Below are 144179 nucleotides of genomic sequence, written 5' to 3' on the forward strand. Positions count from 1 at the left end.
TGTCTTTACGATCAGTCCACTGCGGGACGAATAATAAAAGAATAAAGTTTAATCTACCATAAACAATATTTCCATCTAAATTATTAAGCATTAAAGCAAAAATCAACGTGAATAAAGCACATATGAAAACATATAAATCAACATACCATCAGTTCTATAAATTCACGTGTGCTTTATTCACATTGATTTTTGCTTTAGTTTACACAGCACAAATATTACCCTATGATTTCTTAGATATTAAATATTATTTAAGATAAAATCTTTTTGATTGAATTATATTAATTTTATTAGAGATAGTATTTCTGTGGATTTTGTACTTCCGAGAAGCTTCTGCAATCGACATACCACCAGCAACTGCTTGCAAACATTGTTGTAGCTTTTCTAAAGTGTAATCACGATAGTTTCTCTCGTTCCAGGTATTTTTTTTAATAACGTCTGACAATTTTTCTGTCGGAAAAAAAAACGAATGAAACTCTGCACAAAGTAGCCCCATAGTGCATTTTTTTTTCCTTTTCCTTTTATTTGTTATTAATTTTCAAATTTTTTTAACGCTAACAAGATATAATTGTTTATTAATATATAAATAAAAAATTTTACACTTACGACAATTGGGTATAATATGAAAAAAACACAACTACTTCGATTTAGTAGGAGCAACATATGACGCAATGCTAAACGAATGGAATTTAGTTGTTGTTTATTTAGTTATTGTTATTAGTAGTTGTTGTTATTTGTTTTAGTTGTTGTTGTTTATTTAGTTGTATTTAGTTTCAATAACTTTTCTTTATAATGCAATAAAATCTGGCGAGCAGCTATTTAAACGATCGAACACTTCGTTTGTTTATTTGTGGCTTGAAGTTAGGCTCGCAGAAAATGCCGTTCATGGGTTAAATTTAGTAGGAACAACACAACCTGTGACGTAGGCTATATTATACCCAATTGTTTTATCAACGTCTTTGCATTTCACAGCTGAAGTTTCCACGCACGCTTTTGGACGTCCGACGTTCTCGGAAAGTTGTTGACATTGGATAAACAAAACACACTCTGAGATTGTTTTAAAATTCGAAAAAAATTTTGTAGTAATAGAGAAGACTTCTATTTTCAATTTCCACACATTTTTAACGTGAAAAAAAAACATAATACTGAATATCATCACTTGAAAAGTGCCAAATTCGAATTTACACAAAGTAGCCCCACATGACGGCACCGCCCTTGTTGTTAACAATATTCTACATAGGCAAAATTTAATTTTTTAAGCTTAATAATTCTCTAAAACATAATTTATTAATTTTTTTCCTCTTTTTTCTTTTATATAATTTTAGTTTTTGCAACGGTGTTTTTTGAACTAAAAAAAAAAGTTACTAAATTTAGCAACCATATTCGAAAACAGACACTAAGGGCGTTTTATAGCGAAAAATGGGACATTTTTCAGGATATAAGACCAGTAAAAGTTTCAAAAACATTTTTTTAAACAAAATGAAAAACATAATATTTTAAATGTTTTTTGATTTAAAGGACTACTAATTTTTGACTACGTCGCTATTTCAATGAATCAAAATGCAAACTTTAAATTGAATTAAACGCTGCATTCGACAGATAAATCATGAAATCACATGAAAACATACAAAAAAAGTTCGATATATCGAATACAACATATTACAATAAATTCGCTATAACGACAAATTTCCTAGTCACTGTCAAAATCCTAACAACACCGTGATAACATTGATCATTCTCTTAATATTATGAGTTCCATTTATTCGGATATTCAATTCACGTTCAAACATGAAAATAATAATAGAAAAAAAAATTATAAGAACTACATTTCCAAAATAAATTAAACGAAGGAAAATTTTACTAAACTTTTTCGTTTAGCAAAATGTTAAATAGTTTACCCAACGTTTTCGAATTGACAAAAAATTGGCTTTTTTTAAATTTACATACAGTCTACTTGGAAAACTTTTAAATCTAAAATTTTTTTATTTGTTATTTTCATTTTTTCCGTTTTTACAATTCTGTTTATAAGTTGTCGAAATTTCGCTTGGAAAAAAATTTTGATACACTATTTAGGAAATATTGGTAAATTGTTTTGACATTAAACACAAAGCTTTAGATGAAATTTGAGCACTTTTCCTACTAAGAAAGTGATCAAAATTTCAATTGACGATAAAATTGCCACATTAATTCTGATTGTAGCGTTCTGAAATTATTAAAACTCAGATTGTCATTTGGCACTATGCTCCAGTTAATCTTGCTCATCGGGTTATAATACTGAAAGAAAAGCTTTTTAGTGTTACTACCTGACCTATACTAATTAAAAGGTAGTCAGAAACGCCTAAGAAAGATGCGTCAGAATAATTATTTACTTAAAAGGAGTTTCTATGAATAGAAATAGTACTATTCCGGAAAACTTTCACTATTAAAATTCAAAAGATGCAACTATTTTCTTTTTATATCCGTCGTTGAACAATCGACCCAATTTTGGGATTACGACTACTAATGTTCAACTTCGTAGCCTTGTAATTTTGAATCAATCCAAAAGACAAGGAAACTCGTGGACCAGTAACCTCAGAGGTATTGATTTGTTATGGGAACATGGAGGACTTTGAAACTCGACAGATTTAACGTGCATTAGTCACCATCTACTACACGAGGAGTCTTCGGCCAGCGGGGATCGAACCCTAGAACTCTTGGGCATGGGCCCAGTACCCTACCAACCAGGTTATCCCGGCCTCAACTAGTTTTGATTCATAAAATTTTCCAAAACAAATGCATTGGTTGGAAAGTCAGTTTCTATAGAAATATAGAAAAAAAAGTATTCCCATAGCTACCCGCTGAAAGAAAAGGTGTTCATGAAGGTTATGGAACCACACCAACGACTTGACGCACAGGCCACCTTTACAACAACTACGTTACCACCACCCTACAAACAAGCTAGTACCCAACGATCTGAAGCAGAGTGGAATTCAAGCCGCCACAGAAGATTGAGCTCCAGTCCGGATCTGTCCATTTTATTGCCGCCATCAGATTCGGAACTACATAGTTGTCAACTCTTTCGGTTTTCCATGAAGATTTTAATTTCGTATTTAGAGTGGTACCGAAACTCATACACGCACGTATCTATAAAATCCGCGTGAATAAATCGGATGCAGCGAAAATGGTTAAACGAAATTATCAGATCTTCTTCAATATGTTTCTTTCTAACAGGCCTTAATTAAGCTTTCACTTCCANTAACCCTGGATGTATTCTTTGTGATGTCTTTCTCTGAATTGTTCTATCTGTATTTTCTATAAGCCAAAATAGAGCACACAAGTCAGCAAATTTATGTAATTTCAATAAAATAAAATAATAAAGTTGTCAACTCTTTCGGTTTTCCATGAAGATTTTAATTTCGTATTTAAAGTGGTACCGAAACTCATACACGCACGTATCTATGAAATCCGCGTGAATAAATCGAATGCAGCGAAAATGGCCCAACGAAATTATCAGATCTTCTTCAATATGTTTCTTTCTAACAGGCCTTAATTAAGCTTTCACTTCCATGAAGTGAAGCACTGTCCTGCAAATTGTGAAGGTAACATCTCGTGAATTTTCAATCGCACGGTGGAAAAGGACTGAGCAAAATTTATTCTGGTTTACGGATTATAAATTTTGATTTAAGTTTGTTTTTTAAGGCCTTGGAATAGTCTGCTCAACTTTTTTCTTGCTCAAATTTCAGATATTTGTTAATCATTTAAAAAGTGCTTTCCACGTAGCATTTTTGAATTTCTGCTTTCAGTTTTTGTGGGGTTTTTTTGTACCGAACTCATTCCTGTGGTATGAATAAATATAAAGTTTTATAAAAATTAAACGTTAAAATCGTTGATATTTTTAAAGAAATTTCCACAAAAGGGTTAAAACTAGTTACAAGAGTTAATAGATGCGTGCAGACATTTTTTTGAGATGTCTATACGTGTTTTGTCATTTTATTTAAGTCTGTTATTATATATGAACTTAGAAGATATATAACAGGTTGGGAGGTGATTTTCTTCAATGAGAATTTCAGTGCGCACGCAAGGGGACGCTAAGCCATGGGAGAAACCCTTCATGGCAAATTCTCTTTTATCTCCATACGTTATTTAAAAACTTCGAAAGATGTAGTTTCAAAATCTGAAATTTTTTTTATCAAAAAATCAAAATGTTGACAAATTTTGAGAGGATTACGCTGTGGAAAAAATCTTCACTAATTTGTTTGGCAGCTAGGTACTTTATTAACGTCGCACTAGAACTTCACAATTGAGCTATTGGCGACTGTCTGGATCATCCAAGAGGATCTGGATCATCAAGATCATCCGAAGACATGCCATTGCAATTTTGATCCTCTGAAAGAGGGGATCGCTCCCCTGCTTTGCTAGCCCGACGAACTGCGTGTGAAGTCGAGCACTTTACGGTAGAACAGTTTAACGAAGACCGATACAGCGCTCACTCAGTCCCTGTGCAGGCTGATGTGGTCACCTACCCGCTTACTGACTGTAGTCAGTGATGCTTGACTTCGGTGTTCTACTGAGATCAGTCCACTGCGAGACCTAATTTGTTTGCATTTTGAAAGTAGTTTCTCAACATATAAACTTTATGGCTCACTCTAGGTAATTTTCTTTAAACTCTAAATTTTGTTGGTAGGGCACTGGGCTCATGTTCAAGAGTTCGTGGGTACGATCCCCGCTGGCTGAAGACTCCCCTTGTAGTAAATGGTGACTGATGCACATTAAATCTGTCGAGTCGCAAAGTTCTCCATGCTCCTATAACAAATCAATACCTCTGGGTGAACAGATCCAGAGGTTTCCTTGTCTTCTGGATTGGATCAAAATGACAAGGCTATGGAGTTGAACATTGGTAGTCGTAAACCCAAAATTTGGTCGGCTGTTCAACGAAGCATATATATATATATACAGTCAAACTTCGCTATAGTGAACACGGTTTATAGTGAACTCCCGGATATAGTGAACGAAATGTTCGGTCCCGTGCCTAGCTATACACGGATAATGTTATTTTTTGTGGATATAGTGAACCAAAAAAGTGAGGAAGTTGGATATAGTGAACTTTTTTCTGTCTTCGACAGATTTTTAAAAAAATTTTTTTTAATTATTTCGAAATTTCTATTTCAAATTAAATACATAGACCGATTTTCAAAACCATCTATAGAGGGGAATGTAACGATAAGCATTTTTTCTTGTTTGCTTTTTTTATCTCACCTTCCCATCCCTAAACAAACTAAGCAGATGTTTCCAACTCAGGCAGACGATGCACCTGTAAGGTGTCAGCGGGATCAATATGCATTTTTTTCAGAGGGAATGAGTAATTATTCATTATTGGTCAAAGAGTTGGGCACTAATATGTGTTGATATGGCCCGCATTTCAACTCCTTTTTGCTCTCAGTTCAGTTAAAATAAATCCTGCAAACAAGTGTCTCAAATTTAACTATGGTTAGCAGTGAACGTAAAACGTTCACCATTGATGATAAAATGGGCATAATCAGAAAAATTGAAAATGGATGCAGTCAAGCTGATATTTGCACGGAATATAAACTATCCAAATCTGCAGTTTGTAACATATGTAAAAATAGACAGTTAATAATTTCTGCTCATGAAAAAAAATTTAGATGGTGGAAAAAAGTTGAGAAAAGCAGATCACAAGGATAATGAAGAAACATTGCTGAAGTGGTTCACCAATCGAAGAAGCCGCAATCTTCCAGTATCTGGCAAATGTCGATGAATTTGCTAAGCGATTTTACGAAACTACTTTTATGTGCTCGAATGGAAGGTGAGACTGGTTTAAAAAGCTGAATAACAGAAATTCAGGAAAAATTATCTGAGAGTCGGGAAGTGTTTCCATATCTAATGAGGAGGATTGCTCATCAGCTAAAGATTACTAATTTTTTTGTACGCAAGACGAAGAGTAATGAAAAATAACACATTATTTGCTACTACATAATATTTTTCAGTCATTTATTTGAATAATGTGTAATAAAAGGGAGGAGTGAAGGAACCATTAGTTAAATTGACTGCGTAACGGATATAGTGAACTCTCGGTTATAGTGAACCGAAATTTCGGTCCCTTGATGGTTCACTATAGCGGGGTTTGACTGTATATATATAACTCCACATTTTAATACACCAATCAAGAAAATTTTTTTAAGGGACCAGAATTTGAGATGAAAAGTTTGTCCCACAATAATAGACCTCTCATTAAATAGCTCACATAAAATAAGGCTGCTATTTTTTTTTTAAAGCTAGTAAAAGGATAGCAAATTTATTAAATAAAATTATTCTGAAGAATTTTTTTACATATTTATTTCATTTTTGAAACTACAGTTTGATATAAAAATGTTCAATGTGATTACAATTGATACATAATTGATAAAATGAGTTTGATACAAAAATGGTTATATGCAATATTCCAAAGAATTTTTCTTCTTTTAAATGGAAAATTTATTTAAAAATGCACTGAATGAGAGATTATCATAGAAATACATTGTTTCAAAATTTACAAAATAGCAAATAAAAATGAGGATTAGTTTAAAAAAATTACACTGAATGAGAAATTAAAAGAGAAAGACAATGTTTAAAAATATACTAAATGATAAATGGAGTAAAACAATGGGAAACTAAGTTGTTTATTGTTACCAAATATCAAAATAAGTCACAAAAAGTGCGTCAACAAATGGCATTGATCACAGAGAAAAACTATAAAACTATGTTTTTTGCTGCATGTGAGCTCACTCCGACAGAAATATTTGTACAGGCGGCCACAATCATTGTCATTAGACAGCAGTTATATTGTAAATTTAGGAATGAATTTGGTGCAAAGAAATTCTCTAGCAATAACACAACTCACTTATTCTACATTACACTATTTCTTTCCTTGATTAATTTTTTGAATCCTCAACAATTTTTGAGACAATTGGTGATTCACATTTTCTTGCTTATTATAAACATATATAATGTTCAAATTTTCAAAGTCACTTAACAAGAAAAATCATACATAATGCTGATTTTTCAAATTTACTTAACATGCTTTCTGCTATGTTCTTTAATTATGATTAAGAAATAATCTATTATAAGTATTTAAATCACACTGAATCTTGATAAAAATAAAATTCAGTTCAATGTTTAATAATTATACATAGCCATTTAAAATATCATAATTTAATTTAAATAGAATAAAAATTGTAGTAATCGGTATTAGCTGAGTCTTAAATATTTGCTTGTCATGTCAATTATTTAAATGAAAGCCAGTTTTGTTTTTAAGAAAATAGTTTTGTTTAGTATAAGTTCAAGAATAAGTAAAATCAATTTTAAATGAATACTTTTAGAAACCAAGGGAAAATATTAAGAGTGAAAGGGCAAATAATACGAAACATAAGTTAATAATGTAAAACACATATCCTTCAAAAAATTGCTGAGAATTTTAAAAAAAATTATGAATGCACACATAATCAAATACAAAAGAAGTTTTTATAAAAAATAAAATGTAGAATGATAATTAAAGAAAATTAAGTAGAGAAATATATATCAATCTATATATATATATATATTGAAAGTCTGCTGATATGAAATTTTGAACCAAATTATTTTTTGAAAATTAAAAGAACCTTAAAATGAATCATAAAAAACACTATATAAAAACTAAAAAATATATGTGAATAATACAATTAGATTACATAAAACGCATGATGCACGCTGATTTTGAAAAATAAAAGATTTTTATAAAAATGTGATATAAGAAACATTAATAAACAAATGTGAGATTCTTAAATGACATGAATACTCAATCCCTTGACTTTCATAAAATTTTAGTGCTCTAAAAAGTTGACATATTCACCAATATACATACATATATATATATATATATATATATATATANATTTGAAATCTAAAATGTCAACATTTCTAACATTAATGTCTGATATTTTCAATGAAATAAATTAGATTATTTATTTTAGTTTTATTAATTCAGTTCATTTGTTTTCTTACACCAACTAAATAACAAATATAATGAAATAATTTTTTCTCTCAACATTTTTAAGATAAAAACTCTCCTATGTTGTTACAATTTTTAACAATAAGGGGCCTCATTTCTGGACTTTCTCCAAGAAAAAAAATTGTATTGCACACAAAAATATATTTCTCAAGTTGAACTGATTATACAGTAAAACCTCAATGAACCAAGTCTTTTTCGCATGAATACATCTGCTAAAATTTATTTTGAAGGGTTTTCTTTTTCTTTGTTGAGACACAAGAGTAGACCTTTCTTATCCAAGAATTTCATATATTGGTCTTCAGATAATTATGGTCATTCATAATGAACAATAAACTAACAAAAAGTTATTTTTCTTGGTTCCAGTAGCAATTAATAGATTCAATAAAAGTAAGTTTTTCTCTTTGTCAAAATTGAAACTAGTTTTGTTAACGTTATACCTTTTCTCAAGCATTTCAATGTAAGATTCTGGTCTTGTGAACTACATGCATATATCCAGTCTATTCCTTTGTAGGTTTGGTTGGTCATGACCTTTCAGGAATAATGTTTTGCTTTTAACATTAAAAAAAATGTTTTCGATCGGATAAAAGAAAGAAAAAAATATTTAAATCATTTGACTGTCTCAAGAAATGTCTTTCTTTTAAAAATAACCCCAAAATTTCATTTAGTTAAAAAGTAAAAAAATACATGCAGGCAAGAAACAAAGACTAACATTATTGGTTCCATCCTATGTCATGGTAAGAATTAAACTACTACAGTTTAGCTGCCCGACTACAGCAGGGAAACAGATGAAGAAGAAATAGTTACTGTTATTGAGAAAGCAAGTAAAATTTGCTTTAACAAGTAGCTCTTACTGCTTCAGTTCTAAATTTGATTCCTTTCTGAATAGAAGACATTACTTTGAAAACTATTGAATATGTTCTACATCCTGTTTCTGACTCTGTGTGTGTTCCTGACCAGATGAATTTCCTGTAAGAACTGCCCCCAACTTTTTTGTATTCATTTTAGCAACAACCATCTTCTATAATGGAAAAACGTGCAGTTCTCTTAGAAGAAGGGGGCAATAGTTGGAAAGTGGCATAAAAATTTCCCTTGATAGGCAAAACGAATAGAGGGTTTTTTAGATTTGTATTATCAGTGCATAGAATGAGAATGCTATGTTCATGATTGGTATTATATGTATTTTATTCAATTAATCTACAAGAATGAAGGTTAATTGTTTGGACAGGAGTCTCTCAAGCTACAAAGATTTTAAAAGAGTAGCACGGAGCTGTAGTGGCTCAGGAGATTGAGCGTTCGCTTTCCAATGAGGTGAACAGGGTTTGAATCCATGCGATGGCTGGTCGATGGGAATTCCGCACTCGACTTGCACCGACCACAGTGCTGAAGTAAAACATCCTCAATGGCAGACAGATTATGGGTTAGAGTCCCCTTGTCATCGGGCTAACCGTGGGTGGTTTTCCTCGTCATGTAACGCAAATGCAGGTTAGTTCCATCGAGGAAAGCATGTGGCTAGGGCCATGACAATTATATTTTGTATTTCAGAAATTATTTATTAAATGTCCTTATATTACTTTCTCCTCTGTATCTAAAAGCTTTTATTTTTGTTCGGAATTTCCAACAACTTAGAGTTTATCTAACTTCCTGATTTAATCACGAGATTTTCGCAATTATCCTTTGCTCACTATAAACGAACTGGACCGTTATTTAGATGATTAAGGTTTTACTGTATTTAATTTTTTTAGAATGTAATTTTGTGATTCATAATTAGCTTTTACAACAAATCAGTACAAGTCCCTTCTCCACCCTACAGTTATATCAACCACCAATACTATCTATTTTTCATACATCACATGTTTACATGCTCTTCAACAGGACTCTCTCTTATTTCTAACAGTAATACATCCTCTTTATTACCTTATATACACTCTAAGATCTCAACACAGTGTCCAAGCCTAGCTTTAAAAATAAAAATTTTCCATGTACAAAATTTTTAGAAAAGTGTGAACCATATAGTTCAATGCGTCTAAGAAAAACAATGAGAGAAGATAAATATACAAAATTATGATATGAAACTTCCTCCTTCAGAATTGGGCTCATCACTTGAAAAAGACTTCTTCAGCTGTGTGGCGTGTCATCCTCTACAAAATCTCTCGCTTCCTCTTGGGTGACAGCTTCTATGTGACTCACCTAATAGGGGTAAACAATATTCATTCCATGTCCATACCAAAGACAATTTGGTACAATAAAATTCTTTAACACTTGCTTACATACTAAAGCTTTCTTACTTACATGAATGGTTCATAACAACTCCCACTTGTTTTATTAAAATAATATGAGCACAGATGTTTTTTATACTAAATTATGTTTAAAAATACAGTAGGGAACCGATTATCCGGAACAATCGGGACCATCGCTATTCCGTATAACTGATTTTTCCGGTTTTTTGAATCGCTACAAAAAGCCGTTTGTTTATTGTTAAACCCAACAAAAAAAATTTATTTTTGGAAATAATCTTAAAAAGAAGAAAAAACGATGAAGGAATACACTAATGATTATTTCCAAAATGATGATAAGGTAAACATCTTTCAAAAAAGAAAAAAAATCCTAAAATCTTACGAGGAAAAAAATTAATTTTTTTTAAAAATGGCGAGAAAATGTATCGAATTTTGTTCCAGTTTTCTGATTTCCGGATAACGGGTTCTGTACTGTAGGTTGTAATAAACCAATATTTGACCAAAACAATTTATTCAAATATTCTCAAATGTAAAAACAATTTAATGAAATATAGATCCTACTTCAACTTCCTATCTATTCATATTTCCCCCCAAAATTTATATATANGTTTAAGTTGCCTTCCCTTCCTCCTACCTTGTCAAACAAAGATTCAGTGCTGTGACGGATCTAGTCACAAAAAGATTTGCGTCTTTATCTAACTAAAAATATTGAACCGAATGTTAAGAAACTAGCTCTGAACCATCAAACACAATCATTCCACTAACATGGCTATTTGATTGTTTCGTTGATAATAATTTTTAGAGTAAAAAAATTATTTTTGTGTGTTTTTTTATTATCTAATTAAGAATAAATTACTCTTTTCAACTATAGACTTCTTTGTTGTATTTTTTTCAATACTGTATTTATTTTGTTTACAACAAATAGAATGCGATTATCTGCCGGAAGAAAAATATCGAGTTAATGTGCACATTATTTTTTTTAAAAGAACGAAGCAAATTTTACTCCTAAAAAATTGCTTAAAAATGTTGCCTCTTATAATTCAGCACCTCCCCTCCACCCCTTTGCTTAAAATAACTAAATTTTTACAAAGGGGGGTGTTGAAATTTTTTTTGCTTCTTAGGGGGACGGCAACGTTAAAAAGGTTGAGAATCTATGGTCTAGAGATTCACTTCTAAAATGACCCTCTAATCTAGAAATACCTTTAATTCCTTTGTTAGACCTAATGAGCATGCTCATGTAATCGATAAACAAAAGAAAAGTTGCTCTGTGCATGTGCATTTAGACTTCTAACGAGGGAATTAACAATTCCTCTGATCACTTACCGCCTGACAATTCCTCTGATCATGTTAATGGAAAAACCCTTTCAGATTTCTATGCAGAAACCTAAATCATTGGCTTGATTGTGGAATTGGCAAACATCATATTTTATTCATTTAAAAAAAGCAGTACTCTCGGATAAATTGATATTCTAGGTAACTTGACCTTTGTTTATTTAAATTATTTCATAAAAGAAAGAAATTATTTCATAAAAGAAATACTAGGTAACTATTATTAACCTAGTATTTCGTTTATTACTGTATAATGTAATCCTAGTATTTGTAATCCTAGTAACTACTAATTCATTGTGCAATTTATATAGATGCTTGTAATAAATAAGAGAAAATTATATTTTTATTTATTTAGAAGCTACGGGTTAGTTTCAAAGGAGGATGGGTACATTGTTGGACAAGTCGTCCTCGGGGACGGGTAAAATTTCTGAAATTTTTCGAGCCCTGGCATGTATACTTTGAATTTCATTACACGAAAATATCATAGTTTATTTTTAAATTGCAATAAACTACTTAAAATAAATGCTACTAAAAATAAGAAAAATGTTACCAAAATAAGGTACCAGAAAACAAGAAATTGTTTTAAAAAAATTAAGCACTTTTCAAAATATATCCATAGTTGAAGCTGGGACCAAACACAGATTCTGTGAGTCAAAATTTATTCCGGAGTTGTTCGTTAAGACACAAAAAGTGTAACTTTCATGTATTTTAAAAGTTATCTGAAAAAAGTATTTTACCTTTTTGATTTAAAAAATATTACTTTTCATAAATATAGTTAGTTTACAGATTCAAACTGTTTTATTCCTGCATATTTTTATAATGCATCTAAAAATTTAATGTTTATTGGCTTTTATTATTAGAGTTGTAGTAAGCTTCATTGCGAGAAAAAAATTGTAAAATACTTTAAATGTACCAAAACAATTTTTTGTTGGCTTCTTTAATAAAACAATAAATTTAAAAACATAACGTTTTTGTAAAGAGTTTCAACCGAGCCCTTGCACAATCGTCCATATCTTCCTTTTCCTTCCTTTGTTAGAACTAAGATTTAGTGAAATTATGGAAAATTTAATTAATTGCATCCTTGCATTAGAAAGTACTAGTGAAAAAAAAACTAACCTGAAACCCCCTTCCGGTACATAGCATCAAGTGCTTGATCAATTTCATCAAAAAGATAAAATGGAGCTGGATCACATTTTTGAATAGCAAATATTAAGGCAAGAGCGACCAAAGATTTCTGTCCACCAGACAGCTGTTGCATTTCTTTCATTTCACCCGATCTACCAGTGAATGATACCTAAAAAAGAGAAGTTTTAGAGTATATCAAAGTGTCAAAAAAGTTGAGCCCATGATAAAGCAGAGGTAAACCAAGCCTTTACCTTACGAAATTTTGATTCAAGTTAAGCTTTATAATAAATCAAAATATTTTTTAATTATCATAGTTCAAAATCATAATCTTTACTTGTAATAGTTATTAATTCTTCGATACACAAATTGTCAATATAGGCATTAGAATTAAAGTAAAAAAATTGCTAAATTTTGTTTCATCCTCGTAAGTTAAAATTTTATGTAAGTTTTTTAGGGATATATATATTATTTTAATATTTTGCTCACCATGCCCATCAAGGTTGTGCAATTTTAGAGAGGGGGCATCTACTCAACACCTGCACTAGCATTGAAAATTTATGTAATTTTCATTAATACAAACGTTATTTAAAAATAATTATATCTAAAAAAGTTTCCATTATTGGTTGCTTAAAAGGAGAATAAGATATTTCATCAATTACACTTTCTAAAGGATCAGGAGTTTTGAATGTGGTCTCACATATTTGGCTGATTTTCTACAAATTTCTTAAAGCTGGTCTTGTAGATTTCAATATAAATAACAGTTTTACCTTTACAGTTCCATTGATAGTTGCACAAAACAACAAAGTTAATCGCTTCTTACTCCTTTTCTTTTTCTATGACATGCATCTTTTATATGCATGGTTTTGCCAATAATGGATATAAAAAATAATCCAGTTTCATCAGCATTAAACAAATCTTTCTCATCGTTATCTTTTAGCATTAAGCTTGCTGTTTTTCTAAATTCTGCACTAACTTTCTCATTAATGCTAACACTTTCACCACATACCTTCAAAAATGTAATTTTGTTAAATCAGAATTATTTGTTCTGAAATGTAATGTTTTCAACTAACTATCAATACCTTTGAAATTTAAATAACCTAATTTTTTTTTTCTTCAAAAGAATCAGCTTTTCCTTCAATTACAAGTTCATTGATGAGAATAGTTTGAGTTCTACATTGCGCAAACAACCTTATTAGATAATTTTTCATTTCTGGAAATTCTGCTTTCTATGATAACCTAAACCACCATTTAACTTCTCAAGAAAAATTGCTCTATTTATTTTTTTTTTAGAATTGCAGATAATATGCTACTCATAATCCCACACTCTTTTGCAATTTCCACTTTCTTTCTCAAACCTTTCCCCAACTCATCAATAATTTGCTTCTTCAATATTAAGCATATTTAATTTTCATTTGTTAGGCATTTTAAACAGATGACTCGCTAAAGAGCACAATTTCTCAAAATCTTAATTTGATATAAAGATGATTTCAAATTTTTTCAAGGGTCGTACAAGATAGCTAGAATGGGAAATGGCGCAGATGTATTTGTCATCTCTTGTTGCAATAGTTAGGATCATAAGAAATTCTACATTTTTAAAGACACCATGGAAGAATTCCTTTCAGCCAGTCCATTCATGCTCACCCGTTTCATACCTGTCCATGTCTTCATTATCTATTTCGTTAAAGCCATGACAGCCCCTTTACAACCTCCCAGAATAAAAATCATTAGAAATATCTATTGTAGTTATCTGAAGACTGATAAAGAAACAACAAACAAGAGTCTTTGACTCCCCCTTTTGGGGATCAATAAAAATTTGGCAATAAAAATAACAATAAAAAAGATCATACTTATGTAAGGTTTTGTTTGCAAATTAGTGAATAGTTATTCCATTTTTTAAAAATTTCTATTTGTGAAAAATATTTATTGATTTAATTATTGTATTTGTCAAAAACAAACTCAAGTTAATAAGGGGGAAAAAACTTTTCAAGGGGTTTTTAGCATTGAGTGTATAGGTAATTTAAAGGGAATTTTTTTCTCAAGTCATTGCAAAATTCAGGAAACTAAAGTTCAAGTTAGCAAGTTTCAACCTTATTTTAAAAATGACATCAAGGTTGCTTGCTAACTTACAGACTTGCTACATTAATAAAAAAAAAGAAGTTTATTGCATGCTCTATAATATTTAATTAATTTTTATTTGTTATGACTGATAAATTCAATGATCAATGAGAGCGGGTAGCAAAAGCAGATTAGGTTACCAAATAAATATTTATAAAGTTATCTGAAACCACATATTTATTTTGTTTAAAATTATGCCATAAAAAGGTATTTACATAAAACTAAAATTCAAATCAACAGTATTTGAAATAAAAAATAAATAAATTATGTTCTGAAAAGTGAAATTAATAGAAAAATTGTGCTAATTAGTTAAGGAGAAGTGCAAAAAGTCATGAAGGTATTATTGATGTCAAATATACTTAATGAATATTGGTAATAGATTCCAATTGAAATAAATAAAATAATCTATGTACTACAATGAAACGTTAATGGAGAAAAGATACTTATTCGTTTAGGGGAACAGTAAAAAATTGCCACACCAATGATGCTTAGTTAATTTTGATTAGAGTAAATACTTAAAGTAAAAAAAAAGCTATGTACAAAAAAGCAAAATTAATGGAGAAATTTGTTTAAGAGAAACATAAAAAACTACTGTATTATTATAGATAATTTTGTTTAATTGATATTTGTAATAAATAAATTTCAGTATTATGGTAATTAGTGCAGTTTAAGTAGGTACCAATATACTAATATAGGTATAATTTGATACCTATTAAAACTGCATCAAATAGTGCAGTTTTAGTATAGATACTGAGAAAAAAGCTTTTTACATGCCTTTGAAAGAGATAAATGCCAGCGAAAATCACTTGAATGTGGTAAATTTTGACTATTATAAGTTGGCCTCAAACAACTGCATCATGATACTGAATAGAGTTAATCTTTATTTTGACAAAATAAACTGCTAAAACCATGCTTTGTTTAATCTAATAATGTAAAGCAAGGAAAAAATAATAAATAAAAAAATTTGAATTATTTTAACATTATGAATTGTGTTGTATTATGTGTTTCAGTTTTGCATGTGACTTCGCTGAGTTGTTCAGTACCAATGTTTTTATTGTTTACTTTTTTTACACACCGTAAGCAGAAAGGGCATTCAGCTAGTGTATAGAAAAATAAAAGTATAAAATAGAATTACGGAAACAAATCAAATGAAATGAAACATAGTATTTATTTAAATATATAAATTAATTCATTTATCTTACCCTTATTCCAACTCCTATAAACTGATCAATAGAAGTAGCATTTGCCTAAAAATGAATTAAATTTAATAATAATACTTATAATTTGTATAATCATTATTAAATTACAAATAATATAAAAGGAATATCTCAACCTAACTTGCTCGTCACTGTTTGCATATCTGTTTGAATACCTAAGTATAACTTATTGCGGAATTAACCATGTTTGTTTCTAGATGAATAAATAACTGATAGAGTAGAAAAACTGCTACAAATTAAGAACTGTTAAAAAATTTCTCAGATAATGAATTACATAGTTCTATTTAAAATCAGAGTAGCATTACTTTTCTGACAATTTATTACATTAAAGACGAAAATTATCAATACACTAGCGTAAGCTTGTGTTTAACAAATTAATTTTTTATTAAAATCATTTCTTCATTAAATTTACTACCTTAGAATATAATTTTATTTACAAGTTGATGTTTATTTTATTAAATATCTGTATTCTATTTTTTCTTCAGAATATTTTTCAGGAAGACCATGTGGAAAGATAAGTTTCCTATGAACCATAAAAAGAACAAAATGTTATTACGTTTTATTTCTTATTATGGTCAATAGGAAACTTGGAAACATTCATTTAAAAAAATACAGCAATATTTCAGCTACTCAGAATTGTAATTCTTGTCCTATAGCGGGATAAGTTTTTCTAGTCCAGTTTCATGGAAGTCTTCCATTTGCCAATGTAGTTGGTTTGGACATCTTTATCTGTCGGAAATTGATGCTCCTACAGGCATTTCTTTAGGTGCAAGTTAGTAAAGTTACTGGGCACAAAATCAGGTCAATAGAATGAGTCTAACACCTCTCAGCAAAGATTCAGAAAGATTTTCTGTGAAGTGCATTGTCGTGGAGCAACACAACACCAGCACTGAACATCTCATGAATGGCAAGTTCTCCAGTAATGTAATGTTTATAGCTCCCTCAAGCACCCCTTAGCAAGAAATAAACAAAAAAAAAAGCCTTTTTTGTTCTAGATGATCACACTTATCAATTTCTGTGCAGATATAGTCTGCCTGAATTTTGTTAGACACAAAGTTCCACTGTGACACCAAAGTATTGACTTGGTTTCTTAGGTGAAGTGAGAAACTTCATCGACATCACCATGTAAACTCCTGTGACAGTGCAGACAGCAGACTTTTATTATACTTTATAAAAACTTATCCCATATTATTATAAGTGTTACTGTTTTACCATTACAGTGGATATTATGAGGTTCGCCATACATTTTCAGAAAATCTATGCATATTTCTTTTTATAGGCAGTGGGAAACTTAGTTTCTGAAAGATCCTCCTATTGCATCAATATCTAAAGAAAAATTTCAAAACAATGATGTGATGTGTTGGTACAATCCAGCTTATCTGCTTCAAAAGGACTGTTCAAATATTATGTATGCATTTAACAGGAGTAGGGAATTGTGGACTGCTTATTTTTGCTGACAGGGTCAAGAAGGAATATGAGCAATGCTTAGTAAGACATTAAAATCCCCTGATTTGCAGAAAACAAAATAAAAAATGTAAACAAAAAATTTTCGTGTGGAAAAATTGAAATGGGGGAAAGAAAGAAATTGATTCTAAGAGTTTTCGAGGTCAATAAATTTAAACACAAAAGATTTCAAAAGAATATTCTACTCAATTTTTAAGTAAATTTTGTTTAATGGAAAGTTGCATCCTTTATTAAAAGTCCCAAAATTAGATTAATACAGTCAAAGTCAAAACAAACACTGTCAGGGTAATAACTAATGGCAGTAAGCATGGGAGGAGGAATTGTTATTCATTTTGGCTAAGGTAGAGAGCAAGTGCAAAACTACCAAAAATAGGCTTACATAATAATCGGACTACTTTAAAGATATTTTAATATTATTCAAATTTGTTTAAATTATGCTTCAAACACAATTCCATATCATTTCAAACCGTCGTATTTGTGCTTTGAAAATATTTCAATCAGCCTGCAATTTGTTCCACACATAATTCAGTCCAATTCTGATTTGTCTTAATAAATGGTCTAAACATATTCTAATCCTATTTTAATTTATGCAAGCTCTGTTCAACATTTGAAATTTCTGAAAATGGTGTCATATCTTCTAATCAAGTATTTTATTTAAAATAGCACTAGATTTGCTTCTTGTTTAAAAAGTGCAGAACTACTTCTTCACAAAGCTTCAAAATAAATTAAAATTACAGCATATAATCACATCATTATATTAAGTGAAAATATTAAGTAAATTTTTGAAATATGTTTGGGGGGAGAAGCAGGCACATTTTTAATAAAAGTATCTTTTTCAAAGTTTAAACCAGACAAATAAGGTCAGCTATCCAAGAACACTGATGTCTATTGAAATTATTCATACACTAAATCTATATCTTTTTGAGCATTTTGTTCATTAAAAAGTTTGATCAGAATGAATATCTACAAGGGAAATCTAAGTTTTCTAAGTTTTGAAAGGACGTTTTCAGGGAAATCTAAAGCATGTTTGATTCGATGTCCGAACATTAATTTCATTTTTACTGGAATATTTGAGTAAAAGTATTTAGGGAAAAATTTTCAGCATACTTATGTTTTATGGTCAGATATTCTATAGTTGCAAAATGAGCCTTTTTAATGTTTCCATAAAATTAGCAAATGTAAACTGGTTTTCGTAAATTTAACTACTGTTTGTGATACACCTGATTTTTTAAAAACTTTCTATTCCATTGTTTTCCCATTAAATTCTGAATATTATTTCCATAAATATAATATCATATTTTTAAATTATTTTTCCACAACAATTAAAAAAGATCCACCTTCTACTCATGTTATGCTAACCATCAATGTCTTTAAAAGCTTTAGTAGCAAATGTTATGAAAAATATAGTTATAAGAAGAGTACTTTCATCATGTTAGTTAAAAATAAAAATTCTCCTTAGCAAATGCTAATATAAGACCTAGCATTGCTTAAGAAGCAATACTAGGTGTAAAAAGATTAAACATTGTCCTAGAAAGACTTACTTGTCCCCCTGTTTCTTCATCAGTTTTCATAACGAGTGTGGCATGGCCCTGTGGTACCAACTTCTTAAACACCTCACTAAAGTATTGGGAGACTTGCTTGAATGTTGATTTAATATCTGAAAATTTTTTCTTCTCCAACTGGTCCATTAAGTGCAGAATTGACTGGAATTTATCATAAATAAAATTATTCTTTCTAAAAAAATTAGAAATAGAAAAAAATGTAATATACAGTGGGGGAAAAAATGAAACACCCAGAATTACTTTTGGTCATATGATCCGATTTTTATGCACTAAGACTCAATTTTAGTGGTTTGTCATCCTAACCTGAAATTAATTAATGATGAAAATATTTTTTTAAGTAACAAAATTAAATGCAAAAACATACTGGACATATTTTTCTTTAGATTGATACTGATTTACGACCTTAAAAATGTGAAAGGTTGCCCCAATTTAGAAAATATGGTCCCAATAATTTAATCAATAGAGTGGTTTAAATTTTGGAGACTAGATATTGGAATCATTTGTTTTGTACTGTTAATAACAGAAAGTTGCTACAGAAGCCTGCAGGAAGATTACCCTGGCTTTTCTGAAGTTATGTTATTGTTTTTGTCTCCACTCTTAAAATGTTAAAAATGCTTTCACCTAGATAAAAAGATACAAAAAAGGAAGAAGAAAAAAACTTCATTAAAAAGTTATTCAAAAATATATATGAAAAATTCAAAGCAAGTTTGTTGTTTCAGACAAAACATGCTTATCAGTCACTTGATGTTTGAATGCGTTTGAAAAGATAGTACAAGCATGCTTATCAGTCACTTAATGTTGAAATCACTTGATGTTTCATTCTAAAATTGAGTAAATAAGAATTGCAAAGTAAAATTTCCTAGTAACTTGAACAGGATAATGGCTTTTAAATCGCGGTAATACGAAACGTGTTATTTTATATAAAATCCTGAAAATAGGAAACATGATTAACGATCTTAAATCGGGTAAATAGGGACCATGATGTGTGGTTTTAACTCATGTAAATGTGATTTTAAATCTCTTTGCATTTGTAAGAAAAAATCCGTAAAAATTAATTTCCCCCCCTCCTCAAGAATTAAAAAAAGACTAACATTCTTTGTAAAGGTGGATTTTTCTTCTTTAGTAACAGTAAAAAAATTTCAGCGATAACAAATTTTCCTCAAACCGTGTTTGAGTATATTATGCAGGTCTGCAAATAGGTCACCCCAGATTTAAGATATGAAGAGAATTATCATCAAAATCTGAATAATTATTATCTAGGTCAATACCAGCAAAGATACTGCTAAAATCATTAAAATCTTTTGTTAATAAAAAGTGAAAGGAAATTAACTTCAATTTAATTAAGTACTAAATGAAAGGACTTAAATTTAAATAAAATAATCTTTATCAATATATATGCCCATTAAAGGCAGTAGTTACAAAACACTCCACATTGTAAGAGTTACACATACTTCGTAAGCTCTGTCAAGCTCAGCCTTGCGGTGACCAAATCTTTCCTTTTGTTCTGAGAAACTAATAAATTGGTCCAATGCTTTTTTGTTAACGTGACTATATTTTTTTAGTTCATGATTGCATTGCTCCAGTTTTTTATATAGCTAAAATGAAACAAAAATATCACTTTTATTTATGCATTAATGTCAAACAAAACATACACAGACATACATATACAATCTACACTATTTAGTATAATTTTACAGTGACCCTCCCAGTATAATAATGGAAGCATAATGTGCCGTTTGCTATTCTAAAAATCCAATATTATTTTAATGCTCACTAAAACGTTCACACTGAACTGTTCATTCCAAATAAAGTAACCAACGCTTAATCATTTGGTTTAAAAAATATGCAAAGAAATTATTCAAATCAATTTAAAAATATAAAGAAATAAGTATAAAAAATATAAAGATTTTTTAAAAGAAATGAAAAACGTTTTTAAAAATTTAAGAAAAAAATATAAAAGCTGAAAAACAAATAAGAAAAAGATATAATCTCTTCATCAGCTCACAACTGTAAAAAAAGAGTGATTTCTAATATTGTATTAATATAGCCAAAGCAAAATTTTATCAATACGATATTGTGAGTACAATATTATATTACAATAATAAAACTTACAATTTTCTTCATTAACCTCTCTTTTCTTTTATACTTTTTGTCTTTATTGTGTTACATACATATATGTATTTACATATACATTATCCCATATTAATCAAGAATACTAGTTGCATGTGATTCATAAATACCAAAGTATACAATTCTTAACTCATGTTCCCTGTGGCAGAATTTTTTCTGGCTTTCTGCGACAAACCTAACTAGAAACAATATCTTTCTGCAAGATATTTTTATTGTTATAAATATATGTGTAATGAATTTATAATAATAGATGCACTTCGTGTTTATAAAAAAAGCCTACATGCATTGAGTAAAACTGTGTAGATTTTTTTTTCTTAATTTCATAATATAAGTTTAAATTGCTTAAGTTTAAATTTGCATAATCTTCGACAATAAAGAAAAATTTTAAATTTATAGATCTGCAAACAAAAATGCTTATTAGAGCATAAATAAAGATTACTCAGAACCTGTAATAAGATAGAATTTAAAAATAGCTAAGAATGGACAAAAATATTAAATTTATAAAACAAGATAACTGAATTTGAAGTCAGTTTAAAACAGTAGGATTTAATGTTTCATTATATTTGTTATATCAGGTTCAGAAACAAATCAGGTGAAAAAAATAATATTAAAGATGAGCAATCGAAATCAAAATAATAGAATTGACTATAACCGAATTCTAAAAGCAAAAAATTAAATGCAATCTTTGTTTAAATTTTTTTCCATATGAAAACAATTTCAGATTAATTAGATTTGATTAATATTGTACTGACTTATTGAAATATTATTTTTTTGAAACAAAAAGGTAAATAAAACTTTTTCCGTGACCAGATTAAGTTCAGAACAAAAAAAATATACAGCGCTTGTGATTTGTAACAGAAGTCCCACTGTATTGTGTAAATATATAGGGAACCACCATTTGAGANAGACTGGTTTGTTTGATATAAAATCAGCTTAGTTAAATGAATTTTTTTTAAAAATTCACATGAATTTTACAAAGACTTAAAAGAAATGTCTTCAAACGGTCTTTTAAGAGTATTCAGTGATATTTAAAAGCACGTTTTTTAAATAAGCATTACAAGGCAAAAAGAAAGGAGTATTTAAAAAGAATATTAAATACATAATAAGAGCAAAAAATTGGAGACAGCAACTATCACAACTAGAAATTATATACTGATTTTCAATTTCTCTATTTGTTGACTTGCATATTACAAATTCATTGGCTTTTTTTCCCCACCTAATCATTCTCATACTTTATTCCTTAATTACATCAACAATAATAAATTATTCGTAGTTATGTTTATCATAAGTAAATAATATTAAAAAATTAAAAAAAACTGAGTAAAAGTAACTAATTATACATGCAAAAATAAATAAATAAATATTATAAAAAAAACAGCATTAACAAAAACTAACAGTTATTAATAGAATTTGAATTACATTTGTAAAAGTGAACATTCTCTCTGCTCAGTGGAGTTAAAATTTTAAAATTCAGATAGTTTTTAATCAATATATATATATATATATAATAAGTTGGCCCAATTAACTTGTAGAAAAATGTTTACAGTTATTTAAATCTATTTTACTTATTATATTTACTTTCATAAGGAATCTAAATACTTGATTAATTTTATGATTAAAATATTATATAAACATTGGGCCTATTGTATTTTTTAAGTCTCCTAAAAATATAAAAATGGTTATCCCACTTATTCCCTCCTTTTTTTCTATGATATTATAATTTATTTTTTTATAATGTTTGAACAGTGCACACAAAAAATTTAACCTCTTGAATAACTGATTGGATTTTCCGGTACTGGGATGTAATCTTAATGGTTTGAGAGCATTAACCTTAAATATACTAAATAATAAGTGAAGGCAATATTTTAAGTAACAAAATCATACACAAAAACGTTCTTGCACTGAATGAATATACCTTTTTTTTCTTTCAAAATTTGATTCCTGACCCTAAAAATAAGGAAGTATCTGCAATTTGGGAAATGGGGTTTTAATAGTTTAGGCAGGTGATCAGTCAGTTTAATGTTAATACAATTACGTTTTACATATTTTGATAAAACTCCAGAACTTTTAAAACAAAATATTTGCACACAATTATAGAATTTGTTTTTTTAAACCTAATTCTATGCACACAAAAAATATTTTTAACAATTATATATTATATTTTTATTACTTTATTTAATATTAGTTGAAAGAAATTTGAATAGTAAGACATTTTATATAGGAAAAAACAAAATTTTACTGAGATTGGTCAAACAGTTCTTAAGAAATAAAACTTAAAATTACAACTTTTTTATGACAACTATTGGAACTCTATTTTACAGGTTGCGACTAGGATCATAATCCCAATCAATCGAAAAAAGTATCTTCATTCAGAAAACGTTTGTTCTTGTGTCTGATTTTGTAATTTAAAATATCGTCTGCCTCATTAATCAGCATAAATAACGTTGGCTCTCTAGCATAAGGATTGAATCCTAGTACAAGAAAATTGGGTCATCATATTAAAAGCTAATCAGGGTATAACATTTTTCATCGCAATGTATGGTTGAAAGTGTACCAGTGTGATGTCAAAAGTTCATAAATTTTTCCTACTTTGATTCTTTTATCATACTTTCACTCATCAAAGCTTAAAACATAAAATATCTGAATTTTTACTTACTTGCTTAGTACTCAAATTTTGATATTTTTCAAATGCATCAGATGGTAATGAACCAAGTTCTCTCACTTTCCGAGTGAATTCCTCTTTCTATATACATAAAATAGATATAAACACAACAATTAAAATATTAATCAAAAGAATTTTTGCTATATCATGACATATAAACAAAATTTACATAAAACTACAAAATAGTAAGAAGCACATGTATAAATTTCAATACTGTTTCTCTTAACTCTTTTATTATTTATAGCTAGAGCAAATTAATTATCCTTTTCAAAAAAATAAATAAAAGGAAGGAGGCAATAATCACAAATTAAACTTGCTCTTGTAAGCAAAGTTAAACCAAACTAAGGAAGAAGAAAAAACTATTACTGATTCAATTTCTAATTATATACATGAGGTGTGGCTGTTAAATAACGAGATTGATGCCTATAAAGCCTTCTCTTTCAAAAGTGCTATTCTTACGTATGGTCTACATTTATAATCTGACCGTGACCTTTGTTTTTATAAAGAGCTATTGATTTGCTTTCAAATAAAATAATTAGTGTAATAATTGAGCAAGAATGAACCAACAATTTTACATAACATGGGACAAATGGTACTGAACTATAACAAAAAGTGTATGACGATTTATGTTTACCACTTGCGTGAGTTTCGCAGTCTTTTAAAGGTTTCAAAGAATGCTGAGAAGACATTGAACATGAGCTGCCCTTTCACGCAAAAAACAGGAGAAAAATATTGAAAAAGATTTATTCAGACTTATAAAGATTTATTCTGATTGCACAGTAAATAAAACTATTAATCGACGTTACTACCTTGAAGATCTTTCTAAACTCCCTAAAAGATCAAGAAGAAAAACAAATCAAATTATGTAAAAAACAGCTCATTCTGCGTTGTCTGTCAAGATATTTTGAGTTAAGTAAACCATCCTCCTGACCATACGAGTTTTATTGATTTTCCATGGTCAAGCATGTATCAAAAAGAACAAGTTTTCAGCTCATTGAAGGTGAAAAAAAAACATAAAAGCAACGTGCAACAAAAGCACTCTCAAAAGCAGATTCCAGCACTGCTTCAAACTGGGGAAAATTTGCATAGAGCATAATTTAGATGATTATAACTAAAAGTATTTGAATTCAAAATATGTTTCACAGCAATAGTACCATTATTTAATGACCACACTTCGTATACATAATATTCTAACAAAAAACATTAATTTTTCCCACAGATCTTTGAAACAAAGATTTATATAGTTTTTATTAGCGACCCACTTTTATTAAAGAAAGAGAAAGAAGAAAAAAGACCCAGGATTTTGGAAACCCTGGGTCCTAAAGACAAGTATATTGCAAAGTTTTGCAGTGTCACAGAAAAACAATGATCTGGAAAATGAATAGCTAATTAACTGTTAACCAGTTAAGTAATAACTAGTTAGCTGTATCAACAGATGTGCTCCTAATACGATTGGCACATTGAAGACAATTTTTTTACAATTATTATTTTTACAATTATTTAGATTTAAGAATTAGGCCTCTGTAGATATATATAATTTTCTAAACACAGCATTTGCATTTTCCTTGAAGTTCACAAAAGAATTGTTGAAATTCTAAGATAAGTTTTAATTTTAAAATAATTTTTTTCTTTGATAAAACAATTTGAAACTGCTTATGGATTGCTTAAATAATTTGCAGAATTTACACATTCTCTTGTAAATGTGGTTTGTTACCCCAAAACAGTCATTGAAATTCAAATTTGAAGACCATACTACTTACATCAAAATAAACTGCCCAACATGGCTTGTTTCAGAAAAATAAATTTCAATTCTTCTATTATAATTCAAAAATGTTCTTGATTGTTGAGAGGTTTATCACATCTTAAGTGAATGACTTTTCCAACCCATATTAAACTTTTATTTCATAATTAAACTTAATAGAGCTCATACAAAAAAAGAAAATTTTTCAAATTTAGGGGAACAAATAATCCTTTTATTAACTGTTAAATATGTTAAAATTTATCAAAGAAATGATTTTGGACAGCAAATAAAGAAATTACCTTTTTCAAGAGGAGTGACTGCTTGCTTGTCATTTTTTCTAAATCTTTGGAATCTTCATTGATTTTATCTTGAAAATCTCTCTCTTGGGCCTTCCAATGTTCTAATTCTTTTTGTAAGCTCTTTTGTTCTGAATGAAATTTCTCAAACTTCTGCTCAAGTCCTAAACAAAAAAGAGGGGGAAAATTAAGGGAATTGAAAATTGATTCACATTTAATTAACTTATTTTTCACTCAGAAAGACGAATTTAATAAAAAATACACAGATAAACTGCATACCTGCCATACTAGATTTTTTAAAATAAAGAAATTTCACAAAAAAAGGAAAAAAATCATTTATTTTTTAAATACAGATGATTTTACACATTCTTTATTTTTACTTCTTATTCAAATAATCAACAGTAAATTATTGGAATATAATATTCCACGAGTGAAAAGTGATTTAATGAACTCAGCTCTCCTAAATCTGCTACAGAAGGGGGGAAAAAGGACTCAATTTTTTGTACTATGAGATGCTTAACATCGGGTCAAAGATCAGGAAAGGTCAAAGGAAGAAACTCGAAAAAATATCAAAACAAAAAATATTAACAAAACAAATAAGTAGATTAAAATGTATTTTAAATATTTGTGTGTAGCTCTTATTAAGAGAGCTCCTTCCGACAATCTCTGAAAGAGATCTGCAACCTCATGATGCAGACAATGATTTATTTATTTTTCAAGTTGAATGATTTATTTTTGATTTATCAGTTATTTTTATTGAATTATTTTAGATAATTTTTAGAGTTGATTATTTAATGGATTATTTTTCAAGTTAAAAGCTAAATTAGAAAAAAATGTATTTTAGAAAAAACTAAGCATCACAACAAACAAAGCTCTTCACATCTTTTATAGCAATCAATAAATTCTGATTTATCAGTTATTTTTATTGAATTATTTTAGATTATTTTTATAATTGATTATTTAATGGATTATTTTTAGAGTTGAAAGCTAAGAGCTAGAGTTGAAAAAACTAAGCATCACAACAAACAAACCTCTTCACATCTTTTAAAGCAATCAATAAATTTTGATTTATCAGTTATTTTTATTGAATTATTTAAGATAATTTTTAGAGTTGATTATTTAATGGATTATTTTTCGAGTTGAAAGCTAAATTTAAAAAAAATTATTTTAGAAAAAACTAAGCATCACAACAAACAAACCTCTTCCCATCTTTTGAAGCAATCAATAAATTCTGATTTATCAGTTATTTTTATTGAATGATTTTAGATTATTCTTATAGTTGATTATTTAATGGATTAATTTTAGAGTTGAAAGCTAAGAGCTAGAGTTGAAAAAACTAAGCATCTCAACAAACAAAGCTCTTATCATCTTTTAAAGCAAACTTATTTTTATGATACAAAATTAAATGCGAACTTTAAAATTACAATTGTTTATTCATTTAAAATAGTTTTATTATTCATTATTGGTAAATTTGTTTTTAAACATAATTATATTAGTAGGGATCATTTACAAGTAGTATTTCCATACCATGAATATGACACCAATAAAAATTGAAATTGTTAGCGAAAAATTATAAACCTTTGATAACATTTTGAAGTCAATGGAGGTAACCTCTAAAAATGAGCAACCTCCATCAATAACCATTTTACTGTGGAACAGAGACTGGTCGCTAATGAGAGGTTTCACTGTACAAAAGTTTAATGGACATTTTCAAAATGCAGAAGATTTGTGTTGAACTGCAAAAGGGCAGAAAATGGAAGGAAAATGAAGAAAGCTTCTGCAAAATGTAGATAAGCTGGCAGCTATGCAAACTGATAAAAAATATTTATGTCATCTTAAGTAGAAATAAAAGTTGTAACTGTATAAAATGTCAAAAAAAAGCTAAACATGTATCTTCAGGAATCAATAGGCGAAACAAGCATTATTTATATATTATACAATCTAAATAAGTTTTGAAAAGTATTTGTATTAATTATAAAGCTAAACGAATTTAATTAAAATAAAATGTGCATTAAACAACAAATTATTTGACACATAAATTATTGACAATTTTTAAGTTTCACGCCACTTTCCTACATTTGGTCTCTTGAAGAAAATCAGACTTTAAAAAGAAATCTTTCTTACTTAAATCAATTAATTTTTTGTCCAAAATAAAAAAGGATTTAACTCAATGATTTTTCCTTAAACAATTTAAGTCATTTAAATCGCGATTCGAATCAAATTTTTTAGATGGATATCAGTACTGGAAACATTAAATAAAATTCACTTGTAAAAATAATTTTTTTCTATTAAAAAGGCTTTCAATGGCCAAATATTAGCCAGATTTCACCAGATTGTATAGCATTTTTAAATTTTCAGTAATAAAAGTTTTTAATTCTGAAAACTTTTATAAAAAAGGAAAATGATCAACAAGGAGGATGATGCAACATTTTGTAATGCTCACCTTTAAGATTTTTATTCACATCATTTATCCTGGTACTGATTGCTGCAAGCTCAGCGTTGCTGTTTTCCAACTTTCTCCTCCTATCTTCTACAGAAATTTCTTGAAGTGCCTATTTTTATAGAAAAATAAGTATATATTCACATAATAGATACACACACTCTTAAAGGACAGCAAACAATACTCACAGCTTCGAGTTCTTCCTTTCTTCTATATAAGTTGTTATTTAATAAGTTCTCCAACTTGTTTTTTTCCGCTTCAAGCTTTAAAAAACAAACATTGCATTGATATGCAAAGAATTACATAGATTTTTAAAATATTGATACAAAGGGACATGGTACACAAATGTAATTGTTTTTTGGGGGATATAATAAGATAAATAAATTAATAATTAAATTCATAATTTTTTTATTACATAAAAACGCAATAGGAAAAAAATCCCATCGTTGTTGGCACATTCTAAATTAGCCAGAAAAATCACATGGTATGAACTAGCAATTTTATGAAACTCTAAATTCCTTTGGCTGCTTTCAGCATAAAATTAATAAAAGTTATAAAGATGCAATATTTACTTTGAAAATACAAAAATAATTAAGAAGACATTTTATTTTATTCATATACATTCATACAGAGATTATGGATATGATAACTCACACGCATTCTTTCACTGAAAGCTTCTTTGTTCTCCTGAGTCAATTTCCGGATATCGTCGTTGAGTTGATCCACTTCTTGCTGATCGGTAACTGACAGCTGATTCAACAAATCTTGTTGAAGTTCACTACGTAATGATTGCTCAGTAGATTGCATTGACTTCAGGCTTGAATCAAGACTTGCCAAGCTCCTTTCCTACAAAAGAATAGAAAGAAAGAAAAATTCGATCATGTAAAATGCGTAACAAGTGCCTGAAATTGATGATTACATGTTCAGCTAACTGTAAACAAAAAATTAGTTAGTACTCCTCCTAAACTAGGGCTGTCAGTACAATTGGATTAATAAAAAAAATTTATATTTAAAATAAATCTTTATTGCAGATAAGTAGCCCATTAACAAAAGCAGAAAATGATAATGAAAAATTAAAATTAGTTAAAATTTTCAGGTCTCACAGTGGACTGATCATAAAGACATGATTCCCAGTAGAACAACGAAGTCAAGCATCACTGGCTGCAGCTAGTGACGGGGTGGGTGACCACTTAGATCAGCCTGCATAGGGAATGAGGATGTGCGGCGTCGGCTCTCGTTAAACTGTTCTACCATAAAGTGCTCGACTTCAATCGCAGGTTGTCTGCCACCAAAGCAGGGGGGTCAACCTCTCAGCAGCGAATCAAAATTGCGATGGCATGTCTGCGGGTTATATTCAGGGATGTTTCGCAGACCGTCGCCAATAGCCCATTGTGCAGCTCTAGTGCGATGTATATAAAATTCCTACCTAAAATTTTCACACATTGCACCTTAAATTTACAAAAAATTGAAGAAAAAAAAACATGCTACTTTTTCTGCTAGTTATAACCCTTGAACTAAACATGTTTTAATTTTTCTGCCTATTTTATGATTTAAATAACTTAAATTAATTAAATTCTAATCAATAATCTAGTGTTTTAAATTCGCAACGTGTCAGGAAAAAGGAAACAAAACAAACAGAAATTTACCAATAGTTTACGATTTTCCCCATGAAACAAACACTTCATTCATTTTGCTGGTTTTTTTTTTTTTTTTTTTTTNTTTTTTTTTTTTTTTTTTTGCAAATACATTTTACAGGCAATCATGCATTTACAAACAGCAATGCCAAAACACATGCACAACGAAAATGGCAAAATTATTAATAATTTTTTTACAGTTACCAGCTGATATATTTAGTAACTAATTTTGAAATTTTTGCATGCAAGAAAATTGGTTTACCAACCAAAACACTTTTACCCATTTCAAGTTTTCTTAAATTTGCTTTTCAAATTGTTGGTTATTTTTCAGGCACCCAATTTGTGGGTGACTATTAGTAAGTTTAAGAGCAATAGGTTATATAGCAATTATGAGGTTTATTTATATATTAACACAAAATTCTGATAGTTAACTATTAAATTACAATACTCTCTATAATATATTTCACAAATTCAATGTGTCTTAATGGGCTTTTGATTCAGTAACATACAATTGGTAATAATTAGGAATGAAGTAGAGTATGTAGTACTATAGCAAACCAACTTCAAATCCAAATTATTCTGCATAAAAAAATTCTAAAATTTATTCTCTATTATACACAACATAATTTTTCACCTAATTATTTATTGATAACTTTTCAAATTTATTTAAGTTTATAAATACACAAAATTCCATAATGTCTGTCATTAATATAGCACATTTTTCAAAAGAAAGTATGTTGTTGGGTGGTAGCAAACTAATATTTAAAGAAAGAAACAAAAGCACAATTAAAATCTGCTGAATTATTAGTGAAAAACATTCAAAACGATTTTGATTGCTTGATGAAACTTGCAGGTGCTTCTAAAAATACTTCAACTCCTCCTTTTTTCTTTTTTTTTTTAATATCGCCAATTACAATATTGATGAAATTTATTAATAATGCTTAAAAATCTGAAACAAATACTTTTTCAAATTAAAGTGGCTAAAATTATATAATTATAACTAAGAAGGGACTAAATAAAAGAAAATCACAGCTACTTTTACACAAGTTCAACACCCTCATGAATGAATTTGTCAGTAAAATTTCAAATAAAGAATGAATTAGTTTAAATTGGTACACATATAAAAAATCAACTTTTCAAAATTACTTTTGGCAGAACAGTCTTTCTTCATTATTTATATATTAACTACAAACTTAATAAGTTTTGAAAAAGTATTTGAATTTACTATAAAGCTAAATGGATATAATTAAAATAATATGTACATTAAACAACAAATTATTTAACACATAAATAATAGGAATTTTTAAGTTTCAAGCTACTTTTTTCCACATTTGGTCTCTTGAAAAAATCAATGAAATCAGATTTAATCAACCATTTTTATTCTTAAACAAATTAAGTAATTTAAATCTAATGATTTAAATGGATATTAGTACTAGAAACATTTAATACAATTCACCAGTAAAAATTAATTTTTTCCATTAAAAAGGCCTTTAATGCCCAAACAAATTGCCTAAATCATTTAGCTTTTGCCAGATTGTTTAAATTTTCTGTAATAAAAGAACACAATTGAGATCTGTTAAATTATTAGTGAAAAAGGTGGATGAACGACATGCAAACAATTGAATCAAAGCAATCAAAATCATTTTGATTGCTTGATGAATCTTGCAGGGGTTTCTAAAAATACTTTTCAACTTCTTTCTTTTTCTTCAGTCTATTGAAGAACAGGGTTTAAGGTTTTTTAGGCCTGCCTTCAGCAGTTGTGATTTGTAACAATTCAAAAAGGTTTTTGCATCTTTCTCCCTTAAAAATTTACATATGATTCCTAATGTGCAAACTTTTTGTTTCACTTTATTTTTTACAAGAATTTTAAAAATATACATGCATAGTTATCCTCATGGAAAACAACTGTATTTTTTCTTCATTTAAACTAGAAAATATCTACTAAAAACATTAAAAATTAAAACTTTTAAAATATCAATAACACAGATATTTTAAATTAAAACAAGACCACTCAATTGACAGTTCCTTTTCTGATTCTCATTAAATCTTTCTTAATCATACAACGGATAAACAAACATTTTAACAGACAACATTACCTTAGGCTGGTGTGATCTATCTAAAGCAGCTACTTCTTCCTTCATCAAACGGATGTCTGTCTTTAGTTTGTCAAACACATCCCTTAAATAGAAAAACATAATTAATCAACTCATAAACGATATAACTTCTTGAAAAGGGTACACAACCTGCTACCCAAGAGCAAATGTTTCTCTAATCACCAAAATCGAATCAGAAATTAATTCAAAAATAACCTTAAAAAATTTAAAGTAAATGTAAAAAAAATATTATTAATTTAAAAATTTTTGTTTTCAGAATTTAAAAAACAATATCTCATTCTTTTCTAAGAAATCCCGATTTTATTAACTAACTTTATTTAATCATAATATTTTAAAACAAATGAGAATCAAAACAAAATTTCAGAAAGAAAAAAAAAACATTAAACTTTTTGTTTTGTAAGATTTCTGCTATTGTCAAAAAACATTTGTGTTAGGCAGATTCTATCAAATTAGAAAAACGTTAATCAAGTTGAAATTTTCGTGTAAACAAAATTTTAAAGAGAATTTGTCTTAAGTCAGAGTCTATCACAAAGAGAGTTTACCATATTACAACCAAAACTATTCTTTAGCGCACAAGAGTGCTGCAGTATAACTAATTTAAAACAAAAAAAAATTTGTTTTCAGAACTAGAATGAAGTTTCTGCTTTAAAATAAAAAATAAATTAAATAATCAGTAATAGATAAAGTTTTACAAAACAAAACTGTGACTATAAAAAATTTATAAATAACAATGATTAAAAATAAAGATGAAATTACAAAAATACTTGATTTACTTACTTGTTTTTACTATTTTTGGTTTCTGCTTTCTGCATGTCACTGACAATTTTATTAATTTCACTTTCAATATGTAAAAAAAGAGTCAAGGCAATTCTAAATCCATAAAAATCAATCTTAAGTTTATATACTACAGTATCTTTATTTATTAGTAAAATATAAAATCATTTTCAAAAGGAAAAAAAAAGCAATTTTTAATGGATAACAGTCTAACTTAAGTATACATAATTTATTACAGTAAATTTAATAAACATAAAAAAATGAAAAGAATATGAAAAACACATTTATCAAGAAGGTAAGGAACATGTTTATCCTGTTCAGATAACAAGAAACAATGAGCAATATTGTTTCGTTGTTTCAAGTAACAAACAGTAAAATACTGGGAAAAATATAAATATTAATTCTAATAATAATTAAAACAAACAAAAAGATATTTATGAATTATATTTAAATGAACAATGGAAAAAATACTCAATGCATTTTCAGAGAATAAGAAAAAAATTACAAATATTATATTTTCGTAATAATTTCCTTACATCCCATATTAATGAACAAGCCAAAATAAAAGACTAAACTATAAAAGATAAAGAAAGAAAAGGATATTTGTCAACGTAGTTCGATGCTGAGCCAACTGCCTTTCTTGCTCATTAATTTCGGTCACAACTTGCATATGTCCTTTATGCAAATCTAATCTCGATCTTCTTGTATCAAAATAACCACCAGTTAAAGCTCCTTTATGAGATACTTGATCCCCTACAACAAGAATGACTACATTTAAAAATTATACAGAAAAAAATAAAGACTTTTTTATACTGTTCAGCTATATTTTTTTTTTTAATTATATATGACATGTTACAATTCGGCCAAGTTGAATTTTTTGGTGAAAAATACCATTTTGAAGCAGAAATTTCACTTTCGAGCAATTTGGTGCAATTCGTAAGCTATTTAAACTCGGAAATCTGGGCAGAAATAAAAAAAAGTTTCATGTAATAAAAAGCACAGAAACAAACACCAAAGATATACGCTTTACCATTCTTGATTTCCCTGAGATGATTATGGAGAGCTGTCAAAGTTAAATACGATCTTAGAATAGAAAAATTCTTTAAAAATGAAGATAATTTTTCTTTCTGGAGTTTACATTCAAGCTTGGTGTCTACCAACGAAATAAATTGAAGTACTTGATCAGGATTTTCTATTCATGCTTTAATTGATTAAAAAATTTATCTCACCATATAATTAACAATTGGCTCTTTAAACTGTGATTTAAGCCTTATCAATAATGTGACAATGTTTCCACTAAAATTAATTCAAATGTGGTTTAAATTACACTGGAATCAGACAAAAGTGAAGAATAAATCATTAAACAAGACATTTATCTCCAAAATTATTTTTCTTCATTTACAAACAATGGGTTATTATCTTTTACAAATTTCACTGACAAAAACTAATTAGAAATTTTTCACCAGCAAAAATTACCTTGCATGATTAAAAAAGTTGAATGAAGTTAACCATGAGTAGCAGTTGTGAATAATTCTGAAAAAAAAAACTAATAAAAGAATAAAATGATATTCACTCAAAAGATAAACATTGTAATTAACATATTGTTGCTGAAGACAGTCAAAGATTCAATTGATAGTAAACTCACTTTTAAGAGAAAATAATGTTAATTTTTTTTTTATAAGTTTTGATTCTATCAAGGGTGATAGTGAACCCAAGTCAAAATTCCAGAAAATTTCTTGAGTTTAATAAAAAAAAAAAAAAAAAAAAAAAAAAAAAAAAAAACATTTTAAGTTGAAAAATTAGAAAAACATATTTAAACAAGGTTTTTTTCTTTTTTTTTCTCAATATTTCTTAGTTTACTTAAAATATATTTTTAAAATTTTACACATACCTATACCATTTATACATACCTATGATGACCTGGAGAAGTAATTAAAATTTACAAGTATGCCTTTCTTTCTTGAGTTTATGATTATAACAACTATTTACTGATAAAAAATTAATATTAATCATGAATATAAGTTTATAAAGTATCTCTCTGGCTCTCCCATACAAACAAATAAAATAAACTGTGTTTTTAAGTTCCACCTTTGAAAATTTGATTTCCGGAAACTTCTGTGATCAATGAATTTTTGAAACGTCTGGACCTTCAATTTCCGGAAACTTCCAGATCACTGTTAGCAAAAATTCCGGAAATCCGGATTTTTTCCGGAGCACAATCAGCCCTGTTCTATGTAAATTATTCATTGTGGTTTCCTTGTAAAAAGCGTGTTATTAAAAAAACATAACTTTATAATTTTTTAAAACATGTTCAAATTTTAAAGCTATTGAGGGTTGTGTTATTAGAGCCCAATTTAAGTAATGTTTTGCACAGTCAGTTTTTTTTTTTTAGTTTCATCAAGATTAGGGGATGGAAGCAGGAAATTAACTTTTGAAAGATAGCATATAGTTAATGACCACCATACTTCTGATTTATTGCTTATTATTATTATTATTATCAGAAGTTTAATTGTCTTTCCAAGTGCAGGTGATTACTTTTCAAAACTAAGTAATTTTTTATATCGTTACACTTAACATACTATAACAATGTTCTTACATAAAACTATGATAGTTATAAATTTCATAAACAAAATGACTTTTTATAAAAAAATACTTTTAAGAAGAAAAATTAAAGCTGAATGTGAGGCAACCATGGGTGAATGGAGTGAGAAAATCCTTGAAGTATTATAATTAAAAAAAATCACCTTCTAGTGTAATACAGTCCAGATTGGAAGTCCTTGCCATCTGAGTAGCTACTTCTAAGCTTCTGCAAATCAAAGTTTTTCCAAAGATGTATTTCATTGCTCTTTCATGCTTTGGCTCATAAGTTAATTTGCTTATCATGGGAATAGCATCCTAAATGCAGAATATGACATCATTAACAGACTGCATAAATAAAACATCCAAAGTGAAAAGACAGGAATACACGGAAAATTTTGGCAGTAATAACTTATAAACAACAAGTGTATAATTTGTCAATTATTAGATATGAATTAATAAAGAGGAAGGACATTGATTGTAATAAAAAATTACAACAATAATTTTTGTAGTTTAGATAAGAACAGATTTTTCTGTCACAGACATTGCCGTGATGTGTTTGGCTTTTTTTCAAGAGTGTATCAGTAATGCACAGAGACTGTTACTAGTAGAGCATTGAATGAAAGTTGTTGTTGGACACAATTATTGATAGTCAGGAGATCAAAAAATTTTAAAATTTTTAGAAGCCTGAATGAAATTTTTATACATACAAGTTTCTTTTTTGAATGCATATTAATGAAAACATATGTAACCTGGGCCCACATTAAGGATGTTATATGATTAGCCAGTAAATGAGCCAAATATCTAAAGTATTCACCAATTTTTGAAAAATAATTTTCTTTAAAACCCCTTTCACCTTTAAAATCTTTAATTACTGTTGCAAATAATCATGCAAGTTAGATATTGCTAAGTTTTCCTTCGTTCTTTCTTTTTCTAAAAAAAAGAATGTTTCAACAAAAAAAAAGAAGAAAAAAAAAAACTTGGGGGAGATGAGATTTTAGGCTTATTAGAGTAATGATAAAGAGTTAGTTTCAAAAAAAAAGTTAAATTCAACTCACATTTGTATTTGGATATTGCATATCTTTATACATCAACCTGTTTAAAGGCATGAATGTAACTTCACCAGGGAACTGCTGACGATTCATTTCTTGCAGTATTTTAGTACCAATTTTGTCATTTTCCACAATATGGTAAAATAACCTGCAAAGAAAAATAGTTCATTCTTAGCAAAATTAGTTCTTCTTACAATTACAATGAAAAAATATCTTACTTTTTGATTGAGAGACAAATCCTCCATGACCTGCCTAATCAAAAGTCAAATTAAAAGTACGTGTATTTGTTCCCAACGGACCCAGGAGAAGCTTGGATAGGAGATCCAAAATTGGCGATTTATCAAGATATAACATAACTAGGGCTGAAGGTTTGTCGCGGTGCGAATTTCCGCGATTATTTCCGCGAAATTGTCATCTTTTTTCCTAAAATCCGCGAATTTCTCAATATGTGTTAACTTGCGCGAAAATTGCTTAAATTTTTTTTTTCATTTTTTATTTATTATTTTTATTAAACAGAATTTTTTATTTTCCTGAACCTTAAATTGAACCTGTAAAATTGATTAGATATTTAGGGGAGTGAATCAATAGCAAAATGATGTGAAAATAGTTCAGAGATAATCACAATCTTGTCAACTAAGGTGGTCTTTCTGCACTTAGGGAGGGTAATTACCTTCCTGAAGTCAGTAAGAGTACAAAAGAAATTGGAATCACAAAAGAAGGAAAACGTTATAAATCAAATCTTTGACAGAAAAATTGTTGTGCATACTATTGCACTGGGCAATGAAATTTCTACTGCCTTTCTACATATCCAATTAATTTTTTCTAGGCGGCTTCTTGTGATTTCTTAAATATGGATCAGTTTCTTAGATGAAGGGGGGGACTAGTAGTTAGTAGGAACTTGTGACAAGTAGTTTGAATGTAGAATGTTTGAGTTTTCACGGCAATTACTTCTTACAAAGTAACGGTCAAGGAATTGCGCGTTGGTAAAGGAAAATTGATCGAGTTTTGGAAATCAAAGACTGGAATGTTCCAAAATTGGCAAAAGTGGGAATTCGAAGTTTGTCGGAGTCTAAAAACAGCATTGACGCTGAAAGATCATTTTCTAAGTATAAAAATGTATTAAGTGATGAAAGACGAAGGATAAATGACAATAATATGACCAAACCAAAGTTTTGTTCATTTAAATAAAAATATTAATATTGCTTGAAATTCAAAGAAACACTTTTGTTGTGTATTTTTAAGCTTTCTTTATTATTTGCGCAATTTCTGTCTTTTGCATCATTTATATAATAAATTTTTTTATGTTTAGAATTTGTGTAATTTTCAAAATTTCCCGCGATTTTTCGGCGAATTTGGGGTTTTTTTTCCCGCGACAAACTTGCAGCCCTAAACATAACCAAAACAAAGTCAACCCAGCATAATAAATATAGGGTTCAAAAATACCTTGGCAATCACGAGTCACCAACAAATTTACGGGAAATTATTACAGCCATGCAACTGAAACATATTTTCAGTTAGAAATTTGGAATCGAAAAGTTATAAATAGATTTTTGTTTTCGATTAGGCGCGACAGTGAATTAATGAGTCTGCATTAGTATTGAAATGAAAAGTATCCGTTACATTGATCGATAAAAAAAAGAATAAATATTTAATGTTCACTTAAAAAGATTAACTCTTTGATTTATTTCAAATATAATTCGATTAATAAAATAAGCTTAAGTAATTAAAGATATTTTAAAAGGTAGGAAATAAGCATGTACTGCCAATTGTGGCATCACAGCAGACATGCAACTATTTTTATGAAGTTTTAGATTTTGAAATTAGAATATTCATTCAAGGTACTTACAGAAGTATGCGATACAAATATTTCTCACAGCATAGCTGCAGACTTTAAATTAAAATTGTTTTCATGAAAGGCATGTAGAATTTTGTGTCAGAGAATTTCAATATCCAATTTACATTTTATTAGTTTTATTTTAAAATTGCCTTTTTGTTAAAAATAATCATCCCTTTTTCTTTTAAGAAAAAGTATTTAAAAATGTCATAAGATATTAAATTTTAAAAAAATTGGCAAGGGTATGAATAATCTAGCATCACACTGTATTATCTCTCAAATATCAAAAACAGGACTTTTGGATGTCTGTAACTGGCTTTGAACAAGGTGTATGGAATTTACTATCAAAAATTGGAAAAGTTTTAAACTGTACAAAATCGTCTAAAATTGACAAAAACTTATACAATATAAATTTAAATAAATTATAAAAAATGTAAATGTGATAAATATATTTCATTGATCCAAATAATAGTTATAAAACTATGCATAAAATGCTTAACAGTTTTTAATAATTAAAGCAGAAGATATTGCTTTTCCTTTTTGTAACACAAAATGACACAATTTACTGCTGTTATCATATTTTTTATCTTACTTATTTAACTTTAAAATTATTTTAACCCTTTAATGCAGAAATTTTATTAAACATATTTTTCATTATTTTAGATTAATTTAGGTGTAAATTAGTGAAAAATATTAAATTTACCATTTTAAGAATTTAAGGTTATGAAATACAGCATGAGACACCAACGTCTTGTTTCTACATTAAAGGTAAAATCTTCCAAATGCAGCTCACTTCCAAACAATTATTTTTCGAATTCATACTTAATTGAGGTTAGTTAGATCTGAGAGAAAGAGCTATATTCATCATTGAAATTTCTATGATTTACAAAATCAATTATTAATTAGTGTTTAAATGTGAATGGAAAAAAAAAATTCAAATTATTTTTTTTTCTGGGATATCAGATTTTAGTACAAATATCAATCAATAACATATCAGACAGATTTTTTTAGTAACTATTAGACTGTTTTTTAAAATTATAAAAATATTAAAGTATATTTTTGCTTGTAATTACACTGTCAGAAAAAAATATAAATGGGACAGTGTCCTCTCTTTACCAAAGGGTTAGATCACAAAAAAAAAAACAATTAACAACAATTGTTGAGGGGAAAAATTGATCTTCGTACATGTTAAGTTTTTTTATTAAAATTAGAAGTATGTGTATTTTCAGTATAGTATCTTTACATATTTTTAACAATAATTAATTTTAATTTGCAAGTAACTAATAGATCCAACATATTCACTTATGACAGAAGTATTGCAAGCTAAGATATGAAAATATCACAAATTTTGATGTCATGAAATATATATATTTATATATATATTCAGACACATAAATATACATTGACAATAGGCTATTCTCAACTCAAGAAGAAGACCGCTGACACACTTAATCTAGCTGCCTTAAACCTCAGCTCCAGCTGGTTGTTCATAAGCAAGACAGAGTGTTAACATTACAGCTGTTAGGCTTGTTTTATTGTCTGCTTCGTTTCGTTAATAAAAGAAAATTGATACAGTGGAAGATCTATATAATGCAATTCTATAAACCAGAATTCTCCATAAGCCACACTAGCTTTGTGGATGTAAACTATGAAATTTGCAGTTATGAAATTTCTATAACTAAGCAAGAAGTATAAACATTATTTGTTTAATTATTTGCTACTTCATTTAATTATTACTTCAAAAGCTAAGCAAACCGAAGTTGATTAATATGTTTGTTGCTAGTTCTAATCACGCAAATTTAATTTTTTTTTTCTGTAAACTATAAATACTGAGTATGTTTTGTGTTTTTCAGTATTTGAATCTAAAAATTAATATAAAACATTTTAAAATTAATCTGTTCCAGACAAGTATTGCTTCATTTAGCTGACAAGTGTTAAGATAAGTAAAATGATCTATACAACACAATATTTCATAAAACGCAATGCCCCAGCTTTCAAGGTTTGTATTAAAAAGATCTTTGATCATAACTCATTTCTTTTGTTTTGCTAAATATTAATTGCATGTTTCATTAATTTAAAAGACTTTATTAGCAATAAAACTATGACACGGCACAATAATCGATTACCAGATTGCATAGCTAAATCATATTTAATCAGCTAGGCTTACTTGAACTATAATGGAAAAAACAGTTGCTAGGACCAATAAATAAAACCCTTCCACAACCAATCAGGATTGATATCCAAGATTGCTTGAAGGTATCCAATTAAAACTCATCAAATAAAAACATCACACATCTAATGCTAAGTTGTTTTTTTTTATCATGAATTGAAAACTTATATTTATTTAATCAAAATATCAATTTTTAATATTTTTGTGTTATAATTTATAAGGTGGTAACAACCATTCAGAAAAAAATTCTAACTTTTCTAGACTAATATTATCAAATTTCTTCAATTTTTTTTAACCAGCGGCATAAATTTTATTCAAACTCAAATGCTTAAATTGTATACATAAAATATATTGCAAATACTTAAAAATTGTAATTTAAAGTTGAAAATAAACAATATTCTTCAAGTAAAAAATTACTATGAGACCAATAATTTCGAAAAAAAAGACGATACCTCCTCAAATTAATTCATCTTCTGTGACCTTTTTTTAGCATTTTAAAGAAATTCCCAGACATTTCCCTGATTTTTCGAGTTCTGCAGCCACCCTGAACTCAAGAATTTTGACATTTTTGAAAAGAAGAAAAAAAAGAACTACTTACTTATTTCCAGATGTCACTTCAACAGCAGTGTAGATGGTTTTATCACAATCAAAGTTTTCAATTAACATTCCATAATATGAATTGGCAATCTGTTCAGAGCTTCCACCTTTATCTCTAAATATTTGGAGAACTTTTTTAACACTGTCTCTTCCATTTAATGTTGCCTAAATAACATAAATTCCCATTTATTAGAGTTAATAATGAGATTTATAATTCCATTAGAGTTAATACACTGTTCATATCAGCTTAAATGTTTTCAGGAGTCTTCTACTTGAGAGTCTTTTATATGGGTGATTAATTTTCCATCTCCCATATAAATCTGTAAATAATTATATGAATACCAGCTCTTTTTTTTATTAAGTGACCAATTACTATTTAGAGATATTTTTTGATTCATTCAACATATTTTTTAAACTTCGTTGAATATTTGCGAAATCTACTATTATTATTAGCTTTGAATAACTAAAATATTGAAAATATTGAAAACCTAAATTTAAATTTGGTGATTATGCTTCATGAAACTTGTTTCGATGAATGTACGGATACAAAGAATACTTAAAAATAATAATTAGTCTCTTAGTAAATCAGAATATTTATTTGTTTCTTCATGAGTAAACATGAGAGATGAAAAAATATAAAGTTACCTCCAATGTTCAATGTATGAGAAAATATATTATATTGTTCAAAAGTAAAGTGTTCAGCTTGATTAATTTACAAAAATTAATTAATTAGTATTGTACTGACATTTTAGTAAGTACAATTGTAACAATATTTTTGTTCATGAAATTTTACATAATTTCAGAAAAAAAAATTTTTTTTTTTCAAAAGCACATTCAAACATTTTACAAGTTCCATTACATTTTCAAAAAAAAATAAATAAAAATCTGTAATTTCGAATTTTTGATATCATGCTAGATAATTTAACTGCGTAAAAATATAATTAAATTTTTGATAGTAAAAGGCAATTTCTTTTCCTTTTTTCGAATTTTTTCTTTTTTCATAGGGCATATTTGGAATATTTTTCCTTTTAAGAACATTTAGTTAGCAAAACATTTTTTTTCTTTAAAATTAGTGAAATTTTACATTTAATCAACCAATGGCAAGTGTTGATCAACAGAGTTTATCATGATATAAGAATTAACTTTTGAACAAAAGGCAATCTTTCAATTTGAAGATTACCTAAAAGCATTAGATAATACACTGATTTCTGATGCTCTTGAAATTAATTACTAAATTTCTATTTATACTTATCGGGTATTTATTTACATTTGATTTGATTCGTAAATTATATTTTTTAATTATTACCTTATTTTTTACAAATTTAATAAGGCAAGTTATGATTTATAATTTTTTTCTTAAAAAAAAGTCAGTATAAAACAAGTTTTTCAAAATTAAGAAAATATTTTTTATTTTAAGGTAGTTTTCTTTAAGGGTTTTTAGAGGTTTGTTTTTTCTCCATTTTTTAAGGCTTGCATACCATTGATTATAAAATTGTGGAGCCTTAACCTTTATGACCCTGAACCTCATGAGTTGCTGTGAGAATGCTTTGCTTTCAAGGGTATCTTTGAAAAGTTTTCAATTCATCAACATTCTAACTCTGATAATTACACAAATTGATATTTTACCTGATTAAATCTGATATTTTAGATGAAACTCACCTTTCCAGTCATTGATCTCAACCCTTGATCCTTTTTAGAAAGGTCCTCTTTTAAAGTGGCTAAATTTTGTTGCATCGCATTCTCTTGTCTCCAAAGTTCACTGAAAGGAAGAACAATTCATGATGCTTATTTTATATTTGTTACGTTTTTTTAAGCAATACCAGAATTTAAGCATCTCAGCCACTAAGTAAGCTTTCAATTTTTACTTGGATAAAAGCATGGATTTTCAAAACTAGTTAATTTTTTAAAAAAAAAACTAACAAATAAATAAATGATAATAATTGCCAATTTTGAGAAAATATTTTTTTACATGAAGATCACTGAATAGTTCTGTAATTTTGAAAATTTGTATGAACCAGAACAATGCAGTCATGAAGTAATGTTTCAAATACAGTTGAGCTAATTTCTAAGAATAACATAGGGACAGAGGCAAATTACTACAGCTCCGGGATGGATGAAATAAAACTTATAATATATAGAAATGCAATATTAAAGTTTTACAGTGGTTTATATTGATGTGTATATAATTTTTATTTACATTGATTTGAATAATATTGCTTGATTAAATATTTACAAATTTTAGACACAAAACAAGTACAACATTATTATTAACATTCATAATGACTGGAAAAGCTTGCAATTTCAAGGAAAACTATGCATTTGGTCTTAAATGAAATTCACCCTCATCAATATTCCTAAAATTAAGAAACATTTCATTTGGTCTGAAACATGCATACAGACTCATGAACAATAGTAGTTATAGATTTTATTCAATGATTTGCAAAGTAACCTTTACAACATCATGCTTCATGGTAAATTATAGGAAAAAACTTCACATTGTTTCTCTTTATTGCTTAAGTTAAAATAATTTTTTTTTTATAAACAAATTAAACTAAAGATACATTTTTAAGCCCTTTTGAAGGAATTGATATTTTTACAATCACAAGTTTTTCTGACAGCTGCAATAAAATAATTTCCAATAAATTTAGGAAAAATTTCTCATTAAATCCAATTTATTACTGTAATAACAGATTTATTCTAAGCTTTTAAAAATTAAACCAATCTTTCATTTCTTTCATTAATAATTTGCTTGCCAAACTCAAGACTTATAACAAAAGATTTTTACTATATTTCTAAATAAAATTACTAATATTTCTTAATATTAAATGAATACAAAAAATAATTTTAAAAAATGCATGCTTTTTATATTGAGCATAAAAGAAAAATGAAAGAAAAACTAAAAGAAAAGACAAAGCTCAACCTAACAGCCATGAATTACTATTACAAAATCACAACAGTTATAAAACTAGCATATTATTAGCTATAATGTATTATTTTGTACAAGTTTTCCCTTTTACTTACAAAACTAAAAATAGTTACTTATAAGACTTTGTAAAGACATAAATAAAATATTACATAAATTTTATTTCTCAATTTAAGACACGATTTTTAATAGAGTGCCTTTGCAGTCTAGTCAAGCATATAAAAACAATATTATGCAAAGAAAAAAATTATATTCAAGTCTATAATTTTAAATCCCAAACCACTTTAAATGTGTTTTTTTTTTTCATAGTCCTTTCTTAATACCCATACAAGGGTTGCATTTCCATCAGACTCCTTCTGAATATAAACTTATTTCCACTCATAGTAGATTTATTTTGGATCTGGTGCATAAAAGTAATCAGATAACCAGGAGAAGAAAAAAAAACTTTTTGATAAAAAGAATTTCATCTTCAGAAGAAAACTTCTAACAAGAATGACAAGTTTTTTTCCAAAATGGTAAAATTTGTGGAAAAATCTGCCCTAGAAGAAATAGGTTTCTACCAACTCAAGAGGAAGAAATTTTTTTTGAAAATTTTGATACTAAATGTTAAAGAATGATTTTTTTCAAAACATTAACTTTTACCTAATGAAACTGGGGAAAATTCATTTCACAATTAACTTAATGTTTTTTTAATTAACTTGTACGAATCAACAACCAGCAAGGAAAACACGTTAAAAGTAAAAATTTTATGATAGTTTTAAACTGTAATTGTATGGAAAACTGCAATCAGTCCCCCCCACCTTAAACGATTAAGCTAATAAGCACTTATAAATACTTTCTAACACTGAGAGGATCTCCAAAGAAAAATAGAATGGTGGATTAAACTTCACCCTCTAACTTAAAAGCTAGAGAAAACTAGTGTCAAAATAACTCAGCCCTAGATAATTGTTAAGAGAAAGGAGCAATAAATATTTTTTTTTATTTTTTATTTCCAATGAGCTGCACAATCGGTCTTGCCGATGAGCAGACCTAGTGCGTTCTCCAGAGGTGGTATCCACTCTTTCAGGACCACCACAATGGGTGAGATACCGTTGGTCATGTTAATTTGGACGTCTAGTTTCTACCACACTAGATGGCAGCACTGAGACTCTATTTGGATGCTAAAGTGCACTAGGAATTTAATTTTGCCGGAAATGCCAGGAGCCAATAAGGCACTCCAGGGATCTTTTACATGCCGCATAATCATACGACATGGCAGCTGAGGATTTTCTGCATCCCGAAAATCCGGTGTCTGGGCCGGGGATCGAACCCGCAGACTTGGGCTCAGAAGGCCAGCGACAAACCAACTGCGCCACCCAGCCACATATATAAGCAATAAATATATTTGGTGCAGAAACTTACTTCCTTTCACTCTGAAGTGTGTCTTTCTTTTTCTTCATCTCATAGAAATTTTTATTCTGTGTGTCTATGCTTTCTCTGTGGTTTTCCAACTCTTTTGTACGTTCCTAGTAGATGAAATATTATTAAGTTGCAACAAGAAACATTTTTAAATTAGCCAAAAATTAAGGACAGTCAACAAGAATTACTTCAATTTTTATTTCCAGCATCTTTCGCTTTTCAGTATCCTTTACAAAGTCTTCTTGCAAGCGGTCAATCTGGAATAATACATTTTAATTAAAAAAATCAGGTAATTTAAATAAATGTTGTTGTTTTTTTCAAAAATAAAAAAAACAAGTCTTTTAAACTATGCTAACATGGATAATTGATTCTTATTGGTGAGTAAATTTTGTCAATTTCAAACATTCTTTTTGATTTTAAAACCCTCAGAGACTTATAATTTTCTTCATATTCAACTTCTTAGTATCTTCTGTAGTTATAACAAAATGACTAAAAATATCTGGCTCAAACATCCATAAAAGTATGGACTTAAAGAAGTTGACCTTTCAACACAGGCTCAAGGGGGCAGAATCCTGTTGGTTGTGGCATGTAGTACACTTTTTGTAAAACTTCCATGAAGGGAAAAAAAAAAGCATTTGGTGTGTCAACTCCAGTGAGCAAAAAGTAAATGAGTCTACTACACAAGTGGGGTTCTAATCATCCTTGCTCCTTTACCTACATGCCAGAGATTCAGGGGGTGAAATTTAAAAAAAGTTAGCCAATGGTCCAATGAACCAATAACTAAAAGATATTACTAGCTCATACACATTTTTGCTGATCCATTTACGTATCTATTAGATTTTTTTTTTAAAAGTCAATAAAGTGAATTTAAATATTAAACTATAATATGAAAAAAAGTTGAATTCACAAATATAATAAAATATGCTATTTTGTGAAATAAACACAGACCAAAACAAGAAACCAAAAGTCTAAAAACCAAAATAGCATACCACCCTTTTACATTGATTGTTACTAAGGTGAAACACTGATAATTTATTTTATGGAGCTCCAAGAGAAATTTAAGTGGTTTCTAGCAGACTGACCATCGCTGATTACAAGCCAGGAAACATAACATGATCCCTTATTAACTAGAGATCGATCTTAAGCAGAAACACAGTAACAAAACCAATCAATTGTTCGAATAATTGAGCGCACTTAAATAATAAAAGAATATGCATACTAAATAAAGCCTAATAGTACTGTAAAATAAACACACCTGTTCTTTCTTATCCCTAATAGCCTTTTGCAGAGATTTCAACTCTTTTTGTATCCATTTGTCACGCTCAGCTTTGGAAGTAAACTGACTTCCCCTCCCTTGCTTTGCATACAGCTCCGTCCTTTTCTGTTCTTTTAAACTGAGTCTGAAAAGATAATTATTCAGGCAATTATGTATCATAAAATAAATAATTATTCCCACGTAGTGTAAGGTGATACCTTATTTTTTACTTAAAAATGGTTTGCTTTGTGCGCATTCAATGAGTAAGTCAACACATGATAACAGTCAACACATGATCCCAGCTTAATTTTTATCTCTTTTCATTTCCTCAATATGTACCAAAAAATAAAATTTTGGTAAAATAAAGACTACGCTGTTTAGTATGACTCAACTATTATAGTGACCAGTGCACAAAGCCCAGCTTTCTTTTCCTAAGACAAAATATTATTTTAAAGCCCATTTCAACATTTAATTTCAATGTAGTAATCTAATTTTTATTTAAATATATTTTAATTTCAAGAAAACCACTCCAAAAAAACAGGTTTTAAGTATTTTTTAAAATTTTCAAAACAAACATATTTTGCCTTGAGAATGAGTCAAAAACCGTATGAGGTCAGTAGGAAATTATTCAAACCACTCTTTCTATTCATGTTACACCTCAGTAAACATGAAGCATATTCAATTCCGTATGAATAAAGAGTGATGGGACTAGGTGTTATTTATGCAAAAAAAATTGTGAAATATTGGTTACTTTTAAAATTGAGAGTCAGAAGTGTTAATTGCATCCTGGTGTTGAAATCAGAGGTATTAAGCATTCATTCATAAACACCTTGCTGCTAATGGCAGATATAATCTTGTATTTCTGGCGATATGCAGGCAAATGATAGCTATAGCCATCTCGCACATAATAATTAATAAAAAAAAAGAACATCATTGGTATGAAGCACACTAATGTATTTATTCATTTATAATTCAGTAATACAATGAAACAGACATAGAAAAAAGATGCAAGAATCCAGATTAAGGAAAGAAGGATAAGAAAAAAAGGAAAGAAAAAAAATTTTTTTTTTGATGAGCAAATTACAGTTACAGCTGTCAAGAGTTTTCATGGAAAAACTGGGACAAAATGTGATAATATTCACTTCTAGATACGCAACTGATGCGTATTCACTTCTAGATACGCAACTTTACATGGGAATCAAAAAACAATTATTTTTTTTTAAAAAAACTGCATTTCTGAGCACAATTGTTAAATTAAAATAAAGCATGTGACGATAACTGTTAACTGATGTTAACTTTGTGATTTTTTAAAGGATTCAATAAATTTATCAAAAATATTTTTCTTATTTGAAAATTTTATTCACTCTTTTCATGAAATAATATAAAAGGTTTATTTGAGCTTTAAATATGTGATATTCATATGCTCCTTGATTTCATTTTCGATAAGGCTTGTGCATTTCTGATCGTTGTATGTTATTCCCAAAAATGGCCGTTTGTAACCAGTGATATGTTATATACTTAGAATAGAGATTAAAAATTTTGAAAAGTGGATCGAAAAGTAATGTCAAAATCAAAAATTATTATAAGCAAAAGTAATGTTATCTGATTACTTCAGAAAGAACTGGATTTTGTAAAATTGTCTCTCCTGCTTAAATGTAGTTCTTTAACATATGGATTAATGAAAAATTTTGATGTAATTTTTATGAACTAATGGGCTATTACCAGGGCCGTTTTATCCATTAGGCACTGTAGGCAACTGCCTAGGGGCCCTGTTCTACAGAGAAAAAAATTGACAATGTTTCTTAAACAGTAAAAATTTAATTCGAAATTTCAATGACGATTGCCTTGCTCTGTACATTACATCGACGCTATTTTAGTACATTTCTGAACGCATTACAAATTAGATATTAATATTATGGTAGTTAGTTCATATATAACGTAGTAATATAATAGCAAGCAATTTTATTGCGGTAATTTTAACGCCGACTAATCAGATGACTATACAGCAAGAGCAGCTTTTTTAACACAACACGCTTGAAAAACGCGCAAAATTCTATGTTGTGAATGCACACTTACTGTTCTGGTACCTGCAAATGAGAAAACTGATACTCAATACAGTGATGAGAATCAGCATGTGCGAAAAAGGAAAAGGCATTACGATGACGGACCTGCAAAAGAAGTTGTGCTCAGAGGAAAAGAGAAATTAAAAGTTGATACATATTTGCCAGTACTAGACATGCTGTGTACAGAACTGTCGCGGCGCCTAGAAGCTTACCGGGAAATAAATGATCTGTTTGGGTTTCTAACAGATTTCTCGACAAAATCCGACGCTGAAATTAGACAGGCTTGCACAAAGTTTAAGGAACATTATTTCGAGGACATTGAGCCTGAGTTTATAGACGAAATGGTGCAGTATAAATACTTCATCTTACAATTAGAAGACGCCGGAAAAAAAATTGTGCCTGCCGAAGAGTCTTACAAACTGATTATTGGTAACATGGCACAATCAACTTTCCCGAATGTAATGACAGCTTTGCAAATATATAGAAGTCTAATGATTACAAACGCCACTGGTGAACGAAACTTTTCCAAATTGAAATTAATTAAAAACTGTCTTCGTTCAACTATGTCTCAAAACCGTTTAAATTCATTGGCCATAATGGCAATTGAAAATGATGTATTGGAAAAGGTTAACTTTCAGGATGTCTTGAACGATTTTGTAACAAAAAAAGTTAGAAGAGTTAATATTTAAGCTTATTGTATGATTTTTTTTAAATGCATATATTAATTACTTATATTCTTTTCGTTTGATTCAATATTTTTATTGAATAATGTGATAATATACCTATGTAGTAAAAAACAGCCTAATTATGAATAAAGTGTTGTGTTAGCGAAAAAATATATTAGGAAGTTAGAAGACGGTAGGGGGGGGGCCTAGACGAGCATTGCCTAGGGGCCGCGACATGCATAAGCCGGCCCTGGCTATTACCCCTGCTTGCAGACGCTCCCCAATCCCCAAAGATGGCTATGCAACATTAAATGGATTGCTTCCTACTTAGTTAAGCCCATTTGAAATCTGTTCTAGGGTAAACCTTAAGAATTCAAATCTTTAATCTAATTCCTCTTTAAAAAAAATGAAAAATCTGACTGTGAATATAGAAACAATATGATCTATTCCCAATAGGCGCCTTTATATGTGTCACAAAGAATGCTAAAGCAAGTGCAGCATTACATTCACAGATTCATACATTTAAAATAGCGGGAAAATTTATCGAATTTCGTTCCGGTTTTTTGGTTTTCTGATTTCCGGATAACGGGTTCTGTACTGTATATATATATATCGAGAGAGAGAGAGATTCAATTCAATTGCAGATAGCACTTTATTGACATTTTAAAAAAAGGAAGTTACTATTACTTTTTCTGTCAGTTTCCTAACACTTTTTAAGGTGTAGCATAATTTTTTAAAAAAATAATACCAGTATCTTTCAGTTACAAGAAAAAATTTCGAAATAGTTTTCTGTTGTCATGATATAAGTGAGGTTCATTTTAGCTCCAACCACCGGGGTCATCCACTGAGCTGTCAATTTTATCTGAATTTGGGTAATTCTTATAACTCTTCTTTACCATATAAAAAAATTAAATCAGTTTTTAGAGATGCACCACCCCTAAATACTAAATTGTGTGAAAAGCCACTTACACAGCAGGTTGACACATGGTTAGTCATGTTAGCGGCAAATATGACTGTTTTATATGACGGTTAATGTTCTAAACACTAAACTTTCTTCATCAAAAAAAATTAGCAATATATTTGCAGAAAATTAAATAATTTTAATTATTAAAATTCATAAAAAAATAAAAAAACAGCTATTTTTTTTTTACTTTTTATTAATAATTGATTTATTTGATATATATTTATATAAATAGTGGGTGAAAAATATAATTCTAACAACAACAATGAAAAAAAACTGTAATGCTCATACAACAAATGCGTTAAAAAAAAAAACATCCATTTCAATAAGTAATACAAATTTTAACTAAATACTTTAAATAAAGAAAATTTTTGAGGTTTAAACAAAAACCAAAAAAAAAAACCATTATAGCACAAAATAAGAAAATATCCTTTTCATAATTTATTCAATATATTAAACTTATTTTTTAATTTCTATTTCTTTTTTCACTGGGATACTTAATTTAGTAAAATAACAAAAAAATATTACTTAAAATTATGAACTGTTGACTAGATAAATAACATAATTAAAGATTTCAAATTTCATAACTGGTATTTAAAAAAAAAGTCCCAACTTCCTGAACCCCTTTAACAGAACCCTAGTGTTTTCTTGAACACTTTTTGCACTTTTTAGTACACAAAAAGAATAGATGGAATAAATACTGACATTCGAGTACATTCTTCTTCCCTTTTCTTTTGGGCCTCATAGCGAGGGCGAATTTCTTCAAGATTGGTTAATTTCACAGATATTGTCTCCTTGAGCCTTTCCAACTCTTTCTCTGCTCTCTTACGGGAACTGTCATCCCCTTCCACTTCATCTCTCAGGTCTTTAATGGTCAGCTCCAATCGAGTCTTTTCCTTGAATAAAGAAGACTGTTCCTGCGAGAGAGCTTCTTTTTCTTCCCGGTATGACTGCAGCTTGCTTTTCACATCTCTTAAATCTTTACTAAGTTTCTGAAAAATCAATTTATTTAGTTATAAAAAACACTCAATTTGCTAGTAACTATAAACTAGAGTTGTAGCTTCATATTACATGTTCATGATATTTTTTCAATACAATTACAAATTGTGTGAAGTTTTTTTTCTTTTTCAATATATTTTTTTCTTATATTCCACAATACGAATAATAATAGAAATAAAAATTTTTGATGCAATTAATTTGTAAATGAAAAATAGATCAAAAATTTCATTTGTAACACAAAATAAATATTTTTTTCATTGATTTCTAAAGTGAAAGCTCTTAATAAATGAATTGTAAAATTTTAAACTCAACAAGGACTTTTTTAAGAGTTTTCTAACTTTAGGGGAATTTTTTTAAGTAAATACAAAAACAAGGAGAGTTTCGAATTAAATCAAGAGAACTAGCAAAATCTAACATTCTGCATTAAAATTCTAAAGTTAGCAAGCATGGGGCAAAAAATGACCACACAAGCAAACAAATATAAAAGAGGAATGATCACTTAAGAGGTATTACTATTCCATATGAAATATGCATTCACCAGAAAAAAGATAAGTTAAAAGAAAAATAATTTATAATACTTTTATTTGATCTGCTGCTTGTTGTGCTCCTTCACGTAATTTTTCAGTCACTGAACTGCTAGTTTCTCTCCTAGTATCAAGCTATAGTAAAAAAGAAAAATTAGGAATTATTAAAGTGAAATCACACGGAAATTATCATAAAATCATATTAGTGTTTGCCATAATAACAAACTAGGAAATATTTAAAGTTTTAACATTTTTTATTGACAATAATAATTTGTACCAAATTTTGCTTCCTGTTCCCTTACTTTCAGCAGTTTAATTTTAAATAGTTTTAGATAGGTTAAAATAGATTTAATATTTTGTGTTAAAGCAAAATAACAAAAGTTATTCTTTATGAGTAAATATTATTGTACTACATTAAAGTAAAGTAAAAACATATATATAAAATATAAAAACATTTAATAAAATAGATGTTATTTCTAATTTGTAAATTTATAACAATAAACAGCATAAAATGATACTAATGTTCGCCCTAGTAACAAACTGATATTTTAAGTTTTATTTTTTATTGACAATAGTAATTTTAACCTAATTTTGCTTCCTGATTAAATACTATTTAACCTAGCTAAATATATATAAAATTAAACAGTTCAATTAGATTTGGTATTAATAAGATTAGATAATAAAAAGCAAAAGATATAGAAACCCCCAGAAGTATAAAATAATTGTTTGTCTCTGTTATCATTGCTGTATCCCATTTTTTCTTAAACAAAAACATTGCATCTCTTCTTTATTATCACATCCAATAAAGTTTCAAAGTATTGTCTTAAATAGATGTAAAAAATGCTAAAACTGTAAACACTATTAAATATTCCTTTGTACATTCTTTTTAATAATATTTTTGACTATACAAATTCATTGCTATTTTTAAGAATTAAGCTAGGTAAATAATACCTTCAGCAAGAAAATTAAATTTATATCTAACTGGGGAATATATATAGAAATAAATGAATGGGTAAATAAACTAATAAGACAGTTAAATGAGTAGATGAGTTCTACTCATTTTAGAACTTTTTCTTTTAAAAAAATGAATAATTTTAACTAATACTTAATTAGAATATGAAAGGGGAAAAATTTAAAAAATTGCAAGTTACATTTGAGAATAATAAGTAACCATGAGGTTAGGTTAGGATTGAAAAAAAAATTGCATTCAAAACGATCAGTTACTTGAACAGATAGGATTTGAATTGAAAATGCCATGCATATTTACTTACCAGAACACAAATATAAAAATTTATAAGTCATTGAAACTAATAACTAGTTTTAAAACTGTGACATGAAATAATAGAAAAGTGATCAGTTTCACTTAAAATTAATCAATTAACATACAGATAAAAGTAGATTTAAGTATATAAAGTCAAACATGCATTTTCAGTTGTAAGTACTTTTGACTCAATACTAAATTCTAAATTAAACCATGTAATCAGAAATGAAATAATTAATCTGCAGAATAAAATGAAGTTGAATTGAACTGAAAATAACCAATTAGTTGGAGAGGGATCTGGATTTCAGATACAGAAACACATCTGCTTAGACAGAATTCGTGAGCAAAGCAAAAATTAATGATTTCTTGGAACTAATAACTTATTTTAAAACAAAGGCATGAAATAGCAAAAAATAATTAGCAGCATTTGAAGATAATAAATAACAGTAAAGATTGAAGCAGATTTAAAATAAACAGCGTATGAGTCAGCTCTAGTGCTAAAAAAAAAAAAATACTGTGAAATGTTTTTTTTTTTAAAAAAAACATTTTGAAAGTAAAATTGACAATTGTAAAACTAGCTTTAAAAAAATTTCAAACATATACTTGAAAAAAATAAATAAATAAAAAACTTTTATTACTAGTAAACAATAGTTAGTAAAGAGTTGAGATAGTTTAATTTGTTTAAACGGCAGTAATTGGAAGCACTAGAGCATCTTCAATGGTGATCTTAAGACGAAGATGATAAATGTATGGTAATTTTCTATGATGAGCAAATTTGGCAAACCATTTACTACAGCACATATTTTAAAATATTGTTTCATAAAAAAAGAGAAAAATTGTAAAAGAGTTTGGAAACATTTTGATTCATCAAATAACTGAAGAATACAAAAATAAAAAACAATAATTTCAATGTTGTGTGGGATTTGAACATATAAGAATTTTTGACTGAAAGATATAGATATACCCATATACCACAGGAATATTACAAATGTAATTTTCCACTGAAAGACCAAAAAAGGTTAGGGCAGGGAGCAAAATAAATAACACGATTCAATTTGCTGTATCAAGAAAGAAATCTACACAAACATTTATTTAAAGATCTTATGTTAAATTGGTAGCGCCGTTTGCTTGAAAAATACAAAAGTTATCTATTCAGATTTAATAAGTTGTCAACAAAAAAGGTGGTTAGAAATTTACAAAATCAAACCTTTATTTCCATATTAAAATTTCTTCGATATTACATAACATAAAAATCCATTAACATAGCTACAAGTATTGAATCAATAATTTAGAGAGAATATTCTATTATTATTACTTAAAATAACAGTAATCAGCAAATTAGAAGTCTAATCGTAATAGCTGCCCTCATTTCTAAAAAGAAAAAAAATTAAACATGAGTAAAAAAATAAATGAATATATCTCTCACCTCTTCTAATTTCTTTCTGGCATCTTTCAACTCATGATCATATATTGTATATTCTAAAGACCTGTTTAAATTTTTTAAAGAAAAGTAAATAAATAAGCCTATTAAAGCACAAATTTCATACTAATTACTAGACTTTTCAAAGATGAACAAAAAATAATTTTTAACAATATAAAGTATTCAAAGATTTTAATTAAACATTTCATAATGAGTGTCAATTTTTGTTTTTAAGAAATGATGATGGTCAGTTTTCTGATATTCTTTTTCTGAAGGATTCGTGATAGTTAGCCAGTTCAAAGAATTTATCCCTGTTTTCAAACAACGTTTTGCACCAAATCATTCTAAATGCGTAAAAAATTTTGATGCAAGCATAATGATAAAAACCTTTTAAGAAATGTTGCATTTCCAAAGCATTAGATGCTGCCAAAAATAGCACAAATTGTCCTTTTGTATAAAAACAAAAATTCAAATTTATGAAACAATATTACCTAATACTTATTTATAACATAAAAAACCATGTGAAATAATTTTGTAGAAAATTTAATTTTAAATTTACAGTTAAGATGTGTAATAAATTAGTGAAGAGTTGTCTTAGTCACGAATTTGGCCAACTTGAAAAATGCAGGTCAGAGAAATACACTTTTGACGTTTTCTATTCACAGAGTGCAAAAATCCAAAATTTGATTACTTAGCTATTTTTATTGTTTATAAACCATTGGCAGATAATTTTTCTCAAGATATTAAGACACATTTCAAACAAAGAAAAAATTTTAAAAAGATTTTTCCAATACTGCAGAGGGGCTAACCCTTTTTATCGTAAATTTTAGATCTTAAATTTCAATCTTAAGATCAAGTGACTCAAGTTTTGCTAACTTTAAATAATTTTTAATGCAAGGGATGTGGCCCAATAGGTTTCAAGTAGTAGAAAATGCTGATAATTTTTAATCTTAAGAGATCATTGAAATATTATTTAAGTGGCAGCAAGGGAATTAGTGGTTTGCATATTTTTTCGCCAAGGGGGTAGATGAGGTTTGAGCAATACTTGCAGAAAACATAAAAATATTTTCTTAAAAAGCAAAATAAAAAAAAATTTTAAAAATTACACATGGTAATTATGCATTACTAAGTAAATATTTTGACTTTGTAAACAATTTAACTTCTTAAATATTATAACTTTTAAAACTCCTAGAAAACATAATTTATAATCAATAAATAAATTTTTTAATAGTTATAAAATTTTACCATGATTGAGTTTTTTTAATATACAGACTTCAAATATAAAAAAATTTACAAAAATCAGTATTAAGAACCTGTTATCAGGTGGTATAGAACCAGAGTCTTAACTGTTCAGCCATGAATGCATTTCCATTATTAAAATTTTTTTAATTTAATATTAAATAAACTCTATCTTTGAGGGAAAATAATTTGACCGCATTCTACGTTTTTGAAACTCTCTTTAATTTAAGATTGGTTCCCTTTCAATAGGAATTTTACAGATATAAAATTCCCATCTTAAGAATAATTAAGTTTCAATCAATAAAAAAAGGGGTAAATTCAGCAGCACACAAAAGATAAAAAATTATACATACTCTTATTTAGGTCTAATATAATCTTCTTTCTCTTATTCATAAAAGCTTGAATAAAACAATTTTAAAACATCATTTATTCTAATATATTTTAATCCCTTTACATATTAAAATTCTGAAGATTTATCCATGTCAAGAGCACAAAGCAAAAAATATGAGACATTCGAAAAATGCTTTATGCAAATAGAAATCAGAATACATTTCAAGATGTTTTATCTTTATACAGCATTATGCAGATAAATCAATAGTTAATTGATTTCCCTTTAACATCAATAATCATTTGAATCCATCTTGGCACATATATTATGAGACTTCAGAGTGTCCAAAGATATTTAATTACAGTGAATTTACAAAAAGGAAGTTATGTATTGAGAAAAAATTTCTGTATAAATTTGCATAAATGCAAAGTCCCGTGTCATCCAATTAACATATCACCCAATTTGTTCTTCCTTTTTTTTTAATTTGTTAAACAGCTTTTATTTGAGAAATAGAGTAAATTCAAAATATAACTCAATATTTTTTTCATTCCTAAAAGCTTCAATTAATATAGTAGAAGAGTTTATACTATAATGAAAACTTTAAAGCATGTGGCATTGCATTTATAATTGTGTCATATAGATCTTTTCACAAGCCTTTAAACTTACCTACTAAATATGGCAATATTAGTCTGAAATACATCAATCTTAATTTTTAAATTAAAATCCTTGAAAACACAAATTTGCACTTAAGTATTCATTATTAACAGAAAAAATAGCAATTTTTGTAACCTCTTAGATAATAATTTTAAAAAAATAATGTAAAAAGTTAATATTTCTTATTGAGTTACAAACATTTAACTGAAATTTTCATTGTTTACACCCACAAGGTTAATTTTGTTTTTATTAAGAATGTTTTTATTGAGAACGTTTTTATTAAGAATCATTTTGTTTTTATTAAGAATCTATCATTTTTTATTAAGAATTAGGAGAAACACACAGAGAACATTCAGTTTCATATAAATTAGTATTTACACTGCTATTGCTTTTTTCCAACTTAGTTTATTCATCAATCACTTTCTACTTCTTCAAAAAGTTCTTTTCTTTTAGACATTTTCAGACTAAGTTATTTTGGATTTCCAATGTAACAACATTAAGCTTTATTTAAACTATACTTCTACTCTGTCTTTAAAATTAGCTTGAAAAATACTTGTTTTTTTCAGGAAACAATCACTTCAAATAAGCCTTTCTATTGTTATTAAATGCCTGATACATTAAAAAAAAATTAATGAATTATAAAGGTCTATTTTTCTAAGTCTTTTTTCAAATTCTGATATTTTTAATAAGGTTTTATAAGACATACGAATTTAAGTTATAGCTTTTGATGGGCTCAATTCGGGATGAGTCTATTGTTTCTGATTTGTAGCAGTTGCGTTCTTGTTTTGTTTTTTTCCTCTTCTTTTTTCTTCTAATTTCAATATTTTTAATACGTTATTATGATACACAAATTTGAGTAATTGCTTTCTAACACGTTTTATTCGTAACAATTCCATTGTACATTCTGTCTTTTTTTTTCTTTTGCTGCTATCAATCGCTTTTTTATAGCCACTTACACTACTCCCTAAAATAAATTTTGATGTTTTTAATGGTATACTGACTCAAGAATTTTGAATTCAAGTTATCACTTTTTGATGCACTCATTTTGGAACAATTTCACTATAAGTCCACGTTATTTTCTGACAGTTTTCATAACCCTATCCGTCTGCGTTTTTTTTAATAACAAATTCCGATATTTTTAATATGATGTTATGACAATACAAGAGTCTATGAAGTCAATTTTTTGTGTGCTTGATTTGTGTTGATTCGATAATGAATTTGCACGACTTCCAATAATTTTTTCAGCAACTATCTATTGATTTTTCAAACTCTGAAGTTTTTATTACGACATTGTCATTATGGCTCACAAATTTCAAATTTAACACTTCGGATTCTGTTTGCAACAATTCCATCCTAAATACACATAATTTTTCAATTGTTTTTCACACAGTGTTTTAAATGTCAACGTTATTACGACATGCAAATTTTGAATTTAAGTTCTCTTTTTCTAACATGCTCGATTCACGAGAACTCCATGGTAAATCTAAGACATTTGCTGATCGCTTTTCCCGCATAATATATCATTTTTTTTAGCCATTTCTACATGTTTTTTTTTTTTTTTTTTTTTATTTTTTTTTTTTTTNCATTTCAATAGAATACAAAAATATTTTTAATAGGATACGAGAATTTCAAAAATTGCTCAAAACTGAAGGTTGAACTTTTATGTTTTTACAAACTAAATGTACTGTAAACAACTTGTTAACTTGTAAACAAAATGAGCATAATACCTCTGCATTTTATCCCACTTTTGATACTCTTTAAGTTCTTCCTTTTCCTCTTCCAGAGTTTTTAGCCGTTCTTCAATATATTTTAATAGATCTTCAATTTTTTTTGTTTTTCCAATTGTGTCATTCAAGATGGTTTGACTTTCTTCTCTTCTCTCATCATAAACTCTGGTACCTGCAACTTCCCTAAGTAGTTTTAAGCGCTGAGAATCTGGTGCAGTTGCCATTTGATTAATCTATAAATTTTAAAAACATAAAAACCTTTAAAAAAAACACTTATTTGTATTATTACACTAAAAAACTACAAATACTTTAATTTTGCCCGGATACACGGCGACTTTTATGATTTTAAACCTTACATTTTGGTATACGGGCAGTGCATCTAATAAAATGGTTAATCTGACATTTTTCCCCTTTTCATTCTCCCTTAAGTTGAAAATTTCTTTTTTTTAATCATTTATGACAATATATTTTTATATTTCAGGATCACTGATTCTCTAAGGCAGTGTTTCCCAAACTAATGACTTTTGTGTACCCTTTCTAAATTTTTCGCAACGCTGTGTACCACTAGAAGAAAAATGAATGTATTTTTTACTATAAAAAATTTTACAAAAGTTAAAAATCACAACTGGCTGTTGACACCACTAATTATTAACTGTTAACTCTGCCAAAAATAGCAAAAATACGTAATCGTAAATTTTCATGGCTAGCTTTGTTTTTAAATAAAAATTTTTGAAATTTTCGTTTGTTGCAAGATATTTCGCATAAGAACGGGTACCCCCGCTAAACTGTTCCCGTACCCCTGAGGGTATGCGTACCACACTTTAGGAAACACTGCTCTAAGGAATTAATAATGAATGTGCAGAAAGAGTCAAGAATGTAAAAGCAGCATGGTGCAACAGATGCTCTCCCTCTCTATCAGGAAAGCTGTTAAAGAATGCCCTTCCTTAAATATTACCCTAGGAGTAACAGCCAGGAACAATAGAAGAAAGATTCTCCTTAATTCTGCTGCAGGTGTAAAGAAAAGAAACAGTGAAAAAAAGTGCAAGAATTCCCTAAAAGGGATGAGTGCTTAAACAATTTGTCTTGAAAGTCAAGCATATTCTCACTTTTAGAAGAAGGTCAACTTTATTATTTCATCCTTGGAAATGTACTATTTTTTAATCTAAAGATAGCAAAGTTACACATGTTTGATATAGTGCAAAATCATTGGTTGTCGCTGGCCACAACTAAATGTAACAACATTTTATTATTACTTTCCTAATATGGAAATATTATAAATATTTCAAATATTCTGAAAATTACTTAACTGCAAGCTTCTTTCTTAAAATTTTTCTTCAATTTAGATGAATCTTGAAATGTGATTTATCTTTTAAAGAAACGTTTTAAAATAAATGACATTCAAGATAATTTCTTATAATTGTTTAAAATTTATATTTTTTGCAAAAGTAATATAGTAAAAGAAATCATTTTTCGTAACTGTTAAAAATGGTACAACCAGTCACTGGCCAGTAAAGAAATTTGCCAGTTCTGCTCTAAAATGCCTGAGCTATGCTTTTTATTAATAAACAGAATCCAGAGTCCTACCTAGGAATAAAAAAGGGCAGAGCACTTCCTCTCAGAAAAGGGCACTTTAAGTTTTGAAACGGCACTAACTCAACACCGTAAAAAATTATCAAAAAATTTAATATTATATATTAACTGAATTTTATTCTCAGCAATTTTTAAATTACCTTCTAATATTATTTTATGTATATGTTTAAAAGTAATTATTTTTCTTCATCAAAGTAAGAGAAAATTTTGAAGTACATAAAAATAATTGAAGGCATACTAAAAGAATATCTGTGCATAATTTTTTTCAAAAAACTTAACTAAAAAAAAAAAGATTAATTGATAAACAACTTGAGCTTTTAACTATAATTTAAACTGAAAATAAATTATGTGAAAATTAACATTTAAAGGTGCATTTAAAAAATTAAAAGAAAAAAAGATTTTTGTTTTAAAAATAATTTGAAATTTAAAATTACTTAAAAAATGTATTAATATCCTCCCCCTCAAAAAAAGAGATACTTGAAAATATTTAACCAGTTGAGAATAATCCTAACAAAGTAAATATTTGCGATAGTAATCAGAATTAAATTTATACACAGATCATCTTACCTGGGTTCAATTATTATTTAAACGGTGAACTAACCTTTTTCAAAATGAAACATGAATAAAAAGGCAGTGTTTTTAAGAGATGGTGGCTTATTTTTACTTAAAGGGCCAAGAGGGCGCATTTATTGGAATCAAAGGGCGAGCCACCCTTCTAAAATTGTATAAGGAGAACACTGAGAATCTAAATATACCCTACATTTTAATAAAATGCATCCCAAAAAAATGCAACTTTGTGAATATTATTAACTTCAATTGCAAGAACCAGAAAGAGTCTGATTCAAAAATTTAATTACATTCAAAAATCAACATTCAATTTCATTTTAAACATTCAAAAATTTAATTACAACCATAGTATTAATCTGATACTGTTTTAGCAGCAAAACTTGTTTTCTGAATAATAATAAAAGTAAATTTTTGGTGAAAATGAAAGTTTCAATTTTTTTATTGTTACTGTCTGAACTGTAGTGAAGAAATTAGTTACTATGTATAAGTCATAATTTTTACTTACTTTACATTAACATTTTTTATACAATTTATTACTTACTTTTCCCTGCTTTACAATATAATAGGGATTGCTTCTTGAAAACCCAGCACTCTCCAATAAATTCATCACATCAGTCCGGCTGTATAAAAAAAAATATTGTATAGTTCATAACAAGTAGGATTTGGGTAAATGTGAATCAGAATAAAAAATAAATAAATAAAATAATAAAAACATTTTTAAACTAAGTTTTGCAACTAAGCAAAAAATAACTCTACACTTGTCACAACTAAAATGAATGGAGCCTCCAACATGGAGAGAATTTTTTATAACATTAGAAATTGATTATACAAGTTATTAATCTTACGTTTTTCATTTTAGGCCAGACAGAAATAGAATTAATTTTTCCTTTTTTCATCTTAAAAATTTTTACATTTTTCTTTAAGTTCTGTGTTTGTTTATATAGAATTGTAAATATAGAATTGTAAATATAGAATTATTTATTTTAAAAAATGACTACAAATTTTAATTTGAAATATTTAAGAAACATCTGTAACTTGTATTTGCATCAAACCACCAACTGAAATTTGAGCATACCAGCTAGTTAGAAAATGGTCAAAATTTGGATTGACAATAAGTTCTATTTGGCAAAACAAAAACAAAAAAAACTTTTACAGCCTAGCATAAGATTGGGAACTTATGGTGTAATCATCCCCCATAGCACCTTAATTAAAATTTAAACACTCTGAGAGCTGGCTAATTGAACAACTGTCTAAATTTTAATTGATAGTTACTCACTCATTTATTTAATAACATTGAGCTAATTTCAGTCTGTTGCAACCAGAAAATGATTAGAATTTGCTATGTAAATCAATACAAAGCTCTAATTAAAATTTGAGTATTCTACTTCAATGAAAAGTGAACAAAATTTTGATTGATAGATAAAATATAGTAAAAAGTGTAATGTTCCAACAATCAGCGAATCCAAAAGCTTCAATCAATCGGCATTACTTATCAAATACTTAACCTGATTTTGTACATATTAGGGGCCTTGTTTATACTTGATCCAGTAGTTGTGCCATGGCTGGTCAGGATGCACAGCAGTCGCAATGTGTGTTATCAGTAGCATAGCTTTCAGCAATATTAGTCGAGAGTAGGTTAATTGTACACTGCTCAAAAAAATTAGGGGAGTGCATGGCTCCCCTAATTTTTTTGAGCAGTGTATATATTTATCTTTCTTAGTGATGCTGGAAGCTGAGTGGTAGCACTCTGTATTCTCACGCCACAGGTACTTGGTTCGATCCTCGGGCATGGGAAGGTTGACTCAGCCTTTCATCCCTTCAGTGAGTTGATAAAATGAGTGCCAAGCATGCTTAAAGAATAAATACTGGGGTTTTGACCACCCAACCGACCCCACAGCCCAAGGTCCAGAAAACTGAGATGGGCACAGTAGACACTGGCCCTATATAGACTGTTGCACCATTGAGTTTAGTTCAGTGATTTCAATCGTTAATATTTAGTTGTTGGCATCAATATTACGTAAATTAGATCACAGGATAAATATAAATGGGTGATGTTGACTCATTCACTTTTCTATCAATTACTTGCTTGCATGCTTTCTCATTCCCTTCCACGATGCTTTCATTTTGAGATATAGTTCGACAGTAATCTGATTTGATGATGAATCTGGGCTAGTATTATGTCATGCCAGCTGATATGCTTTTGGTGACAATGAGTGCTGTCGCATGAAGCTGCTAAGTGTGGAGATACCATATTACGTAAAGAACTTTATCCTTTACACGCATTTAACTATTTGTATGTAGTAACCTACAGCTGTATCTTTTTTCCAACAATCTCCTATGCAGTTATATGTGAGAGCCAGACACATGGCATTGGAAAACGTAGAGTATTTATGCTGAATTGAAACTTAAAAGGAAACTTACAAAGATACAAAAAAAAAATTCTCAAACAATAATGCTGCTTACTAATCACAGAGGAGAAAGTATCTGTTAGCTTTAAATATTTTTCTAATTAATAATTGTGTTTCCTTACTTAATTTATCACAGGTTCAACAGATTTCGAATTTCCCAATTTTTTACACCACTTTAAACTGTGTAACTTTAAATAAAAAAGTCAAACATTTTTAAAGGAATCAGTATAATAGCATCAAAATATTATATAGAAACCAATTAGGTTTGAATACTTGACTAAATAAATTATTCTGAGAACGTTTCTCATATTAAGGCTACCAACAATATGAGTGATCAGAAACAAAATCCATCATAAATAAAAGGTATGTTTGTTTAGAGTAAGTACGTTTCTGTACCTATTTTTGTAACTTCAAAATATCATCAACAAACTAATAGTCTTGCTTAAGATAAGACTTTCAAATTAAGATTGCATCTTAATACATGAAAATCTAACTATTAGCTCAAAAGCTATTAAAGTGTTTCATCTTTCATTTTGCACGTGGTACATGAATTATTTAACAATTTCAATTATGATTATAAAGTCTACTAATTTTTAAAAGAAATATTCCTTACTTGACGCTTTTCTTATTAAGAAAATACTGGTCTTTTTTAGATCCAATTACTCGTCGGAGTGATACTTCATTAGTGTCCAACTAAAAATATAAAATAAACAGTTAATAAATAAAATATATATAAAGCATTGAAAAAAGGTAATTATCTTGATCATTTCCAATTGAGACAAAAAGTGTTAAATTGGTAACTAAAATAAAGTCTAATATTTATGATTAATTTTATTTTTCAAAATGCCAAATAATATAATATTCTACTACAGTTAATTTCTTCTAATTTTCTTTAAATAAAATTTTTTTTTGTGCCAAAAACATCTGTTGGATTCAAAGAAAAATTATTTTTGTTGGCCAGCTTTTAATTAGACAATTCACAAGTGCCATCAAACGATCAATAAAGATTATTTATTATGTCGTATTTGGAAACGAAGAGAAGAGAAAATAAAATTTTTTTAATTAAAAAGTGTATAAATAAATAAGTAAATGCTTTGCATTTATCACCCAAAGGATAATTGTTAGAATGTCTTTTAGTACTACTGTGATTTTCTAATAATACTACTAGGAATTTGCATAATACTAAGTTTAATTGAATCAAACCTAATATGAAAAATAAATTTTAAAATTAACAAAATAGCAAGAATGCGTGTTTGTGCACATAACTTTTGAACGCAATGTTTAATTCAATAAAATATTAACAAAATGAAATTTCGTAGATATGTATGTGCAAGAACCTGTATAGTCACACAAAATACATGTCTTACAACAATATAGATATTCAGAGAATAAGGTTTAAAATAAACATCAGAATCCGAGTTAGGCAGTTTTTGTTGGACAGTTTAAATTTCAAATAACATAAAAGTGAATAGAAAAAATAAATAAAATGGCAAACTGAGTTATCTGTTATTATTTTTATTTATGGATGTTATACATTAATAAATATTTAGTTATTTTCTATTTTATTGACATTGTAATAAATATAAGGGGGGGGAGATGAATGTGATATTGGCCATTATTCATTAAACTGATTCATTTAGTTATTTTGTCAGCTCATAGATGGCATTATTTATTCTAACATAATTCGTAACAAGAAAAAGGAACCCATGATTGCAAAATGCATGTTGTGTCACTAAATTTAAAACGCATAAGTAAGTTTTTGCATCTCTAGTATTTTTTCATGTAAATAAGCACTGCCTAAATCAAAGTGGTGATAATTTACTGTTTGAAAACCTCATTTGTGGGTTACTTTAATACAGCTTTTATAAATGTGGCTGTACAAATTGGCTTTAATAGCAAAAAAAAAGCTATAATTTAAAGAATCAACAAGAGGCTCGTTTCTGCAAGAAAGAAAGAACATAAAGTTTGTTTTTCCTAAAATGGAAGGGCTTATTGCAGAAGGAATCATTTCCTCAATGAAGGAAAGAGAAACTACTTTGTAAGACAATGAGATATTGCTGGACTTAATATATGTAAATCCAAAATACCTATTTTTTTGGATTATGAACAAATTAAAAAATCAAACAAAGCAAACTATGAACTTTCACTAAGAATGAAATTATTCTCAGAACAATTGGAGTATTCAAATCAGGACAGTCAAACTGCAGACATTACAAATTCAGATAATATTGAATATTCAGATAATATTGAAAAAGGCTAAGGCAATGCGAATGAAAATAAAGAATCAAGAGCCTTTAGATATGAAAATGAAAAAGTACAAACAAGATTTATACATAGCCCTTGAACGAAAAGAGAATACGATCACTCTTGTGAGACACCTCAAATCAATCATGAAAAAGCTAAAAAAGTAGCCCTCACAGCTACAGCTCTTCCTCCTACTTAAATTAGAATGAAAAAACTCCTTATAGCTGTGAAGTTTATCAAATTGGATCAAGGGAACTCTATAAAAGAAAATATTGCCAAAGCTATATTCTGTTTCTTAATTAGTAATGCCATTATAAATGCTAATTAATATAAATAATCTGCTATGCCATTAATTTTTCTGTAGCATCTATAACTTCTTTTATATCTAAAAAAATAAGCTGCAATACATGTGTTTATGTTTATATATGAGGGAGTCTTTAAGTTTAAAACTCCAGGAGTCAGAATCCGAGTTGGGCATTTTTTTCAATTGATTCTAGAGCCATGTTTTAAAGTTCACTTTCATTCAGATTGTTAATTTAATACATATAATTTTTTAAAAAACAGCCAGTTGCTACAGCAATTGAACTTTCACAGCACGTTCTATTAACAGTGAAGCCAAAAACAGTGTGACATACTTTAGAAGCTGTTCCAATGGAGGATGGTAATCCTAAAGAATTCATATATTTATGCTTTTCAATTTAGAAGGTTAATAAATACAATTAGCACTTACAGGCAGACGACCATCAGAATTGTCAAAAATGATTTCCACATAAGCATTGAGCACCCTAGGCCCTGTACCTTCATGAAGTAGTCCTTGACGTTGTTCAGGTCGTAAATGGGAGAATTCATCACTCAGGACGAACTGAATAGCTAAAAAAAATAAGCAAAAGCAATCACTTCATTGTTTAAATTATCACAAAATAATGAATTCAAGAAAAACCACTCCACTCCACACTTGGGAAACTTAAGAATTTTTAAAACATTTACAGTAGTTCTAAATCAAATTTATTAACAACCATACTCTGTTGCAAGTTAAGAAAAATTTATTATCCCTATGGAGAGAGCCTGTTTGCATCTAAATGTAAGCCAAATGCCAAGTTCCTAGCGCAAACGTATATCAACATCGCCAATTCATGAAAGAGGATGTACAGCCTTCCTTTTGCTTTTCTTAAATCATGCGAAATAAGGAAAACAAAACTTATTAAACAATCAATTAATTCGCAATAAGAAGTAATAAAAACTAAATATAATGAAATGATGAATGAATAAAAATATATATACGTCCTTCTATTCACATTTAAAGAAACTGATGAAAGAATAATAAATATTTTTTGCAGACAATTTTCCTCAACAGTGAAACAAAAGTAAAAATTTCTTATCTCACATTTGATTTGTTAAGAGCATGTCAGCATAACATGTGGCATTTTTAGTGGTCTAATCAAATCCAATGATCATAGTCATATGATCATTGGATTTATTCTAATCAATCCAATGATCATAGCAACATCATATAGTAGTAACATTTTCCAGAACAAATGTTCTCCTCGTTTATCGAAATACGTCCCCAAGTCTAAGATTCCAATAAAACTACGAAACTATAACCTTTTTTTAATAATTCTATGATATATATCACAAAAGATAGCACAAATTAAATTTCTGTCTGATGTGTTTGACTTTTAAAAGCTTTAATATTGTTTTTGAAAGCATATTTATATAATTTGATTATGAAATAAAACAGAACTATATGCAGTCCCGAATGATTACTTAAATCCTATACCTCAATGGTCTTTTCTTAACTTGCAATGGAGTATAATCAGGTGTCTGTCCAGGCCGAATTTACTACCATTTAGCAGTACCTTCACAAATTCAACTTAAGGAAAAACCCTAGTTTCACAAAATACTTTTTCTTAAAATTTTATTTTCGTATCCCTTACGAAACAATAAATCCATACTTTTGTGTTGATTTTTTAATAAAATTTTTAATTGTTCACAAATTATATCTAAATTTTCATAAAATAGGTACCTCTCAGAAAAACCTAAACTGACCCCTGATAATCCATCACAATGACTGTGCAATTATATTTAGTAAAATAAAATCACCAATTAACATTAACTGTCTATATATGACATCCAATGGCTGAGTGATAACGCCTCACGTTTCCAAGCCACAAGTCCTATCATCGGGCCAGACGAAGTTGACTCAACCTTTCATTCCTTCTGTGCGTTGATAAAATGAGTATCAAGCATGCTTGGGGACTAAACAGCGTAGATTCCTTGTTCGACACACAATCGAACAAGAACATCTGCTCCTGCACTCCAGAGCAAGAAATTTGAGATGAGCACTGTAGGCCTTTACTCTTCATGGACTGTCGTGCCACTGAGTCGAATTTATTATATATATGTATATACATATATACATAACTTTGATAAGTAGTTTTCATCAATTTATAATAGAAAAACAGGTAATTAATTTAATAAGTTCATGCACCAAATAAAGGAGACAATGCATACATTTTTCTCCCCAGAGTCCCTAATTTTAGTTCAATCTTTTTCTTAGGTATAGTACTATTATTAGTACTATTTTTATTACTATAAGTACTCTATTTATTGCTATTAATATCTTTAATACTATTAGTAAATCAGTTTAATACTATCTGCAAGCAAAACTAAACACCTCTAAAGAGAAAAACGTTTATTCTTGCACATGATGTGTTGTAAAAATAGTTTTTTTTTGTAGTTTTTTTGTTTATGAATCTAAATTTTCAATATGTGAAATGATTGATAAAACATAAGCCTCCTCTTTTAAGGTTTACATTATAAAGTTCTTCGACTGTGCATTATTTTTAATTAAAAGTCATAACTAACTTCTAGACGTTTGTGACTTAGTGTAGTAGAAAACTGAATAAAACAGAAACTCACCATAAAAGAAATTGCTCTTTCCTGAACCATTTCTTCCCACTAGAAAAATTAAAAAAATTAAAATAAAAATTAAAGTAAACAGTTTATAAAGCTATAAGGTCATGAAAATTAAGTTAAACAATTTAATTTTTCACAGTAAAGGCATGTCAAACATATTTGAAGAAAAAAAAGTGCATTGAAATAGACATGTAATAAATGGTGATTTGGCAGAATAGCCAAATACTTAATAGTTGGCCAAAAAATTGACCAAATACAGAATGGTTGGGCCTGAATCACAAGTCCTTATTTATGATTCAATAAGTCATTATTAATTCTCATTAATAGTTCAATATTAATTACATACTATTTTTTTGCATCAATATGCTCAGTAATCATTAAAAAATACTGAAAACTTAGCTATATTATTGATAGGGGGTAAGGGAATAACACTGTAATCCATAAGAAATATAAAGCTGCAATGTTGGGGAAAAAAAGGATAAAGAGAAAGAGAAAAAAAAAATCCTCTTTAATCTTAAAACAAAACTTCCATGCTAAAAATAATAGTTTCCAGAAAAAAAATTTCATGAAATTATAAAAAAAAAATTATCAGAAAGGCTTTTAAAAATGCCGTGCTGTCATGAAAATACCCAATAGAAGAAAAAATATATAAAAGACAAATTGAGAAATAAAAACTGATCTTGAACCTCGAAAGAAAACTTTAAAGAAAATTTAAGAAATTTCTATTAAAACTTTAGGTTTTCTAACTACCATATTTTCAAGAAAAAGTAAAAAAAAAAATCTAATAGATACCCTGTCATGGCAATTGAAACATAATAAAAACACCTATAAAAACAAAAGTTTTTTTGAAAAGAAAAAAAAAACTAGGACCAAAATAATAATTGTTCTTAATTTATTTTAAAATTTTCAAACTTCAAATACAGAGGATAAATTGTTGTCAGCAAGAATATATATAGAGATTCTTGCTGACAACAATAAATATATATAAATAAATATATAATGTTCGAATGATAAATATTTTTTTACCTACCAATTACATTATGACGAGAACTGAAAGGCTCGACTACAGTTTGCTCCCGGTAACTTCGAAAACCTTGTATGATGATCTGAAATAAATATGTTTTTCATTACATTTGCATCATGTGAATAATTTTATTACCCTATGCAATAAAAGCTGATGTGCAAATAAGTAAATATATCTGCCATAATAAACATATAAGATTAATATGAAAACCCAATACTACAATAAGATTTGAGACTTAAATGTCACAGTTTTTAAAATAGAAATTAAACAAAAACAGTTTTCCACAATAGCAAATTCCAGAGTAGCAGTGTATAAAAATTTTACATATAAACCCAACAGCAGTCATTAGGTATCACATGGTATGATAAAGATTTCTTCAATTATTTCCAGCTTAAAATTAATAAAAGTTATATTTACATCTAAAATATTTCTATTTCTCTTAAAACGTATTTAACAGTAACTTTTATATATCATTCCTTGTTTGCTATTGCTTACTTGTTTGCTATCTTTGATCCTGATTATTACTCTAAATTAAAAGATGAAAACTAAGAGGTATATTTTAATAAAAGTATTTTTGTAAAGAGGTATATGTTATAAAACTGTTTTATGATTACTTTTTTACAAAGCTCTGTATAAAACTGTATCCACTCAACATATGCAATTAAAATAATGAACTCAAAATTGTAAAACACCATTAGGGATTAACTTAAAGTATTATGACTAAACAATCTTTTTGACAAAAAAACATTTCTTGAGTTTTTATGCAAACCAAAAATCACAGGAATTTAAAATGCAAATTTGTAAGTGAAGTTGCTATGATAATTGTGGAAAATGATTAGGTAGTAATGATTAGAATAGAAAACTAAATCTACGTTAATACAATAAATTATTCAGGATTTTTACCATTGAGTACTTTTTGGTTTTGTTGTAATAATCTGATCCCCCACGGCAGAATCGCAATGACAAGCACCATTGTCACAGAACGTTACAGAGTTCTTGCATAATGAGTTTTCTTTTGAAAAGTGAAAATAATTATTTTCTTCAGAAGTTTACACGTAGTATTTGAATGATGCCTTTCAGTTATCACTTTTTGACATGCTGAATTTACACCATTAGTATCGTGAATCAATGTAATATTCTGATTGTATTTTCGGCAGTTATTGATATTGATTTTCATGTGGATTTTAAATATCCCAATATATTTCAAACAATATGGAAAATTCGAATCATGCGTTTGAGTACATACTTTTTTAAGGCAATGATTTTAATGAATTTTATGCAGTTACTGCTATTGATTTCTCCCTAGTTTTTAAATTCGATGTTTTTTATACAATATTATTTATTACAACAACCTAATCTTGAAACGAAACATGCATTTTAGGAGTCCGATTAGCATGATTTCGTTGTCAATCTTTTTTTCGACAAATATTACTATGGATTTCATGATTTTAAATTATTTTTTTTACTGTGATGAAATAATTTGTGCACACATCACAGATTGATATTATCGATATGTATTGCAAGGTATCGATAAACCTGTAAGAATATATAAATATGTGAGAGTAGAATCTGGCCGAAAAAGCTTAGAACATGATCGGATTATCAACAAAGAAATTAATGAATACCAGTTAAAGAAACAAACAATTAATGCAAATTGCGACGTGTGACTTTTAAATTGCAAGAAGAATCATAACGTAAATTTTTAAAACACATGAACACGAATAATGATTTGTGACTTTTAAATCATGTGTATACATTCCGGGTTGAGTAATTTCAAAATCGCATTAATACTTATCTATTATCGCATTCGTTATTTGTAAACCTGGTGAATATATGAACTGCGATGAATGTGTTTTTTATTGCAAGAAAAAGAATCACAACACATGAATTTTAAAACAAATGAATATGAAATTCAATTTTTATATTGTGTGCCATTAAATGTGCACATGGTCATGATTCTTACAAGATATATATGTGCAAAAAAAAAATTCTGCAAAAGGGTCACACGTTTAATAAAAATTTTAGAACCAGTTTTTTTTTTTTTCAGGAAAAATGTTATTTTGCTAGGATGATGAAGATTAAGATAAGCAACAGCAATTTTATTATTACAATTTTTGTGAATATACCATTTTCGCCAGGTTAATTTTTGCGAAATTACCAATAAAAGACGGTAAAATTCATCTGTATTAAGCTCTGTTAATAGACCAAAAGCATAAGTTTATAATTATTAAAATGCTGGAAATATTTCCAAATCGAGATTTGTCAACTACAACACCAATGCGCTAAATGGATTTTAAACTAGCAAATTTGAAGGGAAAAAAATATTGCAGAGGTTTGCAGGGGTGGCTAGGAGGTATCCCATACCCTTCTAGCTGTTTCCCTTTTTAATTGTTAGGGTGTATCAGTTTTTCCTTGTCTCAGATCACGATAAAAAAAAAATTTCACACTGTTTGAAATTCCTTTTTTGATTCTTTACATTTGCTTTAAGTTTTGGCAGATTTTTACTTTAAGTCTTGGCTACTTCAGGACAGCAGCCCGAAAGAAACTAAAGAAACATCACAGAAAGGGACAAACTCATAAGGTATAACTAAAAGCCACCCTCTGCATGTTTAATTTTTCCCAATTGAAATCAATTCAGCACCTAGGCAATTATAGTTGACATGGCAGATCCCAACACAAAATAAAGCCCAAAACTGCAATGTACTATTTAAAATATCACTTATACCAATACGTATATGCGCTTTATTTTCAAATCATAAACTCAGTAAAAAATTAACAAATTTACTTCTGTATTAATTCACAAAAGTGCTCATTAAGCAACATAATTCTTCACTTAACAAATGTGACCACTTAAACAAATGCGAAACATAACAAATGAAAGAAAATGAAAACGGGAGATGAAAATATTACACCAAAGTCAAAAATGTTTAGATGGAAATAAGTTTAAAATATAATTTAGAGTTAATAAAAATATAACCCTTACTTGCTTGATATGCATAGTTAAGAAATAGTTCAGCAAACATTAGTAAAATAATTTTACTAAAATTACAAAATAAAACGCAAACAGATCGGCAGGGCAAAATTTACTTTACGGCAATTTGTTTACGTTTGCAGCGGCGTCGTAAGTAGTAGTTGTAGTAAGTAGCTGTAATCTGGAGATATGTTTTCGATCTCTGTTTTAGTAATGCGCTTGTAGCTTTCATAGATAAATAGGGGATGACAACTTTAGGCGACATGATTTTTTAGAATCAATTCTGTCCAGAGAAACGTTGCAAACATCTGATCTAATACATATGTATTATATTGCTGTTGATTTTTTACGTCGCACTAGAACTGCGCATTGGGACTTTGGCGATGGTCGAGGAAACATCCCTGAGGATATACCGAAGACATGTCACTCAATCAATCACTCGACCAAACGGACGTCACGGTGAACGTTGACACAGTGTTGCCAGATTGGGCTACAAGTAGCGGATTGGGCTACTTTTAAAAGTCCCCGCTACTGAAAATTGAATTTTCGCTACTTGCTACTTTTTGGGCTACTTATTATTTTTCGAACGCTACAAATCTTAAATATGCGCTATTTTTTTTCCTTACTGAAATAAAAATATATTTTTTAATTTTTTCCCTTCCCATTATAAAATGATTCTGAAAGTTTGCAGCTTCTTTACCATTTTTAAAAAGGACATTTTTGTTGTTGTTGTTGAAAATGTTCTCGCTTCAGTTTTGGATTCTTGATATGTTTTACTGATGGAGTCTATAATCTTTCCGTGTTTATGTTTCAAATCGTAGACTCGGGAAATCGCAAAGATATATATGAAAAAATGCACGGAGAGTATGATGGGGAAAATGTTTTTTAACTCCAACTATTATTAATCGTTTATCTTCTGGAGAAAAAAAATCACGTTACTCGCTTTGAAACTCAGAAAAATTAAATCCAAAGTCATTTTACCTGATGAATGAAAATAGTTGTTGTGAATGACAATGAGTTTCCAAAAAATATCGTACTGTTAAATGCTTTTTAGTGAATTCATTTCACTTTTGTAAATCACGATCTATTCACAGTTGCACGAAAAATAGGAAAATTTTTATATCTCTCTAGAGCAGGGATGGGCAAACTACGGCCCGCGNAGACATGGAACCGTTTTCATCAGATGGCGTATTCGAGCGTTGCAATCCCAAATTAATACTTTTGCATTAATTCCTTCTTTGAATAGAAATAAAGCTCAATATTGGGGCTAGAGGAATATGCTGTTTTATTTGCTTAATTTTAAATACTTAAGTTATAGTAAAATTTTTAAAATAATAAATAAGGTCTTTTACAGTTTTGGAATTCTTCTAAAACTATGTATTTAGAATTCGTTTTGAGGTGAATTCAATAATTAATAATGTGAATACAATAAATATTCAATCATTTAAGCAAAAACTCTAATGCAAAATAAGTTAACGTTATTTTTATAATATATAGTATTTTATCATGGTTTAAAAATTTAATACTTAAATAGTTATTCTGCAGCATTAAAATAATAACTATCGTAACGAATATAGCTTTATTGAAGAAAGTCTTTTTTTTTTTAACATATAAAAACATATTCGACACAACAACCATCATCAAAGCGAAAATGAATTGAAATAATCGTAACAGGTTTATATAAACCTTAAATACAACCAAAAATTATTCTCAACACACATATAACTCTCCAAACTAATCAGAAGTTCTTTTATCTTGATCACGTTACACGTTTTGTAAAATTCATGCTTGTGTGTCCACTCATTAGCAGATTTTATAAAACAAAAATATTCTTTTAAAAGGAATTAAGAAGTTTTATTTTAAATATTTTGCTATAGTACTTATTTTATTAATATTTGAAAATTTATTCATTAAGGAGATAACTCTGTACCTGTTCAGTTTCAAATAAATAACGTTATTTAAAAAACCACTTTTTTTTAAAACAATAATTTGAGCTATCTTCATGTACATGAAGAAAGCTCAAATTATTATTTTTTAAAAAGTGATTTTTTTTGTTAATGTTGAATCAAGAAAAATTATTATATTAATTCAAAGTTACATACATATTTATTAAAGTACACTAAGTTTTGAAAGTAGGATTACGTATATATGTGCATTATGTATTAATATTTATAAGACAAATAAAAAAAAAAACTATTGATAGGACGGCAGTTTTTGATTATGTTTACATAAAAAACCATTTGAACCCAGGTTTTATTGGATCTGCCTGTTGGTTGAAAACAACGAATGTAAGCCTACAGCTTGCTGCACTATTCGCTATCACATCGCTTGAGTACGCCATCTGACAAGACCAGTTCTTCTATGTTCATAAGAGTATATGGCGATATCTTCCCTTTCTTAATATTTTTTGTGTATTAAATCATAATTTTTTTTTTTAAATTTCCACGCTTTCTTTTAGAACAATGTTCAACGTAGTTTCCAGTTCCATACAGTATCCTAACCGAAAAGTTTATAATATATTTGAAAATCAAAACAGAAACTAACGTACTTCATTCTCCTACGACTATTCACACGCTGATAGGGAAAGAATGCGAAGTTTTGCCATTGACAGAGAGTTCTGCTCTGCGCCACCTGTAGCTCATTTTGATAGCCAAACAAGAGGCATCACAAACGTGATTACTAAAGTTCAAAATTCGTGTGCAACAATATCATAAAAAAAAAATAAAATTCAGAATTTGAAAAAGAAAATGCTGGGAAATGAATTAAAAACAATCGAAAAATGGCTGGGATTAAAGATGATACCGTCACGATTTGGAAAAGCCAAAAAGTGATAACTCAAATAAAACTTTGCGCGTTGAAATACTATTGTAAAAAAACATTGGAATTTGAAAAACATGGAAATGGCAGAAAAAACTATCGGAGAGAGACGTAGACTTACGAAGGAATCATCGCGTCAAAAAGTGACAACTTATATGCGTAAATCGTATTAAGTATAATAGGAATTTGATAAACCTTGAGAAAAAGGTTTGATAATAATGTGGAATTATAATGGAGTTGTCCTTAATCGGACGAGTCACAAGTAATAACTTATGTCCAAAAATCACGTTGCTTAACAGTATCATATAAAATATATAGAAATCTGAAAAACCATGGGTAAATTGTCGGGTAAACTACATAACTGTATGTCTTATTATGTAGTTACTCATAGGGAAAAAAATTTCGGGCAGTGAGAGAAAAGCATGTGTCTTAATAATTTTCATAAGGAATATATCCTGAAAAATTTCGGTCAAATAAAAAATTCAGAGTAGCCAACCCTGCCTAATTTCACTGATATTTTTTATTAAAAAAAACAAACTTCTAAACAATACTTTGTACTAAACAAAATACGTCTTAGAAATAGTTTAACTGGAAAACACAGTAGGAAATGAACTCAAACAGCACATACAAAATTATTTTTTATTTTTCAGAACCAAAATGGAACATAAACAATATCTCCTCAGGACAACAATGATCATATCACAGATTTCTGAAAAGAAAGGAATGTTTTTTTTTTTTTACAAGTATCATTTTACATCTTTCTTTACTTCCAAATTAAACACCGCTCAAATAAAAATCTTAATTGCTTAAAATAATAATTTTAGATTGACCTATAAAAAACATATAAGGAGGAAAAAAGACTAATCAGCAAGCACCAAAGCAACAATCGAAGCATTGAATACAGGTAAGCCACAGGTATATAAAAGCACCTTTACTACACATCAATGGTACTTCCAAAAGGCCTAATCTTTTTCTTAATTATCCACTATGGGTGGTATTCCCTACACTAGGAAGCGTTGCGTTTTTCCCATCACAGACGTTTCTGGATTTATGTTTATTCAATTTATTTGGCACCATTTGGCATAATGTGACAAAAGCACTGACAGGCTCACAAACTGTGAACAGTAAGAATGAGGGGAAAAATGAGTGAAAATAAACACAATCAAATTAAACTTAGATTTAGTATTTAAAATTACTACAAAGAACTTTTCAAAAAAGGGAATAAACATGGAATTAAGCGGTAATAAAAATATAAAATAAATGCTAGAAGAAGAATCATAGAACAATTATTACCCTGTCTTGAGTAAACTGTCTTCAAAAATTAAATATAAGAAATTAGCAAAAGAAACTTATAATCGCAACCCAAACGAGAATAAAGTAACAAAATTAAAGACGTACCATATGCAATAAACCTAAATCAGGATTGCGAAATGAGCGATTTATTCTCAACTACACACGACCCTGTTACTTTTATTAATAATGTATTTAAAAATAACAGAAACAAACTTTTCATTTTAAATACTCCAGAATTAACTAATATGTAATGAAATTCAGAAGATTTGAGCTCATACTTTACATAATTCATTTCTTCTGCTGAAAACAAAACCATAAATTTGAAAATATTGAATCGCCTAATAACGCTTTGCGGTTTGTCTGTATTTGTGATTGTATTAAAAACACCATCTATTGGTTTGTTAATGAATAATTTCGTGTTCCTGAATTTCTTAATGATTTCATTTGTGTCTAATTGCTTTTTAAAATGGGTTGATTAAAACTAATGACTACTATTTCATTTTACAGGGGGTACCCTAAAACACTATTGTTATAAGATGATTTACGCAGCCAAATCTCAAAATACAAAACAATATTTAATACTTGAAACAATATTCAAAGTTCTAAATAAAAAACATTTTTTAATACTTTTCTGCTGTTAGATTGAAATGTTCAAATAACATCAAGTCTAAAAACTCAGAAAATTAAGTCACTGATTTGAAGGACCAGTAACCAAAAGACACTAATAGTCTGTACACATTTTCATTTGTCCATATACCTGTCTTTTTAAGTTAAAAAAGTGAATTTATATGAAAAATTATAATAATGGGTTTGTGTCATGTCACAATTATGATGAAATATGCTCTTTTGTGACAAAAACACTGACCAAAACATAAAACTGAAAATCAAAATTCCTAAACAACATGCCATCTTTTTACATTGATTGCTGGTCTGGAGGACTATTGCTAATTTCTTTCAATGGACCACAGTTAATTTCGAGCTGACATTGAATAAGGTTATCAATATTTTAAATACAATCTCCTTTCAAAGTATCATAAACTTCACAGTAAAATATTTCATCTGAAAATATTTACCTTTATAATACATTCTAAATGATACAGAACTGAATTTTGGGATAACCAAATAGAACAAAAATTTATAAATATAATTGTTTGGTCTTTCTCAAATATATTTATATCTAATGAGTGTGTCATTTACAGTATTCATTTTTTAAAAAAATTTAAATTCTTGATTTGTTATGGATGAAACAATGCAGAGATATATTACATCTGTAACACCAATTTTTTTAAAAATTGCATGTTTGGAAAAATATTGTTCATAGCATTTAACTTGTAACTAAGAGTAATAAAAGAATTAGAAAAGCTTTTAAAAAATGTTGCTCCATTTTGACAAAAAAATTAAATTATGCTTAATTTTTGTTACAGACGTAAAATTTACCAATTCAAACTCTAAAATAACCAAAATTACTTTTTTCCGTACATACATAATTATAGTATAATGTTACCAAAAATAATAAAATTGGATTAAATGCAGATATTATTTCATTAAATATTAAAATGGAGTATTTAAATAAGGTCTTTATTTCACTTAGTCCCAGAGAAAAAATTAAACATGAGTTATGAGTTGAAAACGGAAATATTAATTAAATGCTTATAAAAATATGATAAGTTTGTTAAAGTTTCAAATTTTGGCTATTTTTTTTTTTTTAGGAATTGCCCAATTACATTTAACCTACTGAGATTTTAAACTTAATTATTTTTCTAAAAACACTTTTATTCCTTAAAAAAAAAGAGCACTTTATATAAACCCTGAAATTGTACGTGACCATTAACTCTTATAATTCATAATCACATAACTTTCAACTTCTACGAATATTCTGTAAAATTTATATTTTAAATGGCAGCAAAATGCATGGTTTTTTCTTTTGAATTCTTGTTTTTATAAATTTAATTTAAAATGAATTTGATCACCACTACATATAAATAAAATAATGACAAATATAAATACATGATAATCATACATTGGTGTGCTTATTCTCAGGCAAAATAAAATAAAATAACAATTGTAACTCAGTTCACAACCACTATAGGAAAGATTGAAAGTTTGCATTCATTTACACCCAATGTCTCATCTGTTGTTGTATGGAGTGACGTATGTAGCAGGGAAGATGCCTTTCTTAGTCCCAATCTTTCCTTTCCACCAATTCTTATCCGAGCGGTTAAGCACGGTTATGACATCACCTCTTCTTAATTCCAACTCACCACTCTCTTGCGGTCTGAAGTCATACAGAGCTTGAACAAGGTACTGTGGGGGTATATTAACAATGAGTGACAATTTACATGTTGTTTGATAATATTTCTACAATAACACATTTTCTTTGCAAAATTTACACGTAGTTTAAAGAGAATACTAAAAAAAAAGAGCACAAAGAAAGCTTTGTGTTTACTGAAATGACTGATTTTGTCAGATTTACGCATTAGTTTTTCAATTTAAGCGCCACAAGTTATAGTGGTGTTTTGATCAGTATGTATATCCCTCCAGAGCTGTAATTTACTTTTTAATTTTCCCCATCCTTTTATACACAGTAAAAATAAATATTATTTGGTTTATGATTATTTAGCTTATGATAACTTTCTGCACTTAACAAAAAAATATTAAATATTATTAATCTGTGAGTTTCTGGTCATAGCAGTGAATAAAAAATTTATAATATTTTAATATATTTTATGAATATACAAATTACATATAAAATTTTTTAATTTTATCTAACTCAGGTTATAGCTTCACTTGTCACATTACGTCTACTCCACTTTACTAAATGGATGGAGCTTGTACAAGGAGAATTGCAGGCTATTCTGCATACAGTGAAAGCCTTATGCACTTACATCTTAACATACAGTAAAAAAAATCTGAGGTTATTTTTTAAATCATTATGAAAAAGATTTTTTTACTCAATTTACATATTATTTTTTCCACAAATTCGATTTTAACAAGTGAGAATCAGTGTCCAATTCATACACTGAATTTACCCAAAATTCAACATTTCGAATTTAAAAATAGAAGACTTTATACACTCAATCAACCTGTACAAGAGAAAATACTGTGCAATGATGCTGGATTGGGAAAGATGCTAGATTTATTTATGCATCTTCAAGCAATTGCAAAATGCTTTATAAAAATGAAATTTTTTTTTTAAAAAAAAAGAAGAAAAAGGAAATATACCTCTTCTTTCTGAATATCCCTAAGTTTCACATCATGAGATCGACTAACAGTGGCAGTTCGATGATAATCAATCAACTCATTCAGAGAATTGAATTTCTTCACCCAAAGAAAGAATTTTCCTTGAGTGTCTCTCAACACTTTGAAATGTTGCACTCCTTCTCCACATCTAAAAGATTTTAAAACTAATTATAAATGATAATCATTCAGAAGATTCACTACTCATGACATCATTATTTAAAAAATCATTATTTAAAATTAATAATTTCAAAGTAACTTACTTTACAGAAAGAGAGAAGTCCCCAGGAGAGCTTTCACTGACACGGATCAAAAATGCTCCCTCGTGTTTCGTCAATAAAAGTTTTTCAGCATCAGCCCTCGAGATACGACCATGGTACCAGCTGCAAGAAATAAAAAAAAAAGAGCTCATTTCAATTATCATCCCGTAAATACTCAAGATGTATCCAGTTTTCAATGAGTGTTCAGAAAATAGGATGAAATCTTGGGCTCCACCACTCTCTTTATTCTAATAAATTTGAAATTGAGGCTTCACACAATAAAACTATTGGGTCAGTTCTATAGCAAACAGCAACTAGGGCATGCTCTGAATCTTTAAAGTGGTGACAACAGTTGGCTTATTTAAACAGTTGAAACAGTTTTAATCTTATACAATGGAGTGAAGATATTCTGTTTTTCTCTCCCTCTCTTTTTTTTGTTTGGTAAATAGCCAATTTTCAGTTAAATAAAAGTTTTAATATCACACCTTTATTTAACCTATAACTAGACTAAAATTATCTTTAGTACAATTATATAGGTTTCTAGATCTGCTAAAAAGCAAAACTCAAGTAGATTAAAGTTAATTGACAAAAAAAAAAGAAAAAAAAAAGGAATCATAGGTACAGTGATGGGCTTTAAATAGCAACATCAGATTAATAACAAACAAACAATATAGTTGAGTCCTCACTTCATAATGAATCAATGAAAAACTCGTGAGTTGTATCTTGTGAACCACGTGTAGCAATTTGAAAAGCACCTCATCATCTCAACTCGGGCCCATCCTTTAAAATGGCTCTGTACTCACATCTGTCTCTTCTGAAATTTGGTTGGGTGTAAAATAACGATTCTAATTGATTTTTCGGTGAAATTTTTTATAGTTTTTGTCATTTCAAGATGTTGAAGAACACTCAGAACGAGCATAGTCTTCAACACTCATCTAACCACGCTTGAAACACCCAAAAACTTATTTATAGTACATAGCATACCTATTTAAAGCCTGTTGAAATAAGCATCTGTAGAAAATTTTTCAAGTAGGAAACAAAATTTCAAACACATTCTTCGTTTTTATATTTGCCATGCGAAACAAAATAACAGTAAGAGAAACATGACCCTACGCTCAAACATAAATCTACAAACTGACCAGCACAGTAGGTCTCCACTAACTTCATCTACAAATGGCATTATGAATTTCGTTTTTGGGTCCCCTCTAGTATATTTGACCTTTAAATAATTAGAAACAACTTTTATCATTTAGTTACATGATATATACATATTTTTTTAGAATTTCCAATTTTTAATGATGTTAATTCCAATTTTTAATGATGTTAATTCCAATTTTTAATGATGTAATTTCCAATTTTTTTTAATGGTCCTCAGTGAATTCATGGCCACCCTGAATTTGATAATTACACTCTATGATAACCATACTTGAATAACCAAAAAAGTTACTTACTCATGATTTTTCATTTCTATGTAGTTACTAGGTATGAAACCTTCTTTGCCATCAAGTTCAGCTCTAAACCAGTCTGAGTCTTCAATATTTAATATCTGTGGTTTTTATTTAAAAAAAATTATATATATCATTATATTTGAATATACAAAAGAAAATTTGAAGTTAAACTTTCAAATTTATTTATTAAGAAAATGGAAAATAAGTATCAGTACAGACATAAATACAGTAATAATAATAGTGAAAAATCACCTTACATACAATCATATTGAACAGAAGAAAAATATTTTCAGATAATATTTGTAACTTAGTTTCTGTTGCTTTTTGTACTTTATGATGACAGAACTTTCATCTTTTTTAAAGAATCATATTAACAACTAGATTAAATCTCTCTTTTTTTATGAATGCATTTTTCATTTTCACGTAAATAGCGTTTTAATTAAATGCGCCCATCAAAAAATTTTATTATTATATTGCAAATAACACTCATTCGATCGTTTTAAAACTTCAGAAACTTTATCCCTCAGAAATTCTACTGACACTTTTAAAAAAATGGTTACTTTATTTTGAGAAAAGAAAGTGTAACTGCTGATGCAAATATTGAAGAAGAAAATGAGGATTAGTTACAATTTAAGGAAAATACCTCAGACATTACGACGATTTTTTATTTTATTTTTTATGCATCAGTTGCTGAAAAGGTTGAAACCTGTGATGTGACTAGTCAGTACAGAAAATGGTTGCAGAAGATAAAGTTATTGTGCCACTGATGAAAGCAGTGAAATAGAAGAACAATGAGTACCAACATCTGCCGAAAGCTTTGAATTAAATCCGAACTTTCTGCATTCATTTGAAACTTACAGAAAATGAACAACAATCTGTTACAAATATCAAAAATTTATTATTTGTGCTGAGAAGAGTTTCAAGTCAAAACTTTAAACAATGACAATGAAATGTGTAGTCATTTTTTTCACATTAGTCTTCCTTTTACGTTTTAAATATTTTTTTAATGAGTGCTACATAATTTATCAATTAAAATTTTTAATTTTAATTTATTATCAACAATTTTTAATTATTAATTTTCAAGTTCATTATTTATTACTTTGTGTACATTTTCTAATCATTATTTGATATTTAATGGTCACCTAGATTTGATATTTCTTGCATCTATTAGTCATAATGAATAAGATTATTCATTGCAAGCAAAACTATTGCCATGAAAGACCATCGATTGAGGTTCTACTCTATCACTGAAATTTGAAATGGAATAATTTTTTGGTATTTTCAATTGGTTTATGATTTTTTTTAAGAAGGTCTAACAATTTCATTAAAATCTAAATCCATAATTTACAGTTCTATAATTAAAAAAACAAATAATTAAAAACATTTTAAAAATTAAAATAAGTAGAATGCAAATGGATAAAAATATTAAAGAAGCTATTAAAATTTTTTTTCAAAAGTTATAATAGATTGTTAATCAGAAAATCACATTTTATAAATATTATTAATTTTATTTCTAATGGTTAAGTTACAGAATACCAACGTACCACAAAAAGAGAACAATTTAAAAATAACAGAAAGATGATGATGAGAAAATACGATTAATAAGCATTGATGTCCTTCATTTGAATTAATATAATTCATTTGAATTGAATTAATTTGTTTTTACATCTAAACATTTATAATAGTTTTTTATGACTTTATTTTAAAATGGAATAGGTAAATGTGATAAAGGTAATTGGACCCTCTCATTAAAAATATTGTTGCTAATTTATCAAAGCAAATGACATTGATAATAAAATTAATGGTATTTTTTTAAAGATAATAATTTGCTTAAAAATCAGTTTTATACATAAATTATTTGTATGCATCATATTATTACATCAGTTGATATTGATTATTTAAAAGATTAAGAATTTAGTAGTTACTTATAAGTAATAAGGCAAGAAAAAAAAATTGATTGTCATATTTCTGAACATTTCCAGAGATATTTATCATATCAGATATACTTATTACAGATACTCAAATGATGTATATTATTAATTTCTATGTATATGTCTGACATTTATTTGATACTAATATAATGATTTATTTTAAGTACTTTACAAATATTTATCTAATATGTAATGAATATTTTACAGACATGCTTACTATTACATAAATATTTTACTAATATTTATCTGATTTATATGGAATGTTTATCAGATATACCAGGAGGTGCTATTGAAAATTAATGACCGATGACGTTACTCTTTGTTTCATTAAGGTCTCATCGAGTAATCCAGGGATTTTAACCACTGAATTGTTATGGCCCTCCTGAGAGTAACTTAAAACCAATTTTACTAGCTGTTTAGTTACCAGGTACTTTTAAGTTACTTATAATATAGATAAATTAGAGTATATTAGTAAATTTGAGCTTATTTTTATTATTTTTTTAAAAAAAATCACAATAGTTTAAGGAAAAACTAAAATTTTTTATAAGAATTAAGGGGGGGGGGCAGAAATATGGAAACCCTAAGTGAGGTCTCTCATGCCTGGCACTGAATGTTACACTTTTGCAAAAAAAAATTTTTTTATTATTTCTCCAAAATAAATTTTTTCATACACTAGATTACTTCAAAAGACAAAGATCTATTTTTTTGTAAATGCTTTATACTGTAATAATTTTGTCATCAGTCATTTTTATTTTCGTTAGCACCTGAAGTGTGAAGAATAGAAAATGTATAAATATTTATAAAATATCTGTACATTCATCAGAAGTAAGGATAAAATATTTGACATACATTAAATAAATATTTGTAAAATATGGTATACATCAAACATTGATAGAATATCATTGGAAGATATCCATCCTATATCTTATGTTCTTTAAAAAAAGTCTGATTTTACTCTAAAAAGATTTTGGGGGAACATTGTCTTTGAAATTTTTCACATATTTTAAGAATATTATTGACAATAGCCATCGAACCATACGTCACGACCCATATATATATTTCAAAACATCTGACTTTTGACGCTATATAACAAACCGAAAAAAGTATTGAAATTAATATTTGCTTGGAAGAAGTTTCGATGTTATTGTTACTTGAGATAAGAACGGGGATACTGCATACATTTAACCTCAGACGTAATTGTCGATAACCCAAGAATGTATTCATAAGATATTCTATATTGACATCAATTATTACAACACTTTATTCTATTCCACTAATTTCTTTGCTATTAATAATTATAAATTGCCATGGCAAAACACTAAGTATTTTCTGATTCAGTTGAAATAATCTTATCTTATAATCAGAAATATTTACCTTTAAAATTTGTCCCTTTCTAAAACTCATTTCATCCTCTGCAGTTGCATCAAAATCATGCTTAGCAATCGCTTCCATATCAAATTTAGTAAGTAAAACTTCTGTTGCATGCACAAAGCAGAGAAAATTTAGTTATAGATATCAGGACCACAGTTGGAAAAAAACAAATCATGAAAGCGTATATCCGTCAAATGCATAAGCAGCCAAGAACAAAAATGAGTCATAATTTTTGACACATCGCAACCCTTACAGGAATGTACACAAAGCTGATAAGTTAATATCATTTATTAAACTCAAAAAATGTATAATGTAATCAGGGAAACCAATAAGAAACTGCATCATTTAAAATAGCTAAAAGAACAGTTAAAAGTGTTTATTCAATGTTGATGATCAATAAATTCCAATTTTTTCCTTCGTGGCGATTCTGTAGCACATTTGTAAACATGAAACCTGTAGTTGTAGTACTACTAGAATTAGAGATAAGACGAAACTAGTGAGATTGAGAAGCTGACAAGGCTTGCGTCATTTATGAATGATGTTTTCAACACTAGGGTGCGCTATAAACTTTGTGTTTTGATGTCGCGATTGTGTTTTGATATTGCTGTTGTAGTTCATTACGTTGCACTAGAGCTGGATCTGAAGGCATGCCATCACAATTTTGATCCTCTGCAGAAGAGCTGGCAACCCCTTCTTCGGCAGCCCAACGACCTGCACGCGAAGTCGAGCACTTTACGGTAGAACAGATTAACGAGGACCAATACCGCACACCTTCGGTTCTTTACGTAGACTGATCCAAGTGGTCACCCACCCGCATACTGAGCGCAGCCAGTGATACTTGACTAGGGTGACACCAGTTAGACTATTCCACAAATCTTTCTGTTTTTCTCATTATCATTATTTTCGATAAACATTCCCAGCTATTGTAATTCCCTTATTTTATCTCGATCGGAGGTGCGTGCCTTAGTAGCACAGGAACTCCGTTGCTACAAAGCAACACCCCTCGCTTTTGACTTCGGTCATCTGCCGGGAACTGCGTATTAAAGATCAGTCCGCTGCGGGACCTTTGTGTTTTGTGAATCTCTTGAGTAGTATTTCTATTTTCTTGCATACGTGTTTGTTTCCTGATTTATTATTTGTGTTTGAAAAAAGAATCGTTATTTGATGCCCTGTCATTTCATAACGTAAGAATCGTCATTTAAAAAAAATCGTTATGAAACACTTTTTGCCTGGTCAACAATGGCTGATTGACCCTGTAAAGAACTTTCCATTCATTCGAATAATCAGATTTTCACGAACTTTAAGTAGAAATCTTGAGGGTGACTTCAAATATTCTTGTTAATCAGTGCTATCTGTTAATTAAACTACGAGATTGGAATCAAAAATACATAATATTTAACATGATAAAAAACCACTGTAATTAGGAAATCATTGCTTTAAAAAATGGTTAGATTTTAAAAAACTATACTGCATATAAATTAAGCTAAATAACTTTTAGCGACAATATTAAAAACTACCGATATTTAATTTGGCAATATTGAAAACTGAACATTGAAATCGTTGAGTTAAAATTGCAACAAATTTAGTTTTTACATAAAAGCAATCATTACAGTTACATAAAAGTATAAGTTTACATAAAAGCAGTCTTCATAGAATTATTTCGTTAAAGTATACATATATTACCGAAAATTATTAATTTTAAATTAACATTTTATTTTTGTTTGGTGGTCCTAAAGCCGTATACCTGTAATGTTAAAAACCGCCGAACAGTTACACAGATTAAATAGCGTACTAAGGGTCTCGAAATTTTTCACGACATTTAAAANAAGCCTAACACGGAATATAAAAAAAAATGCGTATATGCGAATATGAAACACAAAAAAGCAAATTATGAACTTTATTGTATTGTTCTTTTATTATTTAGTTGTAGTAGTTAATTTACGTCGCACTAGAGCTGCACAATGGGCTATTGGTGACGGTCTGGGAAACATCCCTGAGGATGATCCGAAGACAAGCCATCACAATTTTGATCCTCTACAGAGGGGATGGCACCCCTTCTTCAGTAGCCCAATGACCTGCACGCGAAGTCGAGCACTTTACGGTAGAGCAGTTTAACGAGGACCAATACCGCACACCCTCGGTCCCTACGCAGACTGATCCAAGTGGTCACCCACCAGCACACTGACCGCAGTCAGTGATGCTTGACTTCGGTGATCTGTTGGGAACCGTGTCTTAGCGATCAGTCCATTGCGGGACAGTTACTTAAATGCAATTACATCTTTGTAATAAGAAAAAATAAAATTATTTATTTAAAGGCAAGGACAGCATTTGGTTGCCATTAGGAAATCAGAATCTCCGTTTCTTCTAATCTTAAGCTAACTGTAATCTCAAGCTGCCTGATTTTTAGGTCATATCCGGTTAAAGTGAAGGCAGCGTCATCTACTGTACAAAATACAAACTAATGGGAAGCACAAGTCGCGGGGTACTCGATGCCAGCTGGCAACAATGAATGCTAAAACTTTTATATTTTCAATTTGGCTCCGACTCTGACTGGAACACTTGTTTTGATTTGCTGAATTAGAAAACAAACTCAAATTATTAATTGTCTTTCTATACAAATGAAAATTTCTCAAATGCTTTTTAATAGTTCAATTATAGGAATCATAAATGTTTACAGCTGTGGTTATGTTTTATAGTAATTACTGTGTTACAAATTATTTTCCAGTTGCGTCTAAGTATTAACCAAGATGATGTTCAGATTTACGGAAAAGTAAAGTATGTATCGGTTTTGGAAATAGTTTTTAAATTATATTCGAAGTTTTTTTCTTGTAAACGATTGCTGCGAAGCAAAAGAAAAAAAAAAACGTTTCATTACAACATGAATATTTTTCAAACTTATGAATAAAATTATTTGATATTGCTTCATTAATATGTTTCAAATTTATTGTTGAATTTCGTGAATTGTATGCATTGCTGTATGCTTGTTGTTTCTTAACATTTGGAATAATAAGTCGTAGTAATAAAGTCCTTTTTATTATTTTTGGTTGGACTTGGTATTTATATATTACAGTATTTTAATGCAACCATACCTCTTAGACTTGTGCACTCATGCAGCTTACAAGTATTGTCATAAGGAAATAGCATGAACTTTTAAAGGATATCATAAAAAGGGAGAGTGAACAATTTGCTAAAGGTATAACATTTCTAGTTATAGCTTGTGAATACTTTAGTATTATAATTTATTGCCTCAACTACAATCGCCATGGGGCCAAATAGATTATAAACAAGTAAATTAGGGGGAAAAAAAAGACATGCAGAGATTTACCCAGGGAGGGGAGGTTATGAGTAATACTCTATGAATTGGCCCCTTTCTATGTTTCTTTTTCAGTTTCTCTCCGGCTGCTGTTCGAAGGTATCAAAGACTTCGCAATTATTCTGTCACAGATCACTATATGTAAAACTTCCCTTTTTGCTCGGTATTTATTCATTAGATCTTGCCCGTGGGTCCTTCCATGTTTAATCAACCAGAAAATTAAGGATTTGACATACATAATCTTAGAATTTGATGAAACTTTATAATTATTATTATTTATGCAACAAAACACACGTACAAAAGTTTTTATACTTATTTCGAATAGTTTTTACTTTACAAGCCGGTAAAGTTTTTGGAGTTTCTGTTGATCATGCCATTCGCGTGTAGGGTGCCATCCCCTTTGCAGAGGATCAAAATTGTGATGGCATGTCTTCAGATCGTCCGCAGGGATGTTTCCCAGACCGTCGCCAATAGCCCATTGTGCAGCTCTAGTGCGACGTAAATGAACTACAATTGTTGATCATGCCAAAAAAACACAATTTTTTCTTTTTGTGGAAAATTAATAGTTATTTTTTGTTCATCAATAATTTTTTGTAATTTTTTTAAATATCCTTTAATATGTAAACAACCTTAAAAAAATAAAATTAAACTGGTAAGATATAATTATATAATTAACAGGTAATCCATAATGGATTATCTGTTAATTATATCCATTATTAAAAAGATGTTTCTGAAATGTTATCTAGGAACTTCATTTTTCATGCTATGTGTAATAACTTCAAAAAGGAAGAAGATAATTGTAAATTTTTTTTTATTTGTGAGCTAGAAACTTAGTTCTAAAATTTAAAAAAATAAAATTTATGACTTTTGTTCCTTTTCATTATTTTTCTTTACTTCATGAGTAAAATTTTCTTACAAGCACATTTTTTTAAAAAAAAAGTTTTTTTGAAGTTTAAAATAAAGTAAAATTATGTAAATTAGGTTTAATTAAGTTGAAAAGGTATAAAATTAAAAAAAAACAAATTAAAAAATAATGTAGGAAAAATGTAATTAAAGTAGTAAGTATGTATGCATGGCTTGATAAAAATTTCTTAGTAACTTTTTTAAATGAAGTATAAAGTCTCACACAAATATTTTCGGAAGATTAAAAATTAATAATCTTTTTGGTTTCTTGTCATTTTATTTTATGTAATACACAGAGAAATGTAAAATTAAGTTTTAAATAAAATTAAAAATAAACACACCTTCTCTTAAAACTATTAAATGTAAATACTATTATGAATTTCAAATTGAACTAAATTTTTTAAGTAAAATTCAATGAAATATTGACATATAATAACATTTACGAAATATATAACAATTAGTAAATAACATTTCACAAAATTTACTTGAATACATAAATACTTACCATTTTAATTATATTTTTACTAGATTGTTTACACATTATAGTACATTAAAAAAAGTTATCAAAATTTGCTGCTAAGCAAAAATTTTTTAATTTATTTTCTATAAAAAGACAGATTTCGCTTCAATGATGCAATCAACAGAAATTTTGAAATTTCAAAAACTTTAACAGCCCATAAAAATAAAACATTTTGAGATAAAAAAAAATTATATCATTGGAGAAAAATAATCAATTTGCATAAAAGGAATAAATTTACCAAGTTTCCATCAAAATTTGAGATTATGAGTGTTGCAGGGCTAAAGAGAATAGAACGACTAGTTCACTCCTTTAATGAAACTCTCGCCGCGCCAAACCTCTGATTTTCACCTGTGACGTCACGATGGCGCTAAGCTTGAGCTTTTACTTTTAAAGCGAATTGTTCGGTCTAACTAGCTTTACCTAATATTGGATCATTCATTTTTGTGACATATTCCAAGACATTCTTTATTTCCTATAATGATTTTTCTCAGTTTTGTGAAGTGAATTACAAAAATTTAGAATTATTTATTAAATGCCAGTTTGTGCGATTGCAACTTACAAAAATTCTGATAGAAACACAAAAGGAAAAAATATAATTTTCCATGTGTTCCCTAAAGTAAATGAACAACTATGTAAAGAATGGCTTCAACATTGCAAACTAAATGACCCAGTTAATATTAAATATGAACGAATATGCAATAAGCATTTCTTAAAAACAAGATTATGAAGATGTTGTGAGAAATCGTTTGCCGGGATTTCCGATTAGAATGATTTTAAAATTGCTCTAATTCTACCAAGTGCTCTCTTATCTAAGGGAGGACTAATTGTTCCATCAGCAGCATGGATGGAAGTGTGTCAGGAATTAGAGAACATTTTTCAAAAGTCTGCATGGGACAGAAAATCAAAAAGTGTCATCAAAGAATTTATAAGTGAATTCGAGGGACGATATCCCGCAGTCAATAAAACAGCAATATGCTTATTTTGCATTTCAGAACTTTTATAAGAATTTGCCATCTAAATTGAAACCATCCAGCTATTTCAACAAAAAAAAAGGCAGACGAAAAAATCAAAAAATAAATAAGTCAAAGAAAATAAAAACTTAAATGAAAAGTATAGATAATTAATAGTTAAAATTCTCCTAGTTTCATAACATAGTTTTTAAAGTAGTTATTTTAGATATTTATTTTTTTTAAAATTATAATATTATTTTTTTAATATAATTATATTCTTTTAAATTTAAATATCTATAAACAATTGTAAAATTTCTAATATTTTTATGAACCTAAATTATTATTTTGTTCGAATAATTAGTGTTTAAGGTTGTTTCCTAATGATTAAGTATAAACAAATTACCATTAGCAGCATAATTTAAAATCAAATTTAACCTAACTTTACAAATTATTGTTATCGAACAATATGTAGTTAAAAAAGTGTCAATATATGCATTGAATTTTTTTTTAATAATAAAAGTTAAAACTGAAAATTTTAAAATCATTAGCATCATTTACGACAACTACTAAAATATTTTTATTAGTTTAAAATGTTATTTAGTTTAATATGTTGGCCAAGAAATTTTTTTAAAACTATGTTTTTGAAAGGAAATAATATGTTAATCAGAGCTCATTCTAGGCAGAAAAATGGGCAGGGTGCAAAAGTTTAAAAAAGGGGCATTATTATTCCAAAAAGGCCATAATTTCTTTCTATGGGCCTTGCACGTTCTCTTAAAAAACATTGTCAATTAGTAAAATAATTTTTTTTAATTTTACTAAAAGTAGCAAAGCAATCATATTAATTACTAATTTTTATTAATAAATTAACATACATATCAAGTTAATGGGCTAATTATCTTAGTAATTTATTTAAAATGCATGATATATTAATAAAATAATAAATGTATGTTTTTAAGTGTCTGTAGTTATGATTTAATAATTATGATTTAATGATAGTGGAAGTAACTGCAAACTTTAGAAGATAAGTGCAATAAGGGGGTGTGATGGCTATTTTTCCTTTCCCATATAAATCTTATGTATTGACAGCAACGACAAACTAAATAAAAAGCGTTGAAAAGTTTAAGAAATCCATTGTAGAGTTTGGTGGAAAAATAAAGAAGGGTTGAGGAAAGAAAGGGTATGGACTCTATTACATAAGGGGCAACAGGGTGGATTCTTTTGACTAAAAAGGCAGCAGGGTGCTGCGCCCTGTTTACCCTGCCTAGAATGAGCTCTGTGTTAATTGCATAAAGTTTGAAAGCTAATATCAAGAAAAAGTCGAACTTATTTTTACAGAGAGAATGATACAAAGTTTTCATAATATCTTTGCTTGCTATCTCCGAGATCTGTGTGCAGCGTGACGTCATGACAAGGGAAATCGTATTTCAGCTCTAGGAGCAGAATGAACTAGCCCTTCTATTCTCTTTATCCCTGTGAGTGTTGTGCCCTAATGTTATTCAACATGTTACAAGAGGTGGTATTGAGCTACAAAACATTTTGGGGATGTTTCTGTATCTGTTTGCGCCTACTGTCTTTACCAAGAGCTAAAACATTACTTAACTTGCAAAAATTGCAGAAAAAGAAATTTATTTAGTTGTTTGCCCTTTGGTGGCTACAAGTTATACCTTTTGAATAAGTTTAATTCTTTAACGTTCCTTTTTAGTTTCTTGTAGACTATAAGTTTGCAAAATTGGCAATCATTTTAATACAGATACTAATGCAGATATTTTTCCAATTTTTTATTTTTATTGGAAGTATATCTATCTGATAGTTTGGAAATTCTTAGGGATGTGCAAGAGTTAGACTTAGAGGTTGGGCAGCTCCGAGGAGCAAGGCACATTGACCAAAGATCTATTGTACCCAAACCCTAGATAATGACTAGTGGAAAAGCTTTATAGTTGAGACAAAGTTCAGACAAGAATATCCTGTTGATGTGCAAGACTTAGAAGTGTCAATGTTTAAGAGATGGATTGAAAATCACTGTCTTTGATACAATCTGAGTTAATTCTTATAAATTAATTTATTTTTGGGCAAAGAATATTTTTAAATCTCTAAAAATTTGAAGTTTTATGTTTAAAATGCCGATCATTTGGTCACCAGAAGTGCTTATTTATATCAAAATATTAATATCTTTTTTATTCTTAAATAGATGCAGACATGGAGCATATGTTTCAAGCATTTACTTCTACTTCCACTGTTCCACCGGAATCTAAACTCCAAACTTACTTAAGTGTATGAATTTTCTTTTTTTTTTATCTACTTGCAACTATTTTATTCTTCTTTAATTTTCAATTTAATGATCGAATTGTCTTATACCAGCGTGCAATCATAATGGTTGTAAAGGATCACTTTAAATATAATAGTTTAATAAATTAATTTTAAGTGATTAAACAGGACACATAATTTCTTTGCATCTGCGGAGCTAAAGCAAAGCTGCTTTCACAAATTTTTTGAATTTCATAAGACTGCCAGAAATTGATCAGCCCTCCTCCTCACAAAATTACCTGTTCACAATCTGCAGAGCAATATATGGTGCGTTAACTTAAACAGCAATGGCACGCCCGGAAAAATCATTCTAATGGGGGGGGGGGAGTCAAAATTTATAATCTTTTCAATTTCTTTCCTGGGGTGTGTTCTTAATTGACTTGTACAGTCTAGAATATCGGTGTATCCATGGTTTGAAATAAAGTGTGGGGTTGTAGGGTAGATCATGGGAGAGTTTTTTTAATTATCTGAGCTCTGCATTTGGAAACTCCTGTAGCTAACTTTTCGAACAAATGGAAGCTGTGGAAGATGAAAAATCATGTTTTCTTTTCCTAGGGTTATTTTAAATCTGAGGTCATGAACTCAAGTAATTTTTGCAGCTTACCCTTTTCTCTGAATTGTGAGCTTTGTATATTTAGTTGATGTACTTACATACTACTGTTTTATTTTGTGAGTGTATGCTTGTGCCCTCGGGGAATGAGGGTTTTGTTAGATAAATCTTCGTTTTTACTTTCTTTTTTGTTTTTACCGTTTTTTTGTTGTTGAAGAAATTTGTAAAAAACCAAAAAACCTGAAAATAGAAATTCAAAAAGTTATGTGCAAAAACAGTTTTTAAATAACTGAAAAAATACCTGAATTTTGTATTTATCTATAGAATGTTATCAATGCTTTAAATAAAATATCGATACAAGATTTTGTTTATTAAAATTGTGTGATTTTAAATCGCGTGAATACTTATCTCGATGTTTGATTTTAAAATCGCACTGATATATCTCCATGTTTGATTTTAAAATAGCTTGAATACGAATCTCGATGTTTGATTTTCGAATTGTTTGATTACAAATCTTGAAATGGCTAAAATTCGAAACACGATGTACGATCTTAAATCATGTAATTACTAATCGCTATGTGTGATTTTAAATCTTGAATGTTATTTGAAATTGTGTTTACATAGGTAGGAAAAAACATGAAAATAAATATTTTTTCTTAGAAATTCAGAAAAGACGACCTTATTTTGAAAAGGTGGATTTTTTTTACTATATTGAAAAAAGAAAAAAAAACTAACCCCTGATATCAACATCCCTGAAAGTTAAATGCAATGATATAATCACAAAAAATAATTCACCTACTTGATGCAGAGAAAAAAATTCTTTCAATCTCTGCCAGATTGACCAGGGTGTTAGGATAAGGGAATTTCAACTGTTTTTTTCTTTCTTTTAAGTAATACTAAAATATTTTCCATGATGATGCTCAATTTTCCATGCGTTCGTGTGCATTATACTTATCTGGCTTGGTGATACCACATTATGCAAAGAACTCTATCAATCGAACATTTATACATGTTTGTAAGTAGGGACCTAACAACTGTCAGATGATGCCAAGTTTACTATCTATCTGCTATCTAGATGAATGTTTGAATCTGTAAAGAAAGTTTCTTGTTTTCCCCACAATCTTCTGTGCAATCATATTTGTGAGTCACACACGAGGTGCCACTTTTCTCCAGTTATCTCTTGGTGAAGTTTTAAAAGGTGGACCAATTTAACCAACATACTGAAAGCTTTTGTTCTTGATTGTCTACCACTCCATAAAATATTTTCCAAAAAGCATAGTAGTTTGCAGCCCTGCAAAGTGTGGCATAGTTGTCTGTAAACTTGATTTGATGTGTGCTCTTCAGGAAAATGTTGACACTACTCGTTGACAGCTACTTTTTCTATACAGTGTCAGTATTCTCCTTAAGTGTCTGTTTAAGGGCGGCCCACCCTGCCTACCTGCCCTTTGGACCCAATAAATGCACCCTCTTTGCCCTTTTTGTAAAAATAAGCTGCCATCCCTTCCTTTTTATTCATGTTCCATTTTAAAAAACATTAATTCGCTGTTTAAATTATAATTACAATCTGGTAAAATTATCTGTGTTTATAGGTTTAATTCTGATTTCTATTGCAAGTATTTACTTTGTTAGGATAATTCTGAACTGGTTACATTTTTATGAGTATCTTTTTACGTCGAGATATTGATAAATTTTAAAACTATTTTTTTAACAACTACATTTTTCTTTTAAAAGAAATAAAAGAATGCACCTTTAAGTGTTCATTTCCTCTTAATTTTCAGTTTAAATTATCGAAAAAAAGCTTTTAAGTTATTTTTTGTCATTTTTGTTAACTTTTTTTGAAAAAAATTTGTGCACAGTTATTGTCTTTTATAATCTACAAATTTTTACCTTAATATGATAATGAGATAGAATTACAGTTATTTTTTGTCATTTTTTGTTAACTTTTTTTGAAAAAAATTTGTGCACAGTTATTGTCTTTTATAATCTACAAATTTTTACCTTAATATGATAATGAGATAGAATTACTTTTTAAAAATGCACGTAAAATATTATTAGAGAGTAATTTAAAAATTATTGAGGGTAAAATTCAGTTATATAATATTACACATTTTTATAAATTTTTAAAGTGTTAAGTGAGTGCCCTTCTTAGAGAGGAAGCGCCCCTTTTTATTTCTAAGGAGAACTCTGCAGTGTTGACCATTGACAGCAAATATGACTATGAATGTTCCATACTCATTTTTTTCCCCATTACAGATCACATTACAATGCTGTGTTATATTTTTCTTAGTACTACTTTACATTCTCTTTAAATGCTCTTATATGAACTGGTTAATCAGTTTTACACAATCTGTGAAGCTCTCCTTTTACCTCATTTTACATTTGTGTAGGATTATTGAATTCTGAACACTTCTTACTGTGGCTGCATGTAAATAACATACAGAAGAAAAGTGAGAAGAATTGTCAGGTGCCATGGTGTTCGGGGGTATACATTTTGTGATCATTGGGTTATGATATAAAACTAAAGCTGTTCGTAATTAGAAGGAAAAAAAAACAATTTGTTATCAATTAAATTTCTAAATGTCTAATTCAATTTCTTTTTGAATTTCAGTCTATGCCAGTAGAAGATGGAGCGTCCTATTATCCAGATGCTGCTGGTGGAAATGAAGCTATTGATTTAAGTGGAAAGGTGAAAATTTCTATTTGTTGTGTCATTTGCATATTTTGTTATATATAATCTTTTTTTAGATTTTGGTGTTGTACAAGTGATACATTGTTATTCGTCAACAAATCTCTCATCTTTATTCTATTCATCATTTTTTATCTACATTGCACACCTTAATTTGTGTGCATGTGTAAATTTGATTAATCACAAGCGACATGGTAGAGTAGAAATTTAAAACAACAGAATGAGGAAATTCTAAACATCCTGTATGAATTCTGATATACCTGATTTCTTACTGTTAATTTGAAATCTTTATTATGTATATATTTCAAGCCTTAATAAGCTATATTTTAATAGGCAATATCCATGATTTTAATTTATTTTAGAGTAAAAGAGGTAGCAGAATTTTATTGCAACAAAAGGATCTTATAAATAATAAAAGCAAATTTAAACTGCCCCTTGAAATTGTAGCCTCTGCCTAGTTTAGTATGTGATGATCCTGTGTATGATTTCTCCACTTTTTTGCATTGTGGTGATTTAATTTCCATAATCTGCTGCACACTCCTTGCTGACAATTGTTAACCCCTCCGAATAGTTGCAATACATGTGCTTGCACTCCCAATAGCTTACTTAACTTAATACTTAAACACAGTTTAGTTTTTTCATCTTTAAGCAATAGACTCTTACTTAGTTCAAAACACTGTTTTGGCATTAAGAATTTTGTGAAACGTAAAAAAAACCATCGAGAAAACGGCCAAAAAGAAATATGAAGAATTTGAATAGTTTACTAGCAGTTTATCTATGCAATTTAATTTGAATAATAATATTAACATTAAAGCTACTTCATCTCCTTTTTTTAAACTAGAAAATAATAACAAAAGCAACATTTAGAAAAAAAATTAATAAATTTTTTGAGAAATTAAAATAACTACAGTTTTTCAATGTACATGAGTACAGTAAAACCTAGTTACATAATTCTTAAAATGTTGTAATCAATTTTTTTAATACTACAATATTATGAAATCACATAACAGTGCAAAAACTTCATAACATTGTTAGCACTGTGTAACAAGTCTAGTCATATAATGCAAACACAAGTGCTGCATTATATGACTAGAAATCATGTATTGATTTCCCAATTACAAATAGTGTGCTAATTTTCATAATCAAATACTGTTAAGTATGAATGCTCAAACCAGCTATCAAGTAACATGGATACATTTTTAAAATTCTAGAATAATAATAAAACTTGATTTTTTTTAACTAAATAAAACTTGATTTTTTTAATTAGATTAAAAAATTTTAAACTTCTAGCACTGTATTAAATTTAAGCTATTCTTAGAATATCATTAGTATTTAACAATTTTATTGGTCTTTTGTAATTACTTTCATTTCACCTAGTTATTTCCTGTTTTTTTCCAGTTTCTTCCAGTGTCCAGCAATAAATTTCTTCTGGGTGAAATGTCAAGTTTATTTAGATCTTAATTCAATAAGAAAATGCATGATATTTGTACTAAAAATATAGAAAGTTGTTGCTTTATTTTCAGGAGTTTGGAAATGGCCTACTTAATCGCATGCCGCACAGCCTGAGCTCTCCTTCGTTTTCCCAGTTCTCTATGCAGTCTCCTCAGTTAGTTAGTACACCTTTTGGACATTTTGGCATAGGTATGTTTGCATTTTTTTATTGCACTCCTAATATAGTACATTGGTATAGAGGTCCTGTATCTTGTATAATGAGAGAGTTGTAGCATATGGGTAACAATTTATGAGTGACAGGGAATTAAAGAAAAGAAATTAAACGAAACTTCATATTTCTCTATCACTGCAATACCTGCAGCATGAGAAATGAAATTGCAATTCCATCTGTCCTTGTAAAAGAGATAGTTATTCTTGTGGTGACTCCAGGAGGGGCATTCATCAACGGCTTGAGGAGAAGAACATCCTTTGCACTACTGTTACATTCTTACCAGCCTTCTTTCACCTGCATTGTTAATTCTTTAGATAATTATTGATCCTGAAATAAAGAAATAGTTTGCTGCAAAAGATAAGAGGAAGGGTTTTGATTCCGTTATGAGCATAACGAATTGTACTCACAGCATATTCTCCCCAGCTAAAGTTTGCACGATATCCCAAGATAAATTCTGAAGGGCTGTTCATCAATGGCTTCTTCGGTTGAGGAGAAGAACATCCTTTGCACTACTGTTACATTCTTACCAACTGTTTTTCACGTGCATTGTTAATTCTTTAGATAATTATTGATCCTGAAATAAAGAAATAGTTTGCGACAAAAGATAAAAAGGGGAAGAGTTTTGAATCCATTGGGAGGACAGCACATTTTGCTCACAACGTACTGTTCCAAGATAAATTGTGCACGATGAATTGACACAAAACCAGTAAACTGTAGGACTATAACACTTGGTTTTAAGTCATGCATTAACTTTGACTTTTATAATATTTTGTCATTAATTCATATAAAGTTAGAGAAAATACTTATTTTTTTTTTAGTGTGATAAGATGTGTGAGAACCTTGTTTAAGCCATGATTCTAAGAGTTAAGAAAAAATTTTTTTCATCTAAAACCTTTGAATCCCAATTAGTAGCTCACTGAGCTTGCAATGTTTAAGTTTTATTCTTATTCTTTGCTTTGTTTGTGATGCTTTGCTGATGATGTTTTCAGCAGCTGACATGAATAGTCGCTTGTCCAGATGCTCTCCGCAGCAATCCCCACTTCTCAGTAAAAGAACTTGCTCTCCAGGTCCATCTTCTGTTGCCAGCCCTTCCCATGAGCAATACATGACTCCAACAAGCTCCAACTTGATTCAAGTAAATATCTTCTCATTTGGTTTTTAAGCGTTTTAATTGGGGGTTATGATTCAGTATGACCTTGAAAATCTGCTCTTTAAAATGGACAATTCTTTTCTACTTGTAATGAGAAAAATCCAAACTAAATTTTGAACTAGAGACAAGATGTGGTGAATTGCGTTTGGTTATAATGCCATTTTGAAATAATTTTTTTAAAACAAAAAATTTTATTCATTGCAAAAACTGCCACATGCTTAAAAAGAAACCAAGATTTTAAAAAGTCCATAGCAATTAATCAGGTACTGCTGAAAAAATGATCTACAAGTCCTTGTGAATTAACAATAGTCTGTTAAAAATATTGAGGCTTTAAAGACCATAAAATCTAATTAACAAACTGTTCAAAAGGTGATTGACAAGACTAATTTACTGATAAATCATAGACTAATTTAATGATTCATGCACATAAAAAATGTACTCAATTGTGACATTTAAATTCGTGTTATATTAAAATCAAGATTTTAAGGGATATATTATGGTAAATTCTAAAAATAATGTGAAAATCCATAGAATAAGTGCTAAAAAAAACAACAGTAAAAACCATGTTTATTTATGATAGAACCAAAAGGCTTTTCCCCCACATTTTGGGCCGTAACTTTGACATCTCTGTTTGTTTATATCAAATATCTAAAGTACCGTAATTTCGGAAATCAGGATCAGGACTTTTCAAGGTTATACTGCAATGTCAAATCAAACACAAACATTTCTTGAAAAATCTTATCTTAGACAGATTTAGTTTTTTATTCTTAAAGTAATGTGGTAGTTATTCGTAGTTATTCTTAATAATATAATATCCATCAAAGTAATAAAAAGATTTGATATTTTTATCTGCCATATGTCTGGAACTATTTGCCTAAATTAAATATTTCTTTGCTCAAAGTTAATTCCATGAAAATTTTCATTGATTGATATTTATTAAGAGTAGAAGTTAAAAAAAATGTTGTCACTTGCCCAAAAGACCAGTAACTAAATATTACTAGTCGGTACACATTTTCATTGGTTCGCTGATATTTCTCTGTTACTCTCTATATTTTTTAAAGTTTAGATGAATTTAAATAAAAATTTACAATCCGGAAAATGTGTTATGTTCTCAATTATGATGAAATTTACTATTTTGCGACAAAAACACTGACTCTAATACAAAACCGAAACAACATTCCCATACCATTCGTTAACATTGATTATTTGTCCAACGGACCACTGATGGTTTATTTTATGGTAATCTGAATCAGAATTGAATGTTGTTTAACTGACGTTAATTTTTAACCCTGTTTATATAATTTATTGTTACAGATGAAAACATTTTTGAACAATTATGCTTTTTTTTATATATTGAAACCCACAGAATGTAATAAATCTGTTGAATAAATTACAGTATAAAAATTGGTAGTCTTTAAATTAATAATAAGTTGGTTGAATGATGGGAATTCATGGGGTAAATATCGGAAAGTTAGAGTTGCTGTCGTGGATATTCATTGACTAAATTTCTTTTATGTACATTGATATCCATTTTCTGATTATGTAGCCTTTATTATGAGTTGTTACTATTGTTTTCTTTTTTGTAATTTCAATTTCATACTTATTTTTATGTTCCAATCTCATTCATCTTTGTTACATGGGGGACAAATGATGTATAACTATGCACTTTTGTATTAAAAAATATAGATTACTAATTTTAAAAGTTTTTACTTTGTCAGATACTTTTTAATTTATTGATTTCAGATTATAAAATTATTTAGATGTGAAGTTTTGCATCTTTATGCCCAATTTTTTTTGTACTTAATTTAATTTTAATAATTACAAAAAATATTAATAATGAATTGTCATTTTAAAATAATAAATAATAATTAAACGTTATTTTTTTGTTAGTTTTATAATTATGCTCTGAAAAATTAAAACATGCAATATATATGCATGTATATTATTTTTAATTACATGTAATTTTATTTACAATTCAGTTTTATATATACAGTGGAGCATCGTTTATACGACGATCACTTATACGACGTTTTAGTGTGGTACCAAATCATTCCTATTCATTTTAATGTAAAAATATATCGTTCATACGACGCGCAGAATCAGTTATACGTCGGTTTTTAGATTTTGTTTACGTTTATTTAATTTTTTATTTTTTCTTGTGTATTTTAAAAAAGGGCGGCATTTGCCAACATGAATGATACAGAAAAGGGTGTCAACAAGAATGCTTGGATGACGACCGTAATTTTTACTAGATGACTGAAAAAACTAGACAATGTTATGAAGAGCAAAAACGAAAAATTTTGCTATTCATCGACCAATGTCCAGCGCACCCAACGATACTAATTATTTTGGAAAATGTAAAAGTTCTCTTTTTCCCTCGAATTGCACAAGTGCGCTTCAGCCATTAGATTTGGCCGTGATTAGAAATTTAAAATTGCATCATAGAAAGCAGTAAGATCAACTCGCTATTCAAAGCATTGTAGAGACTAATAGCAAGAAAATATAATTAAAGGTAACATACATTCAAATTGCTCACTGCAATTTTTCTTCTTTGGTTATTTGTTTGTTTTGCTTTGTCTAATTTAGAAATTTATGTAAATCAACACGTTAAACATTAAAATGAACTGAAAACAGAGTTAGTTTCAGTTTTAGAAGTAAAAATCGATTATACGACGTTATCGTTTATACGACGTTTTACGGTGGTCCCTTCGGCGTCGTATAAACGATGCTCCACTGTATATATATATATATATATTTTGTAAAAAGAAATTGCAATTTTCTGCACTTTCTATTATTTTTTTGTATTAGGACTTAAACTGAAGAGAATTAAAGGAAGTCTTAAGCTTATATATTTATATGTAAAAAAATGAGAGAATAAATAAATTGAAATTTAAAATACAGTTTTTATATTAAAATCTAAATTTTTAAGGACATTTTTATAAAATATTAATTTTAAAAATTTTTACCAGTATTATCACAAAGACGTTGTCTTTGCGCTATAATAAGCACAAATATAAACCAGGCTATTCTCTCAGTAAAGTCATATGATGGTGAGACGCGAAATATGTATTGATATCAAAAACATTTTTTTGCTATTACTGAAAAATAAAGTATGTTGGAACTTGCTGCTTGCTGGAACTTGTTGACTCTATTTTAGTATAGGCATAGCCTCTTTTTTTAATTTTTACACTGGGGGAAGCATGAGTGGATGTGTTATGTGTCAAAAACGTATTTTTGTCGTGACCAGTATATGAAACTAGGTAGAATGACCCTTGCCTAATTAAAATTGCCAAAACCATCAAAAGCTGTCACAACTTTTGGATGATAGACACAAAATCCTAATGCACTTGAAGTTTTATATATATATATATATATATTTANTATTGCCTTAGTGTATACTAATCTAATGTATGAATTAAATACAGAGTTCTCTCCTCCGGAACGAAAATAGTCAGGGTGATTTCTCACAGAAAAGGGGATTTACTTAACGCCATAAAAATGTATCAAATTGTGTAATATTATGTAATAATTGAATTTGATCCTCAACAATTTTTAAATTACCCTCTCATATGATTTTGTGTCTGTATTTCAAAAAGTAATACTCACTCATTGTTGAAATAAGAGAAAAATTTGTAGTTTATAAAAGATAATTAAAGACATTCTAAAAGACAATCACGGTACACAAATTTTTTCAAGAAGTAAGCTAAAAAATGATTAATTGATAAACAACTTGCAAGTTTTTTTTCCTATAATTTAAACTAAAAATTATGAGACAATGAACATTTAAAGCTGCATTTTCTTTAAAAAGGGTATTTATTTAAAAAATAAACCAATTTAAAATTTAACATCACTTTAAAAATTCATTAATCCCTCACCCCCTGCAAAAAGAGAAAAGAAAAATTTAACCAGTGAAGAAAAATACTGACAAAATAAATATTTGTAATAGTAATCAGAATTAAATCAGTAATCACAAATAATTTTATCAGTGTTTAGTCATTATTTAATTAATGAATTAATTTTTTATGAAGGAATATGTACAAAAAGGCAATGTTTTCTGACAAAAATGTTTATGAATAACTTTGTGTATATTTATATATCAGGCAGTTTTCAACAATAACAAAGAATTTTCAGTTAAAATAATGTTTACTTTTCTGTTATTGTTTTTAAAATTTTTTTTAAATTTTTTATTTTTAAAATTTTTTAAAATTTTTTTTTTATTAAGATAGCTTTAAGATATTCAGTGAAACTGAAAATGTTTTGCATTTTATATTGAATTATTACATTAAAATGCAACATAAAAAGCGCAGCATTTTCGATTTCATTGAATGCATTTATATCATTGAGTATATTTTTATTACGAAGAAATAATAAGACAAACATCCCAATAATACAATGAAAAACAATGTAAAATTAATTAATCTGTGGTTTTTAAATATTTTGACCAAAACTTGTATTATTACACTTCTTGTCAATCCCTTGTCATATACTGTCACAGTTTCATGAAATGCTTCTTTTCCTCCAAGCGTGACATCATTTGCTGGTTTTTATCCATGGTCAAAAACTGACCACTTTGGGAGAGAGTAAAAATTATTGTGTCAAGTATATATTTAAATTATTCTAGTTATTAACAATGTAGGTTCTTAAAATATTTTGATAGGAGTCTGTAGGAGGCACGACTTATTTTTACTCTCAAGAAGAGACTTCAGATATATCGCCACTTATTTTACCTGATATGCATCTTTATCCTGGAAATCCATCCCACATAGAGCACATGCGATTAAAAGCAAACGCTCCCTCATTCTTCCTGCCTGATGAACTACGAATGGTAATTTCTTTCTTGTATTTTATTATTTTGAACTGTCAATTAATATTTTTAAATACATCTACATTTTATCATATATGTATTAGACTGAATGTAGACTGATGTATGTAATGACTAAATGTATTATATGTGACGCATTCAGCCTAATACACATTATATTGTATGTAACACATTTAGTCTTACACATTTATTCTAATAAGTCTGTCTTAAAGTTGCCATCGATAAAATGTGCTGTTTCCAAGCAACAATATTAAGTGGTTACTCTAAATTGGAGTTTATCAAACCAGAGCACTAAGTGCTCCTCATAGACTATTTCCAAATAGTCTGCAAAGAGCCACAGTGCCCAGGGAATAGAGCGTTCGCTTTCCAATGAGGTGAACCAGGTTCGAATTCTGCACCCGTCATGCACCGACCACAGTGCTGACGTAAAATATATACTCAGTGGTAAACGGATCATGGGTTAGAGGCCTTACCGTCAGGCTAACCGTGGGAGGTTTTTGTGGTTTTCCTTTCCATGTATGCAGCTTAGTTCCATTAATAAGTCCTTCACGAAGGCAAATTTCTCCCAATACTTGATCCACGAGTTCCCTTGTCTTGGGCTCAAAATTACAAGACTACAGAGTTGAACATCAGTAGTCATACACCCAAAATTAGGTTGGCTGTTCAACAACTGTTATGAAATAAAAAAAAAAAAAAATAGTTTGCAAAAGGTTGGGCAGGTGTAGAATAAAAAGAAAAAATTAAATTTTTCACACACCTTCTGAAGTATTTTGTATCTTTTTGCAGAAAATATTGAAAATTTTAAAAGTGGCATCAACAATTTGATCCCCCTAGAAACTTTATGTTGTTGGCATAAAAAAAGTCAGAGCAATTTGTGCCTGTAAAAATAAATTTTTCCTTGTTCTATGCAGATTGTTATCTGAATATGTAACTTTTGTTTATTTTTTAGGATATTTTGCATCGTCATCAGCTTACTCTTGCTGAAGCCAACCCTGAGCAACATACAGGTTTTTTTTAAAAAAAAATTTATATTTCTTCTTTTGTTCTTTATTTGTTTGTATTTAAGTTTATTGTTACAGTTGTTAACATAAATGACCGAAATCAAGAGAATGTCGACTTTCGCCGGCGAATTTCAACAATCAGCCGCTTTGGTGAATGTCCAGAATATTTGTTATATCCGATTTGATATTGATTTATTCGTTGATATTATTATTTTTTAATATCTGCTGAGGATAGATTAGGAGAAACATCAGTCTTCAGAGTACTGGTTAAATGCATACTGGGCAGTGGAACTTGACCTTAAAAAAACATTGATGTAGGCATATTGATGTACCGGGCAATGAAACTTAACTAAAGACCTAGTATATATTTCTGACATTTACCAAAGTGACTCTGTGATTGTCAACATTCACCAGTGGAAGTTAACAACCACCCATTTCTGTCATTCACAGTAACAGAGTCTTTTAATTAAGCACATTAATTATGTTTTAAGTACTGAGTTATTCAGCATAGATATAAAATATCTATGGCAGGGATGGCGAACCAATGGCACGCCACATAATATTTTGGGCACGCCACCGATCACGAAGTTCACTGTGAAGCAATTTACCAATTAAATTAAAATTCACGAAAACAAGCATAAAAAATAAACAATTATTAACAAAAAATTACAATTATTGCCAAAAAACAATTACTTACCATAAAAAACAAGCTAACAATAAATAACTAGCAAAAAAAAAAAAAAAATTAGAAGACCAGCTTAAAATAACATCTTACAACCTAATATAAGTTATTTGTCATCTAATCTGCGACAACAGAAGTAACACTGATGTTACTTTAAGTTGAATTACGCGTAACTTAGACATTGCGAAATGTATTCTTTTTCATAGTAAATAAAGAGTTTTGAGTTGATAGTATTTAGTGTTATTATTTTCCCAATAATCACGAAGTCAGAATTGTTTGACGGCACGTCTATGACCAAATTAAATTTTTTTTTAGAAAAAATGGCACGTTGGTGCATAAAGGTTCGCCACCCCTGATCTATGGGGATGGGAAGATAGAAGAGGAAAAATAGGAGGGGAAGTAGGGACATACACCCCTAGGCTTACTTCCCTATGCTGATTGGTTGCATTCAAACCCACACTTTTATTTTTCTAAATTCTCTTAATTTTATTTTAATTTTTTGTTTTCTATTAATGATTGTCAAAGGTTTATTGAAATAAGTGAACTAATGTATCATAGTTACAGATTGAGTGAATAACATACAGATCTCATTGTTTGAAAGAAACTTTTTGATAATTATTATTATAAAACATGAAATATTTTACTAGTGGTATCGATTCAACTACAGGCGGGCCGTAATAGGAAAACGCCAATGTACACTGTTATATCTGGTTGCTAATGCGATACTCAATCTCTGTGATGTGCTTTTCAATTTTATACTGAGTTTGCTGAATCACCCTGTACAATAAAAAGTTGCATAATAAATAGAGTAATTTTATAGTAATTATGTGATAGCTTACCTCTGGTGGTTAAGCAAAGATATTTACATTGCTTATTTTCCATGTTCTATGCTGTTAGTTAAATATCTTTGTGTTAAGGAAGTTAATTGCCTTATTCTGTCTTTCATTGTCATCAGAAATGAGAAAAATAACACTGCATGATAAGTAAAGTTTTATTTTTTTTCCCTTTTCTAAATATTATGGTTTCTGGGATCAACTGAACAAAGAAAAAAAGTGAAATATCTTAACTCAAGACGAAAAAATGGAGAATGATTCTTTACATTTTTTATTTGCATTGTTTTTGTTTCATTTTTGGAGAGAGATCATCAATTATTAGTCACTGACAAAACATTAAAATATCAAATTTTCTCTTTTAAATGATTTCTGTTGAAAAAAAGAAGACTTAAGCACAAAATAAAAGAAAATAATAGGCAGTGGTATGCTCTCATGATTTCTTTTTCCAATATTCATTTGTTTAAGGTCCTGTAGCATTGCTATACATATATTTTTTTATATTCAGACCTCGAAAGCTGTGATTATATTTTAGCCAAAGGACCAACGATGTGCCTCTTAAGCAAAATTTGAAATGAAATCTGCTTCTAGACTTTTCTTGCTTCTGTCTTTATAAAGATAATGATTAATTACATGGCTGTAAATATTTATCAAAATTAGAAAATTATACTCTGTTGAAGGAAATGTGATCAGCCTTCACAAATAAATCAAATTTTTTTTAGATGAGTGGAACAGAATAAAAGGAAGTTATATCTTATTTACTGACAATTTGAAAATAAAATATTTACAAAAAAATATAGATAAGGGAAAGAGAGAAACTTATATGTTGCTCTGATACTGATTGATTATAATATCATTTTTATTATATCTCGCTCTGATATTGATTTATTATTAACTTACAAATCAGCATTTGTTACGCATTCGTAGATGGCATTGTATTTTTTTATGACGGTATATTGTATTCAAAAAATTTTTTTGTTGAAAATAATGATAAAAATACCATTTTCAGAGCTAACAATTTTATATTGGTTCACATTTCAAAATATACTTTAATAAACATCTATTTTTTAATCAATCCACAGTAATTGCAGATTTGTTAAAAAATGAAATCACAGTATGGGCCATACTGGCGGATACGCCACCTCGCATGATAATTTAAAGTTTAAATATGGATAGGCTTTCGTCTATCAATGGAAAATGGTATGTAATGGTACTAGATCAGCATAAGTTTTATTTAGAATTATTATTATGTTTTTGACATGTATATGATACTAAAATAAATAACTTTTTTTTAAAACTGAAATTTGAACTAAATTACTATTTTATTTCATCCAATTATCTCCTAAAACAAAATTTCTTTTATGACGAGAATATTTTTCTAAAGAAAATGTGATAATGTAAAAAGATATGTATCAAAATTTTAATAATATAAAATTGTTGTTTTATACATTTACAAGAGAAGTTTTAATTAATTTTGTTTAGATCTTCCTGCTGAAGTAGATGCTTACCACAAATTATGCCCTCTTGAACCACCCATTGGTGACAGCCCTATAAAATCTTCCACTTTTGGATATGTTACATCAGTGTATAAGGCGGCTCATATTAAAACTGGAGTTTATTACTGTATGAGACGAATTCATGGTATGTTTGGCTGCTCCTTTGTACTTTCTTCTAATCATTAAGTATTTGAAACCTCACCAAATTTACTGATTTCTGCACCTTATTAAGTTTAACATCTAAACTTAAACTTTTTAGTTAGGTAAGAAGCTTTGTTTTAATCATAACTTATGTCAATCACATGAATTTATGTAATGGGGAAGCGACTTGGTGTGGGTATCTTGATCCTGATTGGTAGTTGAAACGTGCCTTTGTTTACGTTAGCAATTGTTCTTTCCATTCTATTTTGAGTAACTTCAGCAGTCAAATATCAGTTCTCTTAAGTGGCACATACTATATTCATACACAAAGATTTCAATTATTTCACCATATATTTCATACTTAACAGAAAGACAAGCACGAAGCCATGTAGAACATAAACAAACTAATTATGAATCGAAGTTGCCAGGTACAAATTACAAAAATATATCCATAAAATACATAAATAATAAATCTAAGTTAGGTAAAATATGTAGACAAGAAAGAATTATAGTTCAACAAATTCGACGTGTGATACCGCACTGTATTTAATTAACTTTACCCTAATTAACATTCTAACTTATGTAGAGAAACTTAGCTCCACTTTTACACTACATTTTGCTTATAAACGATCAGCTGACGCTGTTTGTTACATGTGTGGGTATGAGTTATCTTCTTGAAGTGTAAATGCCAAATTGTAAAAATTGGCACTACACAGAGGTCTCAAAAGCTTAACATCAAACTTTAATAGGAAGTAGGACATATTTTAATGATTGTTGTTGTAGTTCATTTACATCGCACTAGAGCTCCACAATGGGCTATTGGTGACGGTCTGAGAAACATCCCTGAGGATGATTGAGAATTGCACAGCAATTCATAAACCAAAAATGTCACTGTGCCGTGTTCTGCATCCAACTACCGCATTGCTGCAGTGCACATAGTAGCTCCACCTTGGTGTTGTTAGGTTCTATTTTCACTGCCTAGCTTTAGTTGAGTTCAGTTTTTTAGATTTTCCTCCTTAGGTTAGAAAATAATATTGATGATCATGCTTTTTGCAGGTTTCAGAGTTTCAAATACAAAATGTATCTCCATAATCGAAACTTGGAAAAAACTTCAACATTCAAACTTAGTGCATCTGAGAGAAGTTTTTACTACCAAAGCATTTGGAGACAATTGTAAGTTACCTGTCTCAATTTTTTTTGATTGTATTTTTTAAATGAAGATACATGTCTGTAAACTTAAGTCACTAAGTCAATTAAAAATTGTGTATTTTCCAATCCTTACAACAATACTTTTTCTTGCTTACATTTTGATGTACATGACTTTAAATTCACCCTATACTTGACAAAACTTATTATTTTTAAAAAGTCTCAAAAGCTTTGTTGGGTTGTTCGGAAAGTAATTTTGTTTTTTCCCAATGAATTACTTTATTATGTTTTTTCACAGCCAACTTCACACTGAAGCCATATAATAATTATATATTTTGACAGCTGATGTAGCAATGCTTGCTTGTGGAAAAGCTCAGTTTATTATATGCAGTAACATTTGGTTGGTGCCTTTTCAATTATGGAAAGTAAAAAGTAGCATTTTTGGCATATTTTACCTTTTTATTTTTGTAAATGTGAAAGAGCTGTTCAGGAAAAAAAATTATCCAATGTGTATGGAAAAGATGTGTTGAAAGCAAAACTTTTGCAAAATTTCAATCTGACAAATTTAATGAAGATACACCACATTCTGGATCACCAGTTGCAGCTGATGAAGTCCTTATAAAGGCATAAAATGATGCAAACTGGTGAATAACAGCTCATGAGATTACTTAGAGATTAAAAATAATGAATTAGACTGTTCATAATTTAAAACATCTAAGATTTAATCTTAAAGCTCATCATATGGGCTCCTCACTGTTCTTATGGAAGGAAATTTGTGTTGACGTCTGTGATATGTTTTTCAAAGGTAAAAAAAAAAAACAAAAACATTATTTACTTTTGATGTGCATCCTGGGATGAGAAATGTGCTGCCCACTTCAATTTCAACGCAAGAGTTCATGGAGCAAAAAAAGAAAAGAACAGACTCAAATTGCTTTGAGTTAGTTCATCTTTTTTGCTCCATGAACTCTTGAGTTAGAGATTGTCAAATGAGAAGAAAATAGAAGGTCAAAAATGACCTGGACCAGTTTTTCACCAGCAAAGAACAAAAGTTTTATGAGCATGGAATGATGCTACTGCCAGAAAGATGACAGAAGGTTATTCAATAAAAAATTTTTTCACTTCATGAAAATCTTCTTTCATTTTCATAAAAAAAATACTTTTTGATCAACCCAATAATTGAAAAATGTGCTTGCAATTAACAAGTGTGTAGAATACTAAATCTAAAAGGTTCTTTTATGACTCATTTTGATAGAAATTGCTTCAGCTTACTTTTAGTAGTGGATGAAAAATTTAGAGTTTTTAAACTCCTGCATTTATATATAAAAAACCATAAAAGCTTATAGATGTTTTTATTCCCGCAGCTATGATCTTTGTCCATGACTACCATCCAGGTGCTGATACCTTGATGAATCTTTATTTTAACCAACCATCATCTCAAGTGTTGAATGGTTATTTGCCTAATTTCTGCCCTGCTGAAGTAGAAGGATCTTCAAAACCTGGTAATGATTTGCCTTTAAATTAATATGTTTCTCACAAAAATAATCATTTTCTATTCTTCAATGTATGCTTGTTTTATGACATATTTTTTATTTTTGGGGTTATATGCAGGACCTGATGAAGAATGACGGGGGCCCCTGGTCGTTACTTTAAACGATATTACCTTTTGTTTAATAATGAAGTGCTTTTAAATTATTTATAACATAAGTAAATTATGATGCATTAGTAAATATTGAGCTTATATCTTTTTCTATTTTTGTTAGCTCATAATTCTAATTGATAATTCTTATTGATAAACACAAAACGAAATTATTGTAACATTTCGGGTACTACCAGAAATAAGGGGGCCCTAGGATTTAGCATCGCAGGTCTTATGATAAATCAGGCAATCTAAAATTATAAAATTATTGTGGGGATTGATAATGAATGTATAGAATTGAATTTTCCATTTTAAACTCTTGAAATTTGGCATATAAAAAATAAATTTCAATTTCTGATGAAAAATATGGACAGAATTATTTGAAAGATTATATCTAGTGTGTTTACATCTCTCCACAAGCAGCAACTTTGTTTTAATTTTTTAACTCAGTGACTTGTAAAATTTATTTAAATACATCAAAAGTGTGCTTTTTATATTGTTCTATTCAACGTTTCCACAATTCATTAAACCACAATCTGTTTCACTGTACCGTTGTTCCGTAGCGTATGAAAGCGCCAATCATTTTACAGGTTTGATGAAATACTTGCGAACCCCGCATGTGCGTATAGTGAGCTGGATTCGATGAGATTATTACACTCTCATGTACAACTTTACTGAATTTTGCAAGATATTCTCAATTTCAAGCTTCATTTTCCACCCTCTGAAATCGAACTGAAAAATCTCTTGATTATTTTTTAATGGCTAATATAATCAAGAAAATAGTTCCTTGTCAAAAACTAGTTGTTTTATCATGATCATGTAAAGTTTGTGAACATTATTTTACATTTTGTTAATGTATATGAGGCTTAAAAATATTTTTTGAGTGCTTAAAAGGTACTTATTTTTTGTTGAAAGATTTGACTGCCTTAACATCAGCTGATGATGATACAAATGAAAACTGTAGTTCTAAGAGAAAAAGTACTTCAGAAACAGATTTCGTGTTCAAAATTTTAGTCTGAATGAGGACATTTCAATATCTTGGCACAGCAATTATACATTAAGGCCTGAATAATTGCCCCAATAGTATCTTATGCACCACATAATGACTTTCAGCAGTTCAAAATACTTCTAGATTATTCAGTTTTTAATATCAGCATTTCCAAAGCTGCGTCGATTTTCACCGTTTGCCGGTGGAACTCAACAACCAATTTCTGTCATTCACAGTAACATATATATTGTTGCCATGCAACAAAACATGTGATAAATAGTTATTGAGCCTTTCACTTTTATGTTAGGTGTGAATCTTTTCTTTCATTCTCACTAACAAAAAGCAATTTAATCATAACATAGGCTTAAAAACAAAAATCTTAAATATTTCTGAAAAAACACTACAATTGTATTCTAATCAATTCTATAAGAAGAAAAATGTAAGTGAATGTATCAATGGCTCAATTATTTTTATCACAAATTTTATATTGCATTTTTGTTTCCTTCTACAGTTTTGAACAACCTGAGACAGCATGCAGGTTTGCTTCCTGAGAGTTTAATTTGGGGATACATTGTTCAACTGAGTTCAGTCTTAAGAAGTATACATGCTGCTGGATTAGCGTGTAGGGCGTTTGATCCTTCTAAAATCCTTGTCACTGGAAAATCTCGGTAATCCTCCTTTTATTCATTAATTTTTTTAAAATCAATATGTTCTTAGTTTTGTTGTGTTGCAGAGCTTTTACCATGTTGATTGTGTTGATAGTTTTCAATTGCATATGCATGTAATGCATGTCAGTCATGGCTTAAAATTAAAAATGGTCTTCCAAATTTGATTCGGACCACCATAAAATAAATTATCAGTGGTTTTCTGGACCAGTAATTACTATAAAAGGGTAGTATACTGTTTAATATTTGTTTATTTTTGGAATTTTATTTTAATAAATGAAAAAATATTTTAAAGCAAATATAATTGTAAAAGAAATATATTTGTGAAGGAAATGAAATCTGTAAAGAATATATAAAATAAAAAAATGACTACATTTATTATAAAACTTAAAGTATACGTTTTATTTGCTTTTTTAAATTATTATTTATTAAAAGAATATGAAATTAATATTTTAAATTCTCTGATTTTGACTTGTATTTTCTTCACAAAATAGCATATTTCATCTTATTTATGACATCACATATTCTCTGCATTTTAATCTTTTTATTCAAATCCGATTTATTAACTTTTTAAGGAAAATTCTAATAGAGGCACATTAGCAAACCAGTGACAGTGTATATGGACTAGTAATGTCCTTTGAACTAAATTTACTTAGTTTTAACCCCTGGTGTTAGTATTTATAATGTGAGAGTGAACTTAGACATTTTCTTAACATTAGAACTGATATGTCGAGGTTGGGTTACTTCTTTTACCTGTGGGTAACGATTCTAGGGAGATCAAATCCACTGATGTTATTCTTCAAATTGGCACCAATCTGATTGGCAATTGATCGAAATCAGTTTAATAGTCTCTTAGAAATAAATGTTTAAAAATCTGACTTCTTTGGGGTGCAAAAAATACGCAAAAAGTGAAATGATCTTTAAAAGGTCCAAACATTTGACCACTCTCCTGATTAAATTATTGAGATCGTATTTCCCAGATTGTGACTACCCCCTATATTTTGGGAGTCAGAAATCTGAAACCAGCGGGAAAAAAGGTATGCTACCCCCCAGATGCTGAAGATCAGAAATCCAAACTTGTAAGAAAAAATTTATATTTATTTGAAAAAGGTCCGTTTTTTTAATTTATTCATTGCTATACATCTATTTAAAAGCATACACTGTAAAAAATTTCGCATCAAATTACTATAAAAAGTACCGGCATTTTGGGTAAATCATATGTAAAATCTATTTTAATGTAACATTATATTGAGTTAGTCACTTAAAAATTCATCTGCATATCCATGATTACGTCCTCCAACTATAAAGATTAAGTCATGATATGTGAAAATTCAACCATTACATCAAAAGTTATTGAGGTGTTTGTGTACATAGTACTTAATACTCATTTTTAAAATTATTATAAGTTTTGTTAAGAGATTTCCCCTTGCTCCTAATTTTCTTAAATATTTTATTTTACTTTCTAAACATTTTGCTTATAAATTAGATTTCATTTCTGACTGTTTAAGAGTATAAATAATAAATTGATGAGGGGCCACATTCGAGATTCAAAGAGGACTATTTTGAAATATCAAATCTTGTAATGTAAATTCATTTTTCAGATTGAGACTCAATTGCTGTGGTATTTTTGATGTTTTAACGTATGACTCCAATCAACAGCACAATCTTAAGCAAGTTGTGTCAAATTTTCAGGTGTGCAGTGTTCTTTTTAAATGCTCTGAAAATGTATTTTGCATAGTAGAGTGTTTCTTTATTTTTTGTTTTGTTTTGTTTCTAGCAAGAAGACTTAATGGCATTTGGCAAAATAGTTTTAGCTCTTGCTTGTAACACTTTGAATGCCTTCAAAAGAAATACTCTAACCAGTTCTCTTGAGTTGGTGTCTAGGAATTATTCAGCGGATCTGAGAAACTTAATACTGTAATTATTGTTACTACTTTATTTATTTTCTTTTTTTAAAAAAAATTATACAGTGAAACCTAGATTAAGCGGACACTCTTGGGGGCGAAGAATTTGTCTGTTTAGGAGAAGGGTACACTAATAATACAAACTCCACCATAAATTGTTTATCGAATAATTGTAATGATATAGAAATAATTAAACTATATATTATAGCTATTTATATTGCATTCCTGAGAAACTTTTACGCTTTTCGACTAAGTGTTTTTCTAGTGGTGGGATCAAATCAATAAAATTGAGATTGTATGTTTGTGTTTAGTAAAAGTTTTAGCAAAGAGTAAAAAACACAGTTCCTTTCATATATATATGTTTGAATTATTCGAATGTAATAGTAGGCAAAATCATTTTAAATTGTATTTATTTAATGAAGAATGAAATGTGATATTATAAATTTTGCCACCACATTAGTATAAAAATAAAATCTTACAGGAAAACCGGAAGATTTTATACACGATTACAAATATGATACTGATATTTATTTAAAATTTTTCATCAATTTCATAATTTTTTTTAGATAAAAATGTCTTAGTTCATCTATAAAAGTTTGAGCATCATTTATTTAGTTTTGGTTCATTTTAGAAAGCATAAATTGAGTATCAGTTTCTTCATTTTGATTATCGACCTCATTATTTGCGACCATTTCAATAATTTCGTCCTTATATAAATCATTCTTTTGACATTCAATATTCTTGTCAATGCTTACGATATGCCTGGATCAAGCGATTAATAGACCAACGGTAGAAGTATATTCCACCATTTGGAGGAAATATTGCAATTTTTACATTCTTTAGATTAATGTGATGTTGAGACGTTGCACAAGAAAATGAACTTTCCATTTTTTCGACCCATTTTGTTCAAGCAACCACTGTCATTAAGTCCTAGGTCATCCATGCTTGTGAATTTGCTTTTCATTGTATTCCAAGACTTAATAAATTTGTTCCTTTGAAACACCTGGGCTTTGCTTTTTCTATAACTCATGAAGACTCCTGTTCGTCTGTCACACTCTGCTAAAAAAGACAAATCTCATTAGCATTTCATATGTCTCCAGATGCGTAGTCCTTAAATAAGGAAGGTAGTTTCTTCAATCATTTTTTAACCATGTCAGCATCCACAGAAGCACACTCTCTGCTTAGTGACTTATAAAAAATCATGCCTCTTTTGGAACTTTTTTAACCATTCATTAGAAGTTTTAAACTCCTATAGTCCCAATTTCCCAGTTGTCTCTTAAGATTTTTCCTGAAGCATTGGTCCTGATACTGGATACTTGTTGCTTCTAACTTGAGTAAACGATTAAAAAACACATCTGTCAATTTTAAATTCAGATTCCGTTTTCTGAAGGCATTCCAATTTGTTTCTCTTTTTAATCTTTGCACCACATCTTTATTATTTTTTTAATTACGTGTGCAGCCTGAGTCTTAAAATTTTAAAGTGTTTGGCCAATTTTCGGACACCGCATTTTTGATGACTTCAAATTTTTCTTTCAAAGTTAAAGCGTGGCGAGGCATTATTGAACAAAAAGAGATTTGCTCAATAATAAGGATCTGTTAAAAGTTTTATCTCAGATACTCCTTTAAAATAATTTCAGACGTTGCTGCAGAGAAATGAAAATGTTTTTCCTAAATGCACAGTTATTCAAATAAGTCATACGATACCAAATAGATACTTGTATTCTTACTTCACTTTCCCACTTGGTTCCAATCAGTAAGTTGGTTCAATCAGTAAGTAAAAGTGAAATGAGAATCCTTTAGTACTCCTTTCCTAAGGAGACTCCTTACCTTAAGGAGATCTTTTAGTACTGAAATAACTTAACTTTATTTTAAATTATGGATAAGGTAAACTTTACATGCTTTAAAAAATGGTAGATACATACATTATTTTTTAAACTGTAAATTGAAATAATTTTTAAAAAAAAATTTAGGATAAGTGATGTCCTGATTGAAAATAATGTTTCAGGGCATAAGTGACTGTCGGCGTCTGGTAACAGGAGTATCTGCTGTGTGTAGAAGGCACATAATTTTTTTTTCACAGAAGATTCACGAGGAATTTTTTAAAAAAATGCTCGTAATGAAAAGGGTGTCTTTGTAGGAGTGTCCGTAACATGAGGTTTCATTGTAATAATTGCTAATACTTTGAATGTCTTTAAAAAAAAAAAAAAAAAAAAAAAAAAAAAAAAAAAAAANAAAAAAAAAAAAAAAAAAAAAAAAAAAAAAAAAAAAACACTCTATCCAGCTCTCTTGAATTGGTGCTCAAGAATTATTCAGCTGATCTATGAAATTTAATTCTGTAATTATTATTACCATCTTTTTATTTTTGTGCATTTCCTAATAAAATTTCTTCTATATATACTTTGATAATAAAATAATTTCTTTCTAAATCTGGATTTATTGAATAGTTAAATAATAATAATCAGTTGTTCTAGATCCATACTACTCTGAATATGTTGTACATAAGTTATTTCAATGCGGTGTACAGCTCTCCTTCGAAATATTAGAATAATTGAAAAATTTAGCATTGAAAAGTCTTACTTTATTCATTTTTTTTACTTACTTAAATTAAATTACAAATTTAGCGAGTCAAACCTAAATATTTGTTTTAAACATTAATAAAATCAAAATAAAGCATAAATTAATTACACAATTTATTTTTGAAAAAAAAAAGACATATTAAAATAAAATTTTATGTGGTTTAAATATGTTATAGAATATTTCATTATAAACACTGAAATTCATTTATAAATGGAAAAGAAAAGTTATTTTGTAGCATAGCCTTTAGCTTTGACATATAGCTACTGCATATCAATGTTTTTGCATCTAATAAATAAGTTTTTGGCCGTCTTTTTTTCCCCTCCAAATTAGCTGAAGTAGAATAAACATTCATTTTGCCACTAGTTTAGCTTTGTTTATTGGACTAGTTCAGCAGATGAATAGAATATAATAAAGGTAATTATAGTAATGGCAAATGTAAAAAATTTCAAGCTGAACTGCTTTATAGTGCTCAATAGCTTTTGATTGTGTAGAGAAACTTCAATTTTTTTTTAAAGCCAGAGAACAAAAGACGATATTTTTTGAGCCATGAGTTTTATTTGCAGAACAATAACACAACAAAGAGTCAGTGAGATAGTTATAACCAAATTAACTAACTTCTTTTGTACTGTATAGTAGTAAAACAATATATTAAGCAAGTACTTTATTTATAATGTATGTGTAATGTATATGTATGTATAAACTTTTATAATTTTTTGAAATCTCGTTTTTTTTCCCCTCTCTCCTTTTTTTGAACTGGGTTATAAGCAATCAAATATTGTGCTCCCGTGGTTCTTGTTTTGGGAGTTTGACTGTAAGTAAAACATGTATTTAGTTGTATATGTTTGAGTAGTTTTTATTTGTAAATAACTAATAGTTCCTGACAACCAGTTTTGTAAATAAAAATTCTTTTTTCTGTTTTGTTCATTTAGATATGCAAAATTTTATACTTCTCAAAATTTGAAACAAGTTAAAACTAAGAATTATTTTTCTTTTTATTCTAATCAGCACGCATTGCATTGCAGTAATAATAGATGTTGCAAAGAGGGAAACATTAGTATCAGGGTGAATATATTTTGAATAAAACAGAGTTTGTGGCTTAATAAATAATATATGTTAACCTTTTTAAATAAGAGGAAGTTAAATACAATCTTTGATAAATTACAGAGCAACATACAGAAAGAAAGAAAAACTGCACTTTGGTAAAATTGAATTTTGTATTTATTTGCAGTCAAAGTTTTATTTATTTATTTTTATTCTTATTTTGCTTAAATGAGATTTTATTAGCCCATGTTTTTTGTTTTTATCGTTATTTTTCTCGATTAAAATTTTTTTTTAAGGAAATACATATATCTGCCACTTAGGTGAGCAGTGTTATGTGAAAGATTGAAATGGAAGACATTTAAATTTATTTCTGGTAACAATGCAGAATAACGAATATCATCTCCTTCTTGTTAACTCATTTTTATAAAGCAATGTGTGGCCACTAGCTACCTTCTATTTTAACATAAAAAATGTTCTTACATTATTTTTATATAAAATAAACCCTGCTGCATTTTTTGAAGGAATCCACATTTTGTTCACAACACATTGTTTTATTTTCTTTCTTGACAGCTTTAAAGTTAACATTCATTGTTATTAGTGATGTTAAAGGATATTGCAATTTATTCTTGCAAAAACTTGTTCTAACATTCCTGTTGGGGTCATTACTGTTCACAATTCAGTGAACAGTAATGACCCCAACAGGAATGTTAGAACAAAGTGCACAATTCAGTCTACTATGTGTAGACAAAAGCATTCTACTCTAGCCGTGTGTTTTAAATCAAAATGGTTCAAAATAAAAGAAAAACTGAGTTTAGTTTTATGAATAGTAAATATGTAAATAAATAGTAAATGTGAAAAGAGATATGTTTATTTTTCTTTTCTTTTTAGTCTTTATTGTTATTTTAAGATTAACTAAGGGTAATTTTTTATAACACTTTCATCTGCTATTATGTTTTAATGGACTTTTAACTGTATTTTTTAGGTACCTTCTTCATAATCAAGCACGTCCTCGAAGCATAAATGATATTATGCCAATGATTGGTGCTAGATTTTACACTCAATTAGATGCAGCTCAGATGCGTAGTGATGTTATAGAAAATGAACTATCTAAAGTAAGCTGTTAATCATCTTTTATTTTATTTTTTTATTTAATAATTTCAGTTGTATTATTTAAAAAGAAAAAAGATATTTTAAAGGGTTGCCTCTGGTCAAAGAATCTTAAAAATTTGGAAAAATTGGAAAATGAAGGGGAAATTTAATTAAAACAACTAAAGGAAAATACATAATTTATAGTTAAAGGTCAAATATGTTTTTTCCAAAAAACAAAGTAATGAAAATTCTTAAAAATATAGTCTAATGCTAAATTTTGGTTTAATTTATTTAAATAAATATTTACTGGTTTTTTAGGATAAGTTAAGGTTAAGTTGTTTTTGCTCTATTTATGCAAATATATATTTTAAACTGCATGAAAATTGTAGGCATTTGAAAATTAATCTTTCTTAAAAGGTTGAATATTACAGTGGTCAAAGCCATTTGTTTTCATTGTTAAGATTTTCACTATGAACGTTTATACTTACAAACAAGAAATGTTTTGCGTAGTAACTAAAAGTTATCTTTGATCTGTCATAAATAACAACAAAATGCAGTATGTGTGTGTTGTCTATTGTATCACTTTACTGATATTTGTTTAAATTTTTTCATGTAATGTGTTTGCTTTGCATATACTTTCAGTACTTCTTTTTTAAAAAAAGTCGTTTATTTTCATTTTCAATAACAAGTAAAAGTGTTTTTATAATATATAATTTTTCTTCATTAATAAGTCAAAATTGAAGGATTAATAATTAAATGTATACCCTCAGTTACAAAATGACATCAACCAACACAGTTATGCTAAAATGATTTCAATAATATTTTGTCCCTTCAGTGGCTTTACATTATTAAATTAAGCAGAATATGTTTTCAGTATTTCATAACAAATTATTAAAATTTTTTTTTATTATATTCAATATCATCTGGCTTAATGCTATTGCTCTAGACCATCTCACAGTAGTAAAAATTTACTACATTCAAGCAATTTTTTCCGCTACTTATCCCTTTTGAGGAATGTTAAAGAACCCTTTTCACAATATCTGTCAGTAAGCGGGTGAGGGACCACTTTCATCAGCCTGTGTAGGGACAGAGGGTGCATGTTATTTGTCCCCTGTAATCTGTCCTACCTTAAAGTGCTCGACTTCACGCACGGGTCGTTGGGCTACCGAAACAGGGAAGCCATCCTCTCTGCAAAGGATCAAAATTACGATGGTATGTTTTCAGATCATCCTCAGGGATTTTTCCCAGACTGTCGCTAATAGCCCATTGTGGAGCTCTAGTGCGACATAAGTAAAGTATCACCTACCTACCACAATATCTGTATTAAAACTGCGCAATATTGATTCAGTTTTAATAGGTGCCAAAGGTATTGAAATAATACATTGTACCTATATTAGTATAATTGATGCCTGCGAAAATTGCACCAAGTACTATAATATAAATAATGCCTATTAGTACCAATATTAACTAAGCATCATTGACCTCAAAATAGTATGGCGCATTTATATTTTTTTCCTGAACAAATTAGTGCAATTTCACCACTAATTTTACTTTATAGAACATAGCTTATTTCTTTAATTTCAATTAGTACCTATTATGAAAATTAATTAAGCTTCAGTGGTGTAAATAATATTTTATTTTTACTCCTTCTTTATACGAATTAGTACAATTTCTCCATTAATTTTTCTTATTACTACATAGCTTATTCTTTACTTCAATTAATAACTATTATAAAATTTTTTGTGCTTTTCAAAATAACGTGATACCATTACTTCATTAGTTTTGCTCTTTTTAACAAAATTTATAATTTTTTTTACTTCAAGTAATGCCTATTACTAAAATTAATCGAGCATAATTTGTCTTCACGACAATATAACAAGTTTTCGCGATTTAAACGAATTAGTACTATTTCTCCATTTATTTTGCTTTCCATTAATATTTCTTTTTTATTTCAAAAACCTTTAATTTCAAATTATTTAGTTTCATAAAAACACATTTTTAAAGCATAACTATAAACAAAATCAACATCTGGTTAATATAACTTTAGAGAATACTTATTTCGTAATATCACATGGTCTATCTGTGCTACCATGTTTGCATTGATTATCGAGTTTATCTGATATAACAGGTAAAAAATAATTCAATAATTGAAAACATTCAATAAACTTCATTTTTTAATGAGAGTTTTAAGGTAGCAGTCATCATTGATGTAATCTTTTAAAAATTTGAGAAATGAAATAGAACCAATAAAAGTTTAATTTAAAACAATGGGTAATGCTAGCAATGGGAAGTAATTGTTGCTTATTTTAGTAATTTGTAGTGTAGTGTGCAACTTTTTTTTAAAAGAAAAGTAGTGAAGTAGTATATATATATATGTGTGTGTGCGTATATATGTATAAAATTAAAAAAACACAATTGTTAATAGCAATTTCTGGCAACTACTTTTAATGTTAGTTTAGCAAGAAAATCTAATTTATTTTGACCACATCTTCAAATACTAATGGTTATTCATGAAATATTGATGTTTTTTTAAATTAAAGAGTATCTATTTTCTCTGAAGTTTTTGATGTACTTTATTTCTTAGGGAAAACAAAAGAGCATTAAACGTTTAACTAAATCGTTAATCAAAGTGGAGGTTTTTTTAAGCAAATTGTTTTATTAGTAATAAATATTTATGTTTATTAGGAAGTTCAAAATGGAAGATTGTTTCGCATACTTGTAAAATTGGGAACCATCACAGAAAGAGCAGAGTAAGTTTTCATTTATTTAAGAAAAAGTAATTTGCTTACCAAGACCCTACTTTTTTTGTACAAATTTTTTACTTATTCTTTGATTTCCTTGAGCCATTTTGATATGCTTGATTCTGACTTTGGTTATGTTGGCCCAAAATACTATTGATGTGAAAAACATATTCTATTTATTTTTATAATAAGCAGTGGTCAGAGTTTTCCATAGGAATGAAAAAGGGCAGCATACTTCCTTACAGAAGAGGGCACTTAGAGTTTTGAAAGGACACTCACTTACCACCGTTAAAATTTATCAAAATTTCTAATATTATGTAATAACTGAATTTGATCCTCAACAGTTTTAAATTACCCTCTTGTATTATTTTATGTTTGTATTTCAAAAAGTAATTCTCAATCCTTATTAAAATAAGAGAATAATTTGTAGTTTATAAAAAAAATTTAAGGCACATTAAAAAACTATCGCTGTGCCTAATTTTTTTTTTTTCAGAAAAAATAAATTTAGGGAAAAAGTGATCAATTGATCAATAACTTAAAAGCTTTCTTCATAATTTAAACTGAAAATTATAAAGAAATAAACATTTAACGATGCATTTTTTTTAATAAAAAAGTATTTATTTAAACAGTAATTTTAAGATTTAAAATCACTTAAAAAATTTATCAATGTAAAAAAAGAGAGAAATCCACCCAAAAAAGAGAAACTTATAAAAATTTAAGTGGTTGTGAATAATTAAAAAAAGAAATATTTATAATAGCAATCAGAATTAAACCTGTAAACTCAGATAATTTAACCAGTGTGTAATAATCATTTGTACAGTTAATTATTTTTTTAATGGAATATGAATAAAAAGGTAGTGTTTTTAAGGGATGGTGGCTAATTTTGATGAAAAGGTCAAATAGGACGCATAAAAAGGCAAAGAGGACAGGCTGCCCTTCTAAAAATTCTTAGGGGGAACACTGGTCATAGTTATGGTTGCATAGTTTTAAATACTAGCATATTACAAAGGAGCATTAAAAAATAAAAATTAATTACACCACAGTGTGGTTGGTAGAAGAATTGGGAGTAACTGATATGTTGCACTTGGACAAATCAATTTAATATGTGAATTGAGTGCGAAAAAAGGGTTAAATCACAATTTAAAATTTCTCTGTCTACATTCTTTAAAATCACTTTTTACCTAACTTTTACTTAATCTTTCTTTCAACGGGGTACACTTTTTAAGCAGTTTTACAATATAAATATAATACTAAGTTTTGTAGTTATTTGTCTGATGTTCTTTGTTGTAATACGAATTAAATCTATACAAATCTTGTTTGAAGTTTGAAAGAAAATCGTACATCAATAGCATTTAATATTTTATTACTATAATAGGTACAGTTTTGCCTATCTTACAGATTATTAATAAAAAAATATTATGTTAGATTTTTTTTCAAGTAGAATTACGTTTTTAAATGAGCATTTCATCATTAATTTTAGACTTAATATGGACCATTCCTGGGCAGAAACAGGTGATCGCTACCTGCTCAAACTTTTTCGAGATTATCTGTTTCACCAAGTGACTGAAGATGGAAGACCATGGGTTGATTCAGCACATGTAATACAGTGTCTCAACAAGGTGATTAGACAAATATTTTTTTCTTCTTCTTTACCATCGACGGGAGGGCTTTCTGTTTACAATTATTATTATTTATTCTTTTATAAGTAAACTAACATCTACCATTTAATCGATTTTGGTATAACTTTTCAAAATTAATAAATTATAAGCCACCATCCAAACAGAGTGTGTGGTATTATTTAAATTAACAAAATTAGAATGATACAATTATGCATGAGTTAAATGCATATGAATTATGACAATTATGAATTAATGTAATTTAATCTGCAATTTTTCTATAAAATTGTAGCTTAGGGGGTAGTTCTCAGATATGGACATGCCATTCTTCTGTTAGACTACAGAATTCCGTCCCTCCACCCCATTTTCATCATAATTTTAATATTCCTGACATTTCAAAATTAAATATCTTGAACTGGGGCACCATCCAATAAATGTACAAATGTAATTGAAGTATCTTACTTATTCTATCCAATATGTTATTTCTGAAATTAAATTTTTGTAAGTCTTGTATTGTTGTTAGATAAAAATAAAGAAAAACAAATTTTCTTTTCTCGAAAATTTATAAGGAAGAATTGGGGTTAAATACTAATTTACTATTTTTTTGAAGTTGAGATTAAACCTTGTATGGAGATGATTTGTTTCAAAAAATTAAATTACCTTTATTCTATTTCTTAAAAATGATATTAATCTAATAGGCACAAAAAACTGAATCAGAGAATCTAATATACATAGAAATTGAACAAAAAAATGGCAAACTTGGAGATCGTTCACAAATAGATTTTTTTTTTTTTTTTTTTTTTTTTTTACAAAATTATGTTTAGTTGCATTCAAAACTAGTGAAATATTTTAATTAAAAATATTGAACCAAATTCTAATTTTTAGGAGAATAGTAAATCTTCAGATCAGCTCTTAACTTCAAAAGAAATTATTCCAATTGAGATTTTAATAAGTAAAAGCATTTTGAAACAAACTGAAAAATCTTATAATTTGGAGTGAATTAACTCAAAATATTTATGGAAAAAAGTTATTTTTTATTTAATTAATACTCAATTTAATATAATTCCTTTTTCCTTTAAATTGTAATTTTTATTATAAATTTGTGGGGAAAGGAGTTATCATCTATCAAAAGGTCACCCAAGATGGAATCGTTAACACGTCTTCTATACTAGTGAATTGATGTTTAATAATCGTAGTTGTAGTTACACCACAATACTCTCCCGCCAGAATTTTATCTGAGATAGACTTCGATGAATGGATACCACTAGCAGCCATATATGCGAAAGACCAGGAGAGCTGTATTAAGATTTTGAGCGCTTGTGGTGAGCGCAGAATTAAGTTCACCGAGTGTTGAGCATTTGCCCTGAGAGGTTCGCGTTTGTGTGTGTGTGGTCTCTCCTGCTACGCTATTAGCAGTCGACTGACTGTGTGCAGAATCCCATTGTGTGTAAATCGTAGGGGTAGTTACTCCACAAATTCATAATTGGAAAACCTGTTTCTGAAGTTTTGTTATCGCATAAAGTTTAGCTTTTATTTCAGGGATGAGATTTTTCCGCTTTTTAGCGGATTTCCGCTTTTTTCACTTTCATCGCTTGAATTTCAGCTTTTTTGTCAAAAATTCAGATTTTTCTAAAAATTTAATTTTTTTTTATAAGTATTCCGCTTTTTCAGAAAATTTACCGATTTTCAAAGAGAAACAGAAAATTCAAACTGCATAGCTACCAAACCTTTCTCATTTTTACTTATTTTAGCTGTTTTCTCTCTGTTTACTCACAGCAAATAAGATTTTCGGAATTTTTTACCCGCCCTCCAGATAGATCCGATTTTTGTAGTTCAAACGACGCTGCTTCTGACAAGCCTTTTAGAGGTCCCAAGCCTGGAATCTGCTAATATCTCGATCTCATTCACACGATTTTAATATCAAACATAGCTTATCATATTTGCGTGTTGCGATTCTGATTCACGTGATTTGAGTATTGTATGTTGCGATTCTTATTTACGAGATTTAAAAATCCGATATTGTGATTCGTATTTACGCCTTTTTAAAAACCTATGTAGCGATTCATATTCACGCAAGTTTAAAATTCAATGTCTTGATTTGCTCATGCGGTTTATAATATCAAACATTGATTTTCGTATTTATACGTTATTTTAAAATAAGGCATTGGGATTCGCATTCACGCACTCTAAAAATTCATAATTCTTATTTATGCAATCTAAAAATTCCGCATCATGATTCGTATTTACGCGATCTAAAAATTATGAATCGTGATTTGTATTTACGCGTTTTAAAAATTCTATATCCCAGTTTGTATTTTCTCATTTTCAAAATCGTATATCTAGTTTCATATTCATGTGATTTCAAAATCCATAATTGTTATTCATATTCACGCAATTTTAAGATCAACTATCGCGATTCTTGTAAGAAGTAAATTTTTTTTTAAATTAGTTACTATAAAGGTGACTGTTTTTCTAACGACGATTATTAGTATATGTAAGTGTTACAACATCAGAGAAACTGGAAGGGAATATATTCAAAACTTACATTCTGTGCTTGCAAAGAAGAAAAAATAGGATTTGTCACAAGATGTTTGAAGATGGACTAACGACTAAATATAGCAAACATAAAAGATATAGCAAACAAAAGCAATCACTTAAAAAGGGATTTAATTAAAAAAAAAATTTGGGGGAAAAAGAGTTAATTAACTCATCATCAAAATTTTATTTATAATTGCTGTTATTTATGCTATAAAATGCAAAATTCTTATCAAATAAAAAACAATTATCTAAACAGTTGCTGATTGTCATGTAATTTTTCAAACTAAAATAGCAATTTTTGTATGTTAAGGAGTTACTATATATTTCTACTTCACTGTTATTGATATGTTTCAGAGGGCTGTAGTTAGATTAGACTATAATATGAACATAATGATTCGGTCCATTGTTAAAGTTTTTTTTTCCAATATAATTTAAAAAGTAATATTACTGATATATTTGCTATAAATCACATAACAGTATTTATTAAAAGAAATGAAATATTAATGTATATTCTCAGTAGTTTTAATTTGCTAAACCAGGTAGTTTTTCAAGTAATAATTGTCTCTTATGTGAACTGAGGAAAAATATAATTTCCAGCTTTATTTTTTCAATTGGTAATTTTTATTTTCACTAAATGTTAAGTATCAATGTAATCATTTATATAATAATAGATTAGTACCAATTGTATGTCAACACATTATTTATTACCTTAAACTGTCTGAAATTTATTATTAAAGGGTTGCGCTTGTGTAAAATTTACTATTGTGGAAATTCAGCTTTTTTGCCTTTTGGCTAATCTCATCCCTGTTATTTGTAAACTGTTTCTTCTTAGTTGGATGCAGGAGTTTCTGATAAGATCTGTTTGATGGGAAGAGATGAACAGAATGTGTTGGTGGTGACTTATGCTGAGTTGAAGGCGTGTTTCGAGTCTTCTTTTGGAGAAATACTGAATGCTGCAGCCCCCAAGCATTCTTCTTCTTAGCTGTGTATATATAAAATGGTGATTTTTTTTTGTGTTCCTACCCCCTTTTCTTCTCATTAGAAATGTGTACATAAAAGACATGAGTACTTACAAACACTATATCTGCATTGTTCAGATATGTTTTTATTCTGATGTTAAAATTTATTTTTTCATATTTTGTAAAGATGTGATGTTTACATTGAATACTCAAAAGACTTTTATTTCTCCCCTTCCTTTTTCTTTTCTTCTTTTTTATTTTATTGAAAAATTTTATAAGAGTTTTTGATAAGAAACTTTTTAATGATATAATTCACGAGTAAATGATGAAACCCTGCCAAGACAGAATGATATCTTTGGATAAAGGCCTTCTATTTATTGCGTTAAGAATGTCCCAGTATTACTTCTGGATGCGGAACTCTACAAAATAGTTTCCTAATTAATCTGCCCCCCCACCCCCGAGGAATAGCTTTGCGTATGTAGAATAAATTTTTCACCTCTGTAAAATGCCTTCGTTTTTATTTCAGTTGACTAAAGTTATTTAAAATTGAGCAACAACTTTGAAAATATACCATTTAGGAAAGATTTCTAATTCAAAATGGAATGGTGGCATTTTTAGGGGTTAAACATTTTTTCTGAAGTTGTACAAAAAATCTCCTTCATTTCTTGTAGAAAAAATATAAAATGTGTACAGCCTGTTTCAGTGCTGTAATGACTCTTCTAGGTATATTTGAAGTACCTCAAGAGTATTCATAAAACAATGGTCTCTGCAGAAAACAATTTTATTTTAATTAAAATTACTCTAGATGTATTTTTATAAGTAAAAGCAATATTTATTAGCAACTATTTAAATGTCAGATTTTTAAAATGAAGTTTTTCAATCTTTTTAATAAGTTTAACCAATCAGCACCTTAATTTTTTACATTGCTGTGATGATATATGAAAAAGTGTATTTGCTGTTTAATTTAAAAAAAAAGAAAAAAATCCCTCTCTGATGTCCAAATCACACCTGAAATTTGATCTTCTCTCATGAGCCATGGATTTGAAATTAAATATAGTTATTTTAGTTTTTTTTGGGGGGATTGTTTGTGGTTTTACATTAAATCCATTTCAATTGTTTGTTTAAAATGCTGAGGTACCAACTAGTACAACTATGCACTCAAGGTAACTATGTTATGATTGTGTAATAACAGTTATGGTTTGTAATAATCTGTTAAGAATAAGTTGTTTTTTTTTCCTCTTAGCTACCAACAGTTAGGAAATTCTGTTGTTTACGGCAAATATTTAAAAAAAAGTAACACTTAAATGTTAATTTTTTATAATTAAGAGTAAATTAAGGCATAATATTATAAATTTAGGTATATACCTATATCGAATCATGTGCTAAAAAGTCTTAAAAATGTGCTAATTTGAATTTTGTTAACATTTTATGTATTATTGTACTACCAGCTAATTTATAAAAGTTGGCACCTCTGAGAATTTCATTAAGAAAAGTTTTTTTTTTTTTTTGCCAAATGTCCAGAATAAAAGAAAATTGTTTATTTATTTCTTCTTTTTTTTTAAGCTGAGATATAGATTTATGAAATGAATAACGTAATATTGAAACAAATGAAATTTTTAAAGTATCACACTCTCTTACCTGAAACTTAACCATCATTTTAACTTTTCTTTTTGCAAAACTTTAGAAAAAAGTATAGCACGTTAAATGTAAAAAATGTGTTAAACAAAATATTGTTAAAATTCCCAACCTGTTTATGAACTGTCTAATCCTTAAAGTTTTTTTTTAAGTGAAGAAGGTTTCCATATTGGTGTTATAGTTGTTTCTTATACATTCCTCATTTTTTAAAAATATAAATACATTTGTTGCTACCATTGCAGAATATAAAAATTTTGTAGGGCAAATGTTTCTTGCTTGTCCCAAATTCACTTACCTTTTCTCTTAAATTGAGAATAATCTTTTTTACAGAGTGATTCAAAATTAATTAGGGTTTGATGAATGCATCTGGAGGTTCTTCTTCGTCAGTAAATAAAATAAAATATCTCCATACCTAATATCTAGTTTTTAAGTACTTTCTAAAATACAATATTCATGGTTTGAAAGAGCTCATTTAAAACTTACTGGTGTGGACAGCTAGAAAAATATTAGAAAAATCAAAATTTACTTTTTATAAGTTAGCATATCTTTTTTGACTCCCTAATGTGAAACTTAATATTCTAAATTGAACTTCTTTGGTAAGAATGAATGATTTTTGCATTTTTTAGTTGTTTAATCGATTTCTTAAAACTATTAAGCTTTATGGTAAACTGCTCTTTTTGTATTTTTTTATTTATATAATGTACTGACAAGAAACCCTCTTTTAATGATTTTGTATGCTTATGACTTAATTATAACAATTTTGAGTCATAAATGTTTTTAAAATACAGTAGAACCTTAATTATCCAACACTCACATGAAAATTTTGAATAATCTTTTTCTAGTTTGTGCTTTTAAGAAATTTTTAAACTGTAGTTAACATTTCTACAACAAAAACAAACTTTTTAAAATAATATTATTCATTAAATAATTAACAGTAAGCCTTTTTTTTAAAAATCAACTGATGTTTGTTTCTGGAAAGAAAAAAAAAATTCTGTAAACAACTTAAAAGAATAGCTAGTGACTATGGCATTGAATAAGCAACTAATTTTTTTATGAATAGGGGAAAGTTATGAAGCAACTTTGTAATATAAGATTAGCATAAGTAATATCTGTATTTTAATATTGATATATTCCATACGTTATATAAATCGCAACAAGAGATATGTTAAATTAAAGAAAATATACAAAGTTTTTTTTTTTAAGTTAAATTTTTTTGTAGTATTTTGGACAAAGTCTTTAAAATAACCCCATAAAAAATCATATGGCTAAAAATACTGTAACATAGCTAAAAGTACGGGAATCTTTGTGTGACCGCATGCTAACCCAACACACTATTTATGAAACATTATGCTGATATTACTGCAAAAATTCAAAGAACACATTTGTACTGAATTTGATACTACAGAAAGCTTAGTTGATTATAAAATCATTATCCATCTTGTCACAAAATGGTGAAATGTTAGTGTTACCTAACTGGAAAAAAAATGGTATTATATTTTTTTAATGTATCATTTATGTAATATCTTCAATATTCAATAGTTACGTAAATATAAGCATTAAGATACAGTCTTACATTTGTGCTAAATCCTGTATTTTAATTCAGAATTTGTAGTTCTGATTTTCTACATAAAAAATATTTTATCCTGATTTTTAGCTTTTTGTCCTGATATTTTCATATATTCAGAATATCCTGTTTTACAAATGTGAATTTTTCAAGAATAAATTTGAAGAAACAAAAAAAATTTGGATTTTTGATCCAACATCTCTTTATGTTAATGAATATTGCTAGTGGAAGCCACAACATTTTATAGTTCCAATTAGAGTTCCAAGTTCAAAAACTATACACTTATTACAAGTTCAGAAAAAAATCCTATGTAAGATGTCTTGAAAAATATTGCAATCATTTATCTCAGCTAAGTTTTTTACGTAAGGAATTGTTTCGTTTGAGAATGGGACATAACTAGGGTTTTACTGTACTTCATCAAATGTTTTTAACTGTTTTAAAGTGCATCACAATTCATTTAAATTACCTGAAATTAATTCATGTTTTAATAATGTCCAATTTTATATCATTTTTTTCTTATAGAATTATTTAAATAAAATTTTTACTATATGGTACTTGAAATTTCCTTGTCAAAATTATTAAGCGATTTTTTTCAATCTTTTATTAAGAGTTCGGAAGAAAAGTGGATTTCATAAAAATGCATATTTCAGCTAATATCAGCCATGGTGCTTCAGTATTGGGTTTTAGCTGTTCTTTCCTTCAACTTAATTCATAGTATTTTTCAAGATTTTACTGTTTTGGCAAGTTTAAAAGTGTTTTTAAAAATGAACCAGAATTTATGACTCCATTGAGAGAGAGTCCTGTTTGGCCTTGAGAATGTTTGAAACATAAATCAATACACAAATCAATCACTAAAATAAAAAAACGCACTTCAATTCAATTTGTTGTTGATTAAATGTCTTTACTGAAGATTTAAAATACATTGTAGTTTTGAATAATAATTATTATTCAATTTTTTAAAACTGTTTTCATTTACTTGTAATTGAGAGTGCTTTGTGGGAAAATGACTATTTTATCTGGCATTTTTGGACTTTAAATGCATGTGCTATGTAGTTGATAGTTGCTAAAACAGTGTGAAAAGGGCATATGGACACATCTATAAATCACTTTTTCAGTGTAAGTCGTAACACAGAATGACTTTCAGAGTTTTTATTGAGAAAAATTATTTTATGTAATGTGGTGATGCAACGATATGGCCGAATAAAAGAATGCTAAATATTTATTCCTTAAGTCTTTACCAATTTATTTTAAAGATACTCAGCAATAAAGATTGTAGTAGAAATTGTTTTTTTTATTTAGCGCTTTTTGAATTCTGTTTTGTCAGCGTTTGAATTATATAATCAACATGAATGGTGGAATGTTATATACTTCCAAGTTATGCTTTTAGAGACTAAAGCTTTATATGAGGTCATAATAATATACTGTTTTAAATGCATTAAAAAATTACGCTATTGTCTTTGACCGCTTCAGAAATGCTTTTTTATTTAGTTATTTTGATTTTTTTTTTAAAAATTTTGGTAGCCTTTTTTTCTGATTCTTTTGTTTTAAATGTATTTCTTGAAAAAACATTCCTTTATTTCTTCCATCTTCAAATTTTTTTTATTTTTAATTGAACCAAAACAAAAATTTCTCTTTAAAACAGGGTCTTTGAGTGTTAAGTTTTCTTAAATTTTAAAAAGTTCAAATAGTTTTTTTTTTTTTAAACATTATTTTTTATGTATTGCTCATTTAATAATAATAATCAACTAATTATCAAATTTATATTTGTTTATAAAGATTATTGGCATTAAATTAAATAAAAAATGTATGTATATTTAATAATCGAAATGAAATTTTTTTATATTTTACTAACAGTTAAAATATGTAAATATTTATGAATAAATTACAAATATAATCCAATAGTTAACAAATAGATTGTTGTATTAGTGAATATGGTTATTGATTATAGTTTATTGTTTTTTTTTATAAAAGTAAAATAAACAAGTCTAAAGGAATTTGCCTTTAATTTCAATTTTAGTGCTGTAGGGAACTCTAAGTGCAGATGACGGAACAAAGGCACATAATTGAACGAGTTAAATGTATATAATTTTTCTGTCAAATTGTATGTACCCTTTTTTCGGTCTGAATACCAAATATTTGCTACATCCCTAGTGCAATCAAGACCTTCTGTATTTTTATACTGAAATAAGTGCTTTATTGTACTGATACAATCATCTATCTGTTTTTGTGCTCTTTTCACAAAGTTTTAGCTTTATTCAAAGACAGCCTAAATCATTTTTTTTTTGATGATATGTGTAAAAAAAAATTTTCAAACAGATTTTTTTAATTTATACAAAACATCTTCCTGTTCTTTAAATCCAGTAAAATATCCATCGGATCCACTCTGTTCTCTCAGATTATTTTGTTGTGAATTTACAAACTTTTTCTGTAGTTTTTTTAAGATTGTTTATGGTAATTATAGGCTATTTCCATTTGTATCTTTTTGAGACTAAATCTCAGGAAGTATTGTGTTAATTAAAATTATTCTGTTTATAATAGCAGTTGTATAATTACTTCAATTTAGGATTTAATATCTATTTTATGAATGACTTTTTTTTTATCTAACTATGTTGCTTAAACTTCAATGGATAAAAACATGTCATAAGATATTTCTAAAAGTCCTATGAAAATGTTATGTTTGACGAAAGTAAATATTATTCGGTTTATATTTTATTATTTATTCATACTTTTATATCGATTCACTCTTTGACAATTGATTGTGAAAACAGAGATGTATCTGTATTAAAAATAAAGATTTTATTTTCTTTTACTTCTGGCTTATTATGTTCTTAAACTAATTTTATTACAGAGTCTTTGAACCTTCATATAGCAAAGAGGGATTCATCAAGGACCCCCTTCCAGTTTTCTATTAAATAAATTTTTTTTTAATACTTAAAACCTTCTTAATATGTCTCACTCTTTTCTTCGTGGCACTACAGTTCGTGTTGGATAATAACCTTCTTATAAATGCAACTACAAAGCCTTCGTTTTCTTATTTTCAAGCTCTTGAGTTCTTGTTGAATTCCATAGCTTTTGACTACCCTGTATAACTTATAAGTACAGTTGATACTGTAAATTATATTATATCATGGGGTGGTTTTCCAAAACTTATTTTTGATATAGTTAATAAGTGAATAAGATTAATTTCACTCAAATTATTTGTTAAGAATTTTTTTTGGTTGCCAAATTCATATTTTTAAAATGCTGTATTCAAGCCAGTACCAGTAGTTAAACTGTTGCATATCAGTTTCCATAATAATTGAAAAAGTTTTATTCCTACTTATTATTTGCTCATTATAAATTATTTCAGGGTATCAGTTACTATTTAAAATAAAGCTAGGGCTATAAAAACCTCGCACTCAACAAAGTGCCTCTATCAGAGACATGAAGGGGTCTGCGGGCATTCATCATGTCAAAAGACCGCACGTCATGGCTCAGTTATTGCCCAGGCAGAAGCGACACTTGCCCAGAGCTCCAAATTATTGTTTTAAAGATTTCAATTTGTGGTTTTTTGAAAACTGTAAAAAATAATCTGACTTGCAAATTTATTAAAGTTTTTTTTTAATTTTCTTTTATTGCAGTTTAAAATTTAGTCTCTTTATCAAATGAATGATGCATAGGTGTCAATGCATTCATACAAATGCGCAAAATACGGTTCATGCTATATGCGTCGTCTATGGATGTAAAGCTAAGCGCAGATGGCGCTAGGTGTTAAAATTCGTCGTAAGACTTCCGGGTTACTACTTCCGATTCATATTTAAGCTTAAGCGTGAAAAAAGTTTATGCATGCACTAAATTCAAATTAAGAACTAGATTATATATGACTCTCCAAATCTGCGAATTCAACTGTCTGGCATAAAACCCAATTTTAAGACTAATATTGACAAGACGATACGTTGGAAAAAGTTCATGCATTCACTAATTTTCAAAATTGTTAATAAAATTTAGAGTTTTGTAAATTTTAAAAATATCTTTTCTTTAATTAATAAGTTCATAATTGCTAATGAACTTAATTCATTAAGTATTTGGCAAAAGAAGATCGCTCATTAAGGGTTCCTCAGCCGAAAAAAATGGCGATTGTTTTCACAATAATGGCTGATAATCGTTTCATTCCATTCTAACAGCTGAACTTTGATATTGAGAATTACGCAATCATGTTTCAATGGGGAATAACTCAAGTGTCTATTACAATATCTAAGGATCAAGTGAAAGAATTAAGAAATTTTCTTTTCCCGAATGGTCTTTCACAGTTAAGTTGATTACAGAAGCAGTCTTTAGCTGTAACGCTTGAGATTGGTGATCGAAATGGGCTATAGGTGGCGTAGAGCAGAATTTTCTATCTAAGACAACATAACGCACGCATGCTTTCACTTTTAGCGTGTAGACAGTCATAAGAGAAGGAAGTACGTTAGTTTCTGTCTTGATTTTGAAGTAGTTTAAGAACTTTTAAGTTAAAAAACTATATGGAACTGAAAATTACATTGAACATAGTTCTAAAAAATACGTCTTGGAAATTTAAAAAAAAAAAGTATTTTTGACACTTAAATACGAAAAATATTAAGAAAGAGGAAAATACCGCAGTACATTCCTTTACAACTGGGGAGGGTTAAGACATGGATCCGGTCTTCTCCCGATATAGCGTATTTGAGCGTTGCGATCGCGAATTGCCAGGAGCTGATTTTACTCTCTTGGCGTCCCGCAGTGGACTGATCGTTAAGACACGGTTCCCAGCAGATCACCGAAGTCAAGCATCACTGGCTACGGTCAGTGTGCGGGTGGGTGACCACTTGGATCAGTCTGCGTAGGGACCGAGGGTGTGCGGTATTGGTCCTCGTTGAACTGTGCTACCGTAAAGTGAACCGAAGCGGGGGTGCCATCCTATCCGCAGAGGATCAAAATTGTGATGGCATGTCTTCGGATCATCCTCCGGGATGTTTCCCAGACCGTCGCCAATAGCCCATTGTGCAGCTCTAGTGCGACGTAAATTTTTACAACACCAACACACTACTATCTTGGCAAGCTCAAAAGTTGTTTAAATCAAAATTCCCATTAGTGCAAATTTTTTCAAAAATAAATAAATAACTCAAATTAGTCTTGATTTGTAACTTTAAATCACGAATTTAACGATTAAATTTGTCGTTGATTTGCTGAATACGATTGACTTCGATTTTATTACGGTTTATTGGAACGCGCAAAATCCTTTAGAGAGTCTTAAAACCATGCTGGAATGCGTGATTGCTGAACGAGTAAGACGAAGTAAAAAGAATGACCACCGAAATATATTAACTATTTTTTCCGGTATGAAATGGCGTAAGGTTTGTATCTCTGTAAAAAGACTATATATTGTGAGTGCGTACATACGTACGTACACATAATTTGATAGATTGTTAAACAGAAAAATAAACAATCAAAAAATAAAACAAAATAAATAAATGAAAGAAGCCAAATTTCGTTTAAACTCTCTAGTAGTTCTAGAGATACTGACATCTAAAAACTCACTTTATGTTGAAAAGCAGTGTATATGTTCTCGCTAAATTTCGAAAACCGTTACCGTCTATATTACCTAGCTGATGTGCTGCGGAATCTAGTTTATCCTCATTTTTAATAGGGAATGCGCGTAGTAATGGTTTCCGTATGTTTAAAGTGCAAAAGTGTAACCCTCATTCTATCAACTAATATGTCGCTTGTTTTGACTTGATACTTTAGATATTGAAAAATAATTAAATCAGCGTTGTTGTTGTCGTATGCCAAGGGGACGCACTTCTTGTTTTCCAGTGGCGTCATCTATGGCTAAGAATTTTACTTCTGCTACACATATACGTTAAAACCCGTTTATGTAGCGGATCCATTCATTCACCTACAGATCGTAATTTTAACCTGAACCAGAGAACAATCAATCTCCAATTGGGTATTTGCATTTCAAGAAGAAGATAGCGTATACCCCTTTACCTCTACGCCTTTTCTTTTGTCACATGTAATATTTGCTTATGTATTTTATTATAACTGTGATATATTTTTGCTTTGTTTATCTGGCAACTTCGATGCCTAATGTGTTCTACATAACTTCATGTCTGTCTTTGTGTTACGTAAGAAATATATAGTGGAAGAATTGAAATCTTTGAGAATGAATATAGAATGTGTCACATCAGAGAATTTATACTTGACGGTCTTGGTTTACTCGCAATAGAATGAAAAGAACAGTTGCTAACCAAAACAAGTGCCGCGTTTCAACAACCAATCAGGATGGAGATACCCACACTACGTTACTTGCAGGTATCTCAATCTCTACCCCCAGAGATATGATTTGTTATGGGAATAGTGGACTTTGTGGTCCGATAGATTTAACGTGCACCAGTTACTATTTTCTACACGAAGAGTCTTCGGCCGGCGTGGATCGAAAATAAAACAGTAATTACGTTAATTGAAACATACGGAAGCGCTAATGTTGTTCTAGCAAAGGTCTTATTTACGCATGTCCGCTTAGTAGGTAGTTTGCAGATTTGATATAAGAAATAAAATGGGTGACTCTAGATAATCTGTAGAATAAGTGATTTCTACACAGGATGATTAAAAAATAATTAAAAAAAAGTCGCTAAAGCTATCCGGAGCCCTTACATAAAAGAGATCGACATATAATCACATGATTAATGAATTAAAAATCATTTTATTTCGACTGTATTTTCACATTGACGTCCTGTACTACTCACTTAAAGTTTTTGACAGTCTGTTCAGCCGTCTGGTATGTTTTAGAACGAGTTACTATTCCATGCAGCATCGTCTCTGAGCATCTCTTGTAGTATTAGTGATCTTAAAGGCGTCAATATAAATAGTAAAAATTAAATTATGTAAGAATGATTTTTTGTTAATATTTGATCATGAGTATAACTTAAAAATATTTGGAAATCTAATTATGATTCTTGCGCCCTACCGGGTTCCCGCCTAATTTCCCCAAACACCTTTAACTTATCTCTTTTTGTCTTGTACCTCTTCTAGTGGCGTTGTTTAGGCATTAGGGGCGAAGCCCCCTCCTAAATTCTACATTACTAGATTAATGAGCTATTGTATATATATAGTATATATATAACGCTTCACCGTTGCTCTTATACGTAGGTATTAATATGAGTAATAATAAACTATATAATCTGCTTTCGCTTATTATTTATCAATTAATCACTCGCAATAGCGGTAAGTTGTATTTTTTGATCAACGGTCTATCATTAGTTATTTCATAGAATGACTTGGTAAAGTATGAAATTTTTCATCAGTTATATACAACTGACTAGTCTAGTTGTTTCATAAAATACATAGTTATTTTATGAAATTACTGAATTATACATTTTGACGAGAACATGTATATAGAAAGGAGATCCCCTCGAACATACATTAAAACTACTCTACTGATCTCTTCCCCTAAACTTAAAACGCGTTTGCCTCTTTACTGTTATTTGTGTGTTAGAGGAGGATTCTTATTTGTATGACAGAAACTAAAGTATTTCTGTATAATTTTATTATTTCTGCTTTAGTTTCTTTGCTTTATTTATTTACAAGTAGTACAAAAGTGGATTCATTTGGATATTTGCGACTACATCTACCGAATTCTAATACTATAGGAAAGATCTTACCAGAAGAAGAGACTTTGTGTTAGGAGATGGATGATATTTTATTTTCATGTTTAATAACGTGAGTTTAACACGAGCTCATTTATATTCTTATGAAGACTGTTTTCGGAATGTGGTGAACTGGACTCTAAAAGATCTATCTCATCTTTGAGGATATCCTCCTCCTCTTTGGGTGGATCATCATCCGAATGAAGTTTCGAATCACTTGCAAAAATCTTTTTCGTCGTCTGTTCCTCGGATTCGTGGATGGGCTCCATTATTCGATGATGAGGTGGAAGCATTTCGATGGCGGATGGGCGTTCTCTGAAGCCGCCATTTTGCTTGCTCACAGACCCGTTGAGGATGGGCTTGATGTCCTTCACCTGGAGTGGGTGTACTTTTTTCTTTTTTCGACAACACTTGCAGATTGGACAACGCAGAATGAGATACCTGAGTCCATCCCCGATGCACTCGCAACATGTCCTGCTGATGAAAAATGTACAAAAGAACAATCTGAGGACACAGAATAGAAGACCTATGCCAACCAGGGATGGTCCGATGCCCGCCATTGTGGCTTGAATGGCGGGATGTTTGAAGTGACAGTAGAAACTGATAAGGGTGAGAATGGCACCCAAGCAGGCCAATACCAATCCAATGATGACCAACACATCGGGACCAAAATATTCTTGCTGCTCACGGAAGCTCATGTTTGCTTCAGGTGCGTTTGGATCTCCTGAAGGGGAAAAAGAATTTTTAAGTCATTGACAAAAGGTTAATGTTAAAAATATAAAAAATTTGTATGTTTTTATGAAAAAAAAATGCTTAGCCTTCCACTATTACGACAAAAATGATTTAGGGAAATTTTTTTTTTTTACTGTTAGAGAGTGCAATATTTAACAAAAAAGGTTAAATGGAAGACATTTATATTTAATTCTGGTAACAATACCGAAAAACGTTTCCTTCTTATCATTTCCCCTTATTTTTATAAAGCAATGTGTGGGCGATCACCTGTTATCTTTTCTTAACGAACAAAAATTCTTTCACTATTTTTATGGAAATTCTGCAAATATTATGTTAGTAATTCATTTCACTTGCAAAATCTTTCTATGATTTGGAAACTTGTTGTTTCAATATTCTTGTCATAGATATTTCAGCATTTCATAATGTACAGAGCTAATTAATTTAGTTTACAATCTGTAAGCAAAACCAGTCAACTTTAGGTATGTATTTTAAATGGAAATAAAAGAAAAAAGGATTAAATATGTCTATTTTATTTTTTAGACTTTTTATTTGCTATGGATGGTTGACTGAATGTAAACAATAACTAGCTTCCTAAAATCGGACGAAATGTAGAGAAATTCCGGTGTATTCATCCGCTTACGTTATGCTTACGAGGCGATGCTTGAAAAGGCTTAATATTCTAGGAAGTTTTATTAGTGTGATTTGTGTTTAAATTTGTAAGTCATTTGACCATTCATAAGAGTTTGTTGTAATTTATAAATTTTAACTGGTAGTGAGCTTAAAATAAATGTCCAGCAGTGGACTGATCGTTAAGACACGGTTCCCAGTATATCACCGAAGTCAAGCATCACTGTCTGCGGTCAGTGTGCGGGTGGGTGACCACTCGGATCAGTCTGCGTAGGGATCGAGGGTGTGCGGTATTGGTCCTCGTTAAACTGTTCTACCGTAAAGTGCTCGACTTCGCCATCCCTTCTGCAGATGATCAAAATTGTGATGGCATGTCTTCGGATCATCCTCAGGGATGTTTCCCGCCAAGAGTCCATTGTGCAGCTCTAGTGCGACGTAAATTAACAACCAACCAACTAAAATAAATGTCAGAAAATTAATATCCCGACATAAATAAAGTCTAAGCTTTGCCATGTTTTGAGTGTTATCCCTTATTTGGCTATATTTGTGTAAAATATCACAGTTAATTATTTTTTGAGTTGCATCTATCAGGGCATAGTATATTTGCGGAGTCCTCTAAATTCTTATGCTTGTTTCGTTGAAATTTAAATTTAAGGAACGCGTTATATTGTAAACACTACAAGTATAATAATATTTGATGGCGGTGGCGCCCTTTTTCATGTTAAGGCTTAAAAATCAATAAAAAGTAGTAATCCGGAAGTCTTACAACGAATTTTAACTCACAGCTTTATATATACTTAGGTTTACACGGTTAACCATTCATCTGAGCATTAAATAGGCGTATGTGCGTATATCGATAAGCTCGTTACAACGGCAATTTCATCTGCTATTAGGAAGTGACTTTCAGTGTACCTGCAAAATTTAAATAAAAAAAAAGAGAAATTCTGTATGAAAATTGCTAAATTATCACCAAATAAAATGATCAAGTAATAAAGCAATTTTAGTACGACCACCAGGTAAGCCATCTTCTTCCCAACAAACGAAAAATTCTACTGTTATATAAAAGATTCCTTTTGTTGATCACATATTATCATGGTCCTATATATCCCTTCTTGGCAACTTACTATTAAAACAAACTTTTATTGTCATTAATGACTTCAAAAGGTATTGACCTTCATATATCATTTCATTTTCTTCTTTCCAAAACTTGTTACGATTTAGTAACTTGTTTTTAAACATTTCTGTTCAGTTGAAAGTCTCTTGACTTCTAAAACTTATTGACTACATTTTTTCCTCCAATCTTTGTATTCCCTAAATTTAATTTGATACCAATATGAAATTTTCCAACTTTATTATTGTAATGTATTGTGTATCTGGCAACAGCAACATTGATGCAATGATATATAGCAATCGTAAGGTGTCTTTCTTCAAGGATTGAATGCAAATTCATAATTATGCATATGTTACTGTTAATGAATACAATTATCGAGTTTTTTTTTCAGAAATACTTAAGATTTTTATGTCTATGGCTATGTTATAACTTAATTGCTTTTTGTTAATGAGAATGAAATAAAAGGCTCAATAACTATGGATGGTGTTTTCTACACTAGGGAACGCTGCAAGCTCGGGACTGCCTAAATTTCCGGGTTGCTGTTTCAGTTGTATTTTAAAGGCATTTGGCATCATTGTGTTTTGAGATTCTTGCAAACAATGTATTTGATTACTTATTACTTATGTTTACAATGCTAACAATACTTGTGTTTACAACACTAAAAGTGTTAACACCAACGTAAGATGGTGCACATCTTGCAACACGAACAAACAGTAATAAACAAATGGGAAGAGGCCAAATCGAGACTGCCAAAAAAGTGAGATATTCAAAATCTAGCAACCATGTCACCTTTTTTAATAATAAATAACAAGATAACTAAATCAAATTTTCACTCCAAACTCCCTAGAATTACATAATAACATTAATATCTTATGAAATACGGCAGATTTGAGCTCAGAAATTATCTAATTTATTTCTTTTATTGAAAACAAAATTATCCGTTTGAAAACATCGCCTATCAGAATAACATGTAGTAAGCAGCTGCAAATTTTTTAACCGGAAATAGAGTTGGTGCCGAGCTTGAGATTGTTATTGTTTACATTCCTATTGAAAACACCATTTATCACATGTTTTGTTGCATAGCAACTATATATATGTTACTGTGAATGACCGGAATGGGTGGTTGTTGACTTCCACCGGGGTGAATGTCGACAATCACATCGTCGCTTTGGTAAATGTCCGAAATATATGCTAAGTCTAGATAAGTGCCACTGCCCGGTACACACTTTCCCGGCATGCCCTTCATCAATGTTTTTTTTTAATTTTCAGTGCCATTGTTCGGTATGCTCTACATCAGGGGTGTCAAACTCGCGGCACGCGGGCCGCATGCGGCCCGAGATGAACATTTTTGTGGCCCAGTCAGTATATCCGAAACAAAGTAAAAATAAAATGGAATTGTAAATTAGAAATGAAGCCAGCATATAAAATTATATACTTTATTTATAAACTATACGGATCATTTTAAATTGTACGCGTGCGAAAATGTAAAATTCTAATTGGCTGAAATGGAGTCCGTTTCACACTAAGCTATCAGTTAGATAGTACATATTCAGGTTTATCCTACTATAGCGAGGTTCTCAAACAATTCTGGGATGCGAAAGAAGAAATATGTAAGTTTTTATAAACTGAAAATCAAGATACAAGCTTGTTCTCCGATCAAATATGGTTGCAAGATTTATCTTTTATGTAACCACACTTACCCGATTTAAATTTATTGTTACAAGGCTCAGATCATTACGAACATGTTTGACATAATTAATGTATTCAAATGTAAACTATTTCTTTGGGAAAGGCAACTGGAAAATGAAGATTTAACGCACTTCTCTACGCGCAACAAGAACAAATCTAGTTCAGACGATACTGCATCGTATAAAAAATACGCAGAAAAAAATTTAAATCTTAGAAGAGAATTTGAAACAAGATTTAAAGATTATAATTCTTTGGAAGACAAATTTTGTTTGTTTTCTTTGATTTTCTCAATAAATATAGAATCAGTATTCAGTTATATGCAAATGGAAGTAACGCATTCTACTAACTTATCTTTTAATGACTCGATTATACTCGCATAGTTCTTATGGTATGAAGCCATTTATGCCAAGAGATTGACGAATCCGAGCTTTATAGTACTAGGGGAGAAGGGGGTAAAGGAATTTATTGATGCTTGTCTTTTTGCTTTCGCTGAACTTGGGAATTTTTCTCCAAATGTCAGAGATGTTTTAAGCTATTTCTCGTGGATCTTTATTACTTTAATATAGTCCCTGCAATTTTTATTTATTTATTATTACTTTTTTGTAGGATAAATCTGTGCTCCTTAAATGCTTTTCCTCAATGCTGAAGTATAGGAGAGAAGGTGTGGAATCCCACTGGTTTTCAATTAAATCTTATTTTATTCTCTCTGCATTTAAAAAATCGTCATCATTTTATTAGCTGGTCCATAAGTTGATGTCGAAAATAAAACAAAAAAGAAGAGGGAGATCAGATGTTAGAAGATTTAAGTCTTAATATCAAATTTTTTAAAAATCTCACTGTATTAGAAAAAAGTTTTAAGTGACTCTACCGCCACTTTTTTCTGTTTTGTGTGTTCAACTTTACATTACATTTAATGCAATAAATACAACAATTATGATGCGTAAAAACTTAAAATTACGAAAGTTTCAAGTATATTCAGGGAGCATGATGGAATAAAAAAAAAATGTAACGTTCGATAATTAGTTTGAGAATTATTTACTGTTGAACTTGTATTAAAAAGTACCCTGCGGATCCCTCCACAGCCCGTATAAACGGCAAATACAGAGTTATGAATTTGAAGTGCAGAAAAGGCCACTTAATTTATTAAATAAACACGAGTTTCTTTCTTTCTTAATTTCTAATTTGTTCGAAAGTTATAACAAGTTTGAGGGATTTTTTATGAATTTCTCAGTTTCTCACTTTTTTCTTTACGTAACTTTACGTTACATTTTTAAAAACTTATAAGACTTAGAGACTTAAAATTACGAAAGGATGAAGAAACATGTAGAGAGAGAACACGATGGAATAAAAAAAATTAATATTTGATAGTTTGCTTGTTTGAGAGTTATGTATTTACTTTTTAACTTGTAGTAAAAAATACAAAGAAGCCCATTCTACTGTCCGAAGAAATACCACTACAGAGACGACGTGTAGTACCGATGGTTCATACCCAATTTTAATGGCATATTTTAACAGTTTTATTTGGATTATTTACAACAAAACACAAACCAAATTAAAGTTAAACTAATAAATTTTTTTCATAAATGTTCAATATGTGCAGTACGGCAATGCTTAAAGTTCGATTCGTCCTTCTGTTTTAGGTAAGTCCCTGCTCGAGTACTGCTTGGATGTTTACGCAAAATGGCGCTCTTGATCATAAGGCGTTTTGTGTTCTGAAAATTACTAGGAGTGAATCTTTAATTTCAGTTCATTGTGCATTTTATTTAAAATTCAATTGTGATCCCTCATGTGGCAAAAACATATGCCGTTACTTAATGATTAGCCACAGTTGAAATACATTAAGGATGAATTTGTGTTTAATACTTCTGATTCGTGAAACAGAGAGTGGGAAGAATTGAATTTTAAATTGGCTGTGTGTAGTAGAACTAATGGCACAGATATTGAACAATTGCAATAAAAGTTAAGATTAGTTTACCTTGCATTTGGTGTATGATTTGTAAATGAAATTGTTGAAATACACCGTACCAACTGGGACGTTCTTTTGTGCACATCCTGTACTTTCTGAACATTGTTTCAACATGTGTCTCAAAATCGGTATCAAACATTTGCGTTACAGTAAATTGTCGGGTCCTTACAATTCACGAATCTTCGATCGCAGTTGAGAGATATGGAGAACCTAATTGGTGAGTTATTCGCGTGAAAATGTATTTAACCAATCAGTTTCTCATTTTCCCTCCATGGCAATTGGAGTTGCATGAATCACGAGACTGACCATTATATAGACGTCACACAGCTTGCATATTGGTATAACACTGAATCTACCTGTCCTATAAATGAAAAATGTATCAACCACGCTTTTAATAAAATCAAAGCAACACCAACAAAGGATAAGACAAATAATGATAAAATCATTGGTATAATTAAAAAAACTAAAAGGCCACGAGGCATTATAAAATTACCGACGAGATAATTAAAAAATATGCCTTAAAATATCATTCCAGTACTTTGAAACAACGTCTGTCTGGAAAACTCATTGAACTCATTGTTTCCCCGAGACTTCAGAAAAAGAAAAAGTCAGAGAAAGAGAAAGAGAAAAAGTCAGTCATCATCCTTTTCCATAAGCCAGGAATGAACGTCTCGGATCCCAACAACCAAAGGCCAATTAGTCTGCTATCCACCATGT

The 144179-nt window shown here is 28.9% G+C and overlaps 4 protein-coding genes across 7 annotated transcripts in view; 1 reads left to right on the forward strand and 3 right to left on the reverse strand.

Moving 5' to 3' along the window:
• Positions 1–12627: 12627 nt before the first annotated feature.
• Positions 12628–72397, reverse strand: LOC107450469 (structural maintenance of chromosomes protein 3). Of its 2 annotated transcripts, none has more exons than XM_043044453.2 (29): positions 72237–72397; positions 69260–69335; positions 68233–68271; positions 66044–66183; positions 63683–63762; positions 61203–61281; positions 58505–58737; positions 54563–54623; positions 51930–52010; positions 51058–51344; positions 46664–46808; positions 45597–45665; positions 45412–45515; positions 42747–42846; positions 41089–41252; positions 36493–36634; positions 35602–35752; positions 33461–33610; positions 32861–32930; positions 32066–32147; positions 28990–29181; positions 28524–28598; positions 28339–28447; positions 25899–26059; positions 23853–23939; positions 20518–20661; positions 19046–19207; positions 16026–16070; positions 12628–12877 (listed from the first exon to the last, which is right to left on the reverse strand). In XM_043044453.2, exons 1-29 carry the CDS (start codon positions 72249–72251, stop codon positions 12695–12697), a joined length of 3426 nt encoding a protein of 1141 aa, XP_042900387.1. In that variant the 5' UTR covers positions 72252–72397; the 3' UTR covers positions 12628–12694. The 2 variants fall into 2 exon arrangements, with proteins under 2 accessions (XP_042900387.1, XP_071036849.1); XM_071180748.1 differs by having other exon boundaries at positions 12670–12877; positions 32861–32926; positions 33457–33610.
• Positions 72398–75666: 3269 nt separating this feature from the next.
• On the reverse strand, positions 75667–85372 carry LOC107450481 (growth factor receptor-bound protein 2). The gene is made up of 5 exons (XM_016066282.4): positions 84585–85372; positions 81283–81377; positions 79835–79954; positions 79557–79722; positions 75667–78638 (listed from the first exon to the last, which is right to left on the reverse strand). The coding sequence occupies exons 1-5, from the start codon at positions 84660–84662 to the stop codon at positions 78462–78464; spliced, it is 636 nt and encodes a 211-aa protein (XP_015921768.1). The 5' UTR covers positions 84663–85372; the 3' UTR covers positions 75667–78461.
• Positions 85373–87028: 1656 nt separating this feature from the next.
• On the forward strand, positions 87029–127872 carry LOC107450479 (Poly(A) specific ribonuclease subunit PAN3). Of its 3 annotated transcripts, none has more exons than XM_016066280.3 (17): positions 87029–87356; positions 92456–92538; positions 95730–95807; positions 97331–97448; positions 98460–98605; positions 103278–103445; positions 104392–104449; positions 107438–107596; positions 108649–108765; positions 110100–110237; positions 111874–112030; positions 113629–113719; positions 113805–113944; positions 118532–118661; positions 121324–121388; positions 122860–122998; positions 126366–127872. In XM_016066280.3, exons 2-17 carry the CDS (start codon positions 92464–92466, stop codon positions 126513–126515), a joined length of 1929 nt encoding a protein of 642 aa, XP_015921766.1. In that variant the 5' UTR covers positions 87029–87356; positions 92456–92463; the 3' UTR covers positions 126516–127872. The 3 variants fall into 3 exon arrangements, with proteins under 3 accessions (XP_015921766.1, XP_015921767.1, XP_042900388.1); XM_016066281.3 differs by having other exon boundaries at positions 87037–87356; positions 98463–98605; positions 126366–127438; XM_043044454.2 differs by lacking the exons at positions 113629–113719; positions 113805–113944 and having other exon boundaries at positions 87037–87356; positions 126366–127438.
• Positions 127873–137222: 9350 nt separating this feature from the next.
• Positions 137223–144179, reverse strand: part of LOC107450474 (uncharacterized) — a 19586-nt gene continuing 12629 nt past the window's right edge. Inside the window, exon 3 of the mRNA XM_016066276.3 lies at positions 137223–138061. Within this exon, the coding sequence (XP_015921762.1) occupies positions 137403–138061 (659 nt within the window). The 3' untranslated portion in view covers positions 137223–137402. The remainder of the gene's footprint in view (positions 138062–144179) is intronic.

The sequence above is a fragment of the Parasteatoda tepidariorum genome, chromosome 5, assembly GCF_043381705.1.
Source record: "Parasteatoda tepidariorum isolate YZ-2023 chromosome 5, CAS_Ptep_4.0, whole genome shotgun sequence".
Lineage (NCBI taxonomy): Eukaryota > Metazoa > Arthropoda > Arachnida > Araneae > Theridiidae > Parasteatoda > Parasteatoda tepidariorum.

What these genes read in the sequence shown, in the direction of transcription:
- LOC107450469 (XM_043044453.2), bottom strand. An exon ending in AAGTGGGATAAAATGCAGAG is followed by an intron (nt 54,624 to 58,504) that starts GTATTATGCTCA and finishes AAATTTAAACAG; the next exon opens with GTCTTTAGAATATACAATAT. An exon ending in TGTGAATAAAAATCTTAAAG is followed by an intron (nt 26,060 to 28,338) that starts GTGAGCATTACA and finishes TTTTTTGTTTAG; the next exon opens with GACTTGAGCAGAAGTTTGAG.
- LOC107450481 (XM_016066282.4), bottom strand. Translation starts at nt 84,662, where the DNA reads ATGGAAGCGATTGCTAAGCATGATTTTGATGCAACTGCAGAGGATGAA. An exon ending in ATAGAAATGAAAAATCATGA is followed by an intron (nt 79,955 to 81,282) that starts GTAAGTAACTTT and finishes TATTTCTTGCAG; the next exon opens with CTGGTACCATGGTCGTATCT. An exon ending in GACTTCTCTCTTTCTGTAAA is followed by an intron (nt 79,723 to 79,834) that starts GTAAGTTACTTT and finishes AAAATCTTTTAG; the next exon opens with ATGTGGAGAAGGAGTGCAAC.
- LOC107450479 (XM_016066280.3), top strand. Translation starts at nt 92,464, where the DNA reads ATGGAGCATATGTTTCAAGCATTTACTTCTACTTCCACTGTTCCACCG. An exon ending in AACTCCAAACTTACTTAAGT is followed by an intron (nt 92,539 to 95,729) that starts GTATGAATTTTC and finishes TTTGAATTTCAG; the next exon opens with TCTATGCCAGTAGAAGATGG. An exon ending in CAACCCTGAGCAACATACAG is followed by an intron (nt 104,450 to 107,437) that starts GTTTTTTTTAAA and finishes AATTTTGTTTAG; the next exon opens with ATCTTCCTGCTGAAGTAGAT.